This window comes from Vollenhovia emeryi, unplaced genomic scaffold (genome assembly GCF_000949405.1).
Source record: "Vollenhovia emeryi isolate VEMERY1.0 unplaced genomic scaffold, V.emery_V1.0 DF939126.1, whole genome shotgun sequence".
Lineage (NCBI taxonomy): Eukaryota > Metazoa > Arthropoda > Insecta > Hymenoptera > Formicidae > Vollenhovia > Vollenhovia emeryi.
This window is the reverse complement of record NW_011967240.1, coordinates 1,173,207-1,309,754: the sequence shown is the minus strand read 5'-3', so window position 1 is coordinate 1,309,754 and position 136,548 is coordinate 1,173,207. Positions and strand designations below refer to the sequence as shown.

The following is a 136,548-nucleotide window of genomic DNA, read 5'->3' as shown; positions in this document are numbered from 1 at the left end:
GGGTAATAGACGAAACATTCAGATATTGAAGATACGTTCTCCAACATTATCTCAACAGAGCAAAGACATAGTTTGAAAGTTCTTTGAAAAACAAGTCGTCTAACTCTTTCTTCATTAGGGAAAAATAGAAATTTTCCATCATAGCATTTGTATTATTTATTCATCAAAAAATCTTTTAATTCGGTAACGTTGTTTGGATATGAATTGCGCTTAAATGTAACGTATGGTTGCACGTTTATCGTTATTATTGCCTTCTGTTAAATAGAGATTGGAATCTGATGGTCTCAGGCATTGTTAAGACAATACCTGTTTACATACGCAAAAGCGGATTAAGTTGCATTTAGAAACAATTGACGTACGTAATACATGGATGATATATAAGCGCATAAATCTCGCAATTCTTTGCTCGTTCATTAGTAGAAGTGCCATTATTATCAACGATATAGCATTCAACGCAGGGTAATGCAGTTAGAAGTCCCCCAGGCTATTATCGGTTGCCCCGCTCTTAACCGTTTTAATTGACAGCTGACGAAAAGTACGAGAGCGCATTTAAATCTGGATTTAAACGGCCGCGGAATAATATGAAATCGATGCAACTATACTCGTATAAAATTTTTGCGTTACACGAATGCGCAACCTGTTTTTCGCAGATGGTAGAAAATGAATAATAGATGATCGTTGGAGTTCCATGCAGCGTGAATGGCAACATTAGACGAGAAAATACATTCGGTACCGTGGCGTTATACATTACCGATCAATACTTTCAAGTGCAACATAATTTTTGCTGGAAATACAGCGAGGCTAAAGTTTAATTGCAATATTAGAATTGAATTAAAAACTTCAAACTGAGTACTTTATAAGATATCTAAATGTGCACGTAACGCACAATTCTTTAACAAAATAATCCTTCACAATTTTTCCTGTACCATAACATTTCTGCAATTCTTTAATAGCGCGTTCAGAAGATTAGACTTGTAGAAATTGTGATATCCGTTATTGATTTTCTGTAGTTGACTTAATTTTTTAGTTGCTCATATTATGGCAATCAGCTAATATTAATTAATTGTTATGGCAAATTCTAATTGTTATATGATAACTGTTAAATTATATAATTCTTTTTTAATTAAAAATGTATATGAGCGATTAATTATTTCACTTGGAATGATTTTACGTATCACTGATGATCAATAATGAATAATTACATACATGTATGTGCATACATGGACGGAAAAAATTAGCTCACGACACAGCTGCGTTATTTAAATGCAATCCTGGTAGAACTGAGGGTTAATCACGCAATTGAGGTGTAAATTATAAATCCGATTATAACCGGAATTAACGTCAGCTTTTGTGTGCGAAAATCGGTTCCGTGTGCTTTTTCATAGGCAGCAGCCGGCAGGTTATGACGCCAATATGGACATACAACGGTAGCCGGCAGTTTTTAAGCTATCAGAGCGTTATGCCGTTTCGCGGTTATTTTATGGCCCATGTATCTCGACGCACGTGCGCACCTAACAAAAATACATAGCGTGTCGGCGGTCGTTTCGGTGCATACAGCTTGCCTCTATCACCAAACCGTCCCTAATTTAGTCCTCGTTCATCAACAAAACGGAGTAAATTTCTGTGTTCGTACGGTAACCGTGCGTTATCCTAAACCAGTGTTTCCCAGTATGAACAAAAAAGGACCGAGCAACTCTTTGGAATTTACTGAAAACTGCACAAAACGACTGCTGCAGTTTTTATGTGTATATAAACGTTTTTCACGAAAAGTTTATATATTCCGAATTCATTCGTATTGACTGATCAACAGTGGAGGATAGTATTTATAGATACTAATTTAGATAAAATTGTTCCTTATTTGGGAAACACTGGTCTAAATGAAAGCCCCCTCGTGAGACACTTAGGAAGTCGCACTTATTTTGAGGAAACGCGTTTGAAGAATCACTTCAGAGTTAATTTTATCCGGTAAGATGTTTGGACAGCGAGAGGATCAGGTTTAGAGAGAAAAGACGGAGTTTGGGCGTTAAGCACTTCCCATAAAACCTGTCGGGGGATCGACGATGGGGGTTTCTGTTTTTCTAGGAAAGGGGAGCATTTCTTTTTTTCTCAGTGAAATCATTTCGGACGTTGACTCATACTGGTGACATTAGCGGGAACCAATAATGAGTACTGAGCTTGATTCTTCTCGAGAAGTCCAATGTCCCAAAGACAATTCGATATACTCGGTCGTGATATAAGTAATAACGTGTTTTGTGAATATTACAGCCGATTGTTTGTGTTCTTCTAAATTCATTAACGTAGAATGGGAAATCGTAAGTAAAACATTACGCGTAGCAAAGAAAGTTATAATTCACATTAATAAACCTGTATATTTTTAGCTTCTCATTATCTAATTTGTTAGAAAAAATTTAATTATCCGATAGAAATATGTAGTCTTCGGTCGGTTTCTATGGGTTTTTAAGATAGGTATTAAAATATTGTGCAATAATAGAGTATTAAAAACAGAAATCTGAGATGTGATGTAATAATATTTTGTATAAATAGAAATTTAAGTTGTCTACAAGCTTCTTCTTTCATATTGCACAATATTCCTAATTTGTGTAATTTCAAGTTGTATTTTATGTGAAATTATCTTCCATTAAATCAATATCTTATTCTTAATCTTGATAGCATTTGAAACATGAGAAGAGCCCGTACAGCAATTTGTAACACTATACACAATGCGTGTAACATTATATTATAGCAGTAATTTAATTTGATATACGTAATATATTTACATACATATATTATAATTATGTGACATAATTCATATCATCTGGCGTATCCGTGGAATATATAGAATATCTTACTTAGCAGAAACATCATACTCGATCGCTTTTAAATAATAAAAGAAAATATGACGTGGTTATATCGTTCGAAGAAAATGCAAATTTTGTAATACTAATTTAACGAATTCCCGAAATGTCAAACATAAATTTTTACGTACAGATAATGGCGTGCAATATTGTAGAATGTCGCAAATATTAATTATTTTTAATATTATTATCGCTAACGACATTCGTCGGGTCGAAGCTGTCATCCATAAATATAATTCCCATAGTCGTCTTTGCCAGCGGTATTCGGTATTCCGTTTAACGAGCGACGCGATATTTTCCGGCGCTCGTCGACAATAAATGAGTTCGCGATAAAGAGCTGCCCTCATTCAACGAGGAACGCTTTCTAAATAATATTTTCATCCCGTTGGCCGCTACATCGGCCCGAGATATAAGTGCATTTTGCATCGAAGCGCGCACACGCGGGAGAGGGAGAGGGAGAGGGAATCTTCCACGCGATTTGCATGCGAGCTACGTGCCGGCGATACGTCCGATAGATAGCTCACGTACTTCTCCGAGAGACGGTCGATTAACTTGGAAATTACGAAAAAATGCAAAGGGTCCAAAAAGAAAGGGGCGGTCGTGTCGCCGCGTTGTCGTTTCGTCCGAAATCACCTGGAGGATACGAGCACGGGGTGTGGAGAAACAGAAAAGCAGCACAAGCCGCGCGGTGCGTAAGCCGTCATTATAAAGCCATTTAGCCGTGCGCCGGCCGGCGTAAAAATGCCCGCGTCAAATGGTATCTCCAGTATTCATGAGACGTTAGTTAATGTATTCGGATTATTTAAATAAGACGGCAGTGCGCCAGAGCTCGACATTCCGTATTGCAGTTCTCAAAACCGCCGGTGACCGCCTTTTAATCAGCGATCGAGTCTTGGAAAAGAAGATATGATTTATTTCAATGCCGAATATGAGAAAAACACGTCTCCTTTTTCAATCAATCTTTATCTTCGAGTCATTAGGAATGGCTCATGGCAGAGGGATCACTTACTTGAGAAGTAATCTTTTATAGTCGAATATCGTCGCAAATAAGTTGCAATTTAACTATGATTATTCTCATACGTTATTACTAGTCGTCAGCTCAAGCCAATTTCCGCTATTAAAATGGTTTGAAAAAAGTATCGCGAAGGGAACTTGCGTATTATTATCGCGAATAATTATTTGCGCTAGATTATTTAAGAGAAATATGTATGTGCGTGCGGCTGTCATAAACCACTGTGTTGAATATCGCTCATAGCGTAAAGGGGTTAAAGACCCCCCGCTCTTTACTCTCCTCTCTTCGAAGTGACTATTAGAAGAACGCTTATCCCGCGGCGTCGCAAGCGTCGAGCCGCGTGCTTCTCTTGGCTCTATATTTAACCGCGCGCTTTAATTTCGCATTCGAGACCGCCGGCTAACTGTAATTATAAACTTTACGCCGGTGCCGAGTCCTCGACCGCAGCCCTTCGCCATCAACTAGACCCTATCTCTGTGAGCCACCCTGTAGATTTCTAAGCATCTTTAGTATTAAGTCGATATGAGATGCATACGAGACGTCGGTTTTACGGCAATTAAATGTATACATAATTTCGCGTTAATCAAACATATTTAATGGAAACAATTTTACTTACATCACTTAAACTATTTCAATAGAAAACGTTCGATATCTTTTTCTTATTTAAATAATATTCAAAAGTATTGAGGATTAAAATTGTCGGAAATTAACAATTAGAAAAATTAAGACATTTAGAATAAATTTATGTTGTAAACAAATATTATATAAATTCCACATTCTCAGAATGTAATATACTTTTTTAACTTTACTTTATATTAATATAATTTAATATTTCCGCGGTGAAGCTGAGACTTTATTTTTAAAAGTCGAAAGTTTATTCACAGTTCCGTTTGCACCTTGCAATAATTTTAAACTTTCTGATAGATTTAAAAAAATAGTCTCGTTGATTTGGCTAGGCAATGGACGTGGTTGGCAAAAACCTTAAGTTGCAAACAAGTCATTTCAATTACAGAATTATATAGTTCTAGGGGAGTTCTATAATTCCTGACGAGTACACTGAAAAAAAAATCTGGTAGATTCAACCAGTCGTCTGTTAGAAAATGGACGAATCAGAATTCCCTTTAGGATTTACCAGATTTGTAGTAAAGTCTACCAAACTTCTGGTTATGAAATATCTTTCATGGTAAATCCTAAAGGAATTCTGGTAAATCCTAAAGGGAATTCTGATTCGTCCATTTTCTAACAGACGTCTGGTTGAATCTAACAGATTTTTTTTCAGTGTACCAATTATTTTTAAATAATGTTTTAACCTGACCGCTGGTACCTCATTTTTAAAAACTATGCGGTGCCGACAGTGCCGATCGATCTTTTGACAGTCCTAGACAGTTCTCACGTAGTTCCGATCATTTTGATATATTTTAACGATAGTTTCTCCGGTTAATTTTAAATTTCATCGGGAATTATAGAACTCTCCTAGAAATACAAAATTCTGCAGTTGACATAATTTTTATTGCTACTTGAGGAGCCACGGAAAGTTTTTCCAATTATATTTTTTTCCTATCAACGAAACTATTTCTAAAACCCATCAGGAATGTAAAACTATTACGAGTGCAAACGGACTTATTGATAAGACTTTCATATTTCTTGCACTACTTATAGATTAGAATATCATTTATTTGCATGACCTGATTACATATTGCATTGATGTTTTAGCTAAGACTACACGAACTACATAAATTATAAGAAAGATATACTATAAATTTATCTTACTTTGCTACATTACCAATATGATTTGCATTTTATTTATCACGTCGATCGAGTTACTGTCACGTACATGTATTTACAGTCGCGTCTTTCTTTATTCCATTGTTACGTTCTTCTATATTTTATCCTGTGTTCTTTAATTGAATAACAGAAAGACCTGTTCGACATTTTGTCGACGGAACGTTAAATGTCAAAGATTTAAGATGTGATCAATCGTAAATTTCCCAACGGGCCGGAGACGAGAGGACAACTAAAGTGGACAGAGCACTCCGCGAGTATCGATAGTCCGTTACCTCGAATATCGATGCACCTCGGAGTTGGCCGGATACCTCGCGATACCAGTCGGCGGAAATAATGATTTATGGTACGGTGTGTTTATTTTAAACCGGCCGTCGTGCCTATCGGTATGCAGTAGTCGAACAATATTCAATGTCGATCGAACAAGACATGAAGCGTCCGCGCAGAGTGAAACGGATGAATCGCTCTTGGCGAGAGCGATTTGTCAACGTCTCGGCTAAACTGCTACATAATACGAGCTACACGAAGGCTTTATCTCGCATTTCCTCTCGCGCCCATCGACTTTGCGTTTTTTCGCGCTTCGTGATCCTACAACATCTCGAGAACTAAGTGTCTCTGTCTGCTTAGGATGTAATTAATGGACGACAGCTCGCAGTTTTGCGCGGTAGGAGAGCTTGCGTTTTCCATCGTCTTCTATTACATCAGCTTATATTTATTACGCGCTTCTGAAACTGCAATCGCTAATGCGAACTTGGCAGCATCAATCTTCATGTGACACAAGTATTAATTTTCCTACTTTAAACATTTTTTCTTAAAGGGCAGATAGTTACCGATTAGTCGAGCTTCTCACAGGGAATTATTGTATAGTGCTAATCGTTTAATTATACAAAGATATTTATTCAAACATATGAAATACGTAAAACATAGGATACTTCACAAAAGAAATAAGCTAATGAAACAGAACCGATATGAATCTTACAATTAAACAGAGAAGAAGCCACGTTCGGTTGGATCTTGGTAGCTCAATAATAATATTTCTGTGTGAATTTTATACACTTTCTTCAACTCGGTAAACTGCACGTTGATCGTTGAGCTCCAAAATGGTGTCATCTCTAGTTAACAAAAGAAATGAGTGAAAGTTCTGGAAATATTATTTTACACCGATAGTTATTGCACATGGAGACACGGTGAATTAAAAATGTCTCATTTAACATACCCTACCGCGTAAACCTACCGTCCGTTCGCAAACTTCTTGTTTAACCGCACATATTAATAATTAACGCGGCACTTGGCATAAACGTCCCAGTCTGCGGTGCGCAAGTTACAGGCGAGGATGCAGAAGCTATACAATTATTATCAAAGTTGGTAACGAGTTCGCGGTGACAAAACGCATTGTCAGAAACATCGTCGCGACCCGCGCACGTTTTTCACCGAAACGAACTTCATTTAATTACGAGTAAAGTAGTTTTTGTTGTGCGAAGTAAGAGGGGGAAAAAAAAGAGATGGGAAAGCGGAGGAAGATAGAGAGAAAGAGAGATTCGCTCTTTGGCGCCTGTCTCCACGCGAGAAAACCGAGAATTTTGCCGTTTAATTATCCTGGGTCCCGGCGCGTTCAAAGGACGCGGTCTCCCTTGCTGTAGCACGTCCCGAATTGCAGCGCGCATTTAGTCGCATCTAGACGACAGCGACGCTGAATTTATCGCTTGATTTGAAATGCACCCACCGCACTCGCACGCCCCAACGTCCATTCATGAGTCCGGTACACGCGTGGAACAGTGAATATTACACGCGTGCGAACGCGAGCGCGATACGTTAGGCCGAATGAATTCCTAACGTTGCTGCGGGCTTGAATTCGTTCGATGCTGCGAGCACATAGCCAGTTTAGTTAGCTCAGCATGGAAATGGTCACTTACAGCGTGGAAATACGCTGGACCGTGATAAAGGGACTCGAACCGTGCACATTTCGCGCTCGCAGCTGTAAATTAAGCGCGAATTGAACCTTATTGTTGAAAAGACAATCTGTTTTATATTGAAAGGAATTCTTTCATAAACTTTTACACGTCACTAGACGTTTTAGAGATGACTCGGAAATTCTTAAATATAAATTTGCTATCTATAAAAAAATGTCTTACGAGAGAAGATATTTTCTTTAGAAATGTACCAAGTTATTTTTCCCTGCGAAAACTACAGGTTGAAATGTACAAATGAACTGTATTATTAAATAATGAAAATTGATATTAATTAATACTGTCCATTGGAATAATAGAAATAAATTCGATTCTAATGTCACCGTTGAACGTAGGCGCTCGTCACAGGCTCGTGGGGGAATGTAATTTTAATTTGCTGTTTAGAAATTTTCTCCATCCGGTACGCGGATTCATGACTGCGCGCGCGAATTCCAATGCTTCAAGTAACTACAATCATTATCGTCCTTTGTCTGGCGAGGCCTGCGCTCGAAGTTTCTCGGCCATTTGCGTGTGTAATCCTAAATGTTGTTTACGTAACGATTATTTCGGTGCGCAAAACTTGCAGCAGTCCGGCTCGAAACTTTGCTACATTGAATTAGACGGCAGCGTTCAGATTCGCGATTAGTGCAGATGGCAGCGGCAAGCATGAAACTTCACGTAGTCGGGATCCCTATGTTGTAGCCATGTTCCGTTACGATGCGGCTTTTCGGGTTTCGACAGCTTATAAATTGGGATAATGGCATACTCTACGCGGCTGTCTGCAATAATACACAGCGAAGGCTTCTGCTTATCCATCTAGATAGCCTACTGAAAACTTTATTGCAATACACACCTTTAACCATTCGATGATCTTCAAGATTAATTATATTTACTTTTTGTTAGATCGTGTTTTGGATATATCCTAATTTAATCTTAAACGATGTCTTTTAAACTATAATTATATCGGATTATGACTGAAAAGTTTAACAGTTATAAATAATTTACATAATTTTAGCATTAGAAAAGACAATAATCTTAGAGAAGGTATTTATAAATATTAAGCAGGAAGTAGCTATAAATACTTTACCAAGAAAGTTTCGAGACGTATAAATGCATTTCAAAGTATAATTGGTAAGTAGAAAACAGCCACGTGTTTCAGACACGTGATAGTTCATATTATGATCTATAATTCCCTTTGTCAAAGTTTCATTATTTTTCATCCACGAAAGGATCGTTCCTATGTCCGAAGAAGAAAGTCATTTATTATTTCCGCGGCAGTTGTATGGGTGGGAGTACCTATTCATATCTTATTGAATCGAAGGCAGTAAGTCTAGCTCCGAGCCGGGAGAAACTTTTCGGAGCATTGTGGAAAGCTTTTAACGCAGATAGACGTTAAACGAAAATCCATGTATCAAAAAAGATGTGCTCGATTCTGAAAAGCCTACCATTTAGAGCTGCATACCGAGAACACAAGAACGAATACAATGTTTGGAAAAGGAAAATTTATGAGGAATATTTGAGCTTCTCCTAATTTTAGATGCGCATATTTACACTTTTCTGCATAGAGAAAAAGGGGGAAAAATATCGATTGTAATTTTTTAAAATAACTCTAACACTTGTTAATTACCGTAGCTAATGAAAAGCGTGCAATCGAGTATGCGGCATTAAACGATCTATTATGTGACCGTGTAACCATCTGGTAACCTTAATTGGATCGGAGTTACACCGGAGAAACGCATTATAGCCACCGGTCTCTCTCTTTCTCTCCCCTTTTACCTTACTTTCTCTCTCTCTCTCGGAAGGTCGACACCTCGGTATATACCAGTTGTTATCTGGGTAGAAACAACAAGCCACACATTTCGGTCTCCGAGTAATCAGACTAACATGAGATGCGGACCCAGCCGCTAACTAAACTCCGAACTCTAAAGTCTGCCGCAAGTTAGCCCGGTGTGGTGTCAGCGAGAGTGTAGCAGGCGAGCCCTCGGTAGCAAGCGCACACCTAAGGTCCTGCTTGTGTACCTGCCAATTGTGAGCGTGTAGGTTGAGCCGAAATGCCGTTGGATCCCATGAGGTTAACCGCGACGCTAAGATAGCATTCAGCGCGCAAACTCTCGGGCTCTTATTTTAATTACCCCGCCTTTCTGTGTTACGCGAAGGGTACGTCACCGAGGAGACAGAGCGCGGTATAATACGTTCTCTGCGTGGATCAAAAGCGGTATCTCGCACACGGTCGCGAACACCTCGTTCAAAGTGGAAACTCGTTTACGAATAGCACTTTAGGATAAAGCACTTTCTCTTAAATTTTCTCGTGGATTTCGAGTATGAACTTTTTAGCTTTGCAAAGAATTCTCGTCGACTTTCTTTAAGTTTACACGCATTTTAGATTAATCCAATTACATAGCAAATCCTTTAATATGACTTGGAGTTATTTGTGATTTTGGAACATTTTATCTTGCAAACGTTGTGCTTTTATTATTAGCTTTAAATGCTTTTTATTAGGGCTTTAAATTTTGTTGAATGTTAAGTGTGTATGTGTGTGTACGATTTATACGAGACATCTAATTAGTACTTAAAACAAGGAGAATGCAGCGCGATAGGATTGCCCATGGCTATTAATTAACTGTGGGGACGAAAACTTTGCTGAAGATTAATTTATCGGGTAACTCGTCGCGTTAAGAAATCCCTGGTCACCAATGAATCGCAGATAATCACTGCGGGATTTAGAGCCATCGCGCTTCACCTCGGAAGCTGCTGGACGATCTTTATTGACACATTCGTGGTAATCCCTCTAATGACCTGCGCGCAATCCTCTTTCATCCGTGAACTCGGGATATCGACTTTGAAGATCTCGAATTATTTATCTTGTGATTGGTTTTTATATTCAAAAGTACTTTAAACTTAATTTAACTTGTTTTTTTATATCGCGATATAATTAGCGTATTTTCTACTTGTGGCTACAAATAATTTTTGATAGAGATCAACAATTCTATGAATAAGTTCTTTCTGAACCAATATCGTTTATTATAAAAATAACATTTCATTAATTTTCATTATTAATTATATACGAGTGACCGTTTATTAGATCTTTACTGATATATCTGTGTGATATTAGATATTTTTCCAATAATAATTATTTCATTTATCGCTCACCGATACAACAGTAATTTACAGTTACATCTACGAAGTGATTAATGAAGGAAAACTGTGATAACTCTCATTTCGCGGCTACTATAAATCGCTGTTCTAGCATTATCACGGTCAATTCGTTTGCTATACGGCTCGGTAGAATGATAGGTCGAGGCTGACTGCGTACAATGTAACAGATACTGCAAACCGCAGATGCACGTCGCGCTAATATGACTGTCATTTGAGGGATACGCGCGAACGCTGCTCTCGACAATCCCGCAAAGCGTCCCGCTGACATGACGGCGTTCATTATTTATGCATGCTGTGTAACGGCCGGTATAAATATTTCCATTTTGGCAAGGATCGCCGAACGTCGATATTTTTTTCACAATTTAACCGACGCGTGAAGGATATATCGTCGCGTCGCCCGAAAAAGTAGGCAATCATGCCCCGGGAATTACCGGCGTCCATAAATTAAAATTTAAGAGACCAACGTTATCCCCCTCATCTCTGTATAATTCACACATTGATTTTCACCAGTTTTTTTCTGCCGAAAGGGAAAGAAGATGAGAATCTTGAAGAGCTTGTCTTGTTAAACCCTTAATTGCGCCACGCTCAGCAGTTCCTTGAAATTATTGGCTAATTAGACACGCGCAGCAATTACATTAATTTACGCTACATGTTTATCATTTTTACTTATATCGGGGCACAAATATAGATAAAAAAAATAATACGTTGCAGCTTAACATTTAATTTGCCAGCGTCGCAAAGAATGAAGTGCACACGTACGTCATTTACAGCACAATTAAAATCCACACTCAATTACCGATTCAAATATTTCCGGTAATACATTTTCCTCATGCCTGCCCCCTTATCGACACCTCTTGTGGTGAATAGATCCCAACACCAAGGCGAGAATCGATAGGTCGATCGCGTGCCGTCAATATAAAGGGTGTCACGGCTCGGCGATTAATTATCCCGCCGCTTTCGTCCGTAAATTCTTTTCTACGCGGCGTATTATCGTCATTTGAACGAAACCGGCCGTACATATCCCTGTAATTGCGCCTCTCCGAGCGTTCTTTCTCATCGGCAATTCCTCCATTCCACGTTCCGTTCGACGGTCTCTAAAACGAGGCGAGGTAACGTCAGATAATGTCCGTTTTCTTGTGCTAGATGGAAAGAGAGGAGAGAGGGGCAAGATTTGAGATGACTAACGGTCGACGGTTCGCCGGCGCGTAAAAGGTACGCCGGTCGACTAATTCGACATTTTAATTTGGACAGTGCGGGAGGAGTTTGTTCTGCACTACACGGCCGTGCTAATCGTCGGCGCGACTCGGGGAAAATTAAAGAACGTTCGCGCGAAGTGGTCAATTCAGAAGAAATGAACGGGCTCGAGGAGAGGGAAGGAGGATTTCAAGAGATTGAGGCCTTCTTTTCGATCTTGAATCTCGTCGCGCTGCTCTCGCTGCGCAAAATAACACCTTTGGCTGACCATTCGATTGCGAAGAGATAAAACGATTGCGAGGAAATTAAAGTCCTGAAATGACAGATACGTGATGCACGCAAACCACTCGTGCCCCTTGAATGAGCAATTAAGTAACTTTTGTGAAATCCATTTCTCTCTCTCTCTCTCTCTCTTTCCTTTTTTTCGCTATAAAATTCAGATCTACATTTTTCTCAATTCTTGTTTCTATTTCCGAGTGCAAATGCATTATGCATAGCGCAAAGCTCTGTTGGCATATACGACATTTAGAACCGCGCAAACAATGTTCACTCTCGGGAGAGCACGTTTCGATCAGAGATCGAGAAAAGCCCCGATACACTATCGGCGCATGGGGCGCGCGGAGTAGGATTTGCACAATGGACGGGAGAGCGGTATCTTTGTTGGACCGTTCTGATTGGACTGCTAGAGTCCCGTGCTTATGTTAGTTATGCTGGCGCATTCAGCCGGCGGACAGAACCGCTTTGTTGGCACTGGCGTATCACGCTGTAACGAGACCCCCATATCGACGGTTCTATTCTCCGGATCTCTCTGTCTCCCTTTCCTTCTCTTGGCTCCTACGATCGCGAATCCGCCGTAGTTGTCGCGCGAACGACGGCTACCTACCTACTGGCGATTACTGTCTACCTTTGTGTCTGCGGATCTGACGGCGTTATACGTCGGGAAGTTTTCCCGATCCCTCGAGGAAGTTTATGGATAATGGAGTTAAACCTGCGATATATATATGTATTCCGCCGCGCCAACGCGCCAGAAAGAGCCGGCTCGACGTTATCTTCCCTCGTCGGGATGCACAATAACAGTCATTGAGTTTTATTCGTGATAAAGCCGAAACGAAGTTTGACTGTGTTGCTGCTGAACGTTGCTGAATATTTTGACAACTATAAAAATTACATTGCTCTAATGACACAGTAATTGACATGGTTTTGTCTTAAGATACGGAGAGTTAAGCATCGCCAGTTGCAAAGTGGCACCTCCACATCTCTGCTATCATCTAAAGCTCTCACTTAATAGTTGTCATTTTTAGTTTGATCTCAACCTCATTTTGAATAGCCAACATTTTTGGCAAATCAATTACTTTCATACAAATCGGGTTCTATACACGATATATCAAAATCCAGAATCCCTAATTTCCTGCATGTATGTCTCAGACAGAATCCATCTAGCGTCCCTTGCAGCACGAAGCTGCGTTTGAATCATTATTGTGCGACTCCGAAGTCGCAAACAGGAAGCCCGCTGAGCAAACGCATTCATCTTATGCGTGGACCACGGCATCAGTTTTATTGTATCGCCGTATTTGCTCACTCGCGTCGCGTATGAATGCAAATTTGCTTCATTAAGGTATCAGGGATGCAACGTGAATCGAATAAGTTCACGTCTGTGGCACGGCGGAATGCGCCAATTAAGACGGAGCCCTGCACCGCGTACGAAAAATGTAAAAGAAGAAGGAACATAGCTGTTTTCGTTTTACGTTTGGTTAGATTGATAACGTTGAAATACCAACACGAATCTTCAGTTTGGACATACGCTTCGATTGGTGCAACGAGATAGAAGTAGAACGAGAGAGAGATTTTTGACAAGCTACATTTAGACCAAGTACAAAGATAGATATGATGAGGATATAATTTTTTTATCTTAAAATATTTTGATCGAGAAAGAATTTTTAATGGTGTTGTATCAAAAAAGTACAAAAGTTTCTTCATATTTAAAATATTAAATAACTATATTCGCATATGTTCCATAAATATTAATGGAAAATGAAGTTTTATTTTTAAGATTCTACGTGATAGTGGAAATTATCAAGTTAAAACTAGTAACATTTTTTAAAATCAAATTTTGAATACTAAGAATTTCAAGAATTGATGAAACAATATATTTTTCTTATATTTTTACATATTTTGTCCGTCGTGTATATGTACGAAACGTGTATTCTTTTTCGTATATTTGTATATATTCTTTTATTATATAAACCGAAACTCTATGACACAACTGAAAGTACAAAGAAAACTAGACAACTCATGATGGCAGCAAAGAATACAATTGCGGACAGCGCTGTCGGGACTTCTCGCGAGAAACGGCTGTTGTCGGGAATACGCGGCCCGCACGCGAACCTCTCGCGTGCTTCGTGCGCTAAAATAGTGAATGAAAGTCGGTGGGAACTCACTTTGTGAGCCAGCGTGTAAATAGTTCCGCGCGCTTTCTCGCGTATGCAACAAATACGCAAAACTCATTTACGGTGCATGCAAAGCGAACGTCTGGCTTCCGGCTAATGTAGAGCCTGGGTACCGCGCCTGTTTCATCTGTGAAAGGGAAAAACGGACGTATCCGCGTACGTGTTAGGATAGCAATGTGTTAGGTTTAGGATAGCAATGCGATGTTGAAAAAAAAACGGCAGTTGTCTAAATACCCTCCTGAAACTAACACGCCCGGCACATTGCGAGCAAGTATTAGTTTTGCATTGTTGATAGCGAGATGCGAGATTGGACTGAATTTTTAAGTATACGATCAGAAATACAGGTATCGATTTTAATCAAATTATTTACAATAACTGTTATCCAGTTTTCATATAATTTAAATTTTTTGTGCGGATCTTTTTCCATATTTAATCTGTTAATGGTTTGCGATGGTTTTACACACTCGCTGATATCACTGGAAAATAATTTCAAAATTTGATTAGAGATAGCAGCTCTTCACTACCGTGATGAAAACTTTTTTCCCTCCCCCCCATTATCGACTTTCGCGTGTGTCGTGATATCGCGAACACAAAACTTTTAATATCAGTACGATGCCATTACGTTCCTCACTTAATTAGAATTATGAACTATACATAATCGATTGGTTCAGTCCGGCAATCGCCTTAGCTTGCCAAGCAGCTTGCATCGACGAATGGCATTAACTTCATTGAAGTGTAACAAGAGAGTTATACTATGCCAAACTGCAACAGCAACTAGACATGCACTTTGGCAAACATGTACCTACAATCTAGATAATCGCACATAATTTAGTGCCATGCTAAGATAGTAATTATAGAATCTCCATTAAACTTACCATCAACTATCTGGAAATGCGTACGGGCGTCTTAGTTCAGATAGCGCGCCCTCGGTAAACAAACTTCCAAGTTTGATAGGGACTTGGTGAACTTTGCAAAATGGAGATTCTTACAGAAAAAAGCGCGAGATGATGTGCTGAACTTTTGAGCTTCTTGTACAACATTATAATAAAACGACGTTCATGTTACAAACCTATACATACGCTATGTCTACGAACTTTTAAGCCAAGACGTCTTTTCAAGTTTTACCTACAACTTTAACGAACATTTGCTACAAAAATGACTTACCAATATTATTATTGCTTATTAACTGATTTCATCAATTTAATTTGCTACAATTATTAATCGCACAGATTTTATTTAAATATTAGATACTGTTTAAGCGATCTCTTTCCAAGCAATATAGATTTTGCTAGTAACTCAAACAATGAATAATACATTTTGTGTTCATTTTCGCGAGTACGTTAATCTCTTTATTTCGCGTCACGGCGCACAAAGATGGAAACCACAAACCATCGCAGAATGCGATGTTCGGTGAATTGAGCTGTCTCGTAGAAATCGGATGGCGCGGGTTACGAGTAAACCGACATAAACCTGCGAGCAAATACAAACAGGCTGATTGCCCTCGAAGCTTCCCATCCATCCCTAACCAGTAATTAAACAGGGCAATCTGCACTTCCTATCCACGACAGTGCCATGAGCGGTGAGAATGAGCCGAGTCCTTCGGGTGAGAACACCTTCCTACAGAATGAAATAGGTAGGAAAGGAGGGGGAAAGGGAGAGAGAGAGAGAGCGAGTGCGCGCGCGCGTCTGTATGTGTGTGTGTGTATCCGAAAGAGAAGGAGAGAACCATCTGTGTATACTAAGATTATATTTGGCTTGGTCCATGCAAATTCATGAGTTACTCGACGTCCTGACATTCGGCTAGTTCGGTGCGGATAGACGCAAAGCCATGTTGGCAACAGTTTCGATGACTTGGGATCTCGTAGTGGATCGAAATTAAATTATAAACAGCGAATGGTAAGCGGGAAGAAAGATGCTCGTCTGTGCATCAGAGGGCAAGCATAACTACGCATTGTGCGTGTGGCCTGAGAATTATTACATTTTCATAAGCCTCTGTTTTTCCACAAGAAATATTTCAATGGAGACTGATTTATTCTAATTTTGTAAATTGCAATTTTATTCAATGCAATGTAATAATTAAATTAAATTATTAAAAATTATATTATTACACGGAGAGACCGATATGGTTACCATGTCTAATTAGAGTTGGCATAACCCCAATAAATAGTAATATTTAGGATAGCTATATCTGTGGTTGTCATACCTATAAGTAGTGGAGACAACCACATGCGCCTTGTGCAGTAAACTTAGTGAATGTTTCAACACAAAACAACGTAGATGTCCCCACTTTTATACGGCAACATTTTAATTTTAGTTATTTTTGCCTTAGCCGGTCTTTCCGAGTAGCTTTGAAACAATTAACTTTAAAATGAGGTTCACTTTATTTTCAAAGCGCAAGATTTGTTTTCACATTCGTCTATTTTTCAAGTTTAATATATTTTATTAAAAAAATGAATATATTATTGATTAAATTTAGAATTGTTGTATCGCCAGTAATTAAAACCAGAAATACTCAAGGATTAGATCGACCAAGGCTGGCAGTTTTATTTTAGTTTACATTTCACCACGACATTTCGGCCAGTAATACTGGTCCTTTTCAAGTGGATCCTATTGCTTGTGACAACGAAGCATAGGAAAATATAAGATTAGGCTAATCGTCATCGCACATAGAAATGTACATCTTATATTTTCCTATGCTTCGTTGTTACAAGCAATAGGATCCACTTGAAAAGGACCAATATTACTGGCCGAAACGTCGTGGTAAAATATAAACTAAAATAAAACTGCCAGCCTTGGTCGATCTAATCCTTGAGTATTTTTGTTTATTATTGATTACTTACACTTTGAAAATTTTTATGCTGAAATACTCGTTTGATTTAATTCACATTTAATACTTTAGGAAATTACAAGATGTATTCTGTTATTACTTTTCCAGCTCATGCTAGAATTAATAATCGATTTATAAATGTACTTAACGAATTGAGCTACCGCGATATACGCGGAAGTAATAAGCTGTCATAGTTCTTTACAAAGTTTGTTTGCGGTCAGAAATTGCATCTATCTTCCCGCGCTGCAGTTTGCCCGACGACGGAAACTTGCACGAAATAAGCATATCGTCGGAGTACCTACGGATATGGCGAGAGACTTCCCCCTTATGCAGATCTTAATCCACCTTTGAGACACGGAGAAAACTCTTAAACAAGGAGCATCGGTAAACAGAAAGAATATCAAGTTTGTCCGCAAACGCAGAGACGCGTCGTTTAAATTATTGCGCCTGTAAGACGATGATTATAGCGCAAAGCAAGTTGAAGCGGTACGATAATACTATAACGCAGTAGACTGCATACCGAATTTGTGTTTTCCCTCTTCGTTGTAAAGAAAGAGAGAGGGAGAGAGAGAGAGGGGGGAGGGGGAAGTAGAGAGAGTGCATTATGCGCGCTCGCAATACCGAGTTAACGCGTGAGTCTTGGAAGGCAAGATATTATGTGGTAATAAGGTTGTTGAATCATTCCCGTTGAAGTCTCATTTCGTATTTAGCGTCGCTGGCTTGCAGAGCGTGAGACGCGGAAATTATTTTGCCGGGAAATAATTTTGCTCTGCTTGTAGGTGCAGAATCTAAATCAAGGTATGTTCTAAAATTCCTGAGGGCCCGAAAGAATTTAAAAACTAATCGTGGTACGCTCTAATGTGTCATTTTATTTCTGAGATAGATCAACGATATCGATCGGTAAATAATCAACGACTTATTAAATTATAATGAAATTATTCTTTTAATATTATACTTATGTTTACGATTGCTTATCTTATCGATTATATTGGGAAACTTTTTCCACGGTCAATAAGTTTTCCTCGGCAGGAAACATATAGGAATGTAAATAATTCGACGACATTGTTATGTCTCGAGGTATAATCCAGGGATAGTCTAGGGTAATGTTTCATCAACGCTGTCGGTTGTCCTAGCGTAGATATATCGATTCCCTGCTTGATACCGATACTGCTGTTTACTCCAAGAGGAAGCCTTCCATTAACAACGCGTAACATCGTGACGTTTCGCGATTAGAATCAGATCTGACTTTCCATGCAGAAACTTAATTCAAGATTCCTCTTATCGGGGGAATCTTAAATATCCATTTCGTGATACACGGAAGAAAGAAATGTTTCTCCGCTACAATTCCGGTAGCGAGACATTTATTCGCGCAAACAATTGACATGCAATAAGATGCAAAGGCCGTAAGTTGCGCCAAATATATTATTCGCTCGGTTTGAAATATATTATAGTGGTATATACGTAACTGTGTTTCATTGAGTTAGTACCATTCGTTATTAATGGCCGCCGGATTTGCGGTGCTATCGCCGGCATTGTGTGTCAGTCCTCCTCGTTGTACACGATGTGCCTCTCGCATTAACATAAGCGCCGTATCTCGCGTGGTGTCAGGCGGAGACAGGAGACACCACGGCGACTTCTCCTGTTGCACTCGTCCTGTTTCCAATATACCGAACCCTATAAAGCTGTTTTCACATCAGTTTTTGTGAGCGTTCCCCTCGAAGTGCGACTTTCCGAAAACCGGCGAAGGTACTTGTCTACTTTTCGCTTACAATAATAGCCTAAATTAGGGGACTAATTAACTAATTTTGCAAGTAATTAAAATGAATAAATAAGAGAATGGTTGGCATTTTCTATAATTATATCATTACGGATAAAACAATTTCAACTAAATATACTATTTAAAAAAAGGAGCAGGAAAAATTTACATTTCGTGGCTTAAGAGTGAATAACTTGAAATTACATGTTAATACAGCTCTCAGTACTTCTTGCATCAATTAAATTTTGCTGCCCTTATGGTTTTTGTCTGCATTTTTTAAGAATTTTTGAGATACATATAGTCTTACGGCCCAAGTTTTTTGCGTGGACGGGAGCTGATGTGAAACCAGCTTAATGAAGATTGAAGGAGGCTGCCCGTTCTCTTCGCTCTAATGATGACATCGCCGGACCCCGTTCGATGCATTCTAAATGCCGACACGCCTCTAAATTAGTGTCTTCGCTTTGGAGCTTCGAATGCCGCGCGATGTCGAGGTTGCTTGACACGTAAAAAGTGCCGCGGCTCGGCTCGCTTCGACTAAATATAGGAGTTCAGTGGAAACCCAGTTGTCACGTGGTACATATCTTCGAGAGCTGTCCGCTTCATCCGCACTTCCTCGAAGAGGAGAAACATGAGGCGGGGAGAAGATAGTCGCGTTCATTGAGAAGCGAGAACGGCGGCTGCTTGTGTGCTTAATGCCGTGCGCTTTCGTTCCTTTTGACGCAATTAGTCGAGCAGACACGGCACTCATGTTAAGAGCGACAGTGCACTTGCGTCACTTACGAAATTGGAGTGTCCGCGGTATATTTGGACAGCTTTTCTATATCGCGCACAAGATTTAACTACTTTAGCTGACTTTCGGCGCTCTAAAAATATTTATTCAAAAGTAAAACTACGTCTGATCGAATTTAGTAAACGGGTATATCCATAGGAGAGATCGATAATACACGACCACGACACGCAGACCGTGTTCTAAACGCATCTGGTTTTAGCATTAATACTGTTGAAAGGAAATGAATATTATTAATTAATATTCAATCGAGAGCTGCATCATCGAGAACGTTATCATCATGTTTAATGAATTAAATGCCATTGATTGATAAAGTTATATCCTGTAATTGACACAAAGCTATTTCCAAGTCTAATCGATTATCACTAACTATAATGATACACCTCGATATCTCGGCGCTTCCTGCTGCACGTAAAATATTGGACTACTTTAATACTCGCGATTTTATTTGCTTATTATGAGAAGAGTATATAAAAGTAATAAATAAAATCATTTTAATATTATTGGGCGCAATAAGAAAAATATAATTTGTGTATAGCAAATTCTTCTTATTTTTCTGAATTCAAGAATTTATGTTAATAACGTAACGGACAATACTGATGAAATTGTTACACAATTTATAAACTATTAAACATTGCGGTATAAATATTAGACATATTAGAAGTATGATCTAATGTTAAGATGAAACTTTTTTGTCTCTTTGTAAAATATCGAAATATCTCGAGCCGATCTTGGAACGCATCTTTCGCGGGCGAACATCCAGATACGTAAATCGTGCCCTTCCGCCGGGATCTCGTCGTGAATGGGCGCGCGCGACGAATGGCAAAACCGTGCAAACGACAGCGAAATGAGTTAAAACCGTCCATACGTGCGTCCCGAGAGCAGAGGATGCACTCCTTTTCGCGGCGCATCCGGCTTTTGCGACGCTATTCGCGGCCGCGACGTCTCCCGGGTTGCCTTTGTGCGTTCCGTGAAGACGCAAATAAAACGTCGCGTAATTTATTCGCTGCGCCGGTGAGCGAGCAGCCAAACCGCGCAAATGCGTATCTGCGTCTTGTCCATCCGAGGAAACGCACGCGATTTTCTTGGTGCATTGTAGTGCATTTCTTTCAAGACAGTCGCACGCACGAAGCATTTCTTAGCGAAGGAAGAATCTTTATTGAAATCTCCGCGATCTCAATCCCGCGAGAAGGTCGAAGAGTCCCATTAGAGAAAATTAGGAAGTACAATTTCAGACTCATCAATGGAAATATAAACTGGGCAATTGATTGAGAGAAATTCACATTCAATAACAAAGTAAATCTACCTTTTAGTCGGCGCTTGCAAAGTTGAATTACGAGTAGATACCGAGATAATACGCAGTCCTTAGAACAGACGTCCTATTAATCTCCCCCTTCTCCTCTTTATTCCGAGGTCGCGAATTCTACGATTGACATTCCGCTTTGTAATGATGCCGCGTTCTTTTTGTTACAGGTCGTTACGTTCATGGCGATCCTCCTTGGGAGGTAAGTAAGTAGGAAGTAAGACGATCGTCCACCCTCTCTTTGATCCGCAGTAATAAAAGGAGGGTAATCCTGCACGGAACTCGGCAATATAAAAAGATGTAGCTTCTTAGATATATACTTTCTGCGGGCGTACCCGGAGCAAATAGTTTCGGATGAGTTTTCCCCCGCGGAGAACTTTGCAATCCCGACGAAGGAGCTGACGCGTGATGCACGCGTGACTTCTTATACTTTCCTCCTCCCGGCGAGTCCGTTCTCCTTTTCTCTCTCTCTCTCTCTCTCTCTTTCTCCTTTTCTATCTCTCGCATCGTACAAAACGACGCCGCGATCCTACCGTGTCGTGTTCTTTTATCTTCCGGTCGGTGGCACTTTGAGTTCGTGCGGTTTCGCGCCCTCTTTCCCCCCTCCTTCACCCACCGCCGCGGGAATTGTTGAGGAAGTTTGCTTTGACCGGATAAAATGTAATTTTCGGGTACCGCCGACCGCTTTTAGTTTGGAGCGCTTGTCAGCGAAACCAATTTCGTGTTACAAACTCTGAATGGAATTGATGCGGAGCGCAGGAAGAAGAGGAGATTTTTACATTCCTGGAGCGACACTGGGAGCTTCATTCAGCCATGCTTGCGCGCATCTTACGTCCGAAAGTTATCTGATGAAGACTATTGTATCAATACAAATTCTATCATGCAATAAAAAAAATATACCTTATTCGGTCAAAGCAAACTTCCTCAACAATTTAGATTTTTTTAAATAATATTAAATATTTTCATCAAGATAACTTTATTCTACATAGCTAGAGATCTTTTATTTTTTTCCTTTGTAAATTAAATTCTGAAAGATATAAAGTGAAAGAATATAAATATAAGTTTCGCTTGCGTTATTTATAATTTCTAGTCAATTTTTACCAACATTAAAGATATTGGTAAAAATTGACTAGATGTTACATTAAAGATGTGCACAGGTATATTATATTCAAAAATAATAACGCATCGAACAAGTAACATAATTCAAAATACAATTGGTGCAATTTGAATCCAGAAAGATAATTGTTTGATAGATCAACTCAGTCAGTTTCCTATAGCAATGTATTCACCTTTTGTACTTTTAAACTTATAATGCCTATTTTAATTGACCAAAATCTACGGTTAATAGGTTTTCTTCAAGAAATTCGGACATTTCGACTTATCTCTTAAATGTAGTCGAACATTTGCTAATCCTAGTAAATTCTATTATGAAGAAATGAAAACTGCACTGCAGTCTACGTAATATACTCGCGTAATAAGTGTATAAATCCCAAGACTTGATGAAGCTTGGCTGTTATTATATTATCATAACATGTGTATCATAGAGTCCGCATAGCTTTCGTTATTTGCTAGCTCAAAGCTGATGCAGTGTAAAAACTCATTTCAGCGACCACCAACAAGCGGACACAACGTCGCGAAAAATGAATTTTCCTTGCCACGTTTCGCTAATGAACACAAGGGTACACCACATGATCATGTTATACATAACAGGCATTATCAAGCACGTAGCAAGCGCCCCGGTGCGTATTTTACTGATATACCTGTATGGGAAGTTCATTATAACATAGACAAACCAGATAAATACCGTAAGCCCCCAGGCACCAAAGACAGTAAGCTCATTAACAAGGGGAACTAACTTTTAACTAAACGCAATTTTACTCGTTACAATGTTGGATTATGCGAGATGCGCGAGTGAAATTATAAAACACACCCATTCGACTGTTTATTTATAAGTAACCGCGAATTTTATTTGAGTAGATGTACATTTACTGTGTTCTATTGTGCTTTTTAAAATCTCCAAGGAAAGAATATATCAAACGAGACTGATCCTATCAAATTTTATCCTCCAAGATTGTCGCTTTAATCAGATTCTTGTGACACAAATAGTATCGCGATGTTATTATAATCGCATAAAAGTTACCTATGTTTTTTCTATAAATTGCTGTCACGTACAATATTAACATGTTGAGTTTACATAATTTAGGCTGACAATAATTACATTTAATAATATTATTTTGAACATTTCTATCTTTTTTCTCGATGATAAAATTGGATTGCTAAATGTAAAATTACATGAACAAATAAAATTTATACGTTTTTACAATGTGCAATTAATGCGGCCATCTTGTAAAATTTAATAGGTATTTCGTTTCAACTAATCTCTTAGTAATGTTTAAACATCTAAAATGTTAATGAGTCACGATATTATATGAATACATTTTCAACGAAATCCGATCAATATAACATTTACGTGATATTCATCTGATATTTTATCAGATTTATTCGACATATCATTTCAATTGGACAATTCTGTTTTTGTTCGGAATCTCTCGGTCCAAGTACAAATAAAGTTTTTTTTTCGGCATTCCAATATGATACGTTGCAGTATTTGTTGCATGTTATATGTTTGCTACAAAGAGATATGACAATCTGCGTTTACTGAAAGGCTTCACTGGCCGCAGCTTGTCTTGAAATTCGCCGACATTACGAAGGCGATGCGCGTGTAGCGAAAATTTGCATTATTACGAGAATACGTCGTGTGGCAACTGGTAAGGTAAGGTGTAATCAAGGACGGCAGGTGCGCAACTGCATTTTGGAGACAAGCCGGAGTGTCCGAATTTCTTGGAGAAGAGCATCATTAGTCGGTGCTCTCGGCGAGCAAAGGTAGATATTATGAGTTTATGTAGGCTCGCGGGCTCGATACATCGCTATAGGAAGTAAACTGAGTATCCGACCAAGTTTGATGATACAATTAAGTTGAACTCTGAAGATGGCTACATGTTAAGATTATCTTCTAAATTATTACGATGACAATAATCGATTTCGACTGCTTCGGAAAATACAGATCAATGAAACTATTATGGAGCTGCTACGTTACGCGTTTGACGATTTCAAATCCGAGTATTTCTCGCATTTAATCACGTCGTACAGAAGATTTATAATTTTATACATTCTATGTATATATTGCATCACAATTATATACATTTTGTATGGAAGTTAAAAAATTTGTAAACTTAATATTGTTTGTATTAGTATTTCTAATGCTTTCGTTTGCTAATGCAGCGTCTACAATGAGATTTTTAAGACGTAAGATTTAATAAAGCGACCTATCACAATCGAATGTGAGGAGCATAATCGACTGCAATTGGTCACTTTCTTAAATCTTACGTCTTAAAGATCTCATTGTAGACGCCGCGTAACAAAATTTTAACTTCTTCTGTTACTCTTCTTTTCGTCTCAAGAAGTGATGTGAATATAGATGAGAAATAATACATTCATATGTATTGTACATACATCTAACTAGAAATGCAATATCAAAGTTAATAATGACTACATTATGTACTACGAGATAGGTATAAAAGCAATTTTGAGAAAATAGTAAAACTATTAAACAGATTTGCAATTAAACTTTGTTTAGTTAGCTAGCTACTAATAGGCAATTTCTGTTCTAAACTAAAATTTTAGTGTATCTCTCTGTCCCGCTTTATTTTATTATACGTACGAAACCTGAATTGTAAGCCGATATCTAACAATCTTCAGAAAGATTATATTTATTGTACTAATGAACGATGAAAATAACTTAGTCAAGCTTGACCGAATTTGCTTTCTAGTGAAAAACTACATTGATGTACAATAGTTCAATATATTTGTATGTACATATGAGATGTTCCAGGATTATCACATTTTTTGCAGATATAATATTCTAAATAATACAATAAATAATATCGTGACTGTCTGAACGTTTAGATGTGAACATTAATAGCAAATGATCAGCCAATATCGCGATTTAATAAAATTTTTGATAAGCTAATCTCCGAGTATGATGCTAGTATACGCTCTCTATAGGAGGCTTATATCAAATTAATTCTATAAAGTACTGGTTGATGTATGAAATGGAACTTTCAAATATTTCCGATGCTGTCATTTTCCATTCTCTAATTAACTAATGGATTATTTGACTCATATGTACATACAGGAATTGATGACATATGAATATGGATTATCGTTGTACTCTAATAGATTTTCTCAAAAAGGTATACTAATATTGTATGGAGTAATCATACAATATTTGTATGAAACAGGTGCTTGTTTAATCGGCAACTTGTTAAATTTAAACAATACAGAAATATTGTACAAATTGATAAAAATATCTAGCCAATTTTATTTTTACAAAATATTTCATATAAATTTGTACATGGTTTCCGCACGGTGTAATACTAAGATATTTCGATAAAAAGAAATTAATGCAACTTAAAGTTCATGAGTATAATATGAAAGATGATTGAAGACAACGTATTTAAGGATTAATGCGCGAGGTAACAACGAGTGGTTTTGGGTGGTTTCATTCGTGGTACAATTAGTATCGCGGCAGAATTGGAGAGAACACTTGTCACTTGACTGTTGTCGCGCGCTGGGACGCGAACGGGAACAGGAACGGTCTCTGGCATTGTCACTCTGCCATTGTGCAGAAGTTAGTCGCTCCGCTGTTACATAATAGTTGGACGACTGTGTTATTCGATTGCATAATTCCAGTTGGCGGGCCATGTAACACGCACATAACTCGCATATGTACCTTGTTGATACCAATTGATTGCCGGCGGGCATCAGGTCGGCCACGTTTCCGCATCGTTCCTAACTTGTATCAACACCCGGTGCGGTTTTCACGAGATTCGTGAACTGCTATTTACGATTCGTCATGAGCACATGCGTAGGTAAACGTATAGAGGGATCGCAAGCATTACTTGCGCAACGCACGTTTAAAATGCATTCGATGTTTTTCTATTTATGTTATATTAGCATCTGTGTTTCGCTTTGTTTCTCCGAGGTGTGCAGAGTCGTTTCTGAAATCGCTTACGTTGAAATATTGTACATACAGTTTGCCACTGACAATATGAATTAGTCAAGAAGTTCAATAATTTGCTACTCGGAAATATATCTGAATTTTTAGAAAATTATTATCTTGCATTATACAGGAAAAATGCGTTGCAACGGGAATACATTTACAACGCATTTTCCTGGATTTTCGAGAAAAAGAAAAGTTTGATTATATTATAAGTATTATTTTATTAATTGCAAATTGTAACGTTATTTCTAATATAGTAATTTTTCTAATACAATGTTCATAATATATATTTTCGTAAGGCAACGAAGTTATAAAAAATTCAAATTTGGATAAAGTTTTTTTGAGTAGAAATTTGCATTCACGGGAGATATTCTTTCATTATAATTTTATATGAAAAATTTTGCAAATCAACGTAGTATTTCAGGAATGCAAAGTACTTTCGTACATTTTTCACAAGTAAGAGAATCAGTTCCAGATGTGATTTATATTTCATGTCGTGAAGGAGCAGAATCGATATATTAGTTTGGATGTTCCTGCTTTTCCTAGAATTTTTGAAACTCGTTCGCAAACTTGATCAGATGTATGACTCATACACGGGAATGCGTCTGCACTTTTCCATTATCTTTGAATCAGTATTCCTTCCGTCGCGTGCCACTGTATTAAAATGTAGATCACCGTGTTTTCCGTCCCCTGAATCAAAATTTTCTCCGAAAAATGTCATCCTCTTCGTTTTTCGTGTGTATATGTTAGTCAGGTTTCAAACGTAAGAAAGAAATGAAATCGCGTCCGTCACATATGGCATGTTAATTACGTAAAAGCAAAATTAAGAATGAATGTTACTATATTACAAATAGGAAAATTATTTACTTTATTCTTTACAAGCTGAAAAAGACGTAGTCTGTTCTTTTCATTTTATCTAATGTAAAATTAATGGCTTAAATGGTAACGATATTATAGTTATTGTAATCACGTAATTATCTTCCAAGAAATAACAGCATAGCGAAACAACGTGTTACCGAGTGTGGTGCCATAATTTATAGCACAAAGAACGGAGATTAATGCGTCTGCATTCTAATGTATATTAATACAATCTCCAATACAATGAATATACATTTTCGTGCGATGCTGGAATCCAACGAAATGCTGAAGAATCACAAGCGGGAAGTTTGCCAGTTTCTTACACATCAGCGGAAAAATAACGGATAAGAAATCGAAAAACGACATAATACCAGGATTTTATTTGTAGACGAGTTTTGCGACCTAGTTTTCTTGGAAATCAGTTTTATTTTATATTTTAGTAGCAATATTTAAATTACATTGACGCTTTTACACGAGAATTGACACTGAATTGAAAAACGAAAAAGAAACAAGAACTGGCAGTCGCACAACTTGTCTTCTGTATTTCGAGTCCGACGGGTATATTCGTTTCGAAGCCGTTACGTAATTCATAAAATGTTGAGTTACCATGAACGACTCTCTTTGTGAAAAGAAACGGGAGATTAATGTTTCGAGTTTGAAATCCTGCGGAACTTTTACGTTACATCGCGTATGTCACGAGGAGGAAAACACCGGTAGCCTGGCTCTTAAATCCGGGAGCGACGATGCGATCCGAAATCCTCGTTATCCTCGGTCACAGAACTGTGCGACAAGAAACGTCTCGCGTCCTATTCCGATTCTACGATAGGATTCTTGGGTGCGGATTTAGCGGCACCGAAGATGCACTGTTCGACCACCATAATATCGGCGACAAGAAGCCCGTTGGAAAGCAGGGGACCAGGGGTTCACGGGGGTGCATATTACCGATGCAGGGGATGTCGTCGGGACGCGCGCGCGCGTCCCGGGCTCATTTCCATAACGGGTTAGGTACATATTACCGTACGTATGTACGTATCTATATGCGCGCTCGAGTTACGAATAGATGCATCACTCGGCGGATGCATCTTGCGAGAGTTACCTTCGACGCGGTTCGGCCTCACCCGACTCGACGGAAGCCTCTCGAAATCTAATGATACGTTGTGCATTAATCTCGAGAATCGCCGGTCATTGTGAGGTGGCTCGGCGAAATATGACGACGCCGAGCTATATGAAGGCGATATTGCGAATCCCAAGAGCCGGCAAAAGCCGCGACCCACGGGAAATCTTCGGTGTGTTAATTCTTTGGGAATAAACGGATTTTTATTGCGGTTCCCGACAATGCGAACCGTTCAATTCGTTGCAAAAATGATTTTCCGACGCATACAATTTTATTTTTTAAAAATGACTAAGGCTTGTTTAATAAATATACGCGAAATTATATCTATTGTTGGGAAAATATAAACTTCTGAAAAATATAAACGTTTCGATAGGAAATCGATATTTATTGTATAATTGCTTTTACGTAATATGAATACCAAAAAAACATTATCAGATATTTTAACTGAGATATTGTGAATTATTGTAGTACGCGCAGCACGGTATGATGTTAAAAACTCTCCGATAAAATGTTCCGATAGGATCTCGTCAATCTCGTCATGAATTCGGCTACGGCTAAATTGCCGAATTGTCAGTTTGTCAAGTGGATAAATCGCGCAGTTAGATAATATCGTCGAATGGACAAATTGGCTAACGTGTTGCGCTGGCAATAACAGGCTCACTGAAATGTCGGAAAAATTGCCGGGGAAAAACTGAGAAAAATCAACGAAATTGGGAATGAAAGGGCCAGGGAAAAATATCGAGGGCCTCTGCGTGAGTTAGCGCGTGTAAAACATGATAGCGCATAACGTCGAACTTCTCTCCTACTAATAAAATGTAAAACGTCCCAGCGGAGCGCTCGGGGCGTTCCGCGGTCGGGGGAGCGGCGACAAAGTACGCTTATCAACCTTTAATAAAACGGCCGTGTTGCATAATTCACGCACTAATTTATGCGGCAACTACTCCCGCCGTACCGCTAGTGGAAGCCCCGTGTTCCGCACCGGCGAGCATCGTCCGGTTCAATCGCCCGACGGGATCGCGGGCCGGAGTACTTTCCAATTCGGCGATTATTTGGACGGGTCTGGGTCAAAGGTTTCGTTGTTTGCTTGCCCGTTTAGCCCGCCGGAGCCTTCGTAATCGCGTGTTTGCCGAGGGAGCCGGCGGACATGTAACCCCGGACACCTCCTGATTGGCAAACATGCATATTTTATCCGCGGCGGCTCTCGCGTTCAGATAACGCGCGTTGCCCGTATCAATTATTCGTCCTCCCCCCCTTTCCCCTTTCGTCCAGCTCTTCCCCCTCTCCCCTCTGAAATTCGACGCGGCTTTCTCTCTCTCTAATGGGGACGAGGTTTTAATTGAAATGTAATCCCAATTAAAATGAATCCGCAATCCTCGACGCACGAGTGCGTGTAATCATGTTAGCGAAATGAAATGTCCACTCGAGCACGAGTATGCAACCGTCGCGGAGAGAACGAGCAGTTTTGTGAACGGTAATCGGACCGTCATATCCCTTGCATACAAGTGCAAATAGTTTTTTTCATAAACATGAAATAGGTATATCATTATGCGCGATTACTTTGGGTTCTACGAGCAACTGATTTTTAACGTAGCACGCCCGCTGCATGCCGGAAGAAAAGTACATAAAATTAATAACCTGAAAACACACATGTGAAGAATTATTATTATTAAATTATCCGCAAAATGAAAATATTTATTAACGGAGATGTTGTTTTTCTATGAACATGTAGAGTAGTAAATTAATGAAAGTAATTGTGAACGTTGAAATACATATATATATGTATATAAATGTAACAAAGTGTTAAAATATTTCTGATATAAATATAGATATTTATTTATCATTGGTTAGACAGTAATTAGTTAATTCCGTAATTTTTTCTTTTGCACCTTACAAAAACTAGAGATATTTTCAATCGAAATCCAGAGCTTTTCGCTGAATGATAATTAACAGACACGTACGTTAATTTCACTTTCTCAATATATTTATTCAGTTTCTTTATCCATAACGACTTATCGTTTTATGCATTTCAAATATACAGTCTTATATCTGGCATGACTCGCATTGTCACGTATATACAATAATTTTCTCAAAATATTACGTAACAATTTCACACGCGCCCTTAATCCTGAAATATATATATATATATATATTTCTTTGTTTGTTCTAAACACACCAGACATTATGTAGGATTTGCGTTTCATCAATGTGCTACGCAATACTTTGCTCGAAACTATACGTATTCACTTGTCGCAAATTCCAATCGATCTCCACGTGTCTTGATCCATACACAGTAGAAAAAGACTATTCATTTGTATAATATATATTGCAACGTATATTCCAGTAAATATCGAAAAGTATCGATACCAGAAGTTCGAGAAGCTTACATAACTTTATAACTGAATTAAATGTACATATTGTCGAGCAGTTTTATTCGCAGGTAAATGTTTAACAAAGTGAACCTAATTTTCATGCAGGATGAAAAGTGCGGAACGCGATGCTGACGACTCGTAACGTTAACAATCGTGTGTTAACGATGAGATTTTATCCACTAATTTACTCGATATCATTTAATACTATTCCCTTACTTAAGCTATCTTTGTGTTTAAACGTGCCGTTGCCCTTTCTGAATACAGCACCTTTGCGAATACTTTCTATATTTCACAGGCATCTGAAACTACTTTCGGATTTCCTGATCCAATCGTACGATGTGATAATCGAAACGAAGTTAATACCATATCTGTCATACACTCGAGTTCAAGGGTACAATGTAATATAATGAATATTAAAAAGATATTCTCTCTCTATAATTTATAACAATAAATTAAATAAAACATTGCCAGAGAAAATGCATAACGTTACGTAAAAAGAAACCTTTGTAGTATAGTACATGCTGGGAATTGTTTTTATCAATATCTTCATACATATTTTTTATATCGCGATTGACAAATATGGTTGAATAAAACGGAAAGAGAACTTTAAAGAACATATACGTGGGTTTGTTAGATAATACATCAGTGATATCGTATCAGAAAATAAATACTATACACTTATAATCGTCATTGATGACTTTAATTGAAATTTTCATCATTAAATTATTTTCTAACGCAGTTATCTCTATGAGAGAAGATATGTGAGAACTAAATTCTTCGTAAACCTTAAACATTAGACTTAAAATTAGGACTAATAGGGCGTATCTAAATTAATAATTCAATCGTAATCTTTTATGTTAAGATCATGTTATCGTTTTCTATACTATCACAGATGATTGGGGAAATATTCTAATAGGCTAATCATAAGATGCGTTAGACTTTTGGTGCGTTAATACGAAAATTGTGCGGTAACAATGAATGACGTACAATGATCTCTCTGCATATTATAAGTTATTAGAAGTATCTTTTTTTATGGTCAAGTAGGCTATAAATCGGATTAATTAATATATCTTGATAAGAAATCCGAATCGTTGCAATAAAACAGAAAACTATCCCGTGCGAGTCTCCTAACGCGATTCACTTCATTATATATCGAGTTGTAGCCGTTTGTGAGCAAGGATTTTAAACTGTAACAGGTTCTTATCTCTACGCATGCTTAAGTTACAGCCCGTTGAAGCAAACTGATTCTCAATACTGCGATTTTATGAATATTTCTTCTTAGAAACATCTAAAAATACTACTTTTATTTTATATCAAAAGATTCTGCAGGACCTTGAAGTTATTTGTAACATATAGTCAATATTTGAAATTATATACAATTTTCGTTTACGTCTAATTTGTAGTGCATAATTCGCTTAGAGTTACACGGGTCCATATGATTACATTTTACGAACATGCGAACAAATTAAATTGCATTTAGACATTTTATAAATTTACATCATGTCTTGTACATAGTTTTTTTTTCATCGAATGAATTTTATCATACCACGGGTAATTGTTCGTCTCGGATAGATTGCCTCGCAATATGAACTATACCAGCAGTATGGCATAATTAAAAAGATGCGAGAAGGATAATTCATAAAATTTTCCTAGTCACATATTAATCTAACAATGAATATAGCGATCGGTTTGGAAGTTATCTCGTAGGAAATTTTGGCATGGTTCACAATTGGAGGGAATCGAAGGCATTTCATTGTAATTTTAGCGATTGCAATATGCGAGCGTTTCAAGTGCTACAATGTTCCTCCAACGTTATTTATTTTTAAACGACGTGCCTGTATAAATGCGAGTATTTGAATAACTGTGAAGTGCACATTATCTTTTAATGATGGAATAAAGGACAGGAAGCGAGAAACGTGCGGCTGAATATGGGGATTGGATTTATCATTAATCTGCTTTGCCCGGATTTGCTATTTCGTAATCGCGTCAATAACGCACGACGTATTATTTCAGCAATATTCCCAAATTTAATTGCGTTCATGGAGATATTATTTCGCGCTTATCGCGATTACGATATAACGCGGCCTGTATATTTATTTTTACGTTATTTCTGTAGCGTCCGTATCCCTGTCAAAACAAATTTGCGTGCTATTTAAAGAATAGTTTATCTGGCCGAGCATTGAAAAACTTACACAATTTAATTTAATTATTACCTTAAAGATACATCCACGTTTATTATTAAGTAAGCTTATATCATAGAATTTGTTTAATAGTGTCGAGCATAACGATTTAAGAATGTTTAGGCGACAATTTAGGCCCACTTTGTTAAATTCGGAAAATCGATAATACCGGGAATTTTTGAAATGCATCGGGTACGCTTTGTTTCGCATAAGAATATATCGAAACGATTGACTAGCGAACATAGATATTCCTTTTTGCAACGGTGAACCACCTCGTGTGCGAACTTCCGTGTAGATTACAAGCTTCGTCGCTTTGACAATTTACTGAGCACTATGATTTCTTCATTTGGCCGAAGTCAGAGTTCTTCGGGGAATACAAACCCAATTTCAGTGTCAGTTCCTTGGGTTTTCTAATATTATTTCTAACGGGAAATGGGCTGAAGTGCGTCTTCGGACTCGGAGTGGTGTCAATATTTTCGTCGTCTTTATTCGCGCTTTCTATGCTACCGAGGCTTAGGGTCGATTTCTTATAACAGTTCGATCCTGTATTAGTCAAATCGCTATACTTGTCGACACTTATTTTGCCCGGAGATTCTGGATGTGAGACGGCAGGCCCTCTCATTTCTTCCGTCAGATTTGGGGAGAGTCTCGGAGTGTAATGATTTGGACTAGAAGAGAAGTATTCATCTCTGAATTGACGATTGGGTGACAGCACATTATAGTCGCGATGCCTCATCGGTAGATACGAACCAATATCCGTTTCGGATTCCATCACGTGCGATAACGTACTTAAAGGCTTGTCATAGTCTGCACTTCTGACGTGAGAATAGTCCTTCGGTGATAAAGTATTGTACTTATAATGTAAATGATCCGCGTCGCTGCAATAGTCCTCGATATCCAGGCATTTTTCTTCATTGCTGATATACTTGGTTTTCGTCGGCGTAACTGCTTCGTTGTCATCCTTGCCGTAGTGAGAACTTGCCGCGTTTAAGGAAACTGCCGATCTGCCATCCTGATCGATCGCGCCGGTCAGCCTTGTTGGCAGCTCCTCGTCGTATCTTACGCGAAACTCCAAGGATTCCTTCGATAATATCGGGCTCTTCAAATGCAGGTCGTAGGGATCAATAGAGATCTTCGGCTTGGGATCCGTGTACTCGAATGTGAGATCGCCTGGTTTATCATAAGCGGTGTAAGGACTGTCCCGTGGCGATAGCCTATCCGGGATGTCGTAGCTTTTGTAAGATTCGTAGGTGCTCTTCAACGACGTAGTGTCGAACTGGCTCGTCTTCGGCATGTATCTTGTCGCGGTGGGCACTTCCGGATAAGGGGAAGTGTTGGCAATGTACGAAATGGGGGACAATCGTTTCGGTGGTATTTCTATACGCGAGTCGGGTAGCGCTTGTACATACGAGAATTTGTCGAGCTTCTTTAGCTCCTTATAGATGTCTATGTCGCTCCTGGGCGACATGCTCTGCTCGTATTTCAAAGTCGCGAAGGGAAATTTTTCAGGCTGCATTACAACTTCGTGCGCTGGTTCCAAGTCGTTTCTGATCTCAATGGAATCATTGGAGGATTTGTAGGAAAATACGTTGGTCGAAATGCTGGTAACATCGAGACCGTCCGTCTCGCTTATGTTCTGGCTTGACGAGCCTTTCTCTAAGTTAATCATACTCGGTGGCGAATCCTCGTCATAATTCGCCAGCAGTTTAGAGAGTTCCTCGTTTATCTTATGATCTATAAGCGCCTCTCGGGTGTCCAAGTAATCGTTCGATATGATCTCGTCTAAGTCTAAATGATCAATTTGTTCTGTATCGTCAATCAGAGACAGTTTTGTTAATTCTTCGTTGATCTTTGCGTCAAACTCTGATACGCTGGTAGCACTCATATTATCGAAGTCCTTAAAATTGATTCGCGCCAACTCCTCGTTTATTTCGTGCTCGTTCAGACCCATTTTCTCGAGGATCGGACTGAATATTTTCGAAATTTCTTCGTTTATCGGACTGATGGTGATCTCCTTGGATATTTCTTCCAGATCCGGTAAACGTTTCTTCGCTTGGCAAGCTAGAATCTTGTGCAATATAGCCGAATTTTCTTGAATAATTTTTAACGCCCGGTCGCTGTTTCTGCGTCCGTTGTCGCTTTTCTTTCGCGGTTTTACCTTCGTCCACACACCTACCTTCGATTCTCTACCGTCGTCTGTATCGCTGTTACTTTGGTTGCAAGCTATGCTCTTCAATATACTGTCGCTGTTCTCATCGATGTTGATTTTAGGATACACTACATAAGATTTCCTACTCTCACGTATTACGTTTATGTCTGGGATTTCTAATCGCCTCTTTGAGAAGCCACTCGCCGAATTGCTAAAAGTATCCTGTCGTCTTGCTTCCAGGTTTTTCATGTCCTCCCAGATATCGCTCGATTTTTTCGTCAACATATTGGTTTCGGGCGATCCATCGCTGAGAGCTTTCGCCTCCAAATGCTTCATATCCTCGAGAATATCGCTGCATCTCTTCTTCGCTATGGTCGTACTGAATTCATCTGTCGAAACCGAGGATTTAAAATCGGTACATCTTTTTTCCAGACTGCTAGAGCTTCTTTCAGTCAATCTCGATCGGTCTCTACGTCTGTAATTGTAGTTCAGATAGTGCTTGTCGAGCTTCTCGTGCGGCAATTGAGGCACCACATCCTTTTCAGAGAGCGGATCGTCCGCATTGTCATCAGCGAAATCTCCGCTCTTCCGATAGGACTCGTCACCGATCGATTCGTAAGAGTTCAAATCAGCTTTGCTCTTCTGTGTGTAACTCGTCTTCAGTTCTGTATTCAACGCGAATTGCGGTCTAACATACAAATCACTTCTCTCGGAGATTCCCTCGTTTTCCTTACTCTCGATTGACTTTGTTGAGGGATCCAGTTTCGTTTGATATCCCGAGAACTTGGTCGAGTCCTTCGAACTGATCGATTTCGGATCGGGCGAGGTTTCGGTGCTGTCTATACTGCATCTTCGCTTGCCTACACCGTACGGCGAAGGTGTCTTCTGATTAGGATTCGCGATAGGATAAAATGGCGAGGTTGCGGTGCTCAAGTCGATCGGCGAATCCGACACGTTGTCTTGGTCTCGTTTACCGTAGTTTGAAGTATATCTTATGGAGTTGGCACTTACAGGCGATTGCAGATCGGAACTGAATGATTTTTCGGAAGACTTAGCTTTGCACGGGCTGCACGAATCACTGGAACTGCTAATTATCAATTTCGGGCTCGTATCAGACTTAATCCTTAAAGAGTCCGTGCTGATCGGAGTTGACGGGCACGATATTTTCTTCGAAACCGGCATCGAATCGTCCAGAGCGGTATCCGAACCTACAGAATGGAGAACGAGAGTTTTAGAATCCGAGCTAATGGATGAGCAAGCCGATTTGTCTATTGTGAAGTCACGAGAGTCCGATCTGACTGGCGTTCTCGGACTCACTGTCAGACTAGAAGGTTTCGAGTCGGGACCCATCGTCTCTCCAGAACTGAACGACTTGGTGCTTTCCGGAGATTTCGGGCTTTTCTTGAAACTAGAATACGATTTCGTTTGTACCGGCATGGACTGTTTATCGCTGAAAGCGTCTTCCTTTAAATCACCTTCAGAACTGGTCAGATTCTCCGGATTTATCGCGACATTGTATATTTCGTGCGACAATTTCGTCAACTTGTCATCCATGGTTACCGGGGAAATCGGAAGATGACCTACAACGTATCTCTTGGAATAAAAAGGCCGCGATTCTGCCGCGGCGTCCAGAGCTCTGCTACTCACAAAATCCGCGTCATTCGAATCATCGTCGCTTTTTGAATCCAAATAAACTTTGCTGGAATATCTTGAGGAGGATTCAAAGGGCTTGTCAGTCGTGTCTAAATGCGTGATAAATTTATCGTAATTCTTATCTAATGAGATACTTGTCGGTTCTCTGGAACTATCCCGTAGTATATTCGTAGTAGTTTCCATTATATCCGTCTTAAGGCCTGTACTATCTTTACCGCTAGCCCGAATGATTTCGTTTTTCTCTTCCATATCTTTCAGTCGATCCGTTCTATGTAGCAGAACATCGTCCGTTCTCTCGAGATTAGATTTAAGACTTAAATAATCGTAGTTGTTCGCAATCTTCGACGATCTTGGCGCGTCTTCGCTCGACGTATAATCCCGCGACTTCGATTCCATTTCCTTCGTCTGCGATCTCTCGACTGGATAATCGCCTATCGACAGCTTGTCGGCGTCGTGCGCGCTCGGTATCTGAGGGACTGTCGTATTATTGTCATCTTCTGCCGAGAGCCTCCGTATTTGATCGGTGATCTTGGCGATCGAGATTTCGGACAAGGACGGAGACTTATCGTCATATTCGATTTTCAAAATTGTATCCGTCTGCGGTCCCTCGATCATCTTTGTCGGTTCACTCTTAATATACGAGCGCGCAGGTGTACTCGCCGAGGTCGACGAACCCTCGTAAGCGTGCTTTTCATCGTCCGTCGCCATGACGTAAGAGTCGGACGCTGACGTAAGTTCCTCGCTATCGACGTCGCTCAGACGATCCGGCTCGTCGCACAGCTCCGTCGAGGTGCTATCACTGTCACTGTCGGCGGCGCCTCGGCTGGGTGACGTTACAGAAGACGTTTCTGGAGGCGACTGCAAAAATGCCGTACCAAAGGCGTCGGCATCTGTAACATAAAATAGAAAATATCAATAAATTGACTACACAGTTCTGAAACCGCGATTAATCTGACCATGAGAGACAAAGATAACTATTGGTATCACAGATAATAATCGCTAGTCGATAGATGGATGTAATTCTAAAAGTATTATAATATATCTGTTGTAACTTATGTATCAATCTTTGGGTAAACTCGGAGGGAAAATTATTCGCGCGCGCGATAGAAAGACGACTTGGCTCGAGAAGGTACAAAACCGGATGTTGACCCTATCTGCCACACCTGCGTCAATACTCGTACTTGCTGATATCGAACGTGTAGCAGGTGGTTCTTTGTATCTATTCTGGAGCATTGGACGTTCAGCAACTGATAAGCGTTACCATGCCCCGCGAACCTTACCATCAGATGGAAGGTTCCATCTTATTCTCCGCTGGTACGCTTGCCATGAGCAGGTCAATACGATATCGTACGTTCAACGCAGTTTTCAACATTCATTTTGTAACATGCAATTTCGTTTTTATTTTCTGTCTAAATTTCTGTAAGGACTATTTTTAGATAAAAAAGTACGTACGTAAAAAATTATTAATTTAATTACTAAACATATCTTTGCTGTTAACAATGCATTGCATTTATAATAATAACTGTGCATATATATATATATATACAACTGTTATAATATATGTATATGTATATTTTTTATTTTAATTCTATTTTTATCATTACTTACACATTTATTGTTATCTATATGTACGTACTGTCTTATATTTTACATCTTATATCATATGTATATTTTAAAGGCCTTGTGAGTACATATTCAAGAAATAGTTTGCGTATTCCTCACATCTTTCACGTAACAAAAATACTTTCAAATATTGTCACAATACTTTTGAATGTTTTTTTTTGTAAAGGATGCTCTTTATTGAGTAAATTTTTTCTGATGATTGAATGCACTTACCACCAGCATCGCCGGCTCTTTGCTTCGGCCTTTTTGCGTCTTTCCAATGAAGCGTGACACCTTGTCTGTCTCTGCGACTTTTTGGGCTGTGAAGGGCTGCCGGCCGTAATTTCGATGTGGCAGTGGCAGACGGCAAACTCAATGGTCGATTCTTTCCACTTACGAGGGCATTTTTACCCATTAACAGATGATTCATAGCTGTGGAAGTGGGCGTAGGTACCATGGTCTGTCGCGCGCACGCGGCTGTAGAATACAAGGAATCAGAATAAGAATAGTACTTATTTTACTATTAGCGAAGATAAGTTGAGAAATAGCCCTAATATTCTTACCCACGCACATAAGCAATTTTCGAGAACTATAAATATCGATAAAAATATTTTATGCCTTCGTTATATGAAATAAAATCTTTGTTATCGTTTTGCTATTGTGTTGCCTCTTATTGGTTCGTAAAACGATATCGTTACGTTATAATAGAAGGTTTTAAACCTTCCTCTTTCGTATCTTTAGAGAACATTTATATGACAATATAATTTTAATATTTAACCAGTTGCATTTATCGTAACACAAAACACTTAACATGTTATAGTAATATTAAATATTGTTCGTTCACATAACTCTCATTTTTACAGTTAGATATTTTGTCCTCGCGATTCGTAAAAATTTTTAGTATATTGATTTCTGAATTCAACTTAAAAAAATTTTGTTGTATATCATACGAAAATTTCACCGACGGTTTCGAGTTTATCGGCACATGCCAGTTAAACGTTATTGCTCATACAGTTTTCATTTACCTATGAAGAAGGTGTATGACGCGGCTATTTCAAATTGAAGCATATCACGCAGAATTGCAACCCGGGATTTTCACGTGATAGGTCATAATATCTCGAAAGGTTACGATGTTGTTATCGTGTATTCTCGCCCGGATGAAAATACGGTTGGACGATAGCGTCCAGCCATAAACACAAACGTGAGTTTAGTTTCATTCATGAATATAAAATGAGCTGGCTTACAGTGGCAAACAGAAGACGGTAAATATCGCTGCTAACGTATTGCTACTAACGTATCGCTGCTCGTAAAGCTTTTATAACATGTATCATCAAACCTACGCACGTTTTTTGATCGTAAAGGTACACGAGGACCGTGCAACCCAATTTTCGTGATGATTCCAACGTACATGGTAACCTTCCAATAATTTGAAACATTATTGACAATTAGAGAAATTGTTACGATACCTTTGTTGCAATATAATATACATGCGTATTCGTTATATTGTACGGATCACATTTAATACGGTCAATTTTTCTTTTAATAGCGATTTGATTCCTTTGCATTTGATCCAACAGACTTACACGATGCATTTATTGTATATTATAAATTAAAATATCTTACGTATACTAAATGTGATAAAACATATTTTGAAATCTTGAATTGAATACCGTTACTAGAATATTAATTCTAGAAAAATGCATCTTTAGTTTTCACTATTTATAGAACAATTTATAGAACGCTTGCTATACTCATTTATCATTACCAGAAAGTATTATGTGCGCTTGCCGCTGCCGTTCCCGTAATTTTGCATATTGTTGCTTCAGCGTACTAATATCTAAAGCAAGGCGTTCTCGATCGCTACTGGGTGCCATCGCTTGTAATGCTCCTATTGTCGAAGGTATACGATCTGAAATTGAGCATTTCTTTTAAAAGAGAGTAGTATTGGACAATATAATAGTTTAAGCTTTTGTATTTCTTTCGCAAAACGAGTTCTGCGGCAATTTAAGATAACAATTGTATCTGTTATTCATAATGTGCAGAAGTTTGATTTGCGCGCTGTCTCTTAAAGCAAAAGTGTTCATCAAGTTGGCTAAGAAATCAATATACTTTGAATACAGTATAAAAAATTATAATATTATTATCATATTATAATTATACGTATTAAAATATATTGATATTTGTGAAATTCAGCTTGTAGAGCAACGTTATGGTGATTCGTATCTTTGCATAGAATATTAATACCATGGAAAATCGATCGAATATGAAGAGTATGTTGTTATTTATTTTATTTTAATGTTGTTGAAGGACTCGCTGAATTCGTTAAAAAATTACAATCACCTTTCTTTATACGTTGAGCCATGCTGAACATAGCAGCCGCTACAGCCAGTCTCTCATCCTCTTCTGTTTCGCTGTCATCGTCGTCACTCAGCTTGCGCGCCCACGGGGTGATGTTATATCGATGCTTTTCTCTCAAACTTGTCACACCATGCAAGGGTCCCATGCTAACAATGTTCTGTCAAAACAAGTCGCCAGTAAATAATGTTACAGCGTTATTGATAATATAACCGTAAGAGGCAGAACAAAATTTAAGTGATATGCAGCCTTCGGCTGAATTATATTATTATCAAACTCTGTATGAATAATTGTACTCAACCTTTATGAGATTGTTCGTATCGGTGAATTCTAGCATTTCCCTCGTGAGGACTCCCATTATACTGTAGAACTCGTCCGCCGATGTTACGGTCATTATGCGACTATAGGAACAATTAGTTGTTTTATTTGTGTACATGTCATCAGAGAAATAATTCGTGATACTAAAAAATGTGTATAAGCTTAACGTAAATTTAAAACTCACTCTGAGAGACCTTCCCAGATAGCGAGTGCCGTTCTAAGGAGTACTTCATCACCTTCGAGAAATATCAGATCCCAGACACGAAGTACTGCTTCCTGCGGTAAGCAGTGGCAGAAAAGTGTAAGGAACCATTGCATGGTGAACACATTCGTGAGCGGTGGTTCGTAGCTGCTTCCTGAAACAACGTAATATTATATACCATAATCCACAGCAATTAGATAAAGTGAGAGCGATCGGAATCAAATTAAATTATTTCAAGATTATTGCTGTCATAGTAAACTACATCTTTCGTCCATCTCAATCTAACAAATCTTTTTTATGTATAAATATTTTATATAGATGATTTTTCTATAAAACAGACTCAAGTGTCGATTTTCTAATTATTTTTACTCGAGAGACGTTTTCGAAAATTCTTGTATCTCATAAATACTTAGGTAAGAATTGAAAGTCTATTACTATACCATTACACGTAGTGCAATATAAACTTTTCAAGAAGTTAAAATTATTTTAAACATTGATGTCATCGGATATTCATTCAGCCAATCTATATGTATCTCAATCTCCGGCCATATCTCATCACTATTCATCTCTGTATTCCTTACGCTCGCCCTCTCAAGTTTTTATTTCATCAACCTGACTTACCCGTTGCTTTATCTTTCGCATCGCTCTGCAGTGCCTCGAGGTGTTTGGACAATTTCGGTAGTCTCGAGCGCAAAAGATCCCGAAACACCGCCATGTCCACAGAGAGACCTCGCAGATTATCGGCGAAATAGCCCTCCGGTAAAACACCCTCTATTAAATATATCATCACTTTCACAGCCGAAGATTCCGCGCGGTCCATTACTTGCAAGACGAGAGCGGCCAGAACATTCAGGCCCTGGCAGTAGCCCACGGACTTGTTCCAGCGGGCGAAGCCGAGTAATACTCGACGAAGTACCGCTTGATTGTCCCGGCCAGCAGCACCGCAGAACAGGCTGCAGCCTGTTCTGTGCAAGTCCTGCGAATTGTAATTTTACGTTGCTGAATTAGCTGAAAATTACCTGGGTAGTTTCCGACCCTTGTCAAATCAGCAGAATTAATTAATTACACAGACCAACGTAATTTCAACGAGTTTATCTTATCCCACTAAATTTTCGTAACATGTATTTGCGAATAAATAGATTAGAATTAGTATGTTACATCATTCGTTTAATGAGAATAAACGATTGAACGAGGATCAAAAAGTTGTAAATGTCAATCTCGGCAAGAAAATCTTAAAATGTAATCTACGTAGGCAAACATTAATCACAAAAGCAACCGGTAATTATTAGTTACTTGCCATTATATAGTGATGAATGAGCCGAGCATAATTAAATGTAATTAATAATAATCGGGGTCAGTCTATAAATCTATGTGAAGTTAATGTAACCTGACGCGATCAAATAGGTATTAGCTTGTAGATATTTTTAGAAGGGTAACTCTTGTTCTAATTATGCACCAGGCTCGCGTTAATCCAAACCGTATTACGTAACTAACTGTCGTTTAGTTTTTATTTTTAGTTCCCTTTTTTCTAGCTTATTTCTTTTAATCAGTTGAAACATTTATGTACTACAGAATTATGTTTGTAACTCGATGCTTTCGTGCCAAGAGTTTTAAAGCACTTTGAAATAAATGTGCCGCCATCTCTCTAAATGCTTTTCTCGGAGCTGCGCATCCAGAGACGTTCTCGCGGAATTAAGCGGGTCGCCCTTCATTTTGGAGATATCTCGACAAACTAAATATGTCACGCAGATGTAATTAAAGAAAAGCGTATTGTTTACTGGAGCTTCTAAAGTACTTGAATAACATCAAGTAATCCTTGACGAATCCTCTCATCGAAAGATATTAAAAATATAGAAGGTAAAAGCATTATTTAATGTTCCAACGATCAATCGCTTATTAAAACATTGCGAAAAAAGACTTCTCTTTTCATACAGATGTGTTTACGCCAAAGTTTGTTACGCGGATGTTAGAACGGCTGAATAATAATAGTGTAGACACCTACTTTCACGATTTGTATGCCGAGTTCTTCGTCGTCAGGATTACTCCACTCGTTGAAACAGACCTTCTCAGCCTGTTTCCAGTCAACGCCGCGTTGTTCTAGATGACGTTCCGCCAATGTCAGCCACAACTGTTGAAAAATATCAGTTCGTTCCTTACATACTTCCAGCATGAATTCTCTGAATGTTTTATACTTTCTTGTTTTTATACTGCACATTTTTATGAATAATCCATTAGCTAAAAGTAAGTGGGACACTCACTCTTTTTCGAAATTCCGGTGGTATACCTCCTTGTAACTTGGCAACCATTTTCATCGCGTCTAGCCATTGTATGAAACCACTTTCCCCCGGTTGCGGAGTCAAACTGAACCTCATTTTTGTATCTTCCACTGAAATTTAGAGAGAAATTCATGAAACACTTTACTATGTAGCAATCTACAATTACAAATACAATCGCACGGTTAACTAACAGGGTAACTTTTCATAAACTGCAGTTTTTTTGCACTACGTCGTCTACGATGTAATTCACAGGTAAAATATTACATTGTCTTTCAGCGCGAATAAAAATAAATATTTATTTCCACTGAGTCAGTAGTCAGGAAAGCTTGAGTGACATAAATGCGTGAATATTCTAGCGTCCGAGTTGAATCGATAATTTGAATATTTTATTCGAAATTGCAATAGCCACTACTATCCTGTTTGATTCGATACAAGTGACTGAGAAAGTCGCGAGGTGAAGCAAGCTCGATCGCCTTTAACATTTAGTAGACGGGGCGTTGCATGATCGTTTCTATGACAACCCCGGCTGAAGAAGTGCCTGAGTAGAAGTAATCCTGCACAAGTTCTTAAAATAATAAATGATATCATATCCACGCGTTTATGTAGCACGTTAAGCCACACACGTGCTGATGAAACATGCATTGAAAATATTCAATTTCCATGCGAACAAATCGGCGCAACAGCAATATTGCTTATTGTCATCTCACAATATCTACGAATGAACGAGCTTGATCACAGATGGAATTCTATTAGTGGCTGAATAAACCACGCCAACCACGCGCTGATGTGTGAAATCGATATTATTTCTGCTTTTATAATAATTTGTATTTCGTGTTGTTATTGCAGCTACCGAACTTGTATTTCGCTAAGATTGCCACACGTTACATTTTATATTGTTTACTATTCTTGTTTTGCTATACACATTCGTATTTTTCTGGCATGTGGACGAAATAGCAAACAAAATGTTTGCTGTACGTTGCGAGTAAACACAGGTGCTTTTTGCACATTAAAATATTAAAGTTTTTCTCTATATTTTTGTTACAAGACCGTTCAATATGTACCTGTTCAGTATATGTCATTTGCAATTTATAATTCAAGTGGCTTACTAATTACACATAAGGGGAGCCACACCGCTATATAGTTTTTACGCTACGACGAATTGCGTAGCTACACACTGCTCGTCGAGTTAGCTACAAATTAAACGTGTTATACATTAAATTTTATATATATTCTGGCGCGTTAGCAAACGTAGAGCACTCCAACTTTAAATTATACGAACTGTGTCTCGTATGGAAATCGTGATAAATGCATTCGCCATAGTTCAGTTCGACAATTTTGCAAGCAATTCACGTGTATGAAATCTTAACTTTACATAAATTTGGGAAAATAATATCTATAGTTAATTAATGCCTAATGCACCTATGGCTTTAACCACATTAAGTACTGAAGTGTTCTAACGACGAGAATTATTATTTACGCTAAATGCGGTATTACTACCTTGCCACGTTTTATCCCTAACTCGTACATAAAATTATCATCCGTTAGACTTTCGCAAAGTACATGCTCGTTTAATTACTTTACACTTGGAAGTAAAAAGGCTTAACTATATCGTCTTCAGCGGCTGAAAACAAAGCATGCTTGAGCTATATGATACCCTTAACTTGCATTAAGTTAACGTTGTAACACTTAGATGTGCCGTAGTCTATCCTTCCCTGCAGGAGTATTTAACAGAACTTAATTTACGAGCATTTAGCTCACACGTAGTCTGCATGTGTGGACGTATATACGTGGTTTTACAAGGCTGACTGCGCTGTACGCGTGCAATACGAGAGGACATTAGCATGCGAGATAGATTTACAGAAACTGTCGTTTCACCTTCCAGCTCTTCGTATCTCGGGGCAGAGCCGGTACCACCGGACGCGAGGTTTTTGAGGGAGTTGAAAAATCCGTTCATCCTCCAATTAGAAGCGCCACTCTCTCGTCTTCATCGTTTCGCTTTCATCTCACACGTCTTTTATTATGTCGCGCGTACGCTCTCAACCGTTCTCGTGATTCATGATCAGCCGTTCCTCGATTTATTGTCGCGATATTCTTTTTACTCGCAATGAATCGTGACGTTCCTCCCAAATGCACGATGTTTTTACCGTGATTCTGAAAAGTCGGTTGATCCGTTGACTCAAGGCGCTAAGATAGTTTGCACTTAATGCCAAACTATCTCGATTGTATTTGCAATTAGAGAAATCAAGTTTCATTGACATTGATATTAACGTGAGTTCACGATATATATTTCTCAAGTTATTTTATTAATCATAGACAGCGTTGGAATCTGATATGATTTGCTAATGCGAGTACACTATAAAACACATCACATTAATAGGGCATAAGTGTGTGTGTGTCTTTTCTTCTAACTTATATATCAAGTAATTCATTAGAAATCCAGCAAAACGCGGAAACATTCCTCTTCGTTCTTTCCGCGCTATAGCTATGTATAGCTGTACCACCTGTTACAAGTATCACACAATGTAGATGCCCATGCACCGCAATACACGTGTAATGTATGCATACGTGTCTATAGATCGTGAAAGGTTGCAAGATCTTATTATTTGGAGCATCGCGAGTACATATTTGTTAATTACATTGCACTAAAGTACAATTTAAGCCACGCTAATTAACGTTTCCCATGTAATACGTGGTCCATGTGATGGAAAAAATCCTTGCTCGCGACAAAATGCAGATAACCACTGATAAGAGTGGCCAAGCTGATAATAAAATCGATTTTTACTTCAGCAGCGGCTGATGAAACCGATAAAATGCTCGAGCAGTTAATCCGATCGCGACTGGTTACAATGCAATTAAGAAGATGCACGCAGCGCTTAACTTATCGTTTTTCCATTTAAAGTTGTACTTGTACCATTTATGGAATCATTCCTTTTCAATCAAGCACCGCGCCAGATTGCTAGATGCATTTGTCAGATATCGTGAGAGACTAGAATTAGAATTAATTAAGGAAACTCAAATGTTAGACTTCTTATCGGATTCGTGACTTTACTTTCGACGCAAACGATCCGCTTGTGCAACATAAGCGAGAAAGTGAGAAGCGTAGGTGTCTTCTAAATCAGTCTTCTTAATCAGTTATAGTACATTAATCGTAACCGCGATTTTACACGTTGCGGTTTTTGCTTTGAAATAGCTTAGAAATGGATATTAAACCGGTAGATTCAACAATTAGAAAATGAAATCTTTCACGATTTGACGAAACCGAGTACAAATCAATATGGATTGTATATATAGAAAACGATGTTATTAATTAAGTATGAAAGGCTATTATCCAACAGTGTGAGCGGCGAACTTTGAGGAATTTTTTATCTTCATAATTCGTTTCCAAATGTCTGAAAAGATATTGATTTACTTTTGGTAATTTCGATTCCTTGATATTTTCTCGATAAGATGCTAAAGACTCGTGTCAATCAATTTATATCTCACAAATGCTCTATATCAATTAAAATTTGATTCAATATCTCTATAAAAATGCATGAAGCAAATTGAAATTGAAAGATAATCAATATGGCTTTTAAATGAAATAAACCGGCATGCTAATTTCAATTGGATGACACGCACACACTTTTATTGCGGAAAGAAATTATTTACAGATATTAAAGAATCAAATAAGCTATTACAGTGTTTTCTTCATTCGTTTTACGCTCTACAAAAGACATGAAACGTAGAAATTAATATTTACTTGCCGAATAAAATTTAATTTTAATCGCCTCGAATAAGTATATTTTGCAATCTGTCTGCTTTTTGGTCACTTTATTTCTTTTTATCATCATTTTTAGAAGTGAATTTTTCCTTTGTCTTGTTAAAGCCTGAATAGAAATCGTTCTATTTTAGAAATCACGCGAACAGTGTCTTGTCGTTTTAATAAAAGAGAATGAAGCCAATATGCGACGCACATTTTTCCCCATTAAACGCACGCGTATATGAAGCGACTAAGATTTAAACGTGCACTCCACCGCCGTTCACCAATTTGGACCAACGACGATAGCCGAAACTCAATACTTACTCGCGAGGGATGGTATTAAAGAAACGCAGTACTTTGACACTTTGGCGGAACGAGATTAGCGTGTCATCGGATCGTACCATCTTTACCACGAGACTCGACAGCGCGCTATCGGGCGATCGTTGTCGACGTCGTTGATTATGCAGCACGACACATCAATGCACATCGATGCACGTACTGTGAAGCACGGATGTACCACGAGCGAACGACCTCGACATGCATATTTGTTGCGCGGCACGATTTTGCGGGTCGCCGATGGTCCGGAAACGCGGACGCACACTCGGCGTAGGTGGAGGAGATCACACACCCGACATTGCCACTCGATTGTCCGGGAACTTGGCGGCGTCGGCGTCGCGACGACGCTCCGACAGCTGTCCGAAGCACCTGGAGGAGCGTCTTCGTACGACGAATGCGCCGAGTCAGCTGAACGATAACGGATAGGGTAGTTTGCGCGCGCGCAAAACCCCGCAACGCAACGACGGTGAGGGGGTCGCCATGAGGGGCGGCTGCCTCCTCGTGGAATCCTGCAGTAGGCACTACTGTCGTTTCTCCACGAGTCGTCGTTTCCAACCCCGTGGTGGCCGTGGCGAACCTACGTGCTGCCACTCCCGTTACAGCGCATGCGCTCGATACTCAGCTTTCCTCTTTGCATTGTTTCACCCTCCGTGCATTTGATCGTTTCAGAAAGAATATGCTCGAAATTGCCCCTCTACAATTTATGGATTTTCGATACGTACGAAATCCGAAAAATTTGTCGAGAGAACCAGACTTCTCCTTCTAAATGTATGATTGCGAGACGAGTACGAGATGAGCTTTCAACATTGTTAGAATTGCCGTTTGAAATATTTTTTTATATGTCAGGAGTTTTTCTATGTGGGATTACTGTGCACAGCCATCCCACGTACTTACACATAAAAGTTGTACAAGTCCTCGGATTAACGTGTGATATTAAATATCACAATATGAAATCCGATTAAGTCGGATCGCAGTTCAAGCGTGCAGTAGAAGTACAAAAATATTCACATGCATAATACTACATTATCTACTATAATATTTATATTGGAAGTACTATTTTTTGTAAATGATTTAATTTTTTGTTCCTGACGTTATCGGTAACCGATAATTGATAACGTCAAATGATAAACATCTGTATATTATGATTTTTTGTATGCTAAAAAATAGTGTCGAACAGAATGTCCGATGTACTGAAATTCTTCAAGCCTCGAAGAGTCTTACCTGAAAAAAATTAATCTTCGATATCTTAACGTAGTAAGTATCGGCGCACGATATGGCGGACCACGGGCTATGAAATTTTTATTGCGCTGAATAGTTCATTCGTGAGAAGATTAATGGCTACAAGCCTCGATTAAGTGGAGCAGCGTGACGCGACTTTATCTAATGTGTAATCCCATGCGAGGAGAGATTATTACATCAAGCGAACGTGAAGATTAAACCTTGAAGACTTTATTTTATTAGAGAATGTCAGTATATATCTTCGCTTATACATATGTAATAGTATTTCTGCATTGGGGGAGATTATTTCTCACAATGTAACGCCAAAATGTGCGGCAGTTTAAAGCGTGAAATAAATTGGAAGCAATCCCCGATCTCAATGTGACAAAGCTAATTATTAATATAAAATTGAGAAAAAGTATTGAGTACACAATTCTTTATAAAAAGAATGTGTACATCATTCAGAATTTGCAATATATATTTCATGCTTCCTGTATATGAAACTTCCGGAAGAATAGTTTATTGGTGGGAACGAGACAGTTTATCAGTAATTGCGAATTTAGAATTGACATCGTCATGGATTTTACCGCTTTGTGGGTCACTCGAAATAGTTAACACCGTTACGAGAAATCGAAGCTCTGGCGGATTGCACGATTATAGCTAAATATTTAAACACATTTTGCCTAACGTTGCTGTCTGGATCATAAAAATGTAAAAACGACCGAAAATATTTAAATGCATATTTTTATATAAATACCAATATCTCTTATTAACAAATTTTGTCGCGTCGCGTGATGTTCCTATTTTTTAATCAGAGTAAATAATATTTCATATTTATTATCTGTATCATGATGTTTCATGACTGATAATATGCAATATAATATGCAAATTCTGAATTGACCATACGTCAATATTGACGAAATGGTGCACCCGCTGATTCAATGCAATTTGATCAAGTCTGACCCATGTAGCATGCCAAACTCCTGTTTATTAGTAAGATGCAATTGCTGCTTACTACTCAATGAATATAGTTTCACACGAGACTGTATTAGGAGACTATAATTATGGCTATAATTGAGACACTAATTCTTCGTTACAATGAAATAATAGGATGATATTTGCAAGAAATTGCCTCGTATTTCATATGTAGTACACAGTTGGAAAATTTGTGTTTTCTTGTAAAAAAAATGCCGGTTAAAATTTTTGTGTTAAATGTTTAACGCATTCATGTGTTAATTTAACATATTGCTCTTGTGTTAATTGGCCTCAAATGTAAAATTATTAAAATACCTGAAAAGAAATGTTAAAACAACACAATGTATATTTATTTTTTTAATCTTACACAATACATACGTTCTATATTATTAGTAACCAGATTTATCTGTTAAAATTTACAGAATAAAATATTGATTTTATTCTATATAACATAAGTGAGAGTGATTTCGAAACGTCATTTGACTTACTACATCTGTAAAATGTAAAAATTACCTTTTCTAAATTTATTTTGTCATTAAAAATATGTTCATTTTTCACAAAATTTATTTCAAATTATTTTAAGATCTGCATTTATTTCGTGTTAAAATATTAACGGAGGATTAGTGTGATTATTTAACATATCCATATTATGTTAAATTAACACAAAAATTTGTGTGGACCGTTTTTGGGACATGTAATATCTGTTAAATTTAACACAAATTTTTCAACTGTGTATGCATAAACACGTTTGATGAAACGAAAAGACCTCATGTTTTATTCCAAATTCTTCGCTAATTAAGAAAAACACAGCAGGCAATATTTGTGAAGAAAAGATACAAAAATTACACTTAAATAAATATTAGTTTCAATTTTATTGAAAGTAAATTTTTTTTTTAAACTAAAAAAGAATGCGACTAATATAATATTATATTATATTCTCTTTAGATTTGTATTATGATACCGAGTCCTTTTTTAATTGTTCTATACATTTAATATTTACAGGTTTTACTAATGCATGTATATAAACAGTATAAAACTTTTTATCTAAATATCCATGACCAATTGCCCACAATCGTAAGCAATCTACCGTTATAATCGTTGCATTATGGAAACGCGATTCAGGCAATTCATAATAATCGTTCTGATCATCAGGGAGTTTCCGCATCGCGTAGTTCATTACATGTTCATTCTGTATGAGGGCGGCCGTTGAGCTTTTAGCGTTGCTGGGTTAATGGCACGGAAAGTTCATAGGTAATACTTGCGCTTTGGCCCAGAATATCGTCTTATCCGGCGCAAAAATGATAGGTCATTCAAAAATATGTGAGATCAATAAATCACCGGCGACAGAGCGGAGAACGAGAAAGCTATAACAAAGACATTTGATAGAATAAAGTACGACTTGTGCTCTATTTCCTCTTCACTTCAAGAATACAGAGAACGAAATTCAAGAAAAAAAAATGTGTCTTTCAATTTAATTAAAAAAAAACTTGATCGTCGACGAAGCACAGCGTTGAAATCTAAAAAGTCGACATTTTTATGCGGAACAGTTTGCGGCGTCACACTGTTTTGTCATCATCGCTAAATGCATGTATTTGTTGGAAGCGGCGGAGGCGAAAGTGCCGACGCGAAGTTCTCACGAGAGAAAAGCCCGATGACAAAATTGCTCCTCTGCGGCTAAAGTACATCGTCTGGCACGTACTCTTCGTCGTGGAGTTCCCTCGAATTCCTCGTGCCGGTTAAACGCCGATTATTCGCGAGGACGAATGAGGAAAGTTACGCGTATATCCGGCCGGCGAACGCGCAACAGTATCAAAACTTTATCAATGACGCCACGTCGGAACTTGGCCCACGGTATCGTACGCGGAGCATGCGTGGCTCGCTCGCGGCAAAGCCTAATTATTGATCACCGCGTCGTCGCATACAAGAGCTCGTTTCTTTGCGACCACGGCAACTTGATGACGCCACGATTTCTTCGCGACATTCAGATGGCTCTCCCGAGAACTATCTTGACAGTTTGATCGGTGTACTAGGTCGAGTTTCTAGCTCACATTCGTTGTATGATATTCGTCTCTCGCAGATATAAATATAATACAATACTATGAAGCCACGAAACGCTCAAGAATTTCTGTCACGTATTATGTTACAGTGAAAGAATGGTAATGAGAAAAAACGGTGTAATGACAGAAATATCAGAGATAAAAACGTGCGCGTATAAAATATTTCACTTTAGCTCACAATGTCAGTTTGTGTTATAGTATAAAATAAATAGTACTATTTTTAATGGTCTCGTAAGCCTAAATTAAAATTTATAATAAAAGTTCCACACTTGAAAAATTCTTGAAATTAATTGTTCTGCTAGAGAACTTTGTACTTATACCCTGTACTTATACTGAAGAAGAAAGCCAACAGAAGCAGACCTAAATCTCTTTGATCTCTTGAGATCTGAAGTTGCATTTCTAGTGAAACTCACGTGGAGATCGTGAGAATACATAATTTTGAAACTAAAAGAGTAATTTACGGTAATTATCCTTTTTTTCATAGCATTTAATTGTACTTATTATTTTTTAATGTACGATTGTACATATAATGAATGATTATTTATTATATCTAAACAAACGACAAATTCGTGAATGTAGACTTATATGAACAAAAATGCATTATGAATACTTTGCCATTTTAATTTGCAACATTTTGAATATTGAATATTTATAAGATATCTCAGCATATTTTCCGGAGTGTATTATAAAAATTTCAGAGTGGAACGGTTCAAGAAGCATACAAAACACTCTGCAGCAATGTTTTTACATCTTTTAACAGTTTTCATAGGATGTACCCAGCATAGATGATAAGCTCCTTTTCCCAGACCTATCATTTGCTTTAGTCCATAAATTTTTAATCGCAGGTAGTATTTTTAAGTGCCATCAAGCATCTTTTCAGTCTCAATAAATACTATTTCGTCTAAATATCTTAAAGGAAGCTAATAAAATAAACGAATAATTTTCTCTTTGACACAATTAAAATTCTTTACATATATAAATTAAAAATAATTACATAAAAAAGCGTTGTATATACTTTCTTTCATTCAAATATTAATAATTTTCGGTAAATACTATTGAATAATAATAGATTAGATAAACTAAAGGTTAGTGTTATTGATAAGTTACTTGAATTATTTTTCAATTTTATATGCAATGAGATATATTGCGAAATTTAAGTGCATGCAGTAAGCTTTGCGCATTAACTCTAAATATATTTCAGGAGACGAGGCATTAACGCGAAAGTATTTAAAGCGAAGGGTTTACTCACTTCTCTTCGCGCTGTGTGCTTGTAGGTAGGCCGTGATAATATCGCACTGTTTATCACATTTGGCAGTAAGATAATCCTTTCGACGCAGCTGGCGGATAAGCAGACCCCCTGTGTGAATGATGTGGTCGTGTAGAGTCATAAGTAGGATCTGCAGTTCATCCTTTCCTGCGTAAAAAAGTAGTCTTCAACAATTTTCATTAAATATTAACTATTGTGTTTGTACATTTCGTACATATATTTTTCAACTAATACGAATTTTCGCAATTAATTTTCTGTATATTATTAAAAATGCCAGATATGCTGGAGAAGACACTGACGTTATATATTTTTCAGTTACTAATATATGATCGTAGAGGCATAATATAGAGCGTAGTGGTTTAAAATGTAACAGCGAGTACTCGAATAACTCTCGTTATATTACTTTTTGTTTCGTGTAATCGCAAAAGCATACGTAAGCCTTCATTTCTCTCGTCACTGTCTCATCTTGTTAAAACGCCGTTAATTCCCAGAAAATCCTGAAAGCGCGAAAAAGCACAAAGACGAGCATATTGCGAATGCATCGAATGATGCACGTGCACGTTATATCGCGGCAACCGGTTGCAAGCCATTGCATTATTCATAAAGCCAAAGGTTGTGCGGTATCGAGAAATCTTTGAAAGAAATTTGCACGAACGACGATGATCCACGGAATAATAATGGCGTTATTAGAAAAGAAGGAAAAGGGAAGTGCGCATAATCCATTTCGCTCTCTTTCCCTTTTTCCGCGCATTAGTTGATAATCGTGTACATGTTGAATATTTTCTCCCGTCATTATTGTATTATTTAAAAGAATATTTTACTATAGAAACTTAAATTGTATGTCAGTAATAAAAACACCGCGTACTGCTTTATTTAATTGAACACCGATCGGTTCGCTATATTGTAGTTTTCTAATAAATGCAGTAATGATTTTCGATATTATTATATAACATCGAGTAAAGGCTCTTCAATCGCAGATAAAAAATTCAAAGACGGAATTGCCGCTTTTATTATTCTGAAATATGCATACTAAAGAGATGTGTTATGAAAGACTTGCAGGTTCGTTGCTGAATAGGTTCAGCGTTCTTTTAAATATTATCAAAGCAATCTCTATCGACGATTGCATAACAAAAGCTTATTAGATCTTTTTATTTACAAAAGATACTTAAAAACAACAGTTTTTTTACAAATTTACTATGTCTATAAATAACATTGAAATTTTTTACAGTTTACAGATTCAAGCATTGTGTACCTTTTGCATTTTTTATTTGAAATTACATTACTTATATCCGATTGAAATTATGTAATATATCTATAGTTTTTTTTTAGCATATTATGCGTCTTACTCTTCTTATAAAGAAAAATTTATTTCATTGCCATGTTTATACGTTGCTGACCATAATTGATCGTTACTTATTACCGGCTTTCAATCGTCGAGATGGATATGAGCTTTCATACACGGCTCTATTTTTCTATAACGCTTATGTATCCGGCTCATATCGAATTGTCTTACTTTTCAAAAGCAAACGAGTTTTCTGCAGATATTGATGTCGTGGCCGCGTTTTCAAGGACGATGCCGTAGAATCACTTTCTGAACGTCTCCTGTCACCCATCGGTATGCCGTAAATATCTAGCAACAGTTGATCCACCAGTGAGGTAATCACGATTTCTTTCGGCGAATAGCACAGGGGTGGCGGATATACCTAAAATATATTTGTTAAATAATAATTTAGAATGTTTGTTTACTTTATTTACTAAAAGACTAATATGAGAAACTGGATAAAGTGAGATATTAGAGATTTTTGATGGAGATTTTGATGAAGACAAATTATGGAAAATGTGGAAAGAAAAATTGTAGATACAATAGTTTTTATTCCAACTAGTATAATGATTATTTATACTACGATGATTACTTACTATTTCTTGATGTAGCTATCAAGTTTCATTATAATTATGTCTTAAATTTATTATCTGTACTCATATCATCTGATATCACCGTTCACATATCGTGAAACGAGATCGTAGCAAACAAATTGAAGTACTCGATTAAATGTGTGTTTCTAACATATATTTTAGTAACAGATAAATTCGGAGACTTCTTATTTAAAATTAAGTAGTTCACTTAAATCAATGTAGTAGATTTTACTCATACTTTTTATGCCATTAAGTGGCAAATCTCTTTGATGGAGATTAATTAATCTGTATTGTGCAAACGTTTACCTTAGGCTTCTTGGTAGCCACGTTACGATTCTTGGCATTCTTATAATTAAACGCGATCACACTCGGCTCATCTCCCATTGACTTGGAGCGCTTTTGCCAGCGCGAGCTCGCGACACCCGCACTTCCAGGTGATCGTTTGTTCAGTTCCATAAAATCTGGTCCGTTCAGAGTCTGCTGTATCAGGTTGCGCCTTTGCCTCCTGCATCCTGGTGGAAAAGGAGTACTCTCCGGCCGATAAGCGAGATTCCGCGTCTGCTGGCTGACGTAGATATCACCGAACACCCGTTCGTTCTCCACCGCGACGCATTTCACGCGGTAAGTGATTTCCGCGTGCTTCTTCAGCGGCGTAACGTTGTAGCTCATGATCGCTGTAAACGCGTGTTCTCCACGTACGTTGCTTCCACGGCCGTGTCCGATTCTCAAGTTTCCCGCATCGCACTGTTCACACCGGCGAACTTTGCCGCGCTGCGAGTGACCACGTGTCGTAAAACGCATTCGATCAATCTCCAGTTACGGCTACCTTTGTCGTCGTGTTTCCCATACGTTCAACTCCCGTAACGTAGAAACGGCTCGCAATGGCATACCAAGTGCCATTCATCATTAATATGCTTCTGTATTTATTTGTATTTATAACAGCAAACCAGGTTATATCTGGATGCTATGTCTTTATATTGATTTACCGAGAGTTTTAAAGTTCTAGTTTTATTCTCACAACGTGGATCTTCCACTCAGCGTGGACTCAAGATTTTTATATTTTCGAAGAAGTTTGTCGTAGTTTGGTGGCAAGCATTGTCAACCAGTTTCTCTATAAATGACAGTTATTACGCAATATTTTTGCACATCGTAAGATTTATGAAGCGCGAAACTTTATTCGTTTGATATAAATTTGTGGTTATAGCGACAAGAATATTGGAAGTGCTCTTAGATATTATAGCTGCAACTGAGTATACAGATGAGTAAGTAACCTTGGAATTGACTGCAGGATGCGTTGATAAATGATAACCTTCTCCATATACGTCACTAGTTATATCTAATTATATAATGTTTGTCTTTATTTTTTCCGCATTATTCCGCAAAATTCGGACTTTATCGTATCTGAAGAAATATGACATAAGTTTAAAATTAATTCATAAATATATTAAGTATTATGTATAAATGTAGATTCGTTATAAATATGTGTTATGATAGATGAACGTGTAGTTAACAGATTATTCAAATACAAAAAAATGTTAATACTTTCGTAAGCTCCACTTCGGCATGCAACGATTAAAATAATTCTATATTTATGAACACGCACTACTTCTCACTATATGCAAGAGTTTTATCTTTCACGCATTCAGATATCACTTGCAATTAAAGAAATTTTACACACATATTTTCTTTTAGAATTTAGAACTGATACGAGTGAACATTGTAACACTGCATTTTGATAGAAACTATGTATAAATTTTAGTGTGCGAGTTAGTTTTAAGTTCTTGTGCACAACGTATTTCTTATCGCGAGCTAGTAATACCCTTCTGGTAGCCAGACCGCAACTGGAAGTGTCGGTGATGATAATCATTTCGCTAAGTATACCTACATGCGCGTGTTGTCACCCGACTTAGTTAATGGAAGGAGGTGGAACTGAAAAATGGGACGTGTGTCTTTACTTGTAAGTTCATTTGCATTCCGTGAACAACATGTAACCGTAACTTATAAATTAAACATTTCAGTATTTTTCCGATAAACGTTGTTTCTTCCACAAACAGAAAATACATACTAATTTATTATGCAAGTACATGAAATATTTATTTTATGATTGTAACATCGGTTCGTAAATCTTTATTTTATATAAAATTATTAGAGCAAAACTTGTAGTACTATTACAAGTACTATACAAGTTCTATAATTTGTATTGTTTTAAAAAAATGTTAGAATTTTCTCTACACATTTTTAATATTTATTTTATATAGTTTTTTTTGGTAATAATTGATATTTCACATTAATAATAATTTTTTAATTAATTAAAGTCAGCATTAAATCTATGTGTACAGTCATGAATTATAAGGAAAATAAATATAAATCAGTTAACGTATATCATATTTTTAATGGACAACTCAATATTCTGTATTAAATAAAGTGAAAAATATAATCCATTTGTTTGTTCCATAGAAAAAAATTATATATATAATCGCGTTTTGTCTTGCATAATAATAATTTACCGTATTTCATTACTGTTGTCCTCCAAATGGTCAGGCAAACCATTTCTGTTATCAGTGAGTGCGATAGTAACTAGCACAATATGTAATGCAAACTTTGTTTAAATGCTAAATAAAGTCCGATCACCTTATAGGCATTCACTTGGGAAGTCTGTTGACCCTAATCTGAGAACTGTTAGAGGGACCCGTATCTGCGGCTGTACATGTGCATAAATTTCCATTTCCGTACTTGAAACTTTACTGGAAATGCGTTTGCCGCAATACATAAGAAGCTTTGTAGTTATTACAAAATGTGCTTTATTTAAAAAATTTATTAGATATAACGTAAATATAGTTAATAGTAATTATTATATTATATATCGTGCCTAATCAATTTGATGACAAATAATTATTGTCTAATTATATGATTAAATTGAAATATAAAATAAAAAATTCCAAATTTAAGGTAGAACCTTATAAATAATATAAATAATTTCAGTATATATATGTATATGTGTATACTTACAATTAGTTACACATTCGTATACATTCGTGTTTAATCGATCATGTATGCCAGTGTCGTTTCTACAGCAACCGAGTAATCATGGATGTCTTCTTGAAGTGAAACACATAGTGTGTTATCTAACTATTGGGGACTGCTTGGAAAAATTAATTACGATACATATTAAATTATAATACATATTAAATTAATGTAATAGTAAAATGGTTGATATACCATGCTCTTGTGCTGGTGAAAAATTTTCGGGTTACCAAGACGAAAGATCATCCGCGCTTGGCCCGCGTACAAGTGATGTTTACCGAACTTACAATCTTCCACCAAGATTTATGTGCCCAAGTAAGTTTTTCAGAAAGTGGGATATTGATATTGTCAAATATTTATCTCAAAGTTAAATTCTCTGGTAAATCAAGATAATTGGAAAACTCCGGTATGCATTGTGTAGAAACAAGTGAGTTTCGTTTTTCTCGGATGTAATTCAACGCGATCTACGTATAACTGCTCTTAAACTCAATATTGCAAATTTAACTGCGTAATACGATATCACTGCCTCTTTTTTTCAATTGAATTGCTATGTAAATCTGATATTCTTTCCACGTTTTTCGTTCAAACATATCCCATTGATACATTTTTAAAGTTCCCTGCATTATACGTATAAGTCTAAAGGGATAAGAAAACTGCATACATAAATGCGGCAAATAAATTAAAATATGTGATGTAATATATAAGCGCAAAAATAATTCAGTTAAAGTTTTATTAAATAGATGTACAAAAAATAGCATGAAAATTACTTACAGCAAAATTATTATTAAAAATAATGAATAAATGGATAAATACGTACATATGTCTCCCACACTTTGTATTTAGACATATTTCACTGCTTAAATTCCCTGCATTATACGTGAACATAAAAGAATAAAAAGCGTATAAATACGGAGAATTAAAATATTAAAGTAATATAATATGAACGCGTAAATAATTTAATTAAAATTTTATAAAACAAATGTGTACGAAAAGCAGGGAAATTACCGACGGCAAGAGTATTTTTTAATGTAAATAATGGATAAAATTAGTTACAGGTACGAGAGCTTTTCTCGAACGACGTAAATGTCGTTTGACTTATATATATTTGATTTCAGAAGTTGCAAGTAGCTAGCACGATAATGTTCAGCTATTAATAAGCCGGCGCAACCGATCACTGCACTCGTCGAATCTTATCAGTCCATGAATATTTTTATGTATTTCCTAATGAATCCTTTGCAAGTAACTCGTCGCGAATTGCACACAAAGTTAATATATGTGGACGGAGCGGCGCCTGAATCTTTTATCGCAGCATGTTGTATAAAGTGTGAGATCCTGATACGGTCTTGTTATTCGTTACCGATAATTCTTAGTCGTTTTCCGGTATTCAGATATAATGGCTGCTTATTGCAGAGTGTAGAAGATGAATAATTTCTAAGCGTCAATTTATAGCATCGGGAATTTTCTGGAGGAGTATTTCTGTTGAAATTTTTGTGTAACATGATTTTTATTATTTTATTACTGACCCTATTATGCAGTAAATTTATGTCGTTTGATAAAAACATTATTTTAGTGCTGTTTATTCTCAGTAACTTATAGAAAATATGATTTTATGTGTACACATGGAAATGCATAATGGGTTTAATATACTTTCACATCTACAATTATAATTACAAAGAACCGATCTTACAAACAATGTGAGAAATCTATTAATTTCTTTACACAACTAATGGAGGATAATGATATTGTTGATTACATAATATATTTCAGAAAGTCGTTTAAATCGTGCTGGCATAGTTGAAGCTCGCTTAGCCGGGGAGATTAAGTGACTTCCAATGAAGCTTTTTCGCATAATTAACTAATATTAAAGGAGAGTTATTAAAAGATAATATTATACAGGGTTCCTATAACTTATAAATTAATTACGAAGTCCCAGATAACGCGAGATGTTATGTTGTGGTAGATATACGTGTGTAATAACTTATCGCCGGTATGTATGTTCGCGTAATAAACCTCGCAAACATCGTGTACGCGAAGAAACCCCGATACACACGAGGTTAGTGCACAATCAGTCTCCGAGCACATCATGTGCTTCCTTCTCATTTATCTCCTCTTATCGGACAACGTCGCGGATGTTTTCACGGAGGACGCCGACTGTCAGGTTTACAATCACCTGTATGTCTGTTTGGAAAACGGCGGTTTTCTTCACAGCGTAGCTTTTGAGGACGTCAATGCTGTTCAGACGATCGAGGATATCGAACTACATCTGGAGAATCTCGAGATCGTTAATGTCACCAGAAACGCCTTCGCCGACGTCAGCAATTCGTCCGCTCTCTATGTTCGCGACAATCGACTGCCGAGTATCGGCCGACATTACTTCGACGCTCTCAATCAGCTCACCTATCTGGACCTGAGGAATAATACAATCACCAATGTAGAAGACGGCGCTTTCGCAAATTTGAACAATCTGGAGACGTTGCTGTTGGATTACAATAACATCTCGGACCTGCGACCCGGCGTGTGGAAGGGTCTTTCGGACTTGCACGAGCTCTATATCACCAACAACCAGCTCACGTTGAAGCGGAACATGTTCAAGGGACTCAGACAGCTGGAGACGCTAGTTCTGGACTCAAACGACATAGCGGAGATACCGATTGGAGCGTTCAATGGACTAACTCACATAGATCTTCTCTATCTGTCGCGCAACAAGATCTCGACCTTGCACCCCGACGTGTTCCGTGGTCTCAGCGAGATAAACGAGCTCGACTTGGGCAGGAATCGATTGAGGACAATTCCCGCCAATGTCTTTCGGCATATGAAATCGTTGAACTCGCTCTGGTTGAACGGCAATCAGTTGACAGTGCTAAAGTCCGACACCTTCCAAGGTCTCGACAATTTACTGTTTCTCTTCTTGAACAACAACGATCTTCGTTACGTCGACATGGCGGCATTCGCGAAAATGAAGAACATAACTGTGGATCCCGGCTTCAAAATACGTGGCTCACTCGTAAACGACTTCGGGAGGATCCATGGTCAATATCAGTGCACTAGCGTGGCGTACCAGATACCGTACAACTGTACGGAGATCGATTTATAGATTCCAGGAATCAGACTGGAGCTCGTAAGCGAAAATTTTCGTATTCACGAACATGCATCCGAGAAAACCGAAAATAATTTGGATTATATTTAACAATAATATACACAAGAGTAATTTAATCTATAAAGATGTAATAGATACCCAAAAAATGTATTCGTAAAATGTATTAGTTCTTGATCATAATTTTTATTTCCATAATAATTTATGATACATTTGTTTGATATTTTTCTCTTACGTATATATGTGCACAAATATTATAGTGTAGTCCTAGCATGCATTCATTTTTAATTATTAACAATTTTCCAACTTTTTTCAGAAGTTTTTACAGGTTACGGTCAAGACAATCCTCCTCATCCTTGCTATTGGAAAACTTCTATGGATTATGGCTGGTACGCACCGACAATTCATACGGTGCCAACGTCGTATTATCCCCGAAACAATTTTTTCAGTGCCGAGCTCAACCGCGCGGGGATGTACAGAAATTGTTCCCTCAACACAGAACTTGATAAATCGTTGTTTTAAATTTTACAACATGTAACTTGTTTAATATCTTTAATATTATGATAATAATCGTAATATATAATGCATAATTTAAATATTACTGAATATCTTCGTGTTTTATCTATGTATGCATTGTTCTCTCTCTCTCTCTAATTTTTAGAAGTTATTAACATGTTTAATCGCTCTTTTTAAACATATATTTGAAAATAAAAATTGATACTGATAACAATTTTATTTTTATATGTAATTTCTTTAACTCTTTACGCGTATCGTATATATGTTATGAAGATATCGCGCCGAAGATATCGAAAGGTGAAAGGAAAATGACAACGCATGCATGTGATTTTACGCTTATATATGTTTTTATTATTACAGTTCAGCTTACGTATTGCATTAAACATAATAATGTAACAGATTCTACATCGGGGCGTTTTCGAAGTATACAACGCTCCATATCTAATGCGTATTATGAATATCTCGTTTGTTACCATTGCTGCAGAGATATTGATGATTAATATATCGTTTTGTTTCTTTTTTATTTCATTATCGAAGCGATTCATCTATACGTATCGCCTAGTAATCGGTAATCGAGAAAAAACATTTTGCTGAGTTTGACCTAAAATGACAGCTTCACGAGTACACATTAATGTTTATAACATTTCGCAGTTAAAACACTCGGTACCCGAATTAATTACTATATTTCACATTAATTATGGTAATACATTAGTAATGGTAACTCCAATACAACGTAACGCATATAATATATATTTATGTATATATAACATAATGGACATTTATAGTCGCGATCTATTGTTTTAACACATTTAAAGCCTAATCTACAATGTGCTCTCTGCATCTAGAAACATTCTATTTTATATGAACAAATCAAAACGCTTAAACAATTTGCCGACAATGTACGATTGTACAGTGTATAATATACAATTTATCCATTGCGCAAATTGTTTAAATGTAGTTATTGACTACAGAATAGAAAGTTTCTAGACGCAAACAGCATATTGTGGAATGAGCTTGGGAGTAAGATTTATTATAACAACCATAACGACTAGGAAACATTGAAAATGTTTTCTAATCTATTATGGGGTAAATATTTTTTTTTGAGATTCGTTACAGTCTGTTTTGTCTTGACGAGTTTTCTATTATTCAGAAAACTGCCTGACGCGTTAATTGCTAGATATTATTCTATTGATATTTCTGTTTGGTTAATTACGAACCACATCGAAACGTTTAACATTCTAAGAAACTGTTACCGTATCCGTCAACCATATAGATAAAACGTTAATAATACAAAAAATCTCATCATAATTTTCGTCCGTATTTGTATCATTAAATCGTTGTTCTTGAAAAAATGTTATATTAAATGCTAAATGAAAATACTCGTCGCAATGTATTACCATTTCACAGTCGTGATTAACAATCGAGAAGTCTTAATGGATATTGCGTTTTATTTTAGCGACACAAATTTCTCGCACTTTTATCGCAATATACATAATACCGATACAAAAGTTTTACAAAACTGCGCAAATATGGATATATTGCGCCAAAAAACAAAGAGTCCAATATCCTTACATTAAAATTAAATCGATAACTTCATCCAATTGATCTTCAATATTTATCGGATGTTTCGCATCAAACGCCGTTTTTATATTAGCATATGTTAGGCGAAAAACAGCATGCTTCGACTGAGGTATCTCGTCCCGAAAATGATCTACTCTCTACTTCTATATTTCATCTCGTTAACTATTGCGAAAAGGACATTGTCAGCACTGAACTCACTGAACGTTGATGCTCGCTGCTCATCGCGCTTTTCGCTCTTCGTTAATAGAAGTAGCTTGAATCGAGCGAATTTTTTAACAAGTAGAACATTGAAATTTTTATCAGCGCAGCCAAATTCACGCTTCATTATTTTCAAGATATTTCCATCATCAATCTTTGATGAAGCGATAAGTGCACGAGCGCAACGACCATCTTACGTGCACCTAATGATTAACGTTGCATATCATACCATAGGAATAATTACATATTTTTGTATTTGTATATGCGTTCGCATTTATATATATTTGTTATATATATTTGTCTTTATATATATATTATTTATATATTCTTTATATATTTTTATACATGTTCTCGTTATACACGTTCTCATTAATATTGTACTACACTTCTTTGCGTACTCACTAGAGGCTATAAATTTGTATTCTTACATTTGCAGAACTCATTTCATATTGATTTCATCTCAGAGCTCTTTGCCAAGCTCTGATAATCCTTAGTAATTAACGATGACAGATAGAACTCGCATTTTATGTATGTGATCTAATTCCTCCCCCATCGCGCTTAGCGGGGAGAAGCTACTCCGTTACTTAGATTTTCAATGATAATTTTAGCGCGCGCTAATCTACGGGCGCGCGCGACGTACTACGCGGTTGCTCTACATAGGCGTCCTTCGATCTCTTTCTTCCATTTTGTTAGTTTCCACCCGTTTCCACCGCTCAGGACACGTATTCGCTCTGTTGATTCGTTGTCCTTTCAGTGAACTACTAAAAATACGCTTAGATAGATTTATAAGTACCGTTAAAAGTTTATCGTTAAAAGGTAACGCGCCGCGCCATTCGCGATTTCTCTCTCTTTGGACTCTTACCGAACTGCATATTCTTTTCGCATCAATCTTGTGATCAGCGGACAAACCCTCGTAATCATCAATTTTTCCACCGTTCAAATCATGAAAAATTATTTGCTATCACATCTTATCATTTCATAAAGTAAAAATTCAGTAATCTCCATTTCGGATAAATTGTGCAAAGGTATTCACCTTTTAGTTTTTTTTTAAATTACCTGACCGACCTTCGATGCGGTTAAATCTAGTTCGTTTAATGGAAAGTATGCAAGTTGCAACGAAACCGTAAAATATAAACTAATAGCGACGTTATTAAATCTATTCTAAAATAATATTTAATTAATGCAAGCATATTAAAGTTCTGTAATTGGAACAGATATCAAAAAGGCCGCCGTTCATTCAGATCCTCGTATTGGTATACCTTGCATTTGTGTTGCATTACGCTCGAGATCACCACGATCCGTAACGAATCCTCCGCTCGTGCTCATCATCCATTACAACTCTATCATTTATTTTTTTTTACACGACGATTGAATCGCACTTCGCACGCGGTAATGTCAGAAGTCATCACCGTTGGTATTCAGCCTCGATTCAAGGTTCGTCGAAACGTCGGCCGCCGCGTGAATGTCAGCCAATTCGAAAGTCACGGTGGTTTTCGAGCACGTGGCGGCCAACGAGTCGATCCATGGACCTCGGTTCAACCCTTTCTCCCGCGTGGGTGGTCCGTTCGTGGTCATCGAAGCGTCACATTTCGATTCTCCCTTCCTCTCTTTGGTAGCACGATCAACCGTGCTCGCGCCCGGTAAGGATCATTCCGCTCGAGAAAGCGCGATGAACACGGGCCGCCCTTTCGTCGACATCCTACTAATCTACGCATCTGTTTTAGATTATATGTATATTATAATCGATTTGCATAATCGAACGCCCGACCAATTATGTTAATTTTTCAAATCCCTAACGAACCTACATAAATCTATATAAATCTACGTAATCTACATAGTTGGACTCGGGTTTATGTTCGTTTACACGACTTACTACACTGTTAAATTCGTAACGTTATATTTGACTCAGTAACGAGTCGCCACCGCTCCTCCTCAATATGTCATTATTTTTCACTGTCTTGCATGTTAAAATTTATTATTTTAACACAAAATGCAGTTAAGAAGCAATCACATGCTAATCAACCCATTTAATAGTTGCTTCTAGCTCGTTGTTTATTTAAATTAACGATATGTTGAGTAAGAGCGGTGAATCATCAGCGAGTCAACGACATTCACATTGATTAACAGTGTAAATCTTATTATTAGTTTGCTTTCCTGGCACGTTAGGCTGACTTTAATGATAAAGGATTAAGTAACATCGATATCATACCGTACAGTAATATTACTTATATAGCGTTACGATACGATTAAATTTTTTTGTATATGTGCCTATATATGTGTATGATTGGATGTCATACGTATTGGGCTAGCACGCATTGAAATCAAGGAGGTAACACACACTACTGGGTTGCGACGTATACGTACATGTATTTTCGTCGCGCCCACACGCTACGGAATTGAGATACTTTTTTTTTATCTTGAGTTACTATCCGTAACTCGCCGTAACCATACTTTAACATTAAATTCGTTACACACAGAATTACGCATTGAGTATTATCGAGAGACGAGCCGTCGTGTAATCGGGGGTAAATCGATGATGCGTACTCTATCCTATTGGCTTACTCCTCAGCTCAGATGCGAAATAAAAGTATACAACCGCTGAAAATGCGCCTCTTGCCGCTTTCGTTGTGAAGCACTTACAAAGTTACAAATTTTGGTGTTTGTGTCGGCCTTAACGAGCGCATCCCGTAAAGTAGCTAGCTACCAAATGCACCAAGACAATGGAACCCCTCTGTCTTCTACATCGAGATTTCTTCAATGTTTTCAAAATGTAGCAATCCGATCGCTTGTTTGTAACAGCAGTCGCATAGAGTCTTGCGTGACATCATTATGAGAACTGTTCTCATAAGCGTCGGTTAAAGTGAAGCCAATTGTTACAAGTGGCTTTCTAACTAGCATAAGGACGATCTTAGCAATTAGCAGACAATTAGCAAAGACATTTTTGTTAATCTTAAGACACACCGCGTGTTGTAATTCGCAATAACACGTATAGATTTTAATATATCTAACTATTCTACCATTTTCGTTGGGAGGTAAAGGGTAAAGGGGATAACGTTAGGATTGTAAATGGATGACCCCATGCTACTACTGTTAATCTAAAGCGAAGAGAAGGAAAGGAGGCACTGAAGCTCAGCGATCGTACCGCCAGGATGATATGTACGTAAGAGATTTCTCCTCGATGTACAGTGACGAATGCTCGGAAAGCGCAGTGAAGGATATAGATATATTTATATATATATATATATATGTATATACGAGCGTTACGCTATCTAAAGGCGTGAAACATGCGCGAATCCATAACTTATTGCACAATTCTCTCGCGATAATCAAAGGATGATCGTCGAGATCACGGGTATCGTTTATAATTTACCGTTCTTCAGTAAGCTCATGTTCCCTCTTGGACGAGGGAGGGAACATGGGCTTGCAATTGCGAACAGTTTGCTACCGAATTTTTGCTGTACTTCAATACCTTCGTTAATCTCGTTATATTCACAACGATCAATATTATGGAAAACACTAATTTGCTACAGATCGTTACATCGATTTTCGACGAACAATATTTTCTCAGCGTTACCGCAATCTCTTACAGGCGGTGATACACGGTCTATGTATCACCGCCTTCTAATACGAATTATTACAACTGCACGTTTATAAATCTCGCAGGTTGCACGAAGTATCTCGCCTTATCTAATATAGAGCGTGCGAAAGAGTATCTCGTTATATTCACAATGATCGATATTATGGAAATCACTAATTTGCTACAGCGATCGTTACAGTCATGGCTGCTGATTTGATGGTTTCTGAGAGTCGATGTACTTTTAGGATTTGCGACCCTAAAAGCAGAGATGACGTCAAATGCACGAACATAAGTGTCATCTCTTGAATGATGATTAGAAGTGAAATTATCGTGAAATTCCCATTAAGGCGATCTTATCGATGGAGCATAGTACGCGTGCTGTATATACACACGTACACACATATGTATATATTGTGGCGCGAGATCAATGAGACCGAATTCACGCTCGCGGTGAGAGAAAACGGTATTTATTATTCAATTATTTTCATTATTCGTAGCGTGATCACGTATACACAGCAACACGAGAAGTATCCTAGAGAATTGAAGATGCGGCATGGCTACCGTGCTAATCTACGGATATTGCTGGTGCGTTATTACTTGAACTACGGTGCAATCGGTGCATTCGAAAGGAAAATGAAAATACTGCTGCTCACGACACCACACGGTCACCGTAACTAAACATGCCACTGTATAACACTTTGATCCAAGTTATGATCCAAGCAACGAAATGCCCGACGCTGTATCGCTATTTAATCAAGATCAACATTGCAATTGTTCCAACGATCGTTTTGCGACAGTTGCAGATTAAACTTACAGCTTCGTGTTTACATTTAAACGAGGTATTGAATGATATGTGTTGCAAATAAGAAAATTTGCTTTAAATTAATTTCATATAATTAAGCTAAAAATACTCTTAACAATTGAGCTCAGTGTTAGCGAACGCTACTGATCGAACAATATATTTTCACTTTTATGAAAATTTATCACATAATTATAATGTTTTCTAAACTTTGCACAAGACTTAACAACAACTGATGTTTTAAATAGTGGTATGGTATCTGCGACAAGTCTTTTTTGAAAATTTTCTTCAAGAACTTGCAAAGCTGCGAAATAAAATTTTCGAAGATCGAGAAACAACGAGAGTCATTGAAAAACAGAAAAGACTCATTAATTATGCATATAGAAATTTACTGAGAAAAGCGACCAGCCGAACAAGATACGGACGCAAAATTCTCCATCACTACAGACAATCCCGAAGATCACAGTTACAAGGATTTTTTTCCGAACAAGCGAACCCTAATTCTATCCGTTGTGCCGATTCCAATCGGCATCAGTGATTTGACTAGGCTGCATCGCGTAGTTACACGTTGCTGCTTCTAGTTCCTACTTTTTATCTAGTGCCTAGATTCGCACCCCTGAGATATTCTTCAATCTGTAACCTCGTCTACGCATCTAGCGCTGATCGATTGATCTCCGCGCAGTGACGTGATTATGATTGTTTGATTGCTCTTCTCCGTACCGTGGCGTCAGCTCTGAAAATGGAATTAAAGATCTCTTTTGTGTGCGTCCAGCTGTTAAACCTTTCGTGCGATCTTCGTGTCCCTGTTTGACCCTTACTTTTTTTTCTTCCTAATCACAAGACTTGCTAGACTTGAAGTTTTCAGTGCGAGAAAAAATGATGAAAAAGAAACTACGAATTACATTTAGATATTTTCAAGGACGCAATTATGTTCACAGAAATATAAGCTACGTCAAACTATTGAAAAGAAGAACGTTAGGGGCTAAGACATCTGTTTCACTTGCACGAGATCCGCTGCTGAAAATATTCACAACGCATGGAAGACAATCTACCGTTATGTATTGCAGAATTGAAAATTGTTAGGATCGCGATTATCCCGGCGAAAATTATGACGTATACAAGAACTTACTTTTACGTAACGTATTCTTGCATCTCGACACTGCGTTCATGTTGTAACGGATGTAAGCTGTTGGACGGTACGCACACTTCTCCGCCGCGGTGAAGGTCAGTGAAGAAACAGTGTGTCTCAGCGAATGTACAAATGCAATGAGATCGAGCTTTATAAAAAGTACAAACGATCAAAAGTATCACGCGGTAAAGTGCAATGTCTGCTCAAAATACCTACTTCATTCTGCTTATCTGCAGAACTTTACCAACGTCGTCGCGTAACTTACGTTCCTCCGAAAAAATGTTTCATCTTCTACACTTTTCAATTGTCACCTGATATCGCGAAAAACGTGATACGAAGGACACTTCAGTGTCAAGGCACATGAAAATCAAACTGTCAGTTACTTATTACTTATGCAGTTAAAAAACCGCGAAAGAGAGATACGACGAAATCGTACAAAGTCAGATTTTCGTTACATAGAGTTTTATAAATGAAGCGCTGAAAATATAAAAAAGAAATCAATGGCGCTAATCGGACCCTGGCCTCCCGAAGGCTAGACAAAATCCATCAAATTTCGAAAAATGTAAACCCAGAGACTTGCATAGAAATTCTAGATATTTTGTATTTCATATTGCGAATCGGTCACGTACGAGCATATCGGAAATTTTCTGCCGTCTGCGGCTATTTCCCTCACCTTTAATTCACGTATATTTAATTTTTTTATTATGACACAATAATTTCCCGTTTATTTTACTTATTTATTTTACTTTATAACTAATATCAATGTGTGACTTGATCGATTTATATCGTCAGCGCTTCAAATAAGATCATACTTTCAAATAAATCGCCCTTCCCGTCAGTCGTTAAAATTTACGTTCTCCTTTTTATCTCTATCAACTGATTATATATTAATTGATATTTCTCGAATGTTTTATCACATTTAGCAACTGCTTCCGTTCAGCAGGATTTAAATTCGCAATAATTATTGCGTAATGTTGATCTATCCTTTCTTCAGAGCTGAAACCACGGTCGATTGTCTCACCTAATTTCTTCTTTAGTCTTATTTTATTAAGTTAGATCGATTCGATGAAAACTGCCCCTTCTTCGTACCGTACTCCGCGTAGTTTTAATTATGCTTATAACTGTTATACCTCGCCGGTATTACATTCAGTCTGTTTGAACATACATATGCGTATATGTATATATTTGCAGATCTATGTATCGGAATTATATATTCTGTCTCGCGTTGCATAATCGCATGCCGAATTTCCGGTCAATTTGACCATTTATTCTCATTTCTCGCGCCAAGATCCATCGCTTACATACGGTTCCTTAATGCTAAAAACCCAGCGACCAAATTTTCATGAATTTTCCACCGACGGCGTGGTCGCCCTGTGCAGCTCTAACGACAACCCGCGACGTGCGAAAATTTAGGAAAAAAAAGTGTCGCCACTTTCGGGATGCACGATAAATTTTTATCATTATCAGAAAATCTACACGCGTGATATCCTCCATTGGAAATTTATTAGTGTGCCGCGAACTAATTTATATATTCTTTACTGGCGGATAAAGAATTCGCGGATTTGGATTTGGATCTAAAGAAGTTCGACGTTTCGCGATATGGAAAAATTTCGCCCATCCCTGGTTATCTTAAAACTACTTGTGCGCTTAATAATAGAGACAATAGGTATATATATGCATATATATATATATACGTCCTCGCGACTTGTAGTCCTAGATGAAACCAAACGACCGCTTGCAGTCTCGGTTAGCCAAATGTTCAGAATAATGCCCGAATCTCCTCTTTTTTTGTCGTCTTCGATTATCTCGAATGACATAGGCGTACGAATATATTTTTACAAACATTGCGAGATCGCCCAAAAGACGCCCATTGCCTGCCTTAATTTCTATCTCGCAATGCATTTTCCCTTAATGACAATATGACACACGACGATCCGAACGTTAAGCCTAAAAGTGGATGCTCGAAGTAAAACCGGTTGAGGAGATGCCAGGGGCCTACGGAGCGATTCCTGCTTTTATAGTGACAAAGCGCGCTTATTGTTGACGCAAATTTCACTGGATATCGCGGTAGTAATTCAACTGACATCAAGCTGATATTAAGTGAGTTTCCATTTTCTTCGACTGAACTTGCCTAGCTTTTAATTCGTCAGAGTGTACACGGATTACATAGAGCCTACTTTATTCCCCAATGTATACATACACACATGATCATGATGCTTTCAATATACAGTGCCTACCTCGCTACCATACAACGCGTTAGCTTATTAAATTGTTGAAAGAGAAAATCTTGGTTTTTTTTCCTGATCAGTAATTATCGGTTTGTTCCCCGCTCGGCCTAATTGACGTTCATAATTAAAGTGCTAAGAATGCGAGTAGACCGAGTCCAAGTCCAGGGCTTTGAAGAAGTTTAAGCGAAATACCCAGAGAGTTGCTTCGTGGCATCTTAAATCATGTCATTTGGTCTATTCGTACTTTTAACACTTTAATTGAAGAAGCCCTTATTTTCCGATAACTTTCTATTAAATTGAAATGATTAATGCACTTCGCGTAGCATGCATTTTCGCGAGTTTTCTACGACAATCTGCAAATATATAGATATCTACACGCTCCGCGTCAACTTTCGCACGATTGGCGCGTCGAGTGTGATGCGCTTCATTCGTGGAACATGCTTAGCGATCGTCGGAGAATTTCATGAGTTCGTGTTATTGGTGCCGACTTGTTGTCATTAGCTACCTCATCGCGAGAGTGCCCGACGTCCACACTCTCGCTACGTCGGCCATATCTTGTGGTCTACATGTCCCCAAAAATGCCAGCAAATGTCTTTCGCAGATTCTTCATCGTGTCCTCGGTGTCCTCACCCTGGGCCTGCGACTGGCTGCCCTGTCGATGGAACGGCACTCTGGTTGTCGGTGGTTCTTCGGTACGTCGGCCGACGGACGGCGCGCTGCTCACCGTGCTCGATTGAGAAGCTACGAGAATTGAAACTCGATAAAGAATTGATATACTTGCGTGAGAGATATAAGAACGAAACCAATATTCTTCAATCGATTGATTTAAAAGTATGGTCTTATCGCGCAATATTTCTTTCTTATCTTAATGCGCAACATTTTCGGCTGAAAGCAGCAGAACAAACATTAAAATGTGTCTTTCACGTGAGAAATATTCGAGCTACGCATTCAAATCTCAACACATAATAGTTTATTAGTAATATTTATCTTTAACAATTTTGTCTTTATATCAGTCTTCTCTTGAAAGTGGAATAAGGGAATTTGGAAAACTTATATTTTAAGTTAATCAGATTTCATTGTGAATCGAGAGCAGTTGTAAAAAGACAGAAGTATGTACCTTGAGAGTCACGCCGTTGCAATTGATGATGACTATCCGAGGCGGTGACATCGGCTGTAATCGGTGGTGCGGTGGAACCTATGGAACCTAAGCTGCCTATACTAGCCATCGAGCCTATACTTCCGTGGGATCCCATAGGTGCAGTTGGAGGTGCAGTTCGATCTTCTACCGGACTACCCACTTGGCTAGAACCCGACATCGAGCCCCGCGAGGCGGTCTTCGTTAACATGCTTGGAGGTCGACAATAGACCTGCACAGATGGAATATTTTAATTGATGGATCGCTGGATGAGTCGCGTGATCGCTCGCGATTAGCACGTACCTGCATCTTCGCGGTGACCAAGTCCGCGATGTGACGTCGATCCTCTTCCTGAGAGTCACCCATTAAAGATAGCGCGCTGTCGTTGACCTCGATAATATGTTCCCGGCCGTCCTTGCCAACTAGCAATTCAATCGCACAGATATCCAATCCTCCAAATAATTGCGCCACATGGTCGACCCATGTACGATGTCGCTCGCTTACAGAAAGCTGTTCCAGCATAGCTGATCCGGTGTTCGATTTCCAGTTGCCACTTATGCTTTTTCGCCTACAGAAATATACGTTCTTACACGGTTCAATTATTATATTATTAATTGTTCAATGTACAAAACGATGTAGCTAAATTCTTTGGAATTATCATTAATTGAACTCACAATCAGTAGAGAAAAATTGGAACCAAAAATTCGGAGGAACGTGCCGTCTCCTTTAAATCTTTTCACGAGTTTTGAAATAATTTCTATGGTTATTTAAATTCTCTCGGAGCTTTGACACTTCAAATGTTACGCTCTCTTGATTTCGTACTTTGACGACTTACATGAAAGCCTTGTAGTTGTTCCCGATTTTCTGCACGTGCACGTCGTACTTGGTGTCGATGTAGGGTTCCGCCGTGCAGTAAGTGTTCGCCATAGCTGCCAACGAAGCGAGATCTAGAAATTCCTGATTTGTTTCCGCACGGGCCTTGCCGGTTCCGCCGTGGGCGTGGCCCAGTTTCACCACTACGGGATATCGAGATGCGCTCACCTGCAATCAGAATAGATAATTGCTCCATGAGTTGTTAAGGAATAATTAGGGTGCAAGCATCCTGTCAATGATCATCTCTTTCTCTCTCGTAATAACCACCATTCGATTAGTAATATCTGACCACCGTGATATATATTGCTGCATTTCGCTGTATGCATAATTAAAAACATGAACGAATCCTCAATGATTATCTGAACATGTTGTCTATTATGCATTTTTCATTACAAATGACGGTGTCTCAACGTGAAAAGTTATTACGATAGATAGAAATCTGTTATAGAGAGAGTCGTCAAAAACATATTTTTAAATATATTATGTTTCGTACGTATCGCTGTAGTGCATTGCACTGTAATTTTTGATATTTAAAAAGTTTTTTATTTAGTGTCATTTAACATCTGTAGATATAAATAAAATCAAATTAAATGAAAAACGCATTGAATCAGTGACACAATTTATAGACTGAACGTAACGAGATAAAAGATCATTAGCGATATTTAAATACAATGTTTTTGTAGCACTTGTCGACAATACAATATTCCTTCAATTAGAAAAATTGCAGAATAATTTATTTACATATTTAGTATTGATCTTGAAATTATTTTTGCCACAAAATAATAAAACGGTTTGTTCTCATTGTATTTTATGACATTATTTGACATTAATTTAATAATTTTGCGAGAATAGGATTTTAATTTAGTTCTTTCTCTGTTAGAATACATTACGCCAATCCCGACTTCACTTTAGCTCACTTTATCTCACATTAATTGAATTAGTACAGTAGATAAAAAGCAAGAGAGACACGCTTCTCAGGATATCCCGTTAGCGCAGATAACTATGGAATTTCTTAATGTGATAGAAGAAGGACATAAACGCGAGAACTTAAGTGCATATGATTGTTGAATCGGATTTGTACGGTATTTATTAGATTCTTCGCTTGTATTTTTCGTATTTTCTATATTAATCTATCTTAGGTATTTTCCATTACTCTTTACGTGTCCAATTAATTTTATCATTTTCTCTATTGCTTATTGAATTATACATAAAATACAATTGACACCGGGTATTCAAACGTACATGAATTTTAATAAATGTATCGTAAACGGGGAAAAATGTTGTATTATCATAATTTTATATCGATTACGTGATTTATTAATTAATAGTATAATTAATAATACAGTTGTAATAGTATATGTATAATTAATAAAATTCATAATATATATATAATATTGCATATTCGAAAAATATAAAGAAATACACATTAAATTATAAATCATATTTAAATCTATTTTAAAAATATTACAGATTATATTTAGATACACCGTGCGATTGCGTACATCGCAGCTTGCGTGTTACAACGGTTAATCGTAAACGTGGTATTTCGAATCGAATTATTGATTTTGGCTCATCTTGTGAATTACCGCTATCGCGCGAGCAATAATTTTTTACTACTACGGAAATGGAATCTGTGCTAAAATAGTGCGTATCTCGTCGTTAACGATCTGTTTACAAGCGGTACGGACATGAAAGAGGAAGTGGCTGCTTAGTATCTTGCTCCCATGCTAGTTGAACGGCCGTATCCGGACCCAATCTCCGGCGATATATGTAATATTGCATGGCGTGATACGAGAGTGCTCAATCTGCTCGTGTGAGAGCACATGTGTTCGTATCGGCATGTGGGTGTTAAAGAAATGCTTTCTGAGCACCGGTGGAACGCACATCGCTCTGCACACGTAGGCAGAGAAACGGTGCACGGCTGAAAATGCGATTGTGAGAAACAAATAGAAGGAGATTAATGGTTAAAAAAGTATTATTGCTATCTATTTAAATATTGTTATTACTACGTCGATATTATTAAGCGAAAGTTGCTGAAGAGTATCGATAGAAGATATGCATGAAGGATATGCGTGCACGAAGGAAAAAAGTATTTAATTATGATTACTGGCATGGGAGATATCGATAAGTAAAATGTTTGATGAGGCGAGATGTAGGCGAACGGTTCGATTTAACAAAAAAAAAACCAGTAGAAGATGAAGAAAGGATAAGAAGCAAATGCAGAGATGTCTGATCGAAGGTGGCGACTGTTGCAGGGAGGAGATCTCGAAGTGATCTTGAAACCGGCGGGCTTGACTCTAGGCAACGGATGTAGAGTGCGGTAGGTAAAAGCTCTCTTGCTGCAGTGATGGAGAACGAGAGAGATAGAGCCAGTGGTCGTCGATAATATAAGCGGTATTCACAGTCAGGACTTAGAGTAAGCTTAGATGTAACGCGCGTAAAGTCTCGAGACAGGCTGAGATAATCGCATAGTGGGTTTTCAAGGTGGCCTTCGAGGTATCGCGTTAAATCGTCTTTTTTTTTCTCAGCTCTTCTTAAAATACAGGCAGGTATGCGCACTTTCATAATGGCATCTCTTGAGAATATCGCCTAAGAAGAAGACAAATAGCTCCTAAATGTCGAAAGCTTGATCAAGCAAATACGCAGAACTATGAAATTGAAAATGATTTGAGGTCATCTTCAGAAGTAAAGTGACCTTCATGAATCATACTGTCGGACTTGTCTCGATTATGAACACGGTCATGCGAAGAAGGAAAGTCTTTACTAAGGCAAACGTGTATATGTATGTTTTAAAGAGTGAACCGATTATTAAACCAACTGATTGTGCATTTAAGCGATCAGTTGTCTACGGAGAAAAAGAGACGTCTCATATATCGGCATAGCCTTTCAAGAAAATCATGTTCTCGTATCTCAAATTCAGTATATTTTCTTTCCAATCAGAAGAATATATCGAAAGCTAAACGTATTATCTTGATCTAACGAAGCAATTTCCGACAGAAGATCACGTACGGTATATTCTTCGTTCGTAAACCGCTGCGGGAGATGGACGAATTAAATTAAACTGGAGCAATTGGCGCGGCATTGATCGCAAGACAAGGACGAATCGTGAGAGACGGAGAGCATTTGAAAAAGAAGAGAAGTGGAAAGGTCGAAAGATTTGTAATCGGTAAGAGCAAGAGGCGAGTGCGAACGGGGAGATCACAGCCGATCGGACGAGGATGGTCGCGCCTCGTCGATGGAGTAACAGAGAGAAAGGACAACGAGGATGGAGAACGTCGGCATCAAAGATCAAAAGAGAGTAGGAAGCGACGAGAGAGAGAGAGAGAGAGAGAGAGAGAGAGAGAGAGGGAGAGAGAGAAAACGAACGATGGTGAACGAGTGTGCACGTCGTCCAGTGGAGAGGGAAGGAGCAAAAGAGAGACCACGAGGTAGACGGACAGGGAAAGCCCAGGGTGAGAGGGACGGGCAGAGAGCACGAGCCAGGAGCCCGACGTAAGAACGTAGGAAGGAACGAGAGCCCGGCGTGTCGCTCGCGCTTGCATTGCTTTTCGAAGCTCGCGCGCGATCGGTCGCACGCTCGCGAGGTACGTGCGTGGTGCAGACTCGTGAGACGTAGGCGCACACGTGTATAGAGAGAAAGAAAGGGAGAGAAAATCCCTCCAGTCCCGTTCTGCGCTTTCTTTCCTCTCTCTCTTTCTCTCTTTTCCCCCTTTACCTCTTCCTCGCGCGATCGATGTTATCTCGCGACGAGGATCCTTCTTCGTGCGCGCGAGAAAGTGGCCGGCTCGTCGAGATCAAGATCGGATCCGCGGTAAGGCACGAGTGCAGTTTTTCTCGGCGGTATCGATCGGTCCCGCAGCTCCGATTCGGTGATTATTATGCCCGTTGATCTGTGAGATCCCGAGACGCAGACAAGAGACAGCGGGAAAAGGCGGAAGAGGCTGCGCCGAAGAATCCGGGCGGAGGAATCGAGAGAAGGGGGGTCACCGGAGAAAGGTAATCTGTACACCGCATTGTCGGATTTCCACTCTGTAATTACAAGTACGCGCTTCACAGTGCGATCATTCCTGTGCAATTTCCGAGCGAATGCACCGCGAATCGTAAAGGAACTTGTTCGGTTTGAGGTTCAATTTGTACGATCGAATGGGATAAAATTCGTAATCAGGTTATAGGCGGAGTTGCGAAACATGAACTCGAAATTGACCTCGCTCTGCGAGCGTGCGTTTGCGAAAATTCAGATATCTGACGGAATATAAAACACAAGAGAGCATTAGAGGAATTAACATTATTGGAAACGTATAGACATGCATTCGAATATTCCATATTTCAATATCTTTCCCATCCTTATGTGAACAAGCATTTTAATCTAGTCATTTAACTTTTGACATTTAATTTATTTATCTGCACAGCGAAGACATTTACATATTTTAATATTTTAATACAAATGGTAAACGTTATTCCATTTGTATGCATGATAATAATATTTATGTTGTCATATTAAAAAGAGATGTCATGCGTAATATTCTACGATTATAAAAGAAAAACATTTTTAACATATTGAAATTGTCGTGCACGGCACCTACATTTTTATTAAATTGAAAAGGAACATATTAGTTTTTATACTTTTCATCAGGATTTAGCAAACGTTGGGAGATATAACAGAAATAAGATCGATACATGAATTGAATGATTGGAGGAAGTAAAACGCGGCACCCAACCAGATTGAATAAATAGAACGCTCGAATGTGTGTGGTCAAACGAGTCGATCTTATGAATGTCGATCCATAAAGGGTTGGACTCACGTACGATAAATACATAGTACCCCGTACAGAGTGCACGTAGTAAACGTAGAAAAATACACAGGTTAAATAGACAAGTGATTTTTCAGTGTGTTGTATGTATAAACGTTCCAAGAAATTTCCGGTGATATAAAAATATTAAATAGATTTTTAACGGCAACATCTCGGCGACATTGCTCGTATCTGGAAAGGTTGACAGGGATTTCACAAATAATTGTGACAACTTGTCGTACGACTATCTAATAAAAATTTCAATTTCATTTGAAAATCGTCTGAATTAACATTTTAATTTGAACTTAATAGTCGTTTTATATTTGAGAGAACGTAACGATGGGCAGAGGAAAATGTTTCAGCAGATACTGCTTTAAAATAAAATCCTTTAACTTAAGACCAGCTTTGAGATCTACGCTGCGTCTCTACGGGCGTTTCATTAATAATGATGTCATCTGCAATTACAATTTGCGATGATACGTACGTCCGTCGTTTGAGTAACGATTAACACAGCATCTTAGACGCGCGTTTATGGCTCTCGCGCCAGTTGATGAATGCTGCGCGGATCGTTTTCCAGCAATTGATACTACTAGCGAACGTTTAAAAGTCCATCGGGTAGTGCGTGAAATAATAGAAAAAAAAGCGTGAAAGGACAAATGTGCTGCATTACCGTGAATTTTCCAATTCGCAGCAAACAACTTCTGACATTGATGAATGATTATCGTCCACTATCGCGCGCATTATAGGCATAAAATCTTTTCATCGACGGATTAAAATCGCGCATGTAATAGCCTCGCGTTTCGGAGCGCTCTTTGCGAAAATTACGATCTCTGCGCTCCGCGCAATTACTTGGCTAGCCTGCGATAAGCTGAAATTGAATTGTGCCGTTGATGACGCTGCCGATTGGCGCCTAAGTTTAGCCCGCTTCTGGGAAAGCAATTTCAATAAACGGACCGTAGGAAAATATGAGAGCGCACGTTCGAGACCGCCTCTACAAGTTAGTCCTACTCCTAAGTACATATGTACCTCTCCGCTCACAACGAGTTAACGATCGATTCTCCCACGTGAGTCGTGGGTGACTATTTTCCTGGCAACGGTCCTAGCTTACCCAGCATCCGAAATAACGTATTGCCGTTGAGCATTTCGTGTCTCACGGGACGCAATATGAGAAAATGGTTTGGCTGCCAAGGGACAAGGCGTGCGCGCGAACATTTCACGTGACGCGTCTCCGGGTACAATTTTCATCTCAAAAGTGCTTTAAATTATATTTAACGTATTTTACTTTTTATTCTTCTACGAATTAGACTTTATTACGAGGCGTCACGTTATCTCTTTACGACTGTCATATTAAACTGTAGTAAAAAGTACCCCTGTTTTTCACCTCTGACGTGCAAGATGAGTTTCTCGCGTCGAGCAATGCGTCGAGATAAATTCTCAGATGCCCGGCGTGACACACTGACATATCGACCTTCGCGTATTCCGTGCAACGAGGCAATGAGTGCACCGTGTGCATTAATACGCCGGAGGTTGGCCCGATCGATCGAGGAACGCGCTCCGATGCGGGCTAAATAATTGCCATTTCCATTGCCGCTATCGCCGTACTCGGCAAGTCGAATCCCATGGATTTTTTCGCGGCGCGCGACCGGCCCTCATTGTGCGATTACGCGCGAGAGCGGGATATAATTCATCGTCGTGGCGCGCCGTAAACGCGCCCGCCGTATCGCCGTGTATAACATTACGTTTATTACGCGTGTTACTTCTCGATACACGACGGCCGGTGCGGCGCCAACCGGCCGACCACCACTGTACACGCATTCGGCGGATAAGTGATATCGCACCGCGCGTTTTATTTCCTTTCAAGGAATATGTGGACGCGGCACCGATCCACCTCGTGATCCAGCCAGATTAGAAGCGCCGAGTATTTATAGCCGCGCGTTACTTCGTGATTGCGCAGGTACGAAACGCGCGAGGAATGCACTTCGGGGATCATCCCGGTGCGGCGATCGCGCGACGGATGCTGGCGAAATATCGTACGGCGAGATGTCGCGGGTCTGCCTGCGCAACACGGCACTCCATCCTACTTTTCTCTCTAACGACTCGGCCATCGATTTTCAATAGGTCTCGATATTTATATTCACTTTTCTCGATGTTTCATTAACTTTTACTACTCTGTTCCCAATACCTACCACGTTATACAATAATTAGACTTGGTTATCTCTGCTGTTTTAATATTTGAGGTTTGACTTCCAATTTACGGTTGGAGCTGCGTAAATTCGCCACGTTACCTCTACGTTTCGCGAACATTTCAGTTCACTTCGGGATCGAGTTGTTCCTCCTCCGATGCATCGTCGGGTTGTCCCGCCCTGATGAAACGAGTTGGAAACGTTTCGTGCGAAACGTGTCAGAGTAAAATGGCAAACTTATACGGCGTCTCCTATTCTATTTAACGATACTTGCGATGCCTGTAGGATTATTAAACGCAAGATATTGCATAATCTACTTATGTAAACTACTACTGCTATTCCAAAATTTACTACGTTAACGGCGCAAAATTTCCGAGTAGCTTATGCCGCAAACGTATGCACGAGTTGTCCGATAAATTACGGAAGTTGGCCTCGTTCCAGTACCTGGTGATACGTCCCGTCTAAAATTGAAATCTCGTTGAAATGCAATAGAGAAGCTTAATTTAATCATTCAACTAACGACGCAGTCAGTCATACTAATCGCCAAGTCGCACAGTTGCCCCAGCGACATTGCGAACAATCGGTGCCAAGCATTGTTTGGATCTAGAGTTTCTTATCGTTCCGCTCGGCGGCGGTTGCGTTCTGAGATCGTAGACAGCATTTCGCCGGCGAGCGATATCCCGCCGCGATAAACGCGCGATCATTTGCCGGGGAGATACCGATCGCACGGAGGAGGAAACGATCCCACGCCGCGTAATAAAACGACCATAATGACCCGCGCCCAGTGACGGTCAGTCGGCGCGCGGGCCGAGGCGCAGGATTAATATCTACCTCGGCAAGAAAGTGCGAATGAATGGTGTCGCGTGAAACTGCGCGACCTCCGGCGTCTTTCCACCCGGAAACACCGCGGGGCACCGTAGTTCCCACAACAATTAACCGCGGTTCAAGAACCTTCATCGCGACGCTACACCCGCTAATGAGCAGAAAGAGCAGCCGGCTAGCAGAAGGCAGTCCTCGACATCAAAGGTCAAAAGTGAGCGTGTTGGAAAACTGATTATTTATAGACATTTATGCGAGATCGGAAAAAAATGCCCATGGAAATTGCTTTACACCCTCAGAAAGGATTTCTGTTACCGAGAGAAAAAATATTCTTGACGCATATTTTTCACAACCTTATTTAGTATAAAAATAAGACAATGTCAAAATAAAATCAATAATTTTTATTCTCCTCTGTCGAATTAAAACAGATTGATTTACTGTATTGAGACAAGAGTAACTTCATATATTCTTGCGTTTAGAATAAATTCTCCCTTCATCTTACAACGAAGGTTGACACCACGATGTTCGACAAAAGACGATACATACTATCATTTTATTCTAGAGTTTAGAATTTTTTATTTAAGATTAAAATATTCTTTTCTCTATAATAAATATGATTGGCGCTATATCGATCCTATTTTATGATACATTGAAGTGTAATAGCATTGGATCCGGACATTTTTTCTGTGGGTGTATTGTTACTACAACAACGAGAATAAAGGTATAATTAATGTCGAGACACAACAGCGGACACGACTAATAATTCTGTTTAATAACGCACCGTTTAAAAACGCATCGCGAATGTTACAGTCTATAAACCGAGCATAATAGGTGACAATTATCCAAGTTATTGAATCAGCTAAACAGGTTTCTGCTGGCTAAATATCAACCTATCGCGTCTTCCTATTCAAGTACTGGCCGTACGAGTAAATATGAAAAAGTAATAAAAAGGCGAATTCCATTGACATATATTAGAAAACGATAAAATATGCCGGAATCGCGTGGATAGTTGTCGTAAACGTTAAGTGGTCGTGTCGTAACTCGAGGAAATGTTGAGAATGTTTACTATGTGTTAAGTGGCTCTTAACACGAGCGTCATAAAACGTCGAATTAAATCGTCGCGCCCGTCATTAAATCTAAGCGAAAAGACACAGGAGCCTGTGTCATTTTATTAATTAACCAATATATGAACGTCCGCGTTTGTGTGCGAACAATTCGGCGGTGAGCTACGCCCGTGAATTATTATCTACGGCCTCGACGGCGCGTGTGCGATTCTTTTAGAACCGCGAATTATGAAGTCACATCTGTTATCTGCGGTACCGTTATGATATCCCCGGAGGTGCGGACAGTTTCCATGTGTACGTAAGATGAATCTCTGCCGATGCACGCGCGGCCGCGCAAAATGTTAATAAATATCCAGCGGGCGTCGGGCACTATCGAACGCTCCGGCTGATGGAAGTAATGGGATATCTTCTCCTGTAACCGAGTTCCTCATTAAACGGTTAACGGGCCTGATGCAACTGAATCCTACATGGGGCTCAATCTAATTCTATCCCCGTGTAAGTACGGCGCAATCTCGTTACAACTTGGCGCAACTATACAAATTGAGTTTGTGTCCATGCAGGTGAATTGGCGCGGGCATTGATCCGGAATTAACTCAATCCTTGTAGAATTTAACGGTGACAATATGCTACGGATACTGTATGTGACGGTCCGTTAGGAATTATAAAATCGCCCATATGTGCACATATTTCTGGATGAGGTTATATCTAGGTTACTGCAAACATCCAATGGTCTACCAAACCATTGAGCGAGGTACTACGCATCGCACTGGAGTCCGCTATTATGAGCTGGGCTCCTAATATGAGACAGCGGAGTTTCCGCTAAATTAATAGGCATCATCTGTTGGTCTCACCATGAATGGATTGCCCTTGGAGTGAAGTCTGTTTAGTGGAAAATTGATTGTTATATCGTGTGGTCGTTGCGAAAAAAGATTTGTGATTGAATTTGGAAACCTGCTATCTCGCATTAGAATCCTATCTCACAATAAAGAACTTTCCTCTACTATCCCTACTGTATTGAGTAAAATAAAGTAGGTAAGCGAGCGTGGGCCTAGATAGCCCAGTTGGAAGAGCATTCGCCCGGCAAGCGAGAAGGTCCCGGGTTCGAATCCTGGCCTTATTTTTCTCGCCAAAAAATTAATAAATGGCGCGTCTTAGTGCCTTCCTCCCCGAAGAAAATGGAAGCTCGAAGTGTTCCGAAAAGTCCCGTGATACTTTCAGACTTATATCTCTAGCTTTCATACCTCTAGGGGATACCTTGCATTTTAAGAAATACACGATACTTTTAAATTCACCAGTCGAAGATGTATACACTTTCCATACGTTTGACACGAACGTCGAACGTCGCTCTGCAAGAGTTAAACTCCGTTATAGCGGAATTTTTCCGTCTACAATACGGAGGAATTTCACTATAATACCGTGATATATATTCCTACGTCGTAGCGCATTGTGCGAGACACATCGTGAAAACTTGAGCGCCGTAAAGGACGCGCCGTAACCCGCTTCGTGGCGGCCTTGCCCAAAAGTCTGTATAGCTTGCGAAATACCACGTGGCCGCGCGGCATCGCCGGGGTGTGGTCTCTCCGCAGTTTCTCTCGTTACGTCACCGCGAATACACTCTAGTCATGCACTTTCCGCGGTGCGGTTGTCATTCCTGTTCCGCTCTTCCCTGATGTATCTCTGAGCAATCCCGCCCTTACGCGCGAGGAATCATCCTTCCGTGAATTACGCGGAGCGCGTTATCGCGGCATTTAATTGGCATTCTCACATGTTGCTCGGCAGATTCGCCGGAAGGCAAAGCGATTGCATTACGTGATGCCGATGTCTCTCGGATGCATTCTGCGCTGCGAGCCTCCTTATTTATCAGCACTGTTGCGCATACGTATCGCGCGTAATTGGATGAAAGCTTGTCATTTATCAGATTGGCATGAAATTTCTACAGATACCGTGGCAGTAGTTTCTATAATAATTGTATAGCAGTCGCTATTGGAGCGATCATGGAAAATAATCAAAAATATTTATCTAATATATTTAAGTTCTAAAAGTAAGATTGATAAAAACGGCAATTAGGTGGACTCGCTGTGTAATTTGTATTTGCAATAGCGTCCGTCTTGTCTTGTCCCGAATGAATAAAGCGTCACTGTCTTAATGGCAAAGATTTGCATTTACCGTGCGTCGAATACATCGTCAAAAATTACGCGTCTCGTTTTTATAGTTAGCTGAGTATGTGTGTTCAAGGCCCGATATCGCGAGTAAAGAGCACGCTATAGTTTGTGACGTTAGCTACAGAATATGATTGCGCAGTAACCCACTAAATATTGTTTTACGTAAAGCGAATAATTACTAATATTATCGTATTAAGATCCATATCTTAATAGGATAAATCGTCGGATTTACATAATTCTTCACCTCTTATCTACAAGATGCACGCATTCGATTTAAATTAATACAGATATAGCAAAAACACTGACAATTTTAAATACACAGTTACATCATTCTATGCGATATTCCTAATTAAATAAGGTAAATAATGAATTATGTGTCAAATCATATTACTCCATACATGATTTTAGGAAAGAAAAAAAATTTTTGACCCGAGAGCGTATTTTACTACAAAGGCTGAAATTATACCTTGTTGTAGAAATGTCTTTCCGAATTCTTTCTTTTTCAGGAATAAGAAGGTAAATAACGAATCATGTATAAAATCATATTACTTCATACATTATTTTTAGGAAAGGAAAATAATGTTTGGCCTGAGAGTGTATACGTATTCAAGCATTCGAGTGAACTCACGGCTTCGAAAGTGTACGCGAGAGTCATCGTTCCGTGCAATAATATCGAGTACACGGAAGACCTTCGTCTGTCTCTCGCGGTTCTTAGGGCGTCTTTTTGCGGCGTGTGTCAAATGATACCGCGCCGGCGGGTTCTTTAAAGCCGACGGCAACGTGTGCCGCGTTCTTTCGTGACCTAACTAATGCGTGGCTCTACTACGTATGACTCAGCGAGCAGCAATCTCATTCACCGAGAAACGAGAATCGAGATAAGTTCGTATAAACGCTTTCGTAACGTCGCTTCGGGGAAGAAGAAAATTTCTAGGATGGGAAAGCGTTTTGCTAATTGGAGCCATTCGCTAATCGTGCGATATCTTGCTTTTTTCTTCCTTCTTCTTTGCGGCGCGTGTTCGCTATGAAGACTTTTACTGTGCGTAATGGGAAGCACATGATACTGGATACCAGTTTCCAGTTGGAATTAGAGAATTAAAAGCCGGCAATCGAAAGTTGAGATTTGACATTGACAGTAGATAGTTGAGAGTTTCAAGCTGATTGAAAGCTGGAACTTTACAACTAAACAAATTGTAATTAACAATTTTTCATTTGATCAGTTTTCGTCATTTTATCATTTTTTAACTTCGTTCACTCAGTTCTGAATTTTTTATTTTCAATTATTCTCACTCAATTTTCAGTCTTGAACTCTTAATTATTTATCCGTTGTTGAAGCCAAGTCCCGACTTTGGATTTCCGACTTTCAATTTTGTACTCTCTATAAGCTAACAACTCATATGGAATATGATATGGATAATAAAGTAATCTTGATTGCTGTGCGCTAAGAGCCGAGATCGAAGAGGTGTACCAACGAAAGTATGCTTTTGAAATTATTGTGTTTGGGTTTCCTTGGTGAAATCAGTCACGCAAATAGTACCCGTGCGTCAATGGTGTTTCGGATTGCTTTCCATCGCCCACTCCTACTCGTACTTAGAAGTCGCAGCGTATAGAATGCACAGCACGTCGTGCGAGAATGATTTCATCCGCTATTTCCACGGATTCATGGATTCCTAGTGGGTGGCTGACAGCTTCGTTTCGAAAATGCTTCATGGGTATTTATCCGGATACGAATGCGAGATCGGCGTATCAATATCAATTACGCGCGGACATGTATCGCCCGTTGAATCTTGTCGCTTGCTTCGTCGTCGCTTAAACACGATTTCCAGGAAGCGAGGCTGTAAAATTATATTAAATGTGATGCATAATGCTGATTCGCGCGATTTATGGATTGCCAGTGGGTGGGACTTGCGCCCGTTTTAGAGGCGACCATTGATCAACCCGCGGTGACGTTGTGATTTATGTTCCGTCACAGCTTTATTCGAATCAAGTGGAAACCATCTGGAAGTCCTTCGCGCTGTTACTTTGCACTGCAAATAGTTTCTGGCCCTAACCTTCGTGCCGAAAACGGAAATTTCTTTCCTGCAAACGTTGATTTATATTTTTCATTGAGCCAACGCGATAAATTTGCAACGATGTTTACGTGCCGTTGGACACGTTGCGCGGTGCTAGACGTGTCGAAAGAATGAAAGCGAGATTTAAAATGCTAATGCTCGATTACTTGACCAAACTCTTAAAATATATAGTACACACATAATGATAGGTTTGTTAGATATCCACTGTTACATTCCGTGAAAGACACCAATAGGACAGACCAATAGGACATCGCCACTCTATTTTCCCTTCTTGCCGATATAAATAGATTCTCCGATACTTCGTGACTCGAGACTTGGCTGTTGTTTCGAGTAGTTTTATTTTTATTTTTCCCGATGCCGGTGAAAAAATATCTGACCGTCTATTTCGGTGCCTCAACAGTTCTATATTTTCTCACACACATCGTACGATATCCAAACATTGATGCAAGTTTCTCGTATGTCACAACACGCACTGGGCGAATGATACCAACTTGTCCGATGGCGGAACTTAATATTAGCGTGCAGCTAATTGCTTTTCGCGTATAATTATGCATATTCAAATATTCCTTTTAGAGTATACCGACTTTGAAGCTGATATTGGTAAAGCACTTCAGAAACGCGACCAGTACCGATACCGTTTTAGAGTATCGGAGCATCTCTTTGAGGGCACGTCACGTTGACTCTGTATTGTCTTATCAAATCACGACACGCTCCAGATTCACTTCACAAGAATGCTGATTCTCGGAACGAATGAGGACGGTAAATTCCTTTGAACACCCAGTGCAGACGCAGCGGCTAACTTCTTCTTGGCGGCCGACCACAATTTAAATACAAGAAAGAATACACTCGCATAGCTGCGGTCGTGCGACCTCGCGTGGTGGAAATTACAATTTCAGAGTTTCGCATAACACAACGGCGCGCGCGCTTAATTGTTCCCTCCCTGGCGAAAGCGTGTAGATGAACGGGAGTGATTAACGTCCTGGAACCGATGCTTCGTATATTTCCTTTATACCGCAGGCGACTTTAAAAGCATTCGGTGTCCAAGCAACAATTAGGATAGATGTTAAAGCAGCACACACGGTCGACCGCAATCGTAATCCGATTAGTCTCCTGTTCCTCTGTTGGATTTTACACTATGGAATGGAATAATTCGAGACGGAATGTGTATCTGTTCGTACAATCTTTCGATTTTAATGCCCGCATCAGAGAGATATACCGCCGTGAATATTTTCTGTCCGTTTCGTATAACGGTGCGTAGGTAATGAAAGAAAGTGCTCACAAATCAAAGCGGTACGAACGGTGGCACCATTTTCTTCGTAAGCTATCGATATCGAGAGATAAATTCTGCGAAGGCAACGGATAGCTGAATACTTAGACACTTGCTACCGCGAACGGAAACAATATGGAGTCGTCGATAAAAATACGTTTTGTTGACATTAAGTGTAAATCGGCCGGCGAGACGATGCGACCGCCCACGGTCTGACATAGTTCGGTTTGCAGCTACTGTTTTAAGGATGCAATGAAGCCTCGAGTGTACGCGTGGTGAAAGAAGCGTCGCGCACTTCTTACAGTAACGCGCGAAAATTGGTAACAAACGAAAGGCACAGGACACGGGAAACGGCAAGTTTAAGGTTAAATAGCGTCGAGTTTCTCCGCGTTATGTATGCTAAGTTCAACTCATAAGCGTTGCACTTTCACTTCATATATATTATAATGATATACAACCGGTATTTCTTCTAGAGAACATTCACAAATATGAAATCATCACGCACGATTTGCATTACATTTATCGCTGTTTGCATAAGAGCATGATGATTTATACCGTAATGCAAATATTAAAGTACTTCCGCAGATAAACGGACCATCTGTTCTTTAATCTCGTTTCATCAATTTCCTCGTTGACTAAAGATTTCATTACGTGTTTCAATATGAATTTCAATACGTACCTTTCAACGACTAACGTAAGTTAATATAATCGATTTCACACAATATCTGTAATCTTTTATAACATTACTTTAATATTATCAATATCTATTACAATATTAATTATTTCTCATTAATAGATAAAATGTTTCTGTATTTTATCTAATGAAACAAATTGCTATTTTATATTTGGTAGATCTGTGTTCTTAAGTTCTTCTGAAGATATTAAAATTATATGTTTCTTATCCGATTTCAAACGGAAGTTCTCGTAATTTTGTTCTTCGAGATATAATATATATTTTTTTTCTTGCAATATACATGCAAATGTTATTAGCAATGATGTCGTTCTCCGTTAGCTTAATTTGTGTGGCGACTTGGTTCCATACACACGCACACACCGCATGCAATGTAACGCGACCGCGGGTTTATCTGATGCGCTTCCGAGCATGACGATGAGCTGCATGACGCAATGTCCAAATTTATGATTAATCGAGCTATCCACGCGTACGTGCCTCTGCATTCGCGACTTGTTTTCTACATCTTTATCTCGAGAAAGGACAAATACTATCTCGAAACGAACAGTAGCAACAGTTATTAGCATTTTATTAATAAATTATTCAGTAGACAGATTGAGCACGTTCTCATAACTCAACTCTGTAATAATTCAGTAACACGAATTGTTTACCTCCTTTAATTCGCGATTAAATTAATTAATATTTTCTTACCCTCTAATCTGTCAAATATTAAATTAGCAATTAAATTTAAATTCTCGTGGAATTTTACTTTAAAATTAAAGAATATACATTTTCTTATGTACCTAGATACATATTTATAACATTAATAAACAAAAAGAAACGTTTATTTGTAACGAAAAAAACCACAGAGCTACACGAGAAAATATAAGTGTAAATCACATGCAATGGAAAAATTATAAATTGTTATACAAGTTTACTTTCGTTAAATTTAGTCTAAAAATTTAATTAATCCTTCATAGAAATTGTACTTTCTTCAGCGAGATACGTTATCTCTCTCTCTCTTCGTAGTAAACCTACTTTTCCATTTACACCTTTGCAAACACCCGTATACACATACGCACACGTGCCCGTCTATCTTCTTTACAACGTGATTGTTGACTGATCGTCCGGGCGTTAACTGACCCGCTTCGACCTGTGAAATGCAAGGTAATCGCTTGCTTATCCGATGCCTTTCATCCGGATTGTGCTAGGCGACAAATTCGAGTGTAATTACGTAGCGCAGGCTATCATCTTCGTTACATCCATTTCTTTATCGACGTTTTACGATACACACCAACTTATTAATATTCCCAAGGCTATCAACTGTTTTATCGCAACCATCGTTTTAAACATAATTGAGTCGCGTGACATTTTAAAATGATTACAAGTACCATCGATCACCTCTCATCAAAATACGCGCGAGATCGATTATTTAAATTCTCGTAATAATCGTATATCCGTCACGCACAGATCGATTTGTATATCGGCGAGCCGATCTTTTGTAGAAGAGAAAAGAAACGAATAACCACGCTCGCGCGTCGTTCCTTCGATTCGTTCCCGGGCGCAACCACGGGATACATGACGCAACGTCCGAAAGTCATGATTAATCGAGGTTCGATGCGTCTTGCGTCTTTGCGGTCCGCTCCGCCCCGGGTCTCCCCGTTCCTTTTTCGGGGCACAGCACACGCGCCGCTGGCGATCGCGAGTGCGCCGTATGCGTGCACCGAGACGCATCACGCCGCACGCAAACGGCATATGAGCTCAGAGGCCTCCGTTTCACGCGTGCACGCATGTACGGATACTGGCCGCGGCCGCGGAATATAATAGCGGTAATACGATGGAACTGGGGCAGTCTTGGTTTGACGCGCGTCTTAGGAGCTTCCACCTGCTGCTTCGCGCGAGTTTTGGTCACGTTTCGCTCTGACCGCTCCCGAGGTTAGTGTCTCGTTAAGTGACAAACGAAAATATACGCTTCTCTGTCGCCGTAAGTAGGCCTCTGGAAGAAGAGTTCTCCGAGTTCTCTTGTGTGCCTGAAGCGTTACCGGAGTATCCGATTAGTGCCTTCCAAATGGTGTTTCGCGGAACAGAACGGTGTTGCGCACTCGTTCGTTCAATGTTCACGTAATTTTTATTTCACTCACGGATGCCCTTTGTACGTTTTTCAAAGCTAACTCCGTTTTTTTTATAATTAATAAAAATAATTGTATTTCTATCTGTCTGTTAAATTTGTAGAGTTATCGCGGATATGTCGTTTCTCTCTATTTCCCTCTGTTTATCTACAGTGATATTTAAAGCTGTTGAAATTAAACAATCATCTTATTCTCACGACAACATTCGTTTTAATTTCGAATTGTCGATCGTTATCGAGGAAGATGTCAATCCGCGTGAGAGTGATGTTAATTAGCGCCGCTGTGTAACCGTCCTAATGGATTAATTTCCAGCCGTAATGGTCTGTAAACTAGCGAATGTATTGGCTTGCACTCAACTTGCGTGACATTACTGTGATGAGCAGAGATGCGATGGCCCATTAAGGAGTAAAACATACTTTTCCGCTACCCTGTAGCCGGACGCCGCGCCGTCCACATTTATTCAATGAAGACGATACGAAGTAAATTGAACGGTACTTTTTTTCCACGTACACTCGACCGGCCGGTTTCTATAATCAATTAAATAACTTTTTATTTCACGTGTATCTACAATAATTCTGCTAAAATGAAATTTCCCGGGCACGCATTTTTCGCGACGCCGTCTACTTAAGGGAAAGCGGATATCCTCGTTTTGCACGGCATATTTTAGTATTTTAATTAATTTTCTGGATATAACTAACCATCATTTACAGTGTCAGATCGCGCTTGCATCGATCGCGCAAATATTCGATGCATCTGATTGATCGAATATATAATTAATACCCGTCTGCATATTGCATTGGCGTCGATATCTCATACTGTATTAATTTGCCAGACATATTCAGCGTGAGAACATTTCTAAAATACCGTACGTAATTTAAATTTTTCCTGAAATTTACAATGAGCCAATTGTCGATTTTCACGAAAGGGACACAATAACTAATATAATCATATTATTAATGTTAAATATTTCAATATTTTGTTGTAAATTAGTATAAATATTATCAATATTGTTAATGAGAGATTGATTCATATTGCTACAATTGATCGCAAATGTCCAATGCCCGTATAGTCGTAAGTTTTATTTAATAATATGTTGCATTGTGTTTCTTTACACAATTAATTATATAAATTTTAATAATTAATAATTTTATGTAATTAATTGGGACATAGCCATCTTGCTAGATGTAAAAATATTAATGGAGCATTTTAGTTACATTTATCCCCGCATCATTGATTATAAATTATTTGGGACGATTATTGATGACAAATGCGATAGCGACGAAACCTTGGAATTGAAATTACGGCCCGTCGTTGGCACGTTCGTGTACTTCTATTACGTAACAACACGGTACGACGGTCTCGCAGTTCGCGGACCTGTACATACGTCTTATCGTCTGATGTCATAGTTACAATTTTACAATGACCTCAAGTCTCAGGTCTGGCGCGGCGCGTTGCCTAGTGCGGCTTCGCGTCTTTTGCGGTTTCATTCAAGAAACATGATGTCACTGATACGGAGCATTCTATACCGATCGGTTTACCTCATCGCCGAATTATCTTCCTTGTTATACACACTGTTATCATTGATTCTTGAGTTTTATTCCTAAAGTGTGTATCACTTTTATTAAAAATACTTTTACTCAAGGCAGCTCTCCACGTTCTTGTTGTATTAAATACGAAAATCGACAATGCGTTAAAAGATTTCTTATAATTCTTGCTTCCATTAAAAATGCGTTTACTCTTTTCAAGGCAGCTCTCCACGTTTTTTGTTGTATTAAATATGCAAATCGACAATGCGTTAAAATATTTCTTATAATTCTTGCTTCTTAGAACTGAGATGCTTTGTTGAAGAGCCCGAAAATTGCCACCGCGTGAAAGAAGTTACCTCTGCGTATGTTTTTAAGTAATTGCTAAATATATCATTATCACATTGTATTCGAAGAAATCGTTCTTCAAGAACTGTTCGGGCCATGTGCAAAAATTCGCTGAACAGCGGCGGCTTACGCCAATCGCGATATCGCGACGTAGATAAAGATCGCACTTGAGAGCCTCTGTCCGGTATTTAGTCTGCGAGATGATAATTACCGACAGCGTAATTGCCATGATTTGCGTGCTCTCGTTAGGTGCACGATGGAATTACTGTGCTTCATGAATCTCTGTCGGCTATACGTGTCATGACACAACCTGCACTTCGGCGCTAGTCTCACGCATGAACAATTTACTGTGAGCGAGAGCGTTATAACATTGTTCTAATAGGACAAGCGGCGTTCATACATGGACCCTCTGTGTCCTTTATCATTCTTACTATTTATTATTAATTATTAATAACAGTAGAAAAGTCGAACTCCTTATATTAAGGAATTCTTTTATTAAAACAGAATATTTTTGTTATTGCTGTCCTTATCGTTATAACATTGCCTCTGTACTCAAATTGCAAATAAATATTACCACACGCCTCACTGATTAAATTGAAACGCCCGGCTAGTAAGAAAGTCCAGGTTTAGACCTTGCACCCACAGAAAAAATGTCCGGATCCAATGCTATTACACTTAAATGTACCGTAAAATAGGATCGATATAGCGCCAATCATATTTATTATAGAGAAAGGAATATTTTAATCTTAAATAAAACATTCTGAAATCTAGAATAAAATGATAGTATGGAGCCAAGATGGAGGGAAAATTTATTCTAAACGCAAGAATATATAAACTTACATTTATATAAGTTACACTCGTCTCAATACAGTAAGTCAATCTTTTTTAATTCGATAGAGGGGAATAAGAATTATTGATTTTATTTTGATATTGTCTTATTTTTATACTAAATGGGGTTATGAGAAATATAAATGTGTCCAGAATATTTTTTGTCTCGGTAACAGAAATCTTTTCTGAAGGTGTGAGGTAACATTTTTCGTGATAAATGTATTTGGACAACTGTCTTACGGCTCTTACAATTAGCTCTCTCATTCTTTCGCTTTTGTTATTAACGAGTCAGAGCCTTGTGCATTTATCATTTAATTAATTTTGTATTACTTAATCTTACATCTTTAACTCCGTATTCGACGAACGCTAACTTATCCCATATGTTCGAAAAGAATTTCTCTTATCTCCTTCTCGATTGTAACCTTGCGATAACACATGTTTCTGCGATCAAACCAATCTGTATTATCTCTAATTGATTATTAGATACGGCCATCAAAACGTTATTGCGCACCTCGTCTACAATCTATTCCGCAAGTTCGATACGAGATACGCTTGGCCGCTCGAACAACCGGTTACTTTCGGCTGATTCAGCGAGCTGGCTGTGATATGCCCCTGAAAGCTGAAAAGTTGGTCAGGCTGATTTCCATGCATATAAATAAATACGCGTGCTCTCTAGCCGGTGATCAAACCGGCGATGCGCCGAAAGCAATAATCGATGTCGGACCGATTGACGTGGTCGATCGCTAATTCATTGAGAAAGATTTAACCGCGGCTCGTACATACAGAGGGGTATGTTAATGCGATACAAGAGCGCGGGGATTAATGAGTATGTAAATGCGTCCGGGACGAAAAAGGCTCATCGAGTAAAGTATATAGTATGTAATCGCGCGCCGACGCCGTCGCAGAATAGCGTTAAGCGAAACATGAGGCTGAGACGCGGGTTCTCAGGAGCGCCGGCATTCGAGAAATGTGTCAAATATTTATATTTTTCCAATAATGCCCTCGTTTTTCATCGATTTCACGTGGCGCAGTTTCAGACTGCCCAAGTATTATTGGACATGACAACTTCAATTAATTGGACACTGAAGTAAGAAAAACTTGGCGCAAGATTTCTACACGTTTAGTTATTGAATCATTTGTTATTAGTTTGTCATTTTTTTGCACTTTTTTAATATCCGAATTATGCATTTCACAAGTAATTTTTACAAGTAATTTAAAATGAATTTTCGAAGTAGTAAGGTCCACTTGAATGTGCCGGAACCTTTCAGTTTTAATTGCTTGTAAATCGACGTGTCCTTAAGTAAATTAGAAAAGGTTTGACACCAATATCATAGCTCCTGGATTTGTAATTAAAATTTTAATCTATGGCGTAGGAGCATCCTCTATTTGAAAGCAAATTCAGCAAAATTTGCGATTGAAATAAGTATGTAATACGAACTACATTATGAATCTGCGATAATTATTTTCATGTAATTACAATAATTACAATTATCGGGCGTTCTTGGCGTGTCCAGCTCGACCGATCCGAAGAGATCCGAGGTCCGTGATCCGCGCGAGAAAGGAAATTCCTTCGACGCAAAGTGCACCGTGTAAATGCAAACCACGCCAGCAAGCACGGATATTCGACGGTACAGTAATTTGGGTTTACAGAGCGAGGGAATTTAATCGGGATGCCCGCCCATGTGTCGACAATGAGGCTCGTAACTCTCGGCGGGCGAAGGACGCCGTTCTTTCCGATTTGATGGGATTACCGGTCGACAAGACCGAATTCGTGTCCGCTTCACGGAGCACGTCACAATGGCAAGCCGTATGTGCGCCGTGACCGTGGACGACGCCTCGAAACGCGGGAGATCAAGGATTAAGAGGAACGCTATCATTGTTCGCGCACGACACCGAAGCCGTAGACGTGCGTGGCCACCGCGTGGAAAAGGGGGAATATTTCCAATCCGTATGTTTAATTCCGCCAACGTGCCCCGCTGAAATTCCCTCGACGGTCCATTCAACAGCGAAGCTCCACGGTTGACGTCTGACGCGGGGAACACAGTTAAAAATTGTCCATAAATCTCGACGATACGTGCGGGAATTTATATGCGCGAGCGAATGACGCCGAAAGGCGTCCGAGTGGGTACGTTTTACAGCAGGAGGATGGGCGTTCTCACGATTCGGACAAGTAATAAAAATCGAGTGTGCGTCGGATGATTTTAGTGGGCGATCGAGCACTAGGGCCGTCCGTGATTTCTTAATAATGAAGAATCGTCTCGGAGATCATCAGATCGTAAATATTTCGGTATTAATGCGGCGTCGTTACCCGCGCGTTTACGATTTCTGCCGAAACACGCGTAAATCATCGGCCGCTAAGACGGAGCGGGCGAAGGTTGTAATTTTATTTTAATAACTCGTGATGTATAATGTTTATAGGGCGAGAGCCCTCGCAAGAGGCTGCCGTGGGATACATATTGTTGCCGATGAAAGGAGTAACAAATGTGTTTTACTTGATCACGAGTTTAGTGAATATAATTTCGCACAGCGCATGATGATAAATAATAACGTTGTTGCACGAGCACGCGAGAGAGCCCGCTTATCTTGCATCGCGCGTTTTGTTGTGTTTCTGTACACGAAGGAGATATTAATTGAACAGGTCTCGTTAGATACATCTATATCTCATCTAGACAAACAGATTTCTACGTTAATTGATAATAGCATTGTTGTTAGAAACCGAGTTTCGTGCGTATTTTTTTAAAGTTTTCGTACTATTTATTACGTAGTCACTGAACATTGACCGTAAATCATTTTTATCTCGTTTGTTCTACTCCACTCGTCTGTTTGCGTAACGTTTTTCAATGCGTTCAATTTTTCATTTTTTTCTTCCTTTCCCACGTGGTTAAACAGCACCAGTTTAATAACGTGAAAATGATGCGAGAGTAGCACATTGAAAAGTCACTCGTAATGTCGCGAGGTATTTACGTAGTGCCCGTGTTACACTGCTCGTGGCGGATGTGCGCATCGGGTTGCAAATTTCTGCTGAAGGAATGTCCAAAGTGCAAAATACTTCTCGTGCTGCGAGGTGCTGAGTTTGGACATAGCTATGCATACGCGATACAATAACGGCGAAATTGCGAAATGTTAATACGGAATAAAGCTGAATTGGCAAGCAGAAACGTAATTCTTTCGGGAGTTATTTGTTTTATACTTTGCTCGAGAGGCCATGTTCTGTAGGCAAGAAAGTTGAACGATGCCATGCTCTACGATGGATCGTCAAGAAAATTAAAATGTTAACATTTTACATGAGTAATTAACGACGAGGAAAATTAACCGTTATATATTATATATTTGCTTATCGAAAAGCATTTTAAATGAATCTCAGAGGCCCGATATTCTAAAAGTTCGTAATTTCTGCCACACTTTTAGATTATCATAAATATGAAATATAGAGGAAAGTCCTCTATTATGAGAAAGGCTTCTAATATGACATAGCAGGTTTTCAACACCCCAATTCGATCACAATCTTTCTTCGCAACGATTACACGATCTAACAATGAATTTTCCACTAAGACTTCGCTCCAAGGGCAATAAATTTATGGTGGAATCAACTGACGATGCCCATTAATTTGACAGAAACCCCGCTATCCCATATTAAGATCCCCTCTCATAATAGGGAACTTTCCTCTGTAACACGTGTATAAAAGCAGCTCGACACTCGTTTAACGATTCTCCACTATAATCTCTTCAGAGTTTAAAGTTAATTGGTGCGGCTCGCTCACGTATCTACAGTCTGAAGGTTAAAATCTTTGCGACGGATAAGAGGAAGAGAGAAAGAGAATTACGAGTCGTAAATTGCATTGTACAATTTATCGGGTTGGAACGTTATATAAGTATACTTCAATACATTGTGTATTACAGTAAAGTAATAACTATTGTCTGACTTATGAAATAACGTGGAACCTGTTTAATTGCGAAAATTGATTCAATCAATCGAGACGAATATTGACAGTGTGCGATAACTTGGAATAAATCAAATTTATATTTTATCATCAAATGATTATGGGAGTGTGCAAAATTATTCGGACGCATGCCTTGGCTAGATTAATAATATTATTAATTTCTAAGCGAATAGACTTAAATTCGTTCTCTTCCTTTAAATAACACTTTTCCAATAATGATTGCGCCAATCAATTGAAAACTACTCGCGAAAATTATTCGTGTTCTTGTTCCCGTTAGCCAATCTAATTTCTCGTATCGCTAATCGTGAAGAGATCTCGCGCGAGATAACACACCGCGCTCAACGTCCATTCGCCACGCGATTTTGCTCACGAGCGAACGCAAGTACGCATTACGCATACGCGTATAATCGTGCGTATGATTACGATGTTCACCGCCACCATCGTCGTCGGCGGCGGCGGCGGCTTACGGGGTCGCGAAGTGAATCCTGAGGCGCGTGACGAATCTCGCGACACCGTGTCATCGCGATGCATTACGAGGTGTGGAACACCGGCAGACGTATGTGTAGTCGCGCGCGCACACGCATGCACCGTGATATTTATTGTCGCGAACGGAAATAAAAATAATGCGAGTGTATACACAGGCATCGGCCGCCTGTGACATCAGCCCCTCAATCAATCCGTTTTGCATGATGATGCATGAAGCGCATTCGGCGAGTGTCGCGCGAGGACACTTATCTGGGTGTGGACGCGGCGAACGTTGTCCATATAAATCCTTTCGCAGCACCGTAGAATCTCGATTATCCGAGCGATTTAACGGTATGTTCGATCATTCGCATTACGCTCAATCAGATTCTGGCATCAGAATCCCGTAGAGAACAGGCATTCACATTGTATTCACTTACGTATTATGGAAGAAATAAGAATGTTATCCATTTTTATTTACGATTTTTTTGGTTTTATTTATTGCAATAACGATATGCGGTATAAGTGTAATTTTATTTAAGAGGAAGCGACCATTTAAACATTATCCGCCGTTAATTCAGCTGATCAAAGTAGAGATACTGTAAATCTCTCGTCGCATTGTCGTTCTCGCGTATATTTCTTCTTAGAACTCGCATTGAGGAAATGAATGCGCATCTATCAAACGAGACTGTTTCAGACCGCAACCGATTCATAACAAGGTTATCGATGATCCTATATGCAAATGTTGCAATGCCAAGGTCACGTTTTATTTTCTTTCTTGCAACTAGTTTGTGATTCGCGATTAGATGATACGCGTTTGTGAATTTGAAAGTCAAATCTCAATCGATTAACTGAAATAATTTCATATCTGACTGGCAAATAACGTACATTATTTATGTATTTATTAACAAACGATTCAGATTTATTTCAGAAAATATATTTGATTCACCTTTTAACAATTATATCCTTATTGATTCTATTTCTTTATTTCTTTACTTTTTTTACGAATTTATCGAACTTGAACGCGATCAATAAACCTTACTGTACAATCCCGCTATTTAAACGCAACCGGTAAATTTTCTCGCAGGCAAACCACTTTAGTACATTACTGTAATCGGGAACGGGTCGAGATAATAAATTCGCGTACGCGCAAAATGATGATTACCAGGTCTACGACATTGCGCGTCGCTTAGATCCGCGTACATTACACGCACACACGCGCAAACACAGAGTGTATCAAGGAAATTGCACGTTTTCTTTCTATTGCGCATAAGTGCAAACCTGAAACAATTCTATTTAAATTTCGAAGTATTGCGATTTTTATTTCTTTTAATATATTAGACTATTAATGCACATGCACAAGAGAAATCATCGGTTATAATTAGTTTTAATAATCCCGTCGCCGTGACAAATATATAATAATAAAGATAACGCTAAGGGATTTTCAGTTATGATGTATCGTTAAGGTCGCGGATATACTCGTATCCCTACGCATGTCTACCATAGCAATAACTGCGCCCTTGTCTCTTTACGATATATCGCAGTGGATCTCGTAGAGATTTTGTTCGGAAAAAGACGAGCGGGTACAAAGGTCTCATGCAAATTGGGTCGGCGCGAAAAACCGGAACACCATGAACGTAACTCGCAGCACTCGGAATATAAAGCGTCCGTGATACAATATCCTACCGACCCGCGCGTTTCATCGTTTATAGCGAATCCGTATCAGGGTATTGTTACATGTGTCGAACGTACGATCACCGTTTCACATCTCGTACACTTTGTGTACTTGTATCTATCACATTGATAAACATTTCCACTACAATGCTTCTATTGCTCTATCGGAGAATTGCTTCTTTATAACAAGAGGAACGAGAAATAGACGGATGTTCTTTTTAATTTTGACGTATGTATAAATCTTACATCTTTCAGAAATGTTTCATTATACAAAATATTGAGGAATATGTCGCGTCCGACGATTTATTTCAAAAAGTGTAACTCTTTGAATTATTATTGCACAAAAATTTTTTAGTATTAATAAACGCAGCATAGGTATCTCAAATGTTATCATAATAGAAGGTACAAGCTGTTTGTAATTCAGATTCTTAATGTTTATTTTGATTAAGATGATAGAGAGCACATCTCAATGAGACATTTTTGGCCGCGCAAAGTGTTTCTGGATCGCGTTCGACTTTGGTTACCGTTTTGCAGCTATGTTTAGATCACGTTCAGCTGGCGACGATAAACTAGGTCGGATTAGCGCACTTCCTTGTGCGAGTTCTCCAGCTTTTATCAGAATGAGGCTGTGTGTTATCTTCTCTCTTCTCATATACCTCATAATTACCGAGGAATTATCGGATTTCACCAAGCGTCAAGCGAAAATGTTATACCAATAAAGCGAAAATGTGATATCAGTATTTTGTTTTCCATGAATTTAACAAATGAATTTAACGAATGTTGTAAATATTACATATTGTTATATTGATACAAATAGCACGTATCTATTATTTATTGGAGCAAAATCCTAACAATTTAATGGTAGGATGCTGTAATTTTGCATTACAAGCATCTTGATTGAAAATTAAATACCATGTATAATTAAATAATACTCATTATTTACTGGTACATTTATTTAGACGTCACGTGTTGAAAATTGTACGCTTGTATGTACGATAATCTGAGTATAAAGCTGTAAAGTTCGCAATAATATGCCGTAAAGCGATAATAAATTAATTACTAAGTCTCATAATCAGCTTAATTAAAAGCAATGACGATTAATATTATTTTTATGATGAAAACAACCGGACTATATTTATCTCATCTATTTCTCCTAAATTATCTCCAAGTGAATTTCACTGTCTTGGCTGCCAAGAGAACATCTTTCGCCACAGAAAAATTACGGTTGCCTGTAACGTGAATGCCCGTAACCGGATTTCGCAGATAAACGGATTTTCCGCAGACACAGCAGTTCATTGCGTCGCGTTACATACGTTTAATCTCACGGCGATTAAATTGCATTTGCATCACCTTGACGTCAACTGTTATATAGGTACGCGTTGGCGTTGCTCTCTGCAGAATTGTACCCGTTGCAGCAATTAAACGATCAAAGCGATCATTTTTTTATATGTAACCAATGCCCAATTATTTTATTTTGTTGTATAAACAACGCAATCTCTTTAATCTTTTTTAGATGGGGCGATTACTCGTAGGGACGTACTTTTTGCTACTGACCGTGCTGTTAGCACCGGTGCAGAAAGCTGCGGCATGCAGCTGTGCGCAAGCTCACCCACAAACCAAGTTTTGTGAATCGGATTTTGGTACAGTAATTTCACGGTCAACAATGTCTTTCAATACTTGATATCATAAATATCATAAATGGCTTGAAAATATAAAATGTAATTTTATCTCTGATAAATTGTACTTTTTTAAATGAATTAAACTGTTTCATTTTCATCGATGTAACAACATTTTGGTGACAGGAACGTTAACGTTTATGTAATAATTATTTTAGATCTTATTGATAGCTAATGTATTAATTTTGGTTTGCAAAATATATGATTTTTGCGTGCTAAATAACAACGAGAATCGCTTTCCGGTCTTCGTAAAAGGCGTCGGCCACGGTTAATAATGTTCTTTTATCGTAGTCGTCGTGGTGAGGGTAAAAAAGGTTCTCCCCGTGAACGACTACGAGATCGCTTACAAGGTCAAGATAAACAGGGTGTTCAAGGTGCGTATTATGTGTCGGTGAGAGACGTCACGCACGCGGAGAGACGTTCGTCGCGTTCATCGCGAAATGCAATCTAGGCTTAACCGAGTACGCCTCTGCTTCTTCCTCCCGCAGTCGAACCCAAAGGCCGACGTGGCTCTGATGCAGAACCTTTTACGGACACCATCCACGGACTCGATGTGCGGAGTGACATTGAACGTCGGCGATACGTACGTCCTAAACGGAAGAATCGTCTCGGGGAAAGCGCTCATATCGACCTGCGGGCTCTCGATAAGATGGGCCGACACGACTACTAGACAACGCAAGGGACTGAGACAACTTTATCAACAAGGTTGCGTGTGTGACGTAAGTGTTGAACCATTTCATCTGCTGTTAGTTCAAATTTATTCTCTCCATTATTAATTTCCTACTCTCCATCGAAGAATATATTAGTATAATTTATTAAAACTTTTACTAGAGAGTTTCACGAAATATCCTGTCCATTAGACAGCGATGTTTAAAATTTTAATACTATGACAATTATTCTTTCGATTTTTTAAGTAAAAAAATATTACATTGACTCTTTTTCCACGATTGTAATCAAATTTATTATTCGCTTCGAACTGAGAAGGAAAAGATCTGTTAATAAATAAATTGGATCGAAATACGAATTGAATCTGGTCATAAATGGAGCGGAGACTTATAAATCATACGCAAAATCAAATATTTTTTTAACTGATTCCGTGAAACCAACGCAGACTCGGTGCGTGTGAGGGCGTTTAAGGCAATGAATCACATACGCTGTAAATCTCGGGCGATTTTATACGGCCGAGAATGCTTCTAAAAAATCGAGTGTCCTAAAAATACATATCCGCGACCGAAGAGACGCACGCGCGTTTGTTCAATCACGGTTTTCGCGCGACGCGAGTTTACGCGGCTAAGAATACGAGATCAGGCGAGAAAGGGCGCGGGAAAAAATGGCCTGGTTTTTGTATCGCAGATTCTGTATACACACTGGAGGCGCAAGGGTGCCGTGCTAGAGTCCAGTGGCGGAAAGAATTGTCTGTGGGAAAGCACACCAGGCCCCCAGGATTGCCAAGAAAAATACGGCGTCTGCATGGCGTCGCGCAGCGGCTGCTCCTGGGTTCCCTCGGTGCCGTACAAGAATTGCATCAAGGAATACCAGCGTAAACGCGAGCAGCAAAGGTCGCGGGAACCTTAATTGGCACTCTCGTATCTTACTCCGTTCGTGTCCTCGTGCGACGGGAAGCAACAGAATTTATCGGTTGTAAAACACGACGCGGCGTATCTGCCAAACAATTTGACGACGGACGCGCCGCGTGATTGAGTCGCTGACAAGCGAAGCGGTATGGCGATAGTTTAATGGAAAACTGTATATTTGCAACGCGTGAAAAATCCACGAGACCCGAACCACTACTATATGCTGCATGGAATAATTGAGCAACACGATAGTTCAATAATAGGTTACCGCATACGCGCGAGGCAAAAATTCCCCCGTTTTTTCACAGTTTTATCAAAAGCAATAACACTCCGCGGTTTTGTAAATTGACTTTTAGTAGCGCCTTCAAATAGCGTCGGATTTATCTAAAAACAACTTTGCGCTAGGTCTTTAAAGCTGAAAAGTAGATCGGTAAATTTGAAGCACTCGTGAGGGATGCAATTATAATCAAGTGACGTCATTAATTTCGTGCTAATTTTCATGTAGAATTTGACGCCGACAGAAATAAAAAGTCGGACGAATATTGCCGAAATGCGGTTAAAATGTGGGGTCGGCGAGTGTTTGTTAAATTATTTGTGACTTACAATTAGACTGGATAGCAATAACATTGGCTAATTTTATCCCGTAGTTTATAACGGCAATTTTATTGGCTTAATATTGTGGCTATAACACAAATAGAAAAAAGTATTAGTTAATTATTGATAGGTCTGAGCGGCGTTGTGGTGCAACCAACCCTTAATTATTCGATTATTATTAACAAGGGGTAAGTTTGTATTGCTTAGGTATTTTGAAATGCGTGAATATGCATTTCATCGCTGAAATATATATGAGTGACCTACTTTCACGACTATTCTCTCTCTCTTAACAAGTTGTATATATTATATATTGTTAATGTATATTGTATATCGTTAAATTATTCCAATTCGTTTCGCGTTGTATGTAGTCTTAGACGTTGTTACAACTTCACTCTACGTACTTTACTACGTTTTATGCGCATTTTTAGATCTAAATTAGTTGTAGCTTTGCGTACATAATTGTTGTTTACGTAGACTATTAGTCATAAACCGTGAACTATTTAATCAACTTTTAATCAAGTGAGAACACTGATTATGCGAATTTATAGTCTTACATGTAGAAGATTTTGGTGTTGTTCATTTTTCTTCTATCATTGTTGCACGCGATAATATAGTTTCTCATTAAACGGAAGCATTTTATTTCGATCGAAGTTTAGTACAAAATACAAAGAGTACTAAAAATTTATATGCATGTGCACTTTCGAACGAACAGAAACGAACTTTTTTTACCTGTAACTTAGTTTAGTTCTTAAACGTGGTACTTTTATAAGTGTTATATGACATGTAGAATAAAAATGAATGAAAACAGTTGTTCTTATAAACCTGATTATAACACGTCAGATATCATTCTGACACTTTTAATAGTAAATGTTTTTTTACGAAGAAATGAAAATTAAGAATAAATATGTGTCGATCGATTTTACTCACCATTTCGCGATGATTGGGGTAATAACTCTGTTCGATCAGGGGGAAGTTGTCTTTACCTAAACGACGCTGTAGTCCCAGCAGGTGAGCAAATACCCAAGGTTTATCCTATTTTATAGAACACGGTAGCAATTACCGAAAGGTTCACTTATATCACCGATAAAAAGAAGAATATGTATAACAAAATCAATACAGGATATTACATGTAAAAAAATCTTACGTGTAATATATATTTAAAATTTTATTTTCATTCTATTTAATACTTGTACGCTAAAGTAAAAATTAAGTTTTGAAAGCTATACATAAACATTCTTGCTTATTTGCAGACAATTGAGATTATGGTATTCTTAAATTTTTATCTTCTATTTTACATTTAGTTTGCAAATGATTATTTGAATATTTAGTAAAGCAGATTATTTCACCGCAATACATTACCTGAAAGTTATAAATTGCTGTAAGATTGTTAACGCTGGGCACACCGCCGTACATCAGACCAAGAAGAAGATTCTTGTTGTCTTCCCCAGCATCTCGCAGATTTTGACGTATCAATACGAAATCAGGTTTGAAGGATCTGATAACAAATAACATACCCGTCGCTCGATATATTTGAAAGTTTTTCATGCATTATGTGCGACGTCAGTTTTAAATTGTCAAACTACTACTTAAACTTATTTCTCGATTTTTAATTTGGAATTAAAATGTGAGCTAAAAATGCAAAATGGTATTAAACTATTTAAATTTTGGTTTAATTTAGAAAACTGCTGAAAGTAGAGATGCGGGAAACACACATTATTCTCTCTCATCCTATTATCGAATTTCATCTTACCGAATAACTTTGGTCCCGTTACGATAGACAGCCATGGACACAACGGTGCCCGCCTCGCTTGCCGTCAGGGACACTTCTCGAAATTCCGCCTGCTCCACGCGGATCTCATAATCGCCATGCAGTCTGCGCCCCCGGAAGTATTTACTCCAGTCGGTGTTTTGGTCATCGATCACCAGCAGAGTGAAGCATCGGTCTTTGCTGTATGACGAGCCTCTGGTCGCGCCAGATACCGCCGCTCCCAAAATAGAAGCACCCTACGGATCATTTTAACTGTCACATATTATGACATTCTCTCCTTGCAACATAGTAATTGAACCAATGGAAGATGGATTATAATTAAACACGCTGTCAATGATACGAAAAGTGCTTTTAAGAAAGCTAAATTTAAGTTTCAAGTCTTGCTCTTAAGAGAAGCTAATCGTGAGATATTTGGAGAAACGTTTTGGAATACTACTATTCATCCAGTATTATTAATGGCTCTATTTTTAATGGCTGATTTTTATCAAAAGACAGAAAGTGTCAGATAAATGTGGACAAGGAGGATGAGAAATCAACTTGCCTGGTCGCGAGCGGCGCCGGTTAAGCTCTGCACCCGTTGGAGCAAACTCTCCCTTGTCTTTGCCGGCGAGGATGGTGCGCTGGTGGTCCGCGAGCCGGGTCTCAGGTTGAGACTGAGATCGCCGCCGATGGGCTGCGGCGGTCCCTGGGGCGGCGCGCCCGGAATCGGCGGCTGGGACGGCGGTGGTAACGGACCCGGCTGGGATTGCAGGGGTCGGTCCGGCACCGTTTGATACGGCTGAGACGAGTCCTGCCGGCCCACGGTGGCCAACCCAGGATCCGCGTTGGGCTCATCGTCGAGTTCCGAGCTTAGGTCCCCTGATGAGAACCTGGAAGACAAGCTATGGTGGTCGTCGTGATAGCAACAATCGGTCGGTAGGCCGCGCACTGACGCTGTCGTCTGACTGCGCTAAATGCACATCGATCACAGCCACTCGGTGCTGATGGGATGAGGAGCATGGAGATGACGTCGACGATGAGGCTGGACGGTCGCTAATCGGCCGGCGTTGCATGCGTGACGCTGGTCTTACATCTATTTCGGTTGCGAAGTAGACGATCATGGCGCTGCAGTCCGAAGTAGATTCGCTTCATGTTTTTTCCATCCGTTAGGTGCAATTTCTTTTTCACTCAAATGTTGGTTTTTGCATGGAATAAAATGCGTCGCAGACAATGCCAGGACATCCGCACGAAACCACGTCTATGCGCATTTACGTCATTATCGATTTACATTACCGAGCGTATGTGATTATTCGTAAGTAACGGCGAGATTTGCGTCATAAATAAAAGCGAGAGATGAAAGACGCGATATCGCTGACGGGGGAGGAGAGGTGGTGTTATACTAACGTTACCGTGTGTAAAGTAACGTTAGCGCGATGGCTTGATATCGTGACGTGAGTCCAGGCTGCATTTGGGGCAATGCTGGAAGCGATATTTTTAACGAGCCGCATGCACACATCCATATTTGTCCAACACGAAAGACTCGGAATTATTAATAAGAGCATTACGATACTTGTGCTTGGGCTCTCTGTAGATATTTTAACGCTACACTTTCGGATAAGCAGAGGTTCCCAAGCGCCTCGACGTTATCTCTTCTGATATTTAACAGAATCCCTTCTCCCCTTTCAATCGATTAACAGTATTTGCAAGAGTTAATTTTGAAGGCTCGAAGTTGCGATACTGCAAAGAAAAGTTTCCTTGGAGCCCATTATCAATATTCATTATTAATGAGATTAAAATTCTCGCAAATTACTTCGCACCACCTATAGTGTGGGAACCTTCGCGTCGAGTTTCAGAAATCCCAATTTTCCACGCCGTAACTTTGACGCGTCGTTGATTGCTTAATGGCCGCCTCGGATAAGTACTTGTGTCCAGCTAATTGGAATCTATTTTCTCTTCACCGGCGTATTATGGGAGCCGTCGAGAACACACGGAATATTGAGATACCCCGCGTTTTGTTTTAACGGCCGATCATTATCGTGCACACGCCAGTGTGCGTAGATTGACTCCGTATGAGAGCCACTCATAAAAACAGGATTCTGCTCGGTGATGTGATACATGAGCTTTCATCAGGTACGCCTTTCAACAACGTATTCGCTCTCCAGCAGCGGATAGAGCGACGTTTCGATCGAAATGTTTCCGTGCCGGATTTTAATTATAGGAATCTCTGGACCTCGTCCGATAACAGAATATGACCGGTAATTAAGTTAAAAGCACATTAAGCGCGCAATATAACAAGAGTGTAGAGCGCTATTCGCAGTTATAAATTATTGCTTACATTTTTACGCATGACGTCAGTAACGGGAGAAAGAGAAACAAGACTGAGTCGTGTAATTACTTATTTTCATCCGCAAATGCATCCCAGAAATTTGTACCATCTTAGACGAATTACCGATCCACAATACGTTCAAGAAACATTCTACAAGATCAATCTGGGAGGTTGGTAAATGCGCACGCAATATAATTGTACTCTGCTCCATGCAGATTCAAGATTCGGGCTGACATTTGTTACGTATGCGTATCTGGAGTTACGAAAGAACTGAAGAAGACGACTTCAATTCCTTCGGCTTATAAGCGAGCGTCGTAGATTAAATCCGATAAAATTAAATTAAATCCAGTGAAATGAAATGAATAGGCACGAGTTTAAATGTCAGCCCTACAGCCCGGCGAAACGCCGGTGACTCACCTCCGTTTCAGGTAGTTGACATTGGAGGTGAAGGACTGACGAAAACTGGAGAATGAAATGTTGCCGGGTGATGGAGCTGTACCACAGTACTTGGCGCAACCGCCGCGGCCGGTAATCTTGATGGTTACACCGGGCTCGCTGCTGCGATGAAACGGCTCCCGGTTTCGTTGCTCGGTTGCTGTCAGCGATCCGGAAGATAACCCGGTTCAGTTCTCTGCCGTTGCAGATGGTCCTCGCACTGCTGATGATGCGTCGTCGTAGCGACGCGCGAAATAGGTCGTTCGTTGTGGGTCGAAGGATCGTGTCGATAGATCCTAGATCGATGGGCGGCTTCTCTCTGCTTTGATGCGTCGCGGGATAAACTTCAACGTAAGGTAATCCGAAAGGAAAGGATGAAATAAGAGGAGGTGAGGAAGAAGAAAATAAACAATCCAAGTTGAAATCTGCAGGCAAAAGAAAAAAAAGCCGTCGGTTAAGTGATCGCATAAATTGTAATTATAGGATTTTTATTTGCGTAAACAAGGCTGTGAATATATTAGGTATATTATTCGCAGATGCATCGATTAAGTAAGACGTGACTTTCTCAAATATCTTTGATATTTGTATGTAAAATATTTATACGATTATTGCTAGTTAATATTTTTTAACGTTTGAAAAGATTAAATGAATATATAATTCGCTGGAAAATATTTTACAATTTAACAGCGAAGTGCAACTCGAAAGTGCAACTTGTTGAATTGTATTTCTATTCTACGGTATTTTCAGATTGTTCAAAGCACATTAATTATCTCTTAAATTTGACGATTGAAATGACTACATTCAATTCACTGTGATCTTTAAACTCCGAGAGAATATTCAAATGTGATTATATCGGATTCTTTACGGCTCTAATTGAAACAGATTTCTTTTTAATTTGAGTGGCTTAAATGCTACTTGTACTATGAACGACACTCTTTTATTGCGCATGATATCTTTTCGTAATTGGGTTCACTGGTGTATCGGAAACAGTAAGCTAAGATCATAAAACCCCCCGCGGCTCGTGTTCCTATTATTTTCTTTATATCATGCTCTGTGAATGCTTGTGCACATTATTACGGCAATAAAGGTTTCGCGTGAAAAACGCGACGAGATTAATTTTTTTATGACTGATTCAGACCAGACACTCGAAGAAATATGAAAAGAAGTCCCATCTAAAGGAGATTCAGAACTCGCGAAATAGGTGAGGCAGCTCTTGCAACAGTACGGTCTGTTATAGCTTGTAATTTATAAAATCCCTTTTCGAACTTTTCTAAAAGTTTGATGGTAAAAAATTGTCGTTCTTCAATCTGTCGCTGGTTGTGAAGAATGCTTCGAAATCACGTATTATGCATTAAGGGGCAAGAATTATGGATGTAACCGGTGTGACCAATGACTCGTAATATGAGGCTCGCGAAAATCGATAGTCGGAGCGCGATTTTGCTTGGAATTTCTGAAATGCTTCACGGCATCGCGCGAGTTCACCGGCATTTACGTATTCTTGGAACATACGCGCGGCACGGAAGCGCTACTTCTATGGCTTGCTCGTCGATCGTATCATCGAGCAGAGAGCACCTTTCTTCAAGAGCTCGCGGGATAATTCTATGCTCACACCGCGAGAAAAGAGGAGGAGAGGAGGGAAAGGAAGCGTCGAGGAAGCAATGATACATTCCGACCGCTCATATTTGTTTCTTCCGTACTTCTCCGATAATAGCGACGTCCATGTTTCGCGGAACTGGTGAACCTCGCGTGTAATCTTCAACATTCTACTTTCTCGGAGCATTGCTCGAGAAGAAAATCTCGAGTTTGATTCAAACAAGTTGCAATAGCTCACAGAATGTTTCTACAGTAGATGTTATACGTCGAACTGAGAAGTAAATAGTCGCCTTCTGTGTGCGTCGAGACATTTTGTAAGAATTACTACGCAACATCAAAATTTTAAACAATTTTATTGACTCAGACGCCGTAAATGTAGCTTGGAATTTTTAAATTAAATTGAGCTAGAATTGAAAGGAACGAAATTTTTAAGAATATACACGATAAGTGATGAGTTTGCATCAAGATCTTGCGAAGGGAAAATTCTAAATTTATCATAGAGCTTGCAGCTGAATGGATATCTGGGTCATAGGCATTCCGTATTTCATTCCGAGGTTATTCTTTGAAATCTTAATTCGTGTCTTCGGCCGTTTTACGATCTTGTAACGATTTCAGCTTTCAGCCTTCACGTTTGTTGCTTCAGGAAATTCAAATTGCGCGAGGGTATAATTTATGTAAAATTATAGGGAGGTAAACTAGAATGAACCAATGAGAAATAAGTTAATTTCAACTTATAACGACTTCCATGTGAAAGCATTTCGCAAGTTTCGCAGGTTAGTGTAATACATTGCATAGAATTATCCTCGCTCCGCGAATAGCACCTACCTATTAGACCGCGAAGTGGTAAACGAGTTATAGAGCCATTACGTGTTGATGAGATACGCTCGTGGATGCAGCTCATCAAGCATTTTACACGCACAATACCGTTGCATGCATCGAATTCCTATAATAGCTATATTACATACGATCAAGAGAGTCACAACAATAGCCTAGTATGTGTTGAGAGATGATAAGTTACTTGATACAAAGTCCTGTCCAGTTAAATGTTTGAACTGGGACCGCGACAACGTTTTAATTATGAAGAGATTGGCTCTAGGTTGAGATATTTAATCTGAAATGTATATATGGGAAAATAATTGATAAATATGTCAAAAGAAATGCAGACCATATTAAAGCTAATAAAATACTTTAGATTGAAAGCAAGATTAGAAAGAATGATTATTATCCATTTATATTTTATTACGATACTTAATGAAGATTAAGAACAATAATCCTTTATAAATTAATGTTCTGGAGTTATTTAAATATCATTTAACATTAGCAAGTAGGTCATTGTATAACTTTACAGATACTAATAGGTAGTACAAGTAGTAATAACCGATTGTACGGATAATTATAGTCCAATCCTATTCCGACACCATTAAATTACAGACGGTGTAAGAATCGATATACCCCGGCTTACCCAGCTTCTGTCTAATCAGACAAACACCGAAATTTAATGAGAGACTTATCGAGCAGAACTAAGCAAATACTTTCTTTGTCGTACCTTTGGTACGATTATAAAATGTTGAAACCAGATAACTTTAAACTGTGTCAATTAGAAGAACATATTAATTTAAAGTTAACCACAGCATAATAACGTAAGCATTAATAGGAATAAATGTCATGAATTTATGTTAATAATGTATTAAATATTCGCATTCAATTTTACGCAAATATCACTTTGTGCGCCACGGTTATAAATTGCATATGTATCCTCATAATTTCAAATGAAATGAAATGGAATATGGATATTGTTCCACCGGGTTGATGTCTGAATTCACGTAATTACGAAGATTAAATCGCGTCTAAAAGATTACCGCATTCTGCTCATTTTAATCTCTGCATCTAGCTAACATTGTAATCTTAATGAAAATTTTGCATAGCATTTCTTGGTATAATCTATCATATATTTTGCTGAGATTGAGATAATATAAATATTACAAGAAATTGCGTAACAGAGAAATCCCTGCTAATCCGTACGTAATGTCTTAAAGCTGAAAACTGCAGCCACTACAGGTATCGAATTTTTATTTAAGTGCTTTTCAAGACTAATCGATAAACTCTTGGTGAAAAATAGATGAGTCAGGCTTTTCTTTATTAACGTTTTTAGATCGCATTTATTATGTATCGCAATTGACATTTTGTGAGATAGAAGACAGATTTTTTTTGTGCAAGATTAACGACTGAATTCATCAGTGGTTAATTAACTTCATCAACTTTAATCTAATCGATTCTTCGCCTTCTTCTTCTGCCGCTGGAAAATTTTAGTTTGCGAAAATAAACCTAAAAGAATTATTTTTTGTTATATCGCGAATCACGATCTGAATCCGCGACATTACAAATCGTTACTCTCAACCACTTTTATCACAAGAATAAATGTACATCTGTTAATGCAGGAACCAGTAAGGAGTTAACCCTCGTTAAAAAAAATGTTTAAGCGTATAAAGAAAGGAGAGTGCTTTCGCACAAAAGAATATCCTCGTTTACGCTGATCGTTAAGATCCATCTCGGCAGCCATGACTAAAACTTCCTAAGAAAAAGCCGCTTTTGTTAACGTCACGACGAAAGGAAAGATAGGGAGAGAGACTCTCTGCAGCTTGAGTGTAAAATAAAATTCGTTCTCTCTTAAAAAAAGGAAAAAAAAATCAATGCCGCTTCGCAAAACGCACGCATTCGCCATTACTTTTTCGTCTCCCAAAACTCAGTGTGTCACTCCTGCTAAAATTATCGTATTCGTTTCTCGTTTCCCAGCTATCCCGACTATTTATGACTGAACATCGATTGTACCCCGTCCAACCGAGACACTGGAATCTTGCGCAATGGACGTAAATCCGAAAACTGCACTTGCGTACCAAAATACACACTCTCATTCAGGTGGATAACGATCCCATTTATCAACGACCGCCCACACGTCGCTTGTCCTCGCCGTCAATACGAGCGGCAGTAGTAATCTTACCTCGGCGATCTCGCTACGCAAAGATATTAATTCGAGCTCTCGCTCGATAAAGCGATTGCCCGAGCACTCGGTCGCGTTGATTCGTTATGGTTGCAAACCCGTGAGACGTTATTCCAACGACGTTATTGCGACGGCGTTATCTGCGCGTCTTATCGACAGCCCTGTCGAGCGACTATCGGGAGCGACGTTGAAACTACCCCGAGAGAGGTATCGAAACTACCCCGCTTGGCGAAGACAGCCGTCACGTGAAGGTGGTGCGCGCCACCAGCCTGTCACCTTGCGTACTCCACGGGGCCGGAACCGGCAAAGCGATTTTACGAAAAGGCGTGTACCGAGACGATCGCGATCTTAGGCGGAATCGTTGCCGCGAGATCGATCTTTTCGCGAAGGCACGGGAATTTGAAATTCTCGCCTGACCTGTGCGACTCTCAAACTACGGTCACTTACCTGTGTCGCGTGCGCGTACTACCCACTAGTTTGCCGATGAAGCAGTGAGGCTCGGCGGAGAATCGCGAGGGTGTCGCCCGGAGGGACACCCTGGTCGATACGCCGGCGCCTGCGCAACCCCTTATCGTCTACCAAGCTCCTCGCGTCCCTCGTGGGGAGCTCCCTCGCATTCAACCCATCGCGGACGCGTACGATTTCGTACGAGAAGAATGGCGAGGGTAGGGGAAAACACACACAAAAAAAAGGGAAGTAACCCTCGCCTGCCTGTTGGTATTTGTGCGAGATTGTTCGGTGCATGTCAAACACGGTCCGCTTACTTGCCGACTGGAGATGAAACTTGCTTTTACGTGCTCTCGCACCCTCTCGACGAGCGCGACATTCACGCTGTAAAGAGCATCGCCGCCCCCGAGAGATGAGAGGGTGATTTTCGTCGCAAAATTGCCTTTTTTTTTAAAGCTCGCGAAGTAGTCGAATCGATGACGTACAAATGACGTTTCTTTTTCCGAGGGAGAAAATAGAACTCGTGGGGAACGTTGGAGAATGTTTGAACGAAGCTGAACACAACCCCGGACGTTATTAAGAACGCGGAGCTTGACATCCCTTGTGAGAGTCTATCGACGCGATGCTATATGAAGCCATGCTCGAGAGGAGAAATCCATCAGGAACGATAAACTCTTCGCAATATTGATGTATCTGTCGGAGTTCTTGTTGAAGAGTTTCTTATTGAAAAAGCCGACTCAGAGGAATAACTTACATTGTTAAGAAACGTTCCCTTAATAAAGGATAATACAATTCATTTTGAGAGCAAAAAGTAATATCGTAAGAATCAAGTAAGAAGTAAGCAATCGAAAGATGGATGCAGATATCTTTTAGACACTTTTGTACTATTTGCAGCATATAGCAATATTCTGTAGTCTTTTTGTTAGATTATTGTACAATTATTATAAGGTAGCCGATATTATTTTATATACCATGTATATAATTGCGATCGATCTTTGTAAGGAAGCTTATCGATAAGAATCTATATTTGGCGGTAAAGAATGTCAAGGCGATATCATCAAGAATATAAAATTGTTTAAATGTTTCATAAGATCTCTGTGGAGGCGAGGAGGCCCTAAATAACGCGTTCACATTATTTGCATTTAAAGAAGCGTAACCGAGGCTGCCGTTCGTTTCAAGGAAACTTCAATCAATACACAACCAAGTTCCTCCTCGAATCTCTCGACGAATTCACCGGATGTAGATGAAAGAGTAAGAAGGCTTTGAGCTGTCAAACTTCTCGTCTTGTTGCCAATAATCCGATAAAAGATATCGCGGATGTAAAATGACATTGCACTAAATCCACTTTACTTCTTTAAACCAATACTAACAATAAATAACATACTCTCCTCCTGTTCAAATTGTCGTGTTTATACTCGGTTCAATATTAACAAGATTAAAATTCTAAGATTAAAATTCTAAAATAAAAATTCTAAGATTAAAATTAAAATTAATATTACCCATAAAAAGTTGAAACACGATAGAGAAATAAAAAGATACATACAGAATTATTACTGAAACATAAAATATTTTTAGAATTGTCATATGACGTTAATTTACGCATTGTCAATCGCGTTACTGTAACGTCAGAGTCCACCTTTTACGTACTTTACTTATTAATTTCACTATCGAAAGTTCCTAATTATTTCTCCCATTTTTATAACTATATTGTTTTATAAATATAAAAGAAATGCATTACGATGCACAACTGACAAAAGTTTATTACTGCGATACACTAGTTTACATTAAAACAAATTAGTGTCTTGATTTTAATTAAAAATAAAACAATCAGTGTTACGAAATTTGAAGTTAATATCTTATTATAATCTCTATGTGCTGCAACAGCAAATATTATATAGGTATAATTCATCTGTGAAGTTGGAGAAAAACTTTAATTATAAGTAAAACATTTCTCATTCGCAACTATTGATGCGTCTACGTACACATTTAATACTGCTTCAATTTCAAGTTTCAAACATAAAACCTGTCATCGCAGATTGAAATGTATCGCATATTACTCGCGAATGATTATGTGCCACTTCTTGGTCGTCTTATGAAGTCTTTGTCTGCCGTGTGACAGTTTATGTAGTGCTTTGACGATGACCTCCTTAAGAATCTGAGATACGCACGCGTAATAGATGGAATTGGAATCTATTCTAGAATGCTACGATGCGGATTCTTTAAGGGAAGTCGAGTGTTATCTTCGAAACTGATAGGCAGACTTTAAAGATCCGTACGTCTCCTTTAATCACGATAGGTCGAACCAGTCTAGGTCGGGCTGCATGGGTCGTTCATTATAATTTTTGAGCCTCTCCGAACCGGTTTTAGTAGTTGTTGCCAGTAGTACGCCAACGTTGTTGTATGTTGTTCCATTTTTTCATCGTTCTTGGCACGTATACTTTTAAATCATAGACATGCGGATTCCGTTACGTCAAATTTGTTTAATTTATATTTGGTCAATCGAGTTTAATATGTAGGTATTTGTGAAGAAGACCCTGAAGGAAAAAGAGACCCTGAAAACAATACGTTATACGAAAATACAATAGTCAAATTGAGATTAATTAAAATACTTTTCTGTTTATTAATTAAATAACTAATAAAATAAAATTAATGTTGTTACCATCGTTTAAAGATCTTTGAAATACAAGAAGCGATTATATACAGCTAATATTCTATGAAGTATTAAATAATTAACTTAGTGTTAGTATTAGATTAGTAAAAAGATCGTGTTATCATTTTACAAAAAGTTTCTACAATTTTCAAAGATTCGGCCACCAGACTGCTGCAGACTGAAGAGGTTGAACTGATACAAAGATTAGAAAATGTAAAGTGACACGTATTATTTGAATAACTCGATTTGTGTATAAGGGATGTCTATTAGCACTTATACGATGTTACTTAATTATTTTGACAATTAGATTTTCAAATAATTATCTAAAAGTACTTTTATTGTTTGCTGCTGTTGCTGCCGGCAATACTAACTCAACAAGATGCTAGACCTAACATGCACCTGCAGGAAGCTCGGGCGCCTCGCTGATACATCAGAGACCGCGGTTGCCAACCACTTGCTTGCTCCGTACCGTCCTCTTACGACTGTACCAGCAACCATTCAGCAGCTACACTGAATCCCGGAGACATGAATGCCCGCATCGCGTATATAGCAGGTTGGATGAAGAGGGAATGGCCACTACAGCCGCCTCCATCCCCTCCATAAAGCCAAACATCTGAGCGTCCCTCGGAGTAGCTCGGCGAGCGCAGTCATTATTGCGCCAGTCTAACATCCGCCAGCGATCTTCCTCGTCGCGGCGGTGCCGACTTTCTCAGCCGATTTCCGAGAGTACTTCGCGGTACCAACGCGTCAAGCAAGGGCGTGCGTGCGAGAGGAGAACGGCCTCGTGGCACGTCTCGTGGTCACCTCGCGAAGCGTGCTGATCGCGTCACGGTACCTCGGCGGATACGATGAGACTCTTCTCGGAGAACGAGGAAAATGTGACGTGAGAGACTGGCCTTCGGCAGGTCCTTCGGTGAGTGCGACACGCTCTGCGACGCAGTCAGTACACGCGGGCGGGGGTCATCCTGCAAAATGACCGTCGCGATGAGGAGGTTGCTGTCGACGGCGGCGATGTGCTGCTGGCTCCTGGTGGCGTTCGATATCCGCCAGGTAAGTACAAGGAACTGTTGTTCCGAGATGAGAATTCCGCTGTTTCAAACGCGCCATCGAACGTGCCGGAAACCGCGTGTCTGCACGCGGATGCGCCGTCAAACAATTCCGCGGGAAACCTAGCTGCGTCGACTCTAGGCCGTACCAAAAAACGACCTTGTCACATCTGCTCCAATGCTTCAATATTTTACGGAAATCGTAGATGAAATCTTTTTTTACAGAATGTATACGTTTCTGTAAAAAATAATATATAATTATACATTATTAAAAATAATTTTAAAACCATGCGATGACCATGTGAGAAAATAAATAATATCACAAATTAAGTACTTCTCTTTCGCGTCTCCCATATACCTAATAATAATAATTTGATATACCTTATCTCATTTTTTGGTCTTAATTTCTTAATTATAAAAAATTAAGACGTAGCTAGTACTTTTTTCGATAACATCTCGACCGCGTGAAGTGTTCAGTACTCAGGATATGTATTATGACATGACCGCGAAGTTTGATCTGCCGGAATGATTACTGTCATTCAAGCATCCGGATTCCTGAAGCTGGGCTATTTTAAGGTCTTTTCCTCCCTTTTTTCTTTCTCAATATCTTTAACTAATTTAAAGTTGGTTTTTCCTATAATTTTATTCATGATATTGTTATGTATTTTTATTATTTTATATTTAAATTGAGTTTTTTCTTCAAATATGATTGAATGAAAGTTAACTAAAGAGTTTTTGCAGAGACTTTGTTTTCACATTTGACTATTCATAATATAAATATTATACTCATGTCCCTTTACTAAAAAAATTAATTGTAAGTTATACAAAACGTTTACAAATGAAAAAATTGCAATAAATCTTTTGAGATTTAGTGTCTATATAAATATTTTATTTAAAGGAAAATTGTTATCCTAGTTTCTTGAGTAATGAAAATTTTATTTCATAATATATTAATAATATAAAATTAGAGAGCGACAAATATCAAGCATTCAAATAAGAAGTGCGTGTTTAATAACTGAAAGATAAGCAATGTTCTCAGCGCTTACATACTAATTAATCGTTGACGAAGATAAACACCTCTCTTGATTATAATACTTAAACGAAACGGAATAATATAATGATAAAATATCGTGTGATCAAATTAAAAAAGAAAACCTGGAGAGTAATTAAAAAATTATTTCATAATTTGATAAGTTCGTACTGTCTTGTTATTTATCTCCCTCTTGTTTGCTCGCTTTGCTAATATATGCATAATGCTCAACGCGACATAGAACGTGAAAGAAAATCATAAATACATAAATCATAAAACAAAAAACGGCATTCTACAACGCTGTGCCATGCGGACTCAAATTACATGCAACCGCGATATATCAGTAATGAATATGCAAAATCAATTTATATTTTTCGTGCAGATGCATATATTATTCGTAAACTGTAGACATACATTACGATAAAAAGAAACGAAAATTATATTAGCATTTAAGATACTTGATATGTATATAAAAATGATAATTATATATCGTAATAAATATATTATAATTATAATTATACGTGTATATTATATTATAATTATAGTATAATTATAGTAAATATATTGTAATAAATTATTTAAGTGTATACATATATTTAAGTATTTCTTTTCTTACGTTTTGGAATATACAGTACATCTATGGCCTTATTTCGATCATAGAGCTGATCAAGAATGAAGGAAGGCGTACCGAAATTAAATATTTATATTAGAAATACCTAAGAATATTTTATTATCTTACAAATTTTTATGTATTTAGCAGATAAAAAGGAGAGAGAAAGAGAGAGAGAGAGAGAGAGAGAGAGAGAGAGAGAGAGAGAGATATCACGAATTAAATATCCGTAACTACTTACGGATGTCACGTTCTTCGGCGATTTCTATCACGTGCGATTATATCGCAAACGAATCTCTGTGCTTAATGTATATATTTATGGCCGTGCCATCTCTAACTTATTACATACGGCATTAGCAGACTGCTAATTGCTTCCCGCAATCTTTATAAGAGTGCGTTATATATGAGTTGATTATTACGGAAGTAGCCGAATAATACGTATTATACGCTGCAGCTATTTTAACGTAAATTCATTTTCCATTATCCGTTATTTATTGCATCTTTCCGTTTCCCGTTTTTTATACTCCATTGACACTTTCTGATGAAGAGTTTCATTCGCTGAGACTTGTACGAGCGAAGGGAACAATTTGCATTAAAATAGATGAGTTTTTCTCATCTTTTCGAACGGCGGAGCTACATGCCGTTTCTTAAGGCGGCTGAACAGGCCACAGTAATGGATGCAAACTAGTTTCTCGATTTCATCGTCGTGCAACAAAAATATCGCGACAAGAAAAATCGCGATAACGTGAAAGTTGCTATTGCTCGAAAGCGGCCGGAGTCCTTCAGTCGCGATTTTACGAGCACGCGAAAATTTGCCCGACACGTAAATCCTTGAGAATATATATTTTTATATGTTGGAACAAGAACGCATTATGCTTTATCAATTTCTTCGGCTATAAGTCGCAGAATAATTAAAAATACCATGGACCAGAGAGAAAAAAAAAACAAAATTTAGAAAAATTAAAAACTCGCACTCTACGCCACGCATTTATATTAGCCCGTACTTATTTTATACATGCATATGTATATGAAATGTTTTTTACAATTACGTAGTTTGAAGATCGTTTCCTCATCTTTGCCAAGTTGAGAGTAAATCACTTGGCCATCAATCGAACGCGTCGAAAGGTTAACGCTCCGCGTCGTTCTTTCGCTCGTTCCGAAACGTATCGCGGGACGAAAAGTTCCAGACCTGGGGGCCCGCCTATTACAAGGAGGAATGCACTGGATCCGTGTGCACGTAAGCGCGTGTGCGTGCGCACAGGCGTACAACACGTGCGAGAGTGACCACCTGCCCCAGCGCGCCGCGCGCCGGTCCCGAGCTTTATATAGTTAATAAAAAAATCTAATTAACGAGAAGCCGCTCCCGCTTCATGGGCGGTATCCGCATTGTTTATCGCGCATCCCACTGATTACCATTTGTTATCACTAACGTTGCGACCTTTAATAGATCTTAACCCTCGTTTCAGACTAGCGCGCGACCATCCCGAGATTCCACTTCGCTCAAACGGAAAGGAAACAAATGTACGTTGTAATGCTGCACGTTTACTGCGCGTTTATTTCGCCTGCGCAATTCGCAGCGTGTTTTGACCGAGGCAACGAATTTAATATTTCCACCGGGCAACGTGCAAATTAGGCTAATAAGCTGGAGTCGTCTCGAAACGAACCATGAAACGAACAAATCTGAGAATCTGTTAATTGGCTGATTTTACTTTGGCAAATGTATGCTTCGTATTCCCCTTAGCAGTAACCATAGTCAATTTATATTCCTTTTCATCCTCTCTTTACATGCCATTTTATGTGAGGGATAAATTTAAAAAATTCCTTTTCTAATTGTGCATTTAATTAACGTTTCCGCACAATTCAGTAGACGATTTAGCCGACTTAATCTTTCTTTCCCGATGTAAACTCTACGACGAGAAATAAAGATCGGAAATAATAATTGAGTTTGTATCGCAACAATCAACAATGTATGCGAGATATCCACCGCGGCTACTTTTGCGCTGGTAAAACGGAGGCTCGTCGCCCGCGGATTCGAGAATTTTAATTGCAAGGGGTGCATCTTAAGAAACGCGCTCGCGAATTAATTGAGAATACGTGTACGCGAGTTTTTGTGCCAACTTTTCCTTCTCCGACCTGTGTCCCCGCGAACAGCCCGAGGACATTACGTCTGGTCCTCGATAGTAGGCGGCCTTATTGAGCGCGCGGCCTTACTCCGCATAGCGCGCTGCGTTCTTGTACGCTACCGTATTAATATTTATGAGGTCCCCTATGGCACCACGGCAAGATAGTGCGTCCTATATAAGCGTCGCGAGAAAGTGATAAATTCGGACCATTGCATAACTGGCCACACACGTATGCGTACGTGTACACTTTAGCGTCGTCTTACATAAGTCCTGACTGCGTCACGTCGGAGAAAACGAAAGAAGTATTCTTCACAAGCGCTCAATGGTGCATTATGTTAACTCGCATCATTCTCCACGCTATTGATTGTAAATAAGACTGTGGGTGGAAAGAATTTGTGACGGCTTATACATAATTTTGCGCATAACCAATAAATTAGAGAGATGTTATGTCGCAATTTATCAAGAGAGAAATGTTATGTACAAGTACCAGTTGCATTCCTTCCGTATTTTCACCGATTCGAGGTAGAGTCGAGGTGAAAAATGGTTAGAAGAGATTTGTAGAAATATATGTGAAAACGTTACTTCCCTACTACCACAATATGTTGGCGCAATATTGGGAAATAATGTAAATCTAGTGTTCTCCATATTGGTCCAGTACTATAAGACGAGGGGGAAACCGCTGAGGGCATTGTGGTGTACAGATTTACGGCATTACTTGGCACTACTAAGCATTACTAGGCATTTTTGGACATTAGGCCTTGCTGGAGCATTATAAAGATAAAATAAAATAATAAGATAAAGTAATGCCCACCGGGCATTAGTGGACATTGGTGTACAAGATTTTAGTCAGCGGTTTCCCCCTCGCTGTAAGATGGACGCCTTCTTTTATCTAGCCAATATGTTTATTTTGCAGTATTGGTATACTATTGATACAATATTAGACCAATATTCTTATTATGTTATTAAATATTGGCCAACGCACTTCCAATATAAATCTAATATTATATAATTATTATCGCGCAATATTTACGTACATTCCAATATTGGTTTTACGTTAGACAATATCGGCCAATGCACTGTGCTACTAAGGTTATTATAAACATTATGTATTATTAATATTCACGTTTTATCGCAATCAATTGGAATTGTTTTTTATATCTGCTTTCATCCGCAAGCAAGAATCGCTGCACAAGAACACTGCTGGCTGCCGCTGGCATCTACATTGCCGTCGTCAGTTCCGAGCTAGTACCGGAGCGTCTGATCTTTGACATTGTAGAATTGCTACGTTGCGGCGGTTATTTTAGCTTCATTCTTGTATCACGTGAGCGAGATATAACGTGGCTCTTGACGTGCGTGAGCAACGTCGGATGATCTAGTCATAAACGTGGCCCCTCAATGACGCCGCATCGGCACGACGCGTGCAAGGTAAAATCAACCTAGATTATTTAATTCATGCTCGCCTTGCACATGCCTGCGGTTTCGCCATCACACACTCGCACCGCCGTGTCCCCCGTGCGCATCGATCACGCATAGAAAATCTTTCCCTGCGTCCTGCGGCCTTGTAACGCACGCGATTGCGAGAGCCTTAAACGCGCACCGCGCGTCCGTCCTCAATATTTTACGAGATGATACTAAATCATCGGATAAAACGCGATTATTTCGAGAAATTCTCCCTCACTTACCGCTCATTCGTAAATTACTGCCACTCCGGTAGCCAATAAATCACAGCTATAAATAGCCACGTTTGCTACTTTTCTCGTGAATGGCGAGATCATTTCTCTCTTGGATAATTTTCCCTCGCCGCGAATGCTCTTGTACAACAAGATACGGAGGGAGGCTAACGATTGTTCCCGTGGTTTTCGACAATGTTAAAAAAAAAACTCTTTCGACAGCGAAAGGATTGATACGGTATCCGCTCAGTGCGGATGTTACTCCGGGCGGTCTTTAAAACTGTTTTGCAAATGCCGATTGACATGTTCGAACATACGCTGCGTGGCGCGATACTAAAACTACGTTTAGCCAACATTAGCGTATCTCGTCCCGCTTTATTTTATCGCGTCGCGGAATTTACTGTCGGTAGTCCACTCATTAAATCCACCACGGCGATGTGTAAATATGTCCGGCGATCGGAGAGGTACCTTAAGTTACAATCTATTCAACGTGGAACATAATGTCGTAAATCGGCACGGACTGTAGCCGCAAAACATAAAATAAAGTGTCTTTATCACAACGGCCGTGCCGTGCTAAACATATGGTAAAATACCGCAAAGCTGCGATCACAAATAGCGACTTTCCGTACGCCGGATACTCTCGTTTCCATTCGAGTCGAATCGCTTCGCGTATATTACTGTGGACTCTGCAGCTCGCTCTTACGTTTGCTTAATGGAAATCTTTACAGCGTCTTTACCGAACCGATTTCTCTGCTGCGTAAGGTATTAACGAGAAGCCGCGGTAGGAATTATTCCCTATTCAACCAGACAAATGTAAGTGTAAATTGCTAATCCGTTTAACTTAGTAAACACGGAGAGAATTTTCCTTTAAAATTTATCCCGAATATATTGTAATCGTGGGACAACACGGCATTTTGAAGAATCTTGCAAGAGTTTTGTGAAATTTTACCATACATTTCACTAGTAATTATTTTACTAATATAAAATGTATGATAAACTTTCCAAAAGACTCTCATAAAGTTGTTCAAAATGCTACGTTGTCTCACGATCACATGATTTTCAGGATAAATTCGAAGAAGAAATTCTCTCCGTGTAGAAACATTCGTACAGAAGATAAACAAAAATTATTATTAAAGGCGTCAATTCTGCAATAATTAATTTCTTTCTGATTGCACAAAGCTTGTACATCGGTACGCAACAAAGTAGAATGAAGAAATGAACTCTCTAAGAGTCAATCAGTGGATTATCGCTGAAAACTGAATAGTCACTGATTTGCAGTTACAAGTGTACCGCTGAAAATCGTATTCACTGATTGATTTTTAGAGATAAACCTCGCTCGACTCCATTGAAACTTGTGGAAGAACTCTGGATGATGAAACTGAATTTATACGCAAAGGAGACCGCGAAATATGTAATATCAGGATGATATCGGAAATCACCCACGCGCGTGATGATAGAATCGCGCTCGATCGGTGTTCGCCAACTGGCGACGATCAAAGAAACACTACGCGCGCCTCTCTCCCGATCTCCGCCGTGTCCATTTTCGGAGAACGACTATATACGGACCAGATAGTTCTGCCTACGCCGCGCAGTGCGGCCGCAGCCTACGTCCGCCGCAGGATAATAAGTCTTTTCTTTAAGGTTGCGAAAGTGCAAGCGGGTATGTAATATCCCGGCCGATCGGCCGTTGCAGGCACGGTCGCGATATATCGGGAATCGATAGCGAGAGCACCGCGTCGCGAGACAAAACTGTAAAATATCACCCCGTCCGATTTCAGCGTTCCCGCGCTGGTCTCCGAGATGAGACGAGTAAACTCGCCGGTTTATTCCCGTAAACACGACGACGCCGATCGGACCGCGCTCATATCGGCGCCACGTGAAGCCCGCGAGCTTCAACAGTCGAGAAAGTCTTGGAGTCGACCGAGGGCCCACGAGATTTTTAAGTCGCAGCGTCTCTTTTGCATCCAATGATATTTCATCAGTTTTACGGAAACATAAATTTACAGCTGCGAAATGTTAAAAAATGTTCGATGAATTTATGATACGCGTTTTCTATCAGTAATGGGATTGCACTTTTTTGCATAATGCGAGAAAAATATTTTGTAAATAGGTAAAAATAAATTGATAATGAAATATGCCACACGTGCAACATATTTTTGTACGTTATTTATTTGAGATTCAGTGATTAGAAGCATTCTGGGGTTAGATTCTTGAATTAATTCGAAAGAGCAACGTATGCGAAAATTCTATCCTCACAGAAAAGTTGAAAGTCGTCTGGTTAAAAAATATGCGAGTAGCCAATCGACTTGCAACTTTTCTGTAAGAGCAGAATTTTCGCATACGCTTCTTCTTCGAATGAATTCAAGAATCGAGCCCCTGGAAAGAAACTGTACTCATAATGGCGTTAAGTGCGTATTTTTGGAGGACCAAACGATGCACGAGGCAAAAGTTACGGGATCAGAAAATAGCTGCCCATTCTTGCGGCTCATCAAGCATTGCGTTACGTGATTTGTGTATGCAGCCATCGTGTGATGACGCGAATGTACCTGGAATCGTGGACTGTCTCAGCGCTAGGCGGTTCTTACGTGCAGAAATTAACCGCAGCCAGCTGACTAATCATTTAATTATATTCCAAACTCGACCCGCCTGCACAAATTCCAGTCTTAACAGTCATTGCCGATTCCGTTACGTCGATGCAAAGTGCATTCGGAGAAATTTGCATTTACGACACTTGCGTACGATGCTACCTTTTTATGCTAAAAGTGAAAATTTTTACTAATTAAAATTAAATGAAAATATGAGTCAACTTTATATGTGTCATGATTAAAGCAAAATAAATAATTTCTGCAAGAAAAAACATATGTTAGAAAGCACTGAATTAATGACTAAATCTTGAAAAAATTATTACTACGTAAACATAAGCAACAAATAATAATGAAAAACAAACGTCAAATATAAATCGGAATATTTATTATAAAAGATTTTTATAATTGTAGTCTTACAAGGATACTACGCGCTGCTCTTCGATTTCGATAAAATTTGCAAGTAATGATAAAAGATCCTATCTAATCAATAAAGCCGTTGTTCTGAATGGGCTTTTAAAGCTGAGTTATAAGCTGCAAGTTTTATCGAAATCGTTAAAGAGCAGCGCGTAGTACCCCTTCGTAAGATATAATTAATTTTTATATGAATACTTTTTGTTTTTACTTTTATAAGAGCGCAGTACGTACAAATTTCTTTGTAACATCACTTTGTAAAACACGTATGTAAAATTACACACATAATATGTGTAGCGATTACACTAATATATAAATTATTTACTTTTTACAATTTTTTTACTCTTTGTTGTGCAAATACTTGTTTATGCATGATGAAAAGTTACAAAAAATTGTAAAATTTACGCAGTTAAAAGCAAGCAGTTTACTTATTATATAAGGTAATAGTTTTATCTACGTTGTACTTAATTTTACCAGTTTTACCTAAATTTATTGACGTATGTAAATATCTATATGTACGTTTAAGAGATGGTACCAGTATAATAATTGTAATAATTTTAAAATAAATAACGTTACATGTAATTTTGTTAAAGTGCATAACACATGCATTTTCTCTATCATGTAAACGTATCCAGAGCGATGCTTGATGAAAGTTAATTACGAACGAGCGGGCGTTGGGAGGGGAGTAAATGGTAGAAATTCCGTACGATGGAGATTGATATGACCGCTTCTTCTCGCGAGATTTCGGAATCAGCGAGGCGAGAGGTTCCTGGCGAGAGGAAAAAAAAATGGAGGAATGCAACCGTAAGAATGCTGGTCTCGCTCGGCGAACGCGTGTAGCGTTACTCGATCCGCGTCGGAAAAATCCGGAGTGCTACTGGGAATTACGCATCGCTTCAGCGATGTTACGAGTTCTGTATCAGAGCAAACGGAAACGCCGCGCTAATGATGACGCCGCCGCGCGTTTCGACCGCGCGTTTCGTGCTACGCGCGATCGTAGCGTACGCGCGCGCACACACAATGCGACGCAATTTCACCGCGCTTTCATGGCTTTTTCATGTATTATCAAGATGTTACCTAAAACCCGTTAACGAAAGCGAGAACGGGGGTATCGGCGAAATGCAACGTGCCACCCGCATGGCAATTAGAAAAAACCAACAAAGCGCACCGTTCGTTTTTCTTCCTATCGATTGCTCGCTATGTAGACCGTGATAAATGTTGCCGGTTGGCGAACACGCGTGCAATAAATAATAATGCAACTTTGTCATTGCATGACTCGTGGAAACGAGAATGTACCTCGCTTACGGTGCGAACGCTCGAAAACTCGAGATATCGTATCGGCGATCGAACCTCTCGAAAATCCTCACGATCTTAGCAGGCACTTGTTAAGTAGTAACGAATACTGGTTCAGCACCTGGACTCTATATACTTTCCCGCGTTACGTCTATATCATTACAATATAGATGAAGAAAACGATTTATTTAATGAATACTAATGCCCATAATTTACATGGCGAATACATATTTATTACAGATTTAAGACGTGTTAAAAGTAAATGATCGGCGGCGATTATTGCTAACGTGCACTTTGCAGCTTTGGACCGGCCGGGGAGTTGGTGGAATTACGGTATTCATGTAGGCGAACGGGATCGCGGCGTTAAAAGTCGCGCGAATAAAAGATCGATCGCGATTAACTCTCCCACGGGGGGGAAGTGTGTAATTTCGAGAAGAATAGCACTGAATACCGTGATTATGAATGCATGTAGGGCGCGTGAGGTCTATCACACGTGCCGCACAATTTACGCATTTACGCATGACGGTATCGTCCGAGCAAAAACGGGTCTACCACCGCGTGAACACGCTATTGAAGTATGGTACCACACTCGATGCGCCTCCTCTCCTCTCCTACGGGCGTGCGGTAAAAAGCGATTGCTTTGAAAAAGGTGTGAACTTGCGCGAAATAATAACAACGTGAGATTCCGTTTATTCGACCTGTTTCAGTCTTTCTCCTAAAGTCCTAAACTCTTTCAAAAGTTATCTTTCTCTTGCGAAACCTTGAAATAGATTTACAATCTCGAGTGACATTGGTTAATTAAACGATTGAAAAAACTAATTTTCTCGTTTATCGACGGGAATTGTGTCATCGATCTCTCTCTCTTTTTCTTCATTACACGAAACTCTTCTCTCTTTCGAGCTGACGCGACACTTTGTAACAATGCGAGTCGTTCGAATTCTTCTGTAAATGTAAATATTGCTTCTTATCAAATCTATATTTTATTGGAGGTCGTTTTATCTTCAAACATTACCGGTAACATAAGCTCTTAATATATGCTACTTTGCACAACGTGGACAGACATCTCCACGGCATTTAATCGACATAGTGCTGTAAAGCACCCGCGATAGTAACCGAAGCGGAGGATTAGTGGCGGGTTTAGCTGAAGAAGACCTCCTTCGTCCTTGGTCTGCTGACAATTCATGGCTCGCTACGGGAGGGTTAAACACTTGACATCGTATGATCTATACAGAGCTTATACCCGGTGTATATGCCTATGGCAGTCGGCAAATCAGGTATGTCAGTGGAGATCGTGATTTATATCCGCGGTTCGGCCGCGGGCGGGATGTCGAGACGAAATTGTCGAAGCGTTATTCACGCTCCGCGCTGCGCCGCACCGCGCTAGAGATAGCGTTGTCGTAAACGCGCGAGCGTGCGCGAAAGTTAAGGCCGAGACCGCAAAAGGAGAGCGTTAACCCTTAACGGCGCGCACTGTCCGACTCTTTAACGGCGAGAAAAATGTTCCGCAGACACACAAAATGTCAGCGTGACGCACGTACTCGGGAAGATTGTAACGATTTCTTTTCGATTAGTTCCGAGACGCGCCGATGATTGTAAAAGTGCGAAACGTGATACCATTGTTACATGAATTTCCACTAAGTAGTTCTCTCTCCCCCTCTCTCTCGTGGAAGCTATTGAAGTACAATACATAAGATACTCAAGAAATTTAAGCAATATTTTTTTAAACATAAAATTATCATATGTATGCGCAACAAACAAACCTCTTCTTATAAAAGCACACAATTATACCCAAATTTTAAGGTGCTGCATATTTATCTTTTGCACTGAAGGAGGCATCATTAATTAGAATTCCATAAATACTGAGATTTTTAAATCTGACGGCTTGAAATATGAGAAAAAAATCGAGGTTTTTTAAAACCAGAAGTTATTGAAATCGGCACACAAAGAAATATTGATAGCCTAAAGAAACTTACAATTTGAAGACTCACGGGATACCGGATTATCCAACACAATACGCTTGAAAATTTCGATCATTATTTTAGGTACAACTTGCACAGTTGTTTCCGCGAAGGATATTGTCCGACGTCTCACGACAATGTTGCGCATATCCGCGTGGCAGGCTCACGTATACCAGTGATGGCGAGGCAAAATTATTGAAACGTTCTTTACGCTGTGCGCGAACGCACACGCACAGGAGACGCCGTATACGGGGGGGGATGCGTGCCGTGCGCACGAAATGGCATTGTCGTAAAATCGCGGGCGTGTATGAATCCTATCTGGAAGCTGAGGCGTTGTAGCGAGACCACAAAGGAAGAGAGGCTCGCGCATCAGGAGGACCAGACGGGTTAAGAGTCTGCCTGGGAAGAACCATTGTCGCTCCTGAATACGAGAAGAATAGGAGCTGCTTTACGAACAACGAAAGAGCTGACCTTCCCTCGTGATTTATGGCATTAATGTTGAAAATAAGAAAAATCTTGACTTTGCACCTACTTGCGCTTTGCAACAGTAATATTGCAATTTTAGCGGCGATTGTCCAAGTACACTGGACAGTTCAATAAACACTCCACTACTTTCTCATTTTACTATTTAAGCACGTTAAACTATCATCGCGTTGCCATTATTGTACTGCAATTGGAGAAGGGAAAGGCAGGACTCCGGGGTTTACATAAAAGATGTCGAAATGAGCACATTGATGGTAGTAAAATCATCTCGATGAGACTGTCGGCTTCTCTTGTTTTTTTTTTCTTTAACATCGTACTTTCACTTTTCTCCGTGAGGTCTACGTGGCTGCGGTCGTAACACGCCATGAATGGAAAGGCTCGCATGCGTACAGGCCATCTTTTTCGACGCGCAAGAGCGTCCCGTTAAAGAAACGATTGCACAAGAGCGAAATTCCAGGGTCGCTCCTTTATTTGTGCGCGGCAATTTGCGTACCGTTGACGTTACTACAATCGTGGTAGCAAGATAATTTCCATTTTTGGCGATAAGGTCCCACATTGGACAAATGACTGCTTGCCGGCTGAGAGTCGATATTTTTTAGTCACCTTGAAGTGCAAAAATATGTAAGTCAATTTTTTAAGTCATTTAAGACATTAAGTCATTAAGACATTTAGTCAACTATTTATAGGATGATTTACTATCGACTTTAACTATAGACTGAAAGTCGACATTTTTAGGAAGTTGAAAGTCGCCTTTCGGTAAAACGAAAAATCGACTAAAAAATTTTTTTTTTGTTTTACGGAAAGACATAAAAATCTTTTCGTCATCTTCTTTCTTATTTTTTCGGCAAAGTGCAAAAATATGTAAAAAATATCTTTTTGGCCAATCTTTCTGATCAATATGTCGAAACGATACATGGCGAATCGACGTCTCACTTGCCGCGTGCGTAGTGCGATTGTCACGACATGCACGCTCCTTGCTTGTTCGTGAATTATCAGTGTCAATTCCTGATACACGACAATCGTATCTGGACGTGAGACAAGTCATATTTTTCGCGCGGCTACCGAATTAATACGATTTAATCTGTCGATACAAGTTAATCAAGGAAACCTGTCAAATTTGTTAAAAATATAAAAGCATAATTAAAAAATGCCCAGGCATTTTTTGGGCATTAGTGGGCATTGGCGTACAAGATTTTGGTCAGCGATTTCTCCCTCGTATATAATTTTTAAGAACAAGTAGAAAGATCCGCATTAGACGAAAGCCTAGGAAAGTTAGCGGCGTTAAATCGGTCGAATTAAAACCACACTTTTCCAGTGGATTCAGCAACACGGGAGATTTGTGATAGAATAACTGTAAAGCAGTATCTATTCTTGTGCCATTATGCAAACACGTTGCTACCGGAGCATTGCGCTCTTTACCATTCCTTACGGGACTGTAAAATCGACTCGGGAGGGAAACGATTTGTTCTTAAATTATGTTGTTCCCAGAAGTACACGCGAGCTATGTAGCTATGTCGGCCGTTCGAGCGTATCTGAATCTATCACGGCGCGGTCTCGGTGCACGGGCGGTTCGTTTCAATGTTGCTACAATGAAAATTCCAGTCGCGGGAATAATAAATACTCTAAGTAGATAAGTATACTGCGGAGAACGTTTGCGCGCGCCCGCAGGACCGTAATATCCACCTGCTCGAACGCCGGGCATTATTCTATCCCTCTATCGATTTCGACGCAGGTGGTGAAGGTAATAAGCATTGCCATCCTCGTTCCGTATATATAATCGCAATAATTTAATGCGATTCACTTTCGCCATTCAATGACACATTCGCGCACCACGCACGCAGGTGTCCGATGGTCGCGGAACGTGTGCGCATTTCGCGTTATTGTTCCACGGACAATAGGCCGACTTTTATTGCGCCTAACGATGTCTACCCGAGTCGAAATTTTGGTCCTATGTCGAACCTTTAATTCTATTATCTAGTAGGACCTAAGACAGTAAAAGAGGTCGAACTGCAGGTACACAATTGACTCCTACTTTAAAACTGATAGTGTCGGAAATTTCTATTTTTACCAATTTAGCATTAAAGTAGGTCCTTTTCAGTAGGAGCTAAAGTAAGGTTTTAGAATTAAAAGATTCAAGGGAGAAGTACAAAAATATAATTTCATCAAAGTAGGTTATTGCTGATCTATGTAGGTGTATAGGTCAGCTAACAAAGGTGTGAATTATCCTTAAAAGTGTCAAAATGGTATCAAACTTTCGACTCGGGTAAACAAACTGTCTACGCTGGCTAAAGTGTCTTCGAAACTTTAGGTATATAGCATTTCTTTGTTTAAAATATTAGCTTCCTGCTGGTTTTTTATTTATATTATTTTGCATATAACGCTATATTCTCTCCTCTACCGTGATATAGATCATGTAATTCTAAACTGTTGTGTGCGCTCGTTATTTGCGCCTATTTAACATTTTATTTTCAGACCGCGCGCATTGTTTCATCTCTCCTGTAATATGTTTCGCGTGTAGGCAGGCGCGACCCTTGACCCGACGCATAATTTACATTACACTCGAAAAGCAAATATCGCGTGGAAGAGTGAGATTTATGGGCGTCTACGAAATTGCAGCGCGCGCAGGGCTGAGAAATTATTTTCTTTCTCGGTCGTTACGTTTCGGTTAATACGTTCCCTCTTAGATTATCAAGTCGGGCAAACATACGGCCGTAAATGACGCGCGCCGGGAATGCGAGGACAAAGGAGCCGAGGAGCAGCATCGCGAAGTAGGATTTCCTGCTCTCCGGATGCGCGCCGTCATTCTACGAGCGCGCGAGAGATCTTCGATAAGCGGAGATAACGCGCAAAACGATATCGTTCGGCTATCCCGCTTTCCGAGCCGGTCGCGCAATCAACTCACGGCGGTTTAATCTCTGGCAACTTGGTTTATTAATTGAACGGCCTTTATATTAAAGGTCCAGACGCCTTTATATCATAAGTGAGAAACAGGCTTCTAAAGTTCTCTCTCTGGAGAGAAGAATGTTACAGCATTTTTGTGCCACGAGGATAATTCACGGCATTTTGCGCCGCAAGGGTAATTCACAGTATATTTTAAAGTATACAGATTAATCTACTTAATTGACTCATTAAAATTTAATTATTGCGTGGGCAATTATAGTATTAGATGTATAAGTATGGATATTGTGCATAAATTACTTTGTCAACTTAATAAAATTTAATAACGATTTACACAAATATTATATATGCATAATTGTATAATGCAATTTGTATAAATTTTGTTTTCTAACAGGTAGTTGTGTAAACTATATAATTATATGAGCAAACCATACAATATTACGAAGTACTGTAAGTAGAAATCTCTAGCTTTTGCACTAAAGAAAAATGAACTTCAAGTAGACAGTGTTCTTTTTACAGTGTAACGCAGAGTGAGACTTGAGAAATTGTAAATATTTCCAATGTACGGAGAATTCTCAAAATGCCTGCGACTCGGCACAGTTAGAGGAGGGGAATTCTTTTCGTGTGGTAAGCGTCCATTTCACCCGCGATTCCCCGGTGGCGCCGCAGCTATCTCCTCGTGACGGAAAGTGGAAAATGATTTTCTCCGCTACGAATGCGAGCTTTTCAATGTTCTCCTTCGCCCACTTTTTCTCCGGCGGATAAATTTAAAGATGGATTTAATGCGACCTGGTAAATACCCCGCTTTCACTTGCACGCTTTCGGGTTTCGAGAGATTGCCCCCGCAAAAGTGGGAGGAGATGAAACGCGAGCCCATCAGATACTGCAGAAATTTAATAATTAATTAACGCACGCTGCACATGATCTGATAATGCGTCACTTATTAATTACACCCTCGGACTATATTTTGTACGATTAATTTCTAACACCATGCGTATCGAGCTGCGTAATTAAACTTCTTTTAATTACTCCATTCAAAAGCATAATGCTCCTCTTATGTATTAATTTACTCGTGCATTTCCAAATGGCTTTGACAATAAACTGCATATAGTCGTTTCTTTGAAAAGAAATATACAATATTATATACATATACTACAATATACATTTCTCCTTTAATTACGTATATTTAGTACTTAATATATTACAAATATTTTATCAAATATGTAAATAGTAAATTACGTCGAATATAATTTATGATATATCGTAAATTATTACAATAAATAAGATAATGATTTAAAATATATTATAAATGTAATTAAAGGAGAAATTACAATTGTACACGCGGATAACTCGGGAACCATCGATGCCTAAACGGTAAAACGTATCTTCTCTATTCGGGCAATGCCGGTTTTCGCGGTCGAGAGAAAGCGGGCGACCGCCGAGACACCCCGCGTAGGTATTCGTGCGAACGTAACAAACGTAATTATCTCATTATTGCATAAAGAAGTATTTTTCGAAGGACGCGGCGAACCGTAAAACTCGAAACGCGGAGCTGGCGATGCGATGCGATACGATGCGATGGCGATGGCGATGGCGAGATGGCGATGGTCGTAAATTGCATACACTGTGAACGATGCACTTCTGGCAAAAATGCCGCAGGGTTCGGTTACAGCGGCCGCGCGCTAAAAAAGGACGAGACGAGCGGTTAGACGAAGGAACCCGAACGAGCCAGGGTCAATAACATACGTTTTGACTTCGGCTTCCTTTTTCTTCGCGAGATAATTCGAGGGCGGGCACGCAGCCTCCGGGCGAAGAATGCTCTTTCGTGCCGACGACGCGTTGCATATATCGTGCCTCGCGCATTCGACGAGATACAATGACATTCAACTGCGTATACCGTGACACGAGTAATTGCCCTCTCAATTATTGAAGAACGTACCTGTGTGCAGTACGCGCAAAATGAATAACACGATCGTTACTATAGCGCAATTATTTACGATCGGGGCTCCGAGTCGCGGCGAGAAAAGATATGAATGACATTAAAGCACTATATACCAAGCAGATAAATCACCACGTTTTATCCCGTGAACTGGTAGCGGCTATGTGAAATAATGATTCACGTAGAGCTTTCCGCAAATCATGAAATTATATTTATGTAAGTAATTCAGATATGGATAGGCCGTCATACGTGAGTGGAGCGTAATTATAACTTTTATAAAATAATAAATCAACGTTGCCGAGAGAATAACGAAATTGACAAGATAATTTTGCTCGCGGAATAATTTCAGAGAGAATGTTTCCATACAAATTCACTTTAATAACGCCAATTAATTTCAGTTAAACACTATTATTAATAATTTCGTTAAAAATACTTAGATCGCACTAATTTAAATAACGGCATCTCTTTATTACAAATCCCCCCCCCCTCTCTCTCTCTCTCTCTTTTGAGAACGTATATGCAGCTTTTTCTCAGGTATTAAAATTTTTCATGGCCTCTTGTCAACCTCATAGACACGAATCGCGATGTCTATAGCGCTTAATTGGGAAAAAATACGATCCTCGACTGTAATTGCACCCTGTTGCTCGTCTTGTAACAAATGAGCATCGAACAGCTTTCAACGTTGAAGGAACGGACGACTCGCGTAAACAATTATTAATAGCCGGCTGCAAGGAATCTTGCTGAATCAGGGAAGACAATTGTGTAACGTAGATACCCATACTATTTCTCGCGTTTTGCGGGAGTGACGCGGCTGCATTGTTCCACGAGGACGTGACTTCCTCGTGCCTTTGTAGCTTCGCTCGCACCGCGCCTCACACGTGCTGCGCCTCACACGCGATACCATTCGACGCGGCTTTCGTTTGCCATTCTCGTTACGTCGCGGGTAAAACAATCGTAGGCCCCCCCCCCCCGATAAGCACGATCGGCTCAATGCTAAACGTGACCAGTGATAACTATCTGCATTTTCGATGTATTGTCCCACATCTCATCCTTGTCCCTCGGCCAGTTAGTTACGAGGCGAATCCTTGAATCTATTACCCAGTCCTCGGTCCGGATGAGCGGCTAAGAGGCGAACGACCTTTAGAACGCTAGGGAAACATAATCCACGCTGAAAGGAAACAAATTTTAACAAGATATTAATAGGTGAGATTTATTAATCAGCAACCAAATCTAATTTAAATGGAACTCAGTTACTACAAAATGTTAATCGGTCGGAGATTAAGAAAGTACAAACGAGCCGCTCAAACGCGCTACCAGGTGATTTTTTTTCAAGTGCAAAGGCCAATACGTTAGAGTTGCAGCGTGATTTATCGTATTCGATTAGCCAACATTTCTAATGGTAATTAACTGCGCTCATTAAGAGATAACGTACTTTATTGAAGTTATCTTTATTAGCAGCGATACTCATCGCGAGGGGAAATGTAAGAAAAATGTATGAACATACTCGTATTCTGCGAAGGCTGTACTGATTATTATATATTATGTACTGATTGTGAGTATTATGCACGCGTTTCTGTACGGGTGTCAAGAATACGGGATTTATGTCACCGTACGAAATTAAAATATTGCGACAAGATATTTGTTTAGCTTTACAATTTATTACGCTTGATAATTTATTTCAAGCCGATTGTGTATTATCGGGATTACCGGGGCCTTCTACGCTTCCCGACACGCAGCATCCATTTGTTTCATCCTTCGCACCTGTTCTCCGGTTGATTGCCTCTTGTAGTGGTTATCTTATTGTTGTTACCACTAATAAGGTCAAGCATGATAATTGAGACCCCAGGGTTAATGGAATAATGAAATTCTCCAACGATAAAATCAATCCGATTGCATTTATGCTTCTTTTTCGTTCAACTTTCCTTTTTTAAATGATACTCATTGCACCCGTGATTTCCTGAGAAATACTGAAATGTGTATAACGTGGTGTACTTGAAATTTACAAATACATGCCAATTGTCCGAGGCACAAACGCCCGCTCGTTATATCTTTCTCCTTGTCCCCTACATATCCTGTTGCGTCTCGGCCCTTATTTATCGGAAGACACGTCGCCGACAGCCGAAAGTCCGCGATTGCCAATCCGACGAGGAGAGAAACGATCCTGCTGTTCCTGTTCTGCGCGGTTCTGCGCGCACCCGGGACTGGGTGTGTGCGCTCGGAATGCGCTGAAACATTGCGGCCACGAGAGCGGCGGGATTAAATCTTGATGCATTGCCGTTATCCACGCGTGAATTTTTGCGCGCGGGCATTAGAGGCCGCGGCGAAAAAGTTATCAATTTATTGCACGCGCGGCGTCGATACGCGATAGCGCTCGCGCACAACCCTCCCGGCGAATTATTAATTGCTAGCCCGATCGCAATTGTTGTTCCAAACGAGTTCCCCGCGTCCTCGTGGTTGTTTGCGTTGTATAACTGCGCTTATCGCGATCGGCCGCCACGGTGTCGTTAGGTGTATCTTAAAAGCGTTGGTACCTTCGCTCTCTCGCGACGCTTGCAATAATTCATTAATAAAATCTACATTTTTACATAGGCACTTCTCTTGCCTCCCCCCCTTTCTCTCTCTCTCTCTCTCTCTCGTTTCCTTTCGTTCCACGTCGAATCTGATATTTCTCTTTGCCTCCTCTCTTGGAATTATTGTTGGCCCTAAAATATCCCTGCGACTTTAACCCTTTCGAGACCGAATTAACTTCTTGAGTTTAAGTTTTTATCGATATAATGTTTTTTTTTTCAGTAACAGAATGCATGCAAGATCATTGAATTTTTTAAAATTTTGCAAGGGAGGCTTATATATGCCCCGATGGTCACGAAAGGGTTAACGGAGTGATGAATTGTAACGACAGATTGGGAGCCACTGACGTTCGCATTCCTCGCGATATTTCCACGTGCCGTCGATTTTTGTCGGACCAGTTTCGTGTGGAATCCGGCGTGCACGTTTTATCCGACCGACTCCGCTGGTAAGCGACTAGTGCTTCTCCTATTGTACGCGTTGCGATTACATGATGTCATTCCCTAAGTTATTTCAAGCTTATTCATTCATGCCTCGCATTTTTATGACAGGCCGCTGGCGCGGATGGTGATTAAACGACGGAAGGTTGCCGCGTGTCCAGGCTAAGCTGTTTAGCCGCTGGACAATAATTGGCGCATGCATGATATTTATAATATAGAATACTTCAGAGATGGAGAAGATAAGAGTCTAGTTTAACAGGCGGAACTGATGTTTCCGACCGCGGCGCGCCGTTGCATCGACTATAACTTTATGTAACCATGCATAATGCACATTATTGCACTAAATTATTTATTCACCATCGAGCGAATGTTTATTGTTCGTGATACGGATACTGCAGGAAGTTCGAGAGCGTGCATTCCTGCATTTTGCCGATTAAATGTCATGCAATAGCAAAGTCGCCAGCTACGCGAATACACTGTACGTTTTAACCGCTACCATGTTTCACGCTACCGTTGCTCTCGAAGCGTTACCACATCGATGTTAATGTAATATCAAGTTCAGATTTTACTTCCAACGCTCAACTTTACTCTACGACGTTACTAGAGTTAAACCATTACGATATCGTAGATTACAAAATATTTATCCTACGCCACGAAACGTTGAA

General features: G+C 39.1%; 5 protein-coding genes across 11 annotated transcripts in view; 3 read left to right on the top strand and 2 right to left on the bottom strand.

The window, feature by feature from the left end:
- Positions 1-30,058: 30,058 nt before the first annotated feature.
- On the bottom strand, positions 30,059-56,670 carry LOC105568985. 5 transcript variants are annotated; one of them, XM_012025093.1, is made up of 14 exons: positions 56,252-56,670; positions 55,016-56,110; positions 54,309-54,498; positions 52,778-52,942; positions 43,186-43,313; positions 42,930-43,055; positions 41,549-41,903; positions 40,910-41,081; positions 40,709-40,808; positions 40,393-40,567; positions 39,818-39,961; positions 39,397-39,468; positions 38,287-38,529; positions 30,059-37,340 (listed from the first exon to the last, which is right to left on the bottom strand). In XM_012025093.1, the coding sequence occupies exons 2-14, from the start codon at positions 55,508-55,510 to the stop codon at positions 32,980-32,982; spliced, it is 6,726 nt and encodes a 2,241-aa protein (XP_011880483.1). In that variant the 5' UTR covers positions 55,511-56,110; positions 56,252-56,670; the 3' UTR covers positions 30,059-32,979. The 5 variants fall into 5 exon arrangements, with proteins under 5 accessions (XP_011880483.1, XP_011880482.1, XP_011880484.1 ...); XM_012025092.1 differs by having other exon boundaries at positions 55,016-56,670; XM_012025094.1 differs by lacking the exon at positions 39,397-39,468 and having other exon boundaries at positions 55,016-56,670.
- Positions 56,671-59,760: 3,090 nt separating this feature from the next.
- On the top strand, positions 59,761-61,226 carry LOC105568984 (leucine-rich repeat-containing protein 15-like). The gene is made up of 2 exons (XM_012025090.1): positions 59,761-60,851; positions 61,144-61,226. The coding sequence occupies exon 1, from the start codon at positions 59,817-59,819 to the stop codon at positions 60,825-60,827; it is 1,011 nt and encodes a 336-aa protein (XP_011880480.1). The 5' UTR covers positions 59,761-59,816; the 3' UTR covers positions 60,828-60,851; positions 61,144-61,226.
- Positions 61,227-62,357: 1,131 nt separating this feature from the next.
- Positions 62,358-107,326, bottom strand: LOC105569159 (synapsin; the record flags this gene model as incomplete). The annotated part of the gene is made up of 9 exons (XM_012025358.1): positions 62,358-71,596; positions 71,973-72,222; positions 72,294-72,558; positions 72,826-73,031; positions 103,564-103,668; positions 103,996-104,131; positions 104,387-104,640; positions 104,946-105,273; positions 107,127-107,326. Coding segments are annotated over 9 exons (1,923 nt in total), but the record flags the coding sequence as incomplete, so codon positions are not given.
- Positions 76,379-103,443, top strand: LOC105568983 (metalloproteinase inhibitor 3). Of its 2 annotated transcripts, none has more exons than XM_012025089.1 (5): positions 76,379-76,859; positions 100,306-100,432; positions 100,760-100,842; positions 100,957-101,187; positions 101,822-103,443. In XM_012025089.1, exons 2-5 carry the CDS (start codon positions 100,306-100,308, stop codon positions 102,041-102,043), a joined length of 663 nt encoding a protein of 220 aa, XP_011880479.1. In that variant the 5' UTR covers positions 76,379-76,859; the 3' UTR covers positions 102,044-103,443. The 2 variants fall into 2 exon arrangements, with proteins under 2 accessions (XP_011880479.1, XP_011880478.1); XM_012025088.1 differs by lacking the exon at positions 76,379-76,859 and adding an exon at positions 80,546-80,869.
- An 8,119-nt stretch (positions 107,327-115,445) lies between the features above and the next one.
- Positions 115,446-136,548, top strand: part of LOC105568982 — a 32,571-nt gene continuing 11,468 nt past the window's right edge. Inside the window, exon 1 of one of the 2 annotated variants that reach the window (XM_012025087.1) lies at positions 115,446-115,882. In XM_012025087.1, the coding sequence (XP_011880477.1) occupies positions 115,805-115,882 (78 nt within the window). In that variant the 5' untranslated portion in view covers positions 115,446-115,804. The remainder of the gene's footprint in view (positions 115,883-136,548) is intronic. The other variant, XM_012025086.1, reaches the window with a different exon arrangement.

Coding starts and splice junctions, on each gene's coding strand:
- LOC105568984 (XM_012025090.1), top strand. CDS start 59,817: ATGTGCTTCCTTCTCATTTATCTCCTCTTATCGGACAACGTCGCGGAT.
- LOC105568985 (XM_012025092.1), bottom strand. CDS start 55,510: ATGCGTTTTACGACACGTGGTCACTCGCAGCGCGGCAAAGTTCGCCGG. Junction 40,568..40,708: donor ATACGAACAATCTCATAAAG/GTTGAGTACAAT, acceptor TTGTTTTGACAG/AACATTGTTAGCATGGGACC. Junction 38,530..39,396: donor TACCTTTACGATCAAAAAAC/GTGCGTAGGTTT, acceptor TGTATTCTACAG/CCGCGTGCGCGCGACAGACC.
- LOC105568983 (XM_012025088.1), top strand. CDS start 80,690: ATGGTGTCGCGTGAAACTGCGCGACCTCCGGCGTCTTTCCACCCGGAA. Junction 100,433..100,759: donor GTTTTGTGAATCGGATTTTG/GTACAGTAATTT, acceptor CTTTTATCGTAG/TCGTCGTGGTGAGGGTAAAA. Junction 100,843..100,956: donor AGATAAACAGGGTGTTCAAG/GTGCGTATTATG, acceptor TTCCTCCCGCAG/TCGAACCCAAAGGCCGACGT.